Genomic DNA, 143,808 nt, shown 5'->3' on the forward strand with positions numbered 1-143,808 from the left:
CATATACATAAGTATATATATATATAAAATTATATATTCAAAATAAATACACATAATATTTATAAACCTAATACGTCGCAACATATGTAGATGCCAACTCAACAATACTATTTGAGCTCTTTGAGTATGATCATTCCTGTCGCTCTTCCCAGAAAACTCGCTTGGTAACAGTAGAGATTCAATCTACCATCTTCAAAACATGAAATGTAAGAAACCAAAATGTCCTGAGCCGGATCATTCAACATCACCATTGATGAAATAATTTAAGCTTCATCATCATCTGCATGGTTTTACTCACCTTAACTGCAAACCTGTATTGGGGATATGGTACTATGATGCATGACGATGATGACCTGATCTGCACCCAATTTCAGTGAGTGGCAGGGGAGAAGGGATTGCAGATAACTTTCTTACCGGTTTTTAAGACTTTAGTTTTCTGCTGAGATAATATTATTTTTATCCATAGAAATTATGGATCATTTGTAATAAGCCGCTAGGGTTACGGTTTTCTGCCTCCAAAATCTTTGAACTTTCCTTTATGTTAAAATGAGAGCACGTATAATTTGGTTTAAATTATAAGATTAGATTTAATTTAAATTGATAAATTTTAAAAAACAGTATTCAATTTACATTATAATTTAAACGAATATTATATATATATATATATATATATATATATATATATATCTCGTATGTTTATATTATATTATAAAAAATTATATTTTAAATAATTTTATTAAATAATATATATTTAGAAGTGAATGATTATGATAGGTTTAAAGTGTAATTTAAATCAAATCAAATCGTATTTTTTTAGTTTGGTTTGATTTTAAATATAAAATAATTTAGTTTAGTTTGAAAATTTTTAAAATTATTTATTTCAATTTATTTTAAAAAAATTTTCAATTTGTATCAAATCAGATATGCACATCCTTAGTTAAAATAACTCATTTAGAAAATATATAAAAACATAAATTTATACATAAATAATGATATATTATTATATGAGTAGGGGGGATAAGGGTATAATATCAATAGACCCCTAGACATCTACACAGTAAAATCTAATAAGACTCTCCCTTGAAAACAACCCTGGCAATGCATATGTATAATATCAATATGCCCCATGTGCTCACGTAAAATTCTTTTAAATCCCCACATGTTTAATCTAAAAAAATGGCCCTTGCTTTGCATATATAAAAATCTCGGTAAGGCTCCCCACATGTCATACAGACAAGTTTCAGTTACACATGTTTTAGAAATTTAATTCAAAATTAGAAAATCAAATTACCACTAACGTGAATTTTGAATGTAAACAAAAGTACTTGAATGTAATGAATAGTCTTTTTTGAATTTAAATTTTAACATTGTAATATAAGTGAGATATAATGAAAATAAAAATTTTAAAAGTTGAACTTAAAAATTAATAAAATAGATGAAACATTAAAAATTTTAAGAAAATAGTTTAGATTCAAATCTCTATCATGTTTATAAAATTTTGATTTATTTGATATAATAATTATAATTTTAATCATTATATCTCAAATTTATCTATCCAATCAATACGAACGAAATTTCCAATTATCAAAATAAAATTTTAAAAGTTGTTTTTTGTTTTATTGAAAACACTGTGTTTGATAAAAGGTTGGGGGCGAATCGGTTTTTTAATTTAAATTTAGGTTTCGGTAGATTCGCGTAACCCCTGAAATTATGACAAATTTCAAGTTCCCCCAAAGGATTCATTTTAATTAATTGCACTTAATTGGGAGAGGGGTGACGTGGGTAAAAAATTGGACACATACAGAAGAGGTAGCTGAACTGAACTGGAAGAAAAACAACGTTTGCGCGCACAGAGGATGTTTTGGTGAGTTGAACTCAAAAAGACAACCCTCAGATTTTGTTTCTTCTTTGTTGGTTCTGTGTGTTCCTGTAATAACTGATAAATAAATCCATTTAAATATATTAATATTAACAATAATGTTGAGTAATGGCTCTCGTATTTCACTTCATATGCGAGAGTCTAATTACCATCAAAATCTAGGGTTAGGGTTTTCTACTTCCAAAATCTTTCAACTTTCCTCTTTCATGATGAGGCCTCTTTCTGTCGCTGTTATTGGAGAAAATTATATTCAGAGATTGCAGCAGAGATTGGTTTTTTCTTCAAGCCTTCAAAGCAAATCCAGTGGCGAATTGCCTCTTCTATCCGGATGTTTCAGGTTCTTGTCTTTTCCATTTTTTCCATTATTCAATTTCTCCCTACTTAAAATTGACTGGAAAAATTAAATTTATTTAAACTATTTTGGGGTTTGTGTGTGAACCTTAAGCTTGGTGATTGAGAAGATATATAAAAACTGATAATAGCAAATTTGATATGTAAACCAAAAAATTAGCTTAACTAAACTATTTGCAGATGCTAAAGGTTCCATTTTAGTTATTTGTGCTATTGTTTGAATGTTATTGATTTTTCGAGAAAATGTATGGGAAAAATTATAACCGTTTAATGTTTAGGAAATTTTTTTAACTGGTTCATCACAAGATTTGGCATACATTTTACCCCAAACTTATACTCTTTTTGTTTCTTTAGATACGAGGATGAGTTCTTTTTCGGGTCATTGTATAATTTTTTCTGCTTAATAAAACAGTGCTTTAGGGATTAAAAAGAAAGACTTTGTTTTACCTCTATCTCGGATCTCTTAAGCTTTGTGTATGGGGTCTTTTGGTTGGAGCACATGGACTCTTGGATCGAATAATCATGTTCAAAAAGAAAACCTTATGGAGTGCTACAAAGGGCTATTTTGCAAATCACCAAGATTTCAATTGCATAGCTTTAATTCTTTTCAGTTTTGGTGGTGTAGATGAAATTACTGCATTGAGTCTTTATTTTGTTTGTGTTATCAACTGGTAAAAGAACTTGATTATTGGAAAGTTAACTTCTTTTTGTGCTTTTCAAACTCTCAGTGATTAAATTTTTCTGAAATTTAATAATCTTAAGATTTAGTCAGATATACCTTCAATTACATGTTATGTTGTTTTCATTATATTCATAGATGCTTTTGGTTGAGGAAACAAAAGCAAGATGTCTTGTGTAAGTGTGTTGTTAAAGCAGTTTTCTTGGGTGATTTGAGTAGTTTCTATCTCTGGTCATTCTTTGTACGTATATTGTATTGGCCTCTTTTCCTTCATTGGCTGATCCTAATTTGTGGAGTTCCGTTATAGTGTGTTCTTTCAACTAATACAATTATTAATAGTGTCTTATAACTGTTTCCTTTCAAAATGTTCTTTTCCTCATAAAATCACCTTAAAAAATTAAAGGAAGAAGACTAGATTAAGTTAATGAAAAATAAAATAAACACCAGTGTTATGTATGTTCAGGAAGTGAATCACTGCTAGTTCTTCATAGGTGTGTGTGTTGGAATGTTACTATGTCTTCTGTTTCTCTTATCTGTCAATATTTGTTTGTCTGATTACTTTTCTTTGCATAAAGCCAACAAGAAGATGAACGTGAGCCTCCTGTTGAAGGATTGTGCCCCTTGGCAGGTTTTCTTTTACTTATTTCTCCAGCTCTTTTCCCCTATATTTGTTACTTTATAACCAAATTTTTCGTTTTTTAATATTTATTTGAAATTTCACTTGTAAACATTTTTTTTTTTTTATTGTGAGTTTAACATTTGGCACACTTTTCTACCTTAATTTAGTGTGTATTTATATTTATTTAAAGGAGGATTTAAAAGCTTCTATTTTGTGAGGTCAAATATTAATCACAGTGTTTTGAGTTAGTGCATTACCTTCTTGGTTATATACAATGGATAAATTCTTGTGCATTTTGGGTTGCATAGAATTTCACTTAAGTGGTGATTTGACCCATAATTGTGAGGTGAAAACATGGTTTTTGATCTCTACTTATTCATCTTTTTGAAGATGTGGTGTAACTGAATTACAAAATTTTATATATCATGTTCTATAACTCTTAGCCTCCATATATTTCAAATTACATCTGTTTGTCACTAGAGGCTGCATTTCCAGTGTTGACATAAGTGATTTTGGTAAATGAGTATTATGTGCATTGGGCTTTAGTTTTTATTTTTATATGCATAAATGTAGAAGGTTTACTCAAGAGTTGGATAATGAATTGGTTGAGAGGTGTGTATGAGCTGTACAATTTCTTACATGATCTCATCCAATTTATTCATTAGATAAATTTAAGAAAATAATCAAGCTCTAGGATGCATGCAATTTATTTAGTTTTTGGTTTTCATTCTCTTTATTTGGGCTTCACTGCATTTAGCTTTTGCAATTTCTTGTTTCTTTTTTGTTGTCTATGATTGTATAGAAAAAACTGTTGCTCCTAGTGTGGTGCTAATTTTTATTTAAATTCAAGTCGCTATGCTAAGTTTGTCATTGGTTATGGTTGAGTCCTTGTCTTTCATACGTTTACAGTATAATTCTAGCTAGTCTTAGAATATTTTCTAATTCTATCTACAAAAACTTTTTTTTCCCTCCTTCAAAATATGAGATAGAATTTTTTTGTAATTATCTTTAGGAGGGATAGTAGCATTGGGAAAGTTTGATGCCCTTCATATCGGTCATCGAGAACTTGCAATTCAAGCATCAAAGGCTGGAGCTCCATATATGTTGTCATTTGTAGGGATGGCAGAAGTATTTGGTTGGGAGCCTAGGTATAAACACTTCTCTCATGCTGTCTCTTTTGCAATTTTTATCTTTTAAATTTGCTAAGTTATACATCTTTAGAACTTTTTATCTTGGTAGAGGGAAAACAGAGTTATATTTGGCCTAGCAGCTTTTTTGCAGCTTCTTTTGTAGCCATGTTTATGTTGCTGCAATTTTTGTCTCCTCTATATCAAACAAGACTGTGACAACTTGAGTCTGGGTGACCTAATTTGAAGCAGTCAATTTGGTTTGTTTTGGATCCAATGTTATAGTACTAGGTAAATTTTGGTTTCACTAGTTGAAGATGTTGTTATATATGGCTTTGATTTTAATTTTTGGGGCCCATTTTTACAATGTCAATGTAAGCAAACCTTGAAGTATTATACTATACTTTGGGCGCAGAGGAAGAAAACCCCAAAATTTGGGTGGAAGGTATCTAAATATAATTGATAGTAAAGCTTTGCTTATGGGCTGCTTATATAGTTGACCATATCCATATTCTGATGAGTTGGTAACTTTGTTACACTGCATTTATAGAGTTAGGTTGACTCACTAATACAATTCTGATGAGTTTGAAAGTTGTCTTGTCCTGACTTGTCTTGGTTTTGTTTTGTTTCACCATGCTTGCAATATCCTTTTCCACTTGGTGAACAAGCATTTTAATTCTGAATGGTGGATACTAATTGTTTTTGCCTTACATTTGATTAGTTCAATGCAGACAACTACATTATGTCAAACTATCATATATCATTGACATGGTACTCTCTATATATAGGACCCCCATAGTTGCCAAATGTGACCGGAAGCGGGTTCTCTCATCTTGGGCCCCATACTGTGGTGGTGTAGCTCCAGTAGAGTACCAGATAGAATTTTCAAATGTAAGACATCTCACTCCGCAACAGTTTGTTGAGAAGTTATCAAAGGATTTTGGAGTAAACGGAGTTGTGGCAGGTAAATTAATATCAATGTCAAAGCCTTTTTGATGTTGATGTAAAAATTTGTAGTGTGGAACAATGTACTAGATCATACCTAATAGAAGTTATAATTTGGTAACTGTTGCAGGGGAAAACTACCGGTTTGGATACAAAGCTGCAGGTGATGCTTCAGAATTGGTGAGACTTTGTGGGGAGTATGGCATGGATGCTTACATTATTAATTCTGTCATGGACAAGAATCAAGATTCCAGAGTTATAGACTCCAAGGATTTAAAAGAGAGAGGACAGGTTTCATCTACCCGTGTTCGCCACGCTCTAGCTATTGGTGACGTGAAATATGTGTCAGAGCTTCTTGGTCGTCGACATCGTGTTATATTGATGGTGAATGATTGGGAAGAGTTATTAACTAGTAACAGCAATAAACATAGGGTCTCAGTTCTGAAGTCTTGTTCATTAAATCTCCTGCCAAAGGAAGGGTTTTATGAAAACTGTATTCTTTTATATGGTGATCTGAACGCAGTAAGATGTAGAATATTCATTGACTCAACATATATCCATTTAGAAATGGATGAGGTAGGTCTTTCTGGTTTCGATAATTCTCAGGGCTTACAGTTGTTGGGTATTGAATTCGGTGAGTTTTAAAGTCAATTTTGTTTTATTTAAGCTCTGTTATTTTATATTTATACCATTAAATAGTTGATGGAAGGAAAGTTCCATCCAAGTTTCAAATCATAGGCGCTATATCTGCTGCATAAGTATACATGTGTTTTACATTGGAGATAAAAGTGAAATTTTGCTTAGTGATTTGTGGATTTTGTTCAGTTTGTAAGTACTGTTTAATGTAGGTAGTTAATGAGTTCAGATATTTTGAAAAATCTTTTGATGGGTTGATAATTTCTGTTATTTTGACTTTGTGTTCTGATATTAAGGTTGATAGAATTGCAGAGCAATAAGGGAAAAAACAATATTATGTGTATATATTTTTGATACACAGATAATGTATCATCATGTAATTGGGTTTTACTTTATTTTTAATTCAAAATCATCTAATCACATAATGATATGTCATCTGTGTATTCAAATTGTGTATAAAAGATGTGTACGCGTAATTTCATTGTTAAGAAATAGGAGCAAGTTAATGGATGAGTGAAGAAGTGGGTAGATATGAAGGGTGACAGGTGGTGAGTATGCTTCTGTATGGATATTGGTTTATTAACAAATTGGATTTGTCATCTTCCACTTTGAAGCATGTAGAAGAAGAGTTATAGCAATGGGTTCTGATGCAACTCCATTCAAGTAAGTTTATCTCTATCAGAATAAGGTTCTATTTTATCTCCTTATCATGTTTCAGTGTGCACAGTAGTGGATTATTACATTTTTAGGCCTTCTGGATAGCTGTCATTGCTTCATATTGAACCAAGTCCAACCTGCTTGCTTGTAAATCAAGGAATCCTGGATTTTGCTGTCATTTATTTTACATTAGAATCCCAAACTTTTTGGAAAGCAGGATTATTGAGTGGAAGGATTGAATGGCTTAAAATCAACAAGTAAAAATAAAAAAAAACAAATTAATAAAACTGGGAACAGCTGATGCCTTAGTCATGCCAAATTATCATTTTGCATTATTAGGTAATTATCTCCATCTTTTTAAAGCCATAGATATCTGCAGTATTGCAGAGAATCGCCAAGTAGGGATGATATCGGGATGGGCGGGGCCGAATGTTCTTCTCTCCCTTGTCATTTTCGTAAAGAAAATTAATCTTTATTTTGGGTCCATCTTCATCACGGACATAACAAGAATTCTCCTTCTCCTCTTTATCCCCTGTCCATAACTAAAAATGTTCTCTTCGTACTCATACTTGTGGATAAAAATTTGTTCTTTATACATTTTAAGTATAACATAAATATATTTAAAAAATAATTAAAATTAAAATTAATTTATTATTTTAAATATCATAAATAACATATAATAATCATTTTAATATATATAACAAAAATATAAATAATTTAAAATCATAAAAAATATAAATATTTTAAATAAATATATTAATATAAAAAAATAAAAACAAAGTAAGAACATATGTACCCTTGATTTTGACCCATCGTTGGTTGGGAGATATTTTTCGTTCTTTTTTTTTTTTCGTTTATATTGAGAAATTTCTTATTTATTAGAAACAGAGAAAATCAAGATTATATGTTCAGATTAAAATTGCCATTTCTATATGTGAAGAGAGAAAATTTGATTATTATTTATATGAAGTGAAACAGAAATAATAATAATAATAATAAAGTTCCCAAAAAAAGGGGAATGGAGAAACGTAAGCATACACGACAGACATGAATGTGTATTTTATGGGCAGCCTGAAGCATCTTCCTTCTCTCCTCATTTCACCCAAGCATTTTATTTTGTTTAATTTAATTTAATTTAATTTTCCACAGAATATTTCATGAATATTCACTTGGCAATATCTAGAACCAAGCACCAACCAACAAATTTTTAATGTTTTATATATTTTAAAATAGGAAAAGCAAATTATGTAACAATTTTCAAAATAACATAATAATATAGTTTACACATTTTTATTTAATTCAATAATTCCAACCAATTTGGAAGATAAATGGCCATCTTCATTATCACTAATTTTATGTGATTAAGATTTAATAAACTTATTTATTAAATATAAGATGCTTTTAATTTAACAGTATCATATAATATAATAAAAGGAATCCTAAATTGATTGTGAATTAGAATGAGAATCATACTAGTATTATATAAACACCGATTTTTCTAAGTGGCGTGAAATATAGGCTAATTTTGAGAGAGAGAGAACCAATGTTATATTCCCACCTAAGGTTTGTTGAATTATCAAATTGGTATATATTAAGTATCAAAAACCCAAACTCCTATTTATAGATTGTTAAAATTGGTAGAATCAATTGATTTGAAGTGTATAATTATCATTTACTATTTAATATTAAAAAAAATAACATTTTATCTTCTTTTCCTCCATAAACTTTAAAAATTAACAAAATTTCTCCAATCTTAAGTTTTGAAAACTTTACTTTTCTCTCTTGTTAGGTTAACTAAAAAATGCAACGCATTTTTCGACAACTAAATTACTCTGGCTGCCTTCTTCGAAACTTACAGTGGATGGCTCGATGCTCTCTTTCTTTGTCGAAGAGAGATTCATGAGAAGACGAATTTGACCAATTTGTCTTTTGTTACAGCTCACAAATTCGATGATTCATCCTTTGACGATCGAATCATGAGAGCTTAGATGAAGATAGACAAAGTTCCTTGGCTTTGGAGTCAATGAAGAGACACGATGGTGGCCATTGTCGAATCGAAGCATGGGTCAATGAAGTTTATGACCCATGCTTCGATTTGACAATTCTTCAACCATTGTTCTTTAGGAAGAGCACTAGGAGGGGGAGAGAACACTGAAAAAGAAGATGGCTAGGAAGCCAAAGTTGACAGTGACGGAGATGGTCGCTAGAGAAGGAAGAAAAAAAATAAACCTAGGGGGGAAAAGTGAAGTTTTTAAAACTTAAGATTGAAAAAAAATGTTAATTTTTAAAATTAAAAAAAAAAGATGAAATTTTATTTTTTTAATATTAAATATTAAATAACAATCACACCCTTCAAACTAATTGATTTTGTCAATTTTAACAGTTTACGGTGAGAGTTTGAATTTTTAATATTTAGTGATACCAATTCAAATTTTTAACAAACCTTGGGTGGAAATAAGTAATTGACCTATTATATATTTTGTATTTATCGGTAGAGCCTGCGCAATTTGCTTCCCCAACCCAACCCAACAAAAATAATTAAAAATTGTTTCTTTCTTTCTTTCTGTCCATTCTCCCATCAAAGAATACCAAGGATTCTCTTCATCCTTCGCAGGTGAGTTTTTTTTTTTGCCATTTTTATTTTGTTTATCTTCTCGTTTTTATCGCCCAGTCAATCTTCCTTTCAAAACTTCTTTGCATTATAAAAAAAATCCAAAACTTCCCCATTCAAATGCATTCAACGAAAAAATTCGTTTTTGTTCAACTCAATCTGGAGCTGAGCCTGAGTTGACTCGACAATACACTAGGGGTAGAATAGTTATTTCCTCTCTACCTCACCTCCACACACCTGCCATTTAATCGCTTCACGTTATGGACCATAAATTTTTCTTCCTAAAAATGGGCTCACCGTGTTTGTCACGTTTATTTCCCGTTCTCTCCTCGCTGTTACTGGAATCCTAATATATTTAACGAGGACTAAACAGTCTTTTCGTTCTTCCTTGCTTTCTTTTCCTCACCCCCAAATCGTCCGGCTTCTCCGTCACTGTGAATCAATCATTATCAAATCATTTTCCACGTGGCATCTTCTTATTTGCTACTCCTCCCAGCTTCTCTTACTTGTACCACGACGTGACGTTTATTTTATTTCAATATTTAGTGCTCGTTTTAATTGAGGGTGTTTTTGTTTTTTTTAATTTTTGTTTGGCAGCTGTTTGAATCCAAAAGAAGGTTCCTGGTCGGTGCGGCGTGCTAACTGTGAGAACCGGGCTGTCATCATTTTACACTTTGACAGTCCGGTTTTTTTGGACCAAATCCGCGTAAGTCTTCGATAATCTGCTTCAACAAACGAATATTCCACTTTTGAATCCTTTTCCTTGCGTCTTTTCCTCTATTTTATATGCACATTTCTGTTCAAAATACACAAAACTACCCAGAAGCGTGATTCTTCAATTTGTTTGTTGTTTTGTGCAGTGCAGATGGTTGAGTAGTTTATTAATTCTATTAGTATTATATGGGCATTGCTTAATTTTCTTATGAGTTAAGAGATTCAGTTTTGGAATTCCAATATGGGTTCCTTGTCTGGAATACTTCAACGACCTCTAATTGCAGCGGCTGCGGTTGGTGTTGCCTCCGTTTCCGCTGAAATTTCTGATAAATTCCAGTGCTTTAGATCATCAGGCACGTGTTCTTCCTCTGACCAAGTTGATCCTTCTGTTTTAGATTCAGCTTCGGCTTCATCATGGGTGTCACATATATCTGTTTCTAAGCTATCAAACTTAGCCTTTGTTACCAGGGTCCGAGTACCTGTACCTAACATTAGTTTCGGTGTTCTCGATCCGGGCCATAATAGTTCATTATCTTCTGCGGCTTTTTCTCCTGTTCTTGTTAATTTGTATCAGTCTGCCGAGTTGGCTAAAGCCTCAAAGCCAACTGCAGTTGCAAGTGCTGTTCCTAGCTTTTCTCCTGATGTATTATATAGATGGCATTTACCGGAACCTGATGCCATTGATGTTTCTGGTACAACCGAGTGTTCCACGGCGAAGTCTAGGACTGTAGTGGTTTTGCTGGGATGGTTGGGCGCAAAGCAAAAGCATCTTAAGAGATACGCTGAGTGGTATACTTCAAAGGGATATCATGTAATTACCTTTACTTTTCCAATGGCTGAGATTCTCAGTTACCAAGTTGGTGGAAAGGCTGAACAGAATATTGAATTACTTGTGGACCATTTGGCTGCTTGGTTGGAAGATGAAGGGAAAAATCTTGTTTTCCATACTTTTAGCAACACTGGATGGTTAACGTAAGCTCTTTCTCTTAATTACATCCAAGGGCTTAAAAATCTGTGCAAACACCACGTTTTTCTCTGTTTTTTTATGAACATGTAAAACTTTATGCTAAATCGGGTCTTTCTTTTTACAGATATGGAGCTATTCTTGAAAAGTTTCAGAAGCAGGATCCTTCTTTAATAGGAAGGATTAGAGGTTGCATTGTAGATTCTGCACCTGTTGCAGCTCCTGACCCTCAGGTAACCGATGCTTGCAATTGTGTTCCTCTTTTCATCTCTTGAAATTTTTGCCAATGCTTTTAATAAGAAATGAGAGTTGTGAGTTGTGACCCTCATTTTGCTACTCTGATAAGTAAAAGTACAATGAAATATGAATGCACTATAATTTTATGAAGATAATGCTAAAGGCCAATATGTTGATAGTGTTGGTTTTTTTGTGTTCCTATTGTTTGTTTCCTGTATTGCATTTGCTGTTGTGTATTGTCAATTGATCACCATTTGATTGATTCCTATCATTTTAAGTGGAGTTTTTTTTTGTCGTACCTGCAAATTGAAGATTGCTCATGGATGTAGAATCTTGACTCCTAACCAGCGAGTTGACTTTGTTGATCTTGTTAAAGCGCATCTCTTTGGGCATTGGTTAAAATTTCATGATCAATTATAATATGCTGGATGCCGATTTGCTTGGAATAGGGCGACTCTAGTGTGCCTCAACATTGTGTGTGGTCTCTACAGCACTCACCATTGTGTTCTTGCTTGAGTGATTGTGCTGCATTACAGTTCCTTTTTAGTGTATAGTTTTTGTTTCAGGTTTAACTTAAAAAGGTTGACTTGATATTATCATTTTAACTGTGAGTAGTTTTGTTGCTTTAATTGTTGAAATTTCTTTAGAATAACAAACTCATTTATCTCTGGCATAAGATTAAGTGTTCAACTAATATGCATTAGTTTTGTTTTGTGCTGACTCTCTTGCACAAGAAGATTGACTTTTATCATGCGTATTTCTGAGCTGCTTGTTAGATTTTGCTGCTTTGTAACATTGGAAAATGTTGTTTCTTCGCACAAAAAATGAATAAGTAGTCTATTGTTGGTTGATTGGCAAGTGCAATTTTTATTTTGGTTCTCTTCTTTGATTGTATTAAAATTTTATATTTCAGAATATGCCAGGATCTGGATATGTGGTGCCTTTTCATTTTTAGTGCTTTGGGTTTGATTTATTCAATATTTTACTTTTGGAATTTGTGCTTTGGTTGAGTATGCTGGACAATCTCTTCTTTTCATTTGTTTTAGGTATGGGCTTCAGGTTTCTCAGCAGCATTTCTTAAGAAGCACAGTGTTGCAACAAAAGGAGTTGTTAGCATGAATGAATCAAGTACAGATATGTTTGTTGGTAGAAAAGCTCTTGGAGAGCCCAAACCTGCAGTTACTGAAACAGCTTTGCTTTTAGTCCTGGAGAAGTTCTTTGAGGTGGTTTTGCATCTTCCTACAATTAACAGGTAATTTATCCCTTTCAAATAAAAGGAAGTTGAGCAGATTTAGTGAGACGGATTAATCATACTTCATGTCTTTCAGAATAGTCTCCCTCTATAATTTTTTAAGAACAAGTGAATTAAGTATGCTGTAATAGAGTTTTGCAGAAGGGGAGGCGACCAAAATTATTTTACTGGAGTTACTTTCATTTATACATCTTTGCTGTTCTTTTCCATTATAGAAACATCTTTCACTGTCTTTCATATTCTTTTTGGTGTTTTTCACCATCTCTGTCTATATATTTTCTTTATCCATATGTATTTATACTGACATAAATATCTGATTAAAATGTCACAGGAGGCTTTCTGATCTGCTAGGCTTATTGTCATCAGGGCAACCAAGCTGCCCGCAATTATATATTTATAGCTCGGCAGACAGAGTCATTCCTGCAGATTCTGTAGAGTCATTTATCGAAAAGCAGCGAAAGGCTGGGCATGAGGTTAGGGCTTGCAACTTTGTCTCCACACCTCATGTTGATCATTTTAGAAATGACCCAAAACTATATACTACACAGCTCAATCAGTTTTTGGAGGACTGTGTGGTTACTTGTTGCAAGCAGTCTTGAATAAAGCTGTGAATGCTCTGACACAGATCAATTCTTTTATCCCTTCGAAATTTTATACTTATACATGGTTATAGCAATTGATTCGTTGATTTTAGGTTATTCGGTCCAGCAAGAATAAAAAATGATGGCCATTAATTGTATTCTTTTTGTTAAAAAAGTTGTAAACATCAGTCAATACTGCTGTAATTTATTCTTCTTCAAAATTAATTTTTGAAAGGTGAAAGTCTTAAAACTATTTAATGATTTGTTGGCTGATGAGTTGGCATGTTGTATAAACGGCACAATGATGAAATGGAAATGCAGATTTCATGTTATTGGAAATTCTTGAATCCTCTTCTAAATTTTCTCTATATTTCTTCTTTCTCTTATTCTTCCTCAATCTATGTTGCTTTTTTGCTCTCTAAGGTTCCTCTTATATGAGTAGTCCACATCATTGGTTCCTCCCTTTCTCTGATAAAAATGAAAATGAAATCGACGAACCCAAGTCTCACCTCATTTACCTTGACTCAGACTCTAAAACATGATATTAACTGGGTCAAAAATCACCAGAAAATTGTCAACACGGGTGTGATGGTGATGAATTTAGTGAAGTGGCAAGAAGAAAATTACATGAGAAGAATATAGAATTGGGTGGAAATATAGAAGATTAAAAGAAGGATTATGAGGTGGGCTATTTGCCTCCATTTTTATTGGTATTTGGTGGTAATATAGAGGCCATTAATCACCGATGGAACCAACACGAACACAACAAAGATAATTTGAAGGGCATTTGTCGGTCATTGCATCCTGGTCTGGTTAGTTTTTTACATCAGAGTTGTTTAGAGCTAAGTTAAGGCTTACGCCTTTAGTCTTGTTTTTTCCTTGAAGATCCTTACTCTGCATCTTTTTTTGGACCAACTTTATTGATGAAAGGGTTAGTCGTTTTTTCGGGATTTTTTGGGTTGTAGTCCAGCCATAAAATGGCGTTTTGGTTGAGTCTAATTTGCTTTGTGTTTATATTTGTCAGAATAGCGAATTTTGAATCTTTGATGAATTGTGCTAAATACTTCGGAACCAGAACCGACCCTAGGTACTTAATCTGATTCTTAAATCTTATAAATCGGTTGGTTCCAATTTCCACTTTTATAGTGGAGTATCTAAATCCGCTCATCTCATCAAACTGCACCAAGTTGTCGCATCTCCCCTCCTGTTTTCCCTCTCTCTTTTTCTAGGCTGTGCAATGAGATGAAATTTAGCCACAAACAAGTAATGGCTACAAATAGAATTTGCAGGATCGCTACATATGTAGAAACTGCCAAAGCTATTATTAATTTTAGCCACTCGTTTATTTGAACTTTCGGCTTGAATACAAACAGAATCAATAGATAATTCCTTCTTGGATTTTGACCTCTTGGAGGCCTCTTTCATTCGTCAGTCAGAATACTGGAACATTCATTCTCGTCATATAATTGAATGGATGATTTATCACATGAATAACAAAAATTGAAACGAGGGAAAGATTTGTTGCATGACGCTTTTGACAGAAGCCACATCACAATCAGCAAAAGTTCCATTGTTTCCTGTAGTTCAAACATACAACCAAGTTTCAACCACAATATCATACGCACCAGCTCAACACATTAGCATTCTTTCTTCTTTGTTCTTTGAAGTTTGAGAAGAATAGAACATTCCATCTTGTTTGAAATGGTAAACATTTTTTAGTCAACGAAACTTGTGACAACAGAAAGCAAAAGATACTAAATTGTCTTGTATTCACATAATCATATGAAAATTAGTTAATACAGATCAACTGCACAATTACAACGATTTACAGGGTGTTTTATCCAGAGATCTCAATGGCCTTGACCTCGGGTGTCTTTGCCTCAACTTTAGGAACAGTTACGGTCACAACTCCATTCTCCATACAGGCCTTTATTTCATCCATCTTCACATTCTCCGGCAACTTAAACCCCTCGAGAACTTCCCACTGCTACGTTCCATACGATGCCATGTGTCGTTCTTTTCTTCCTTCTCTACATTCCTCTCTCCGCTGATCTGAAGCACTCTGTCATCTTCGATCTCCACCTTCACTTCTTCTTTCTTGAGTCCCGGAAGATCGGCCTTGAAAACGTGTGCCCCCGGGGTTTCCCTCCAGTCTATCTGGGTGTTGACAAAAGCAGATGAATCTTGAGGGAAACGAGTGGAGAGTGAGGAAAAATCCTTGAACGGATCCCAAATATGAAGAGAGAAAGGGTCGAAGATATTACTGTGCTGGTTTCTGAAGAAGCTTGGAATCAGCGACATATTATTTAAGAATTCGAGGGAATTGGACTGATTGCTGAGTTTGATGCTTTAACTTTGCAGAATTGTGCCTGATGGTCTAAAATAGGAGTGTGATTGGGGTTTTTATAAGAACGGAGAATTCTGGTACTTTTCGCGCGCAATCCCTTATTTGCAGCTGAAGCCTCTACGACTTTCTGGTAAATTGGCGAAGTTGTTAAGTTCTGAGCTTCTAGAAAGCTCTGGACTTTCTTCAGATAAGGGCTGTGGAATTAAGCTCATTAAGGCCCAAACCCCCAATAGGTAGAAGCTAATACTACTTTCGGTAGTGATTTTTGGTCTTTTATCTTTTTTTATTTACCTTTATTTTTTATTTTAATGAGTTTAACCCAACAAAATTATATACGGTAATACTATATATATTTAGTTTAGGTATTATTTTTATTTAATTTAAAATTATTTAATTATTGGATGATATATATCAAATATATACTTATTTATGTATTTAAAATCGTTATGTAAAATTTTATTATTGAGAAAATATAGATTTTAATTATATATCCCATTTTAATTTATATTTTCTTTTTATCTATTATTTTTTGCAAACTAGACCTTGTTCGGGTTCTATTCGACTTGAATTGCCTTTAATGCAAGTGTGGTGGATTTTCTAATTGTTTCGTCTTTTAAAAATGGAATGTTGTAATTTGTTCATTTCTATTAATTTCTCTTTGGCATCAAATAAGATTGTGTTCACGATTCATCCTAATTTCTTGGTTATTATGTTTTGCATAGTAGGTTATTTGCCTTAACAGTGTTCAATGATTGAGTTTTATGTCATTTAATAGTAAACGTTTTCGGAGGGAGCTGATTTAGAACTTCATCAACAAGAGGGCTTACATTTACCATTATTGAATACTTAAATCAAATTTGGTTAATCTACATTTTGAGTTTCTTAGGTGTTATCCTCTGTTGTTTCCATGATTAACAGTTTGCACACACGATAAGAAGCCAGGGTCCAGCTGTAGGAGTTTTTCTGATACCCACTGCAGATAATGTCTCCGTCTACCATGTGAAGGCATGTAAAGCATTCATCATATTCGACGCCACCTCAGGAATTCATCAGTTGAAGTGGTGAATCTTTTCTATTTTAAGCCTAATAGATTCTCTTCCAACTACCCACATCTTTTAGGGTAATATAACAGAATTGTGCCAGCACAAATAGCTGAAGAAATGAATGTTTAAGTATACATTGAGGTCAACCATTATCTTTGTCTGATATTAACCTCCGTCTGTCAATGGCAAGCAAAATACCAGTAATTGATATATAAAGAATTTACATTGACCCACAAATTGCGCCAGAAATTGGAGATGAGATCCATTAAATGGCATTGAGAGATACAGTAACAAAGCTTCTCCTTGATATAGACAATAATGATAAGGAGATTGATAAGCATTCTCACTATCAAAATTCTGTACAATATATATCTGCAATCAACTTTCTTGTTGACCTTATTAATTATGTCCGACGAAACATAGGGCACAAGATGTGCTAGCACTTGTTTTGAGCTTGAGAAATTGCCTGCTGGAGTTGGTTCAAAGCTTTCTGATAATTTAAGAAACCCATAAACCAGAAATCAAAATTATCCACTGTTACTATCTCTATATACTTCTGTGATGGCTTCTTCATGTTTTCACTTTGGTTGACTATGTTTATCTTATTTACTGGTATCACCACCTGCAAGTAATTGACAATTTCAAACTATATTAGGAACCAGTCTTGAAGAGAGACACATTTTTGTTAAATTAGATAGTTCAAGATTATATTTTGTTTAGTTACCTTGTAATAAACTCTAGCTTGTTCCCCATTTGGAGAAGAGAATTTAATTGATTTTTCGCTGCAGAAGGCAACCTTGTGAGTGGATATAAATAGGAGACCAGCTATAGGACCAGATGTTGTTGACAAATAACACTGGCAAGTCTTTAACAATTTTTCTCCTTCTCCAACACTAAATAGCTTCTTGAACTCCTTGCTCATTCCTCCTACTTGAAGAATTCTCGCTCCCAAGCTCAACTTTGCTTTCACAATTTCAGTTATCTTTGGTCCCAATCTCACTGCAACACCACAAAAATGTTCAGTTAAATTCCAAGGTCAACTTTATACATGATTCATAATCACAAACAAATTAAAAAATAAATGAAGAAATTATTAATTAATTACCATGCTCTCGAACTCCAAGGGCAAATTTGTTAGCCTTTTTCCCCAGCTTAACTATCCTTTTATTTGCAGAAGATGGAACAAGGTCTTGGCTTTCAGGTTCAGGTAATAATCTCCTTGGTAAGCTCATAAAAGGGCATGCTGTTGAGGCGATTGAAATTCCCATAACTTGTTCTGCCAAAGTTTTCTTCATATTTGATGAATATAAAGCTGAAGTAATAAGCTTTCAGGTGATTTGTGTCTCTGCAACAATTGTTGGAGATTGCAGAATGTTCTTTTTGGGTGTCTTTGAGAAGCTGCTGAATGTGCGGGTTGAAGAATCCTAGAGTTATGCTAATGTATTTAAAGGCATTATCGAGCCAACTTTTTTGTCCATGACTCATCTATGACTCATCAAACAAAAGTAAAAAGCATGCATATTGACTCCTTAAGATATCAATATATTTAAAGATTTATTGCTTTAAGAATGCATATTTTGAACCCACTAGTTCTTACTTTTCAAAAATTGTCCTAACACATGAATAATTACTACAAAGACAATGGTGGATAATACCCTTTATTTTTTAAATTATCCAATCTCACTAACAATACATGTATCATCACTACCAAGATATGGGTGGATAATCTGTTAAAAACCATAGATTCAATGGCATCACTTAAAAAAAAAAATTAAAATAGATAAAAAAAATTAATGTTTAGTATGGAGTAAGGTTATACATTCTTGTGGCATCATGTTTTGGTTAGACTCCTTTTGTATAGTCTAGCCTTGGTGGAAAGTCTGTGTTTCACTTTTCTTTGTAACCTAGTTTGTTTAGTTTTATTTCGACTTTCTTTTTTAACTCTTTCATAGTAAGAATTATGATAGGTCTTCAAAAGGAGATGTTATAGGTTTCTGTTTTATTTTCAAGTTTGTCCTATTTTTTTTGTTGTTTATTTAGTGAATAAGATGTGTTTAGGCTATTTCCAGATCCTCTCATTGGACACCCTTTTATCATTCTGTTAATATATATATTTATTTGCCCAAAAAAAAGGAAAACAAAACTTTATACATTTCTCAAAATCCATCCCATTTCAAGAGATTGATCTATGAGCAACTAAATTTCAAGGCAAGATTGGTTTAGGGTTTAGGAAAGTTCAAAAATTTCCTTATAGAGTAGGGAAAAAATCATCCTTGGTGCATAATAATTTTGTTGTTATGTTGTGGAGATGAAATGTTTATTAGGAGTTGGTAGGTGGCTTTTGCATCGTACAATCGCAACAGGCACCACGTAATCCCTCTTTCATCTATGGATTGTTGATGTGTGATTCAAACTTTTTGAGCTGGCAATCTAACTTTCTGATGCTAGATTTAATACCTTAAGAAAAATGGAAAAGAAAATTTGACGTCTGGATGCGTTGGATCGACCAATTAACGTGAACATACAAGATAATGGTACTTCACTTTCCACGTAGTAGTGATAGAAAATGTTATCTCTTAAAGAACACCCTACCATGACCAAAAGAAAAATCTATTTGGACTTAGTCTAAATTAAGCCAGTCAAGCCAAACGTCTTCTCTTCCTATCTTTTTCCAAATTACCAACTCAGCAACGAGTCATGCACAATGAAGCTTAATTTAAGAATATCAAATTGAAATATATTATAGAATACAAGGCCGGCTTTGACATTTTGGTGGCTGATGAGGCAAATAAAATTTAGTGCCACCTAATGCCCTACTACGTGCTCCTAACTCTTCCGAGACTACACAAATTTTAGAATAACTTTCGGTGTTCAACAAGTATTGGCTTATGTAGACAAAAGCAGTTGAGAAGATCCATTCCATTATCCATTATATATATATATATATAGTGATGGGAGTTGGCAAAGGAATTCTTCTCTTTTGGAACAAAAAACACAAAGAGATCAAGTCTCCCAAAGGAATGCAATACATGGGACAAATGGGATTGTGGAAATAACTCACATCAAAACTTTACGTTGTATTCGAATGAGTTTCGTCGCAAACTTGAAGTCGGGTATACTAAATTATATTTACTGTGATTTACAAAATTTGATTAGATATGTTTAATTGTTTCCAACAGGTAACAATGAATTAAATTTTTTTATTTGAATTATATATAAAAATTTAGTTATCATCTATGTGACAACAAGTTTATTATTTAAAATATAATAATAGGAGTATATTAAGACAACAATAATGATATATACAATAATCCTAAGCTACATATAATGAGAATTATTTGACTAAAAGTAGCTATATAATGACAAAACATAACAATATTTATGATATACTATCTATCATAACATAATAAAATTTATGACATATAAAAACTTTATCAAAACAACTTTAATAGGATGAACATATTAAGGCCAATGTAATTGTCATAATAAAATTATAGTGACTATTCCATTTATCACAAATTATTCTTAACTTAGACAATAAAAAATTAAATTCATGATAAATTTATAATAAAACTATATATATACAATTTTTTATACACAAATAGATATGTACATAAATGTATCATATTGTTGAATGATTTTAAATATATAATAAAATAATATTCAATTATATGATGACATATTTATGGTGTATCTATTTATGTATAAAAAAGTATATAAAAAACAATGCTCTAAATTTATTTGTCACAACATATTTTAAATATTGTGATAAACATATATGAAATGTAATAAACTTATAAGGACGAATTTCTCATGACAATGGTGGTGACAAAAATTGTGTCATCATTTACGTATAATGATGAAAATTGAACGTGGATAGCTAAATTGGGTGATTTACTCCATGAATATATTTACTTTTGGGAGATACAGATGCAATCTCGCTAATACATCTATGACCTTAATTTGCCTCTCATGCTTCTTGGTATACTTGGGACACTTGCCATATGAACCTAGCTAAAATAATACTAGTTAAGTAGTGCTATTTAAATGATGCAATATACTTGTTTGCAAGTTCAAGGTGCCATTTGAAATGGGATTGGCACCATAAGTCTGCATATGCTTGTTGCCATAACTATTACTTCAAGTTAAGTCTAGTTTAATTTGTTCTACATTTTTTAAGCACTTTCACTAGGCATATGATGGAGAATGGTTGTATATGTATGAAACATGTTAATTTTTTAACATAAATATAAATAGCTCTTTCATTTCCAATATATGTGAGTGTAATATCAAAATATGCATGCAGCCTCTTTTCTGCCGCAGCTTTTAAGTTTCTGCAGAGAAAGGTAGGATTCGTGCTTTTTAAGGTCTAGCTTGTTCTAGTGTTATTTCTCTCTTTCCAAGTTGAAAGTGTAGTCAGCATACACGATGGTTGAAGTGAAAGTTCATAATAACAATCAACAAAAAGTGTACATTAATCGTAACTGTATTAACTTTCCTCACTTAAAAAATTTACATATTCTGATGAAATTAAGTCAACTAATAGTTGATTTGTAAATCATCTACCACGCTATTGGAAATCGCCTGCTGAAGGGACTTGAAAGATTTCTCATAATTTAAGAAACCCATAAACCAGAAGTCAAAATGGTCCACAGTGCATATTTCCACGTACTTCTGCGATGGCTTCTTCATATTTGCACTTTGATTTACTCTCTTTATTTTCTCAAGTGGGATCAAAACCTGTACACAGGAATTGCAAAAACTTGTTAGAATGCAAGCAAGAAAGAAAGGGAAATAAAACTACAAAAATATTATATTAAAATGCATGAGATGTCAGACCAATTACCTTGTAATGAACTCTTACGATTTCTCCATTCTTAGAACGGAATTTCAGTGATCTCTCACTGCAAAACGCAACTTTGGTTGTGGAGATAAAGAGGAGGCCTGCTATCGGACCTGCTGTTGTTGACAAATAGCATTGAGAAGCCTTCAGTAATTTCTCTCCCTCACAAACATTAAACAGCTGATTGAATATCTTCTCCACTCCACCTACTTGTAGAATTTTTGCGCCCAAACTCAACTTTCCCTTCACAGTTTCAGTAATCTTTGGCGCCAGTCTCACTACAATTTCATTGCAATTAAATTGCATTTAGTTTTATGCATGACTCTGTCAAAATTTTCAATGAAAACTATCTGGTTAATGACCAATGATCGCTTACCATGTTCTCTGACTCCGTGTGCAAATTTACCAGCTTTCTTCCCCAGCTTATTCATTGTCTGAAGAACCGAATCTACTTTTCCTGCAATATAAAAACTATTCTGTTACTAAAACACCTTCATCGGGACTCCTAATATTCATAAATCCGTATATATACACATATTTCACAGAGAGACGAGACAGATATATACTTTGTTTATATGCTGGAGACCCGTTGGCCGAAGAATCATGAATACGATATCGGGGAGCTGATTCAGATAAGGATTTGATAGATGATGATGAGACAAAGTATGCAGCAGCAGTTGAGTTAACAGGAATCCCCATAACTCGTTTGTAAATTGGGCTTTTCATCGTCTCCAAATGAATTGCTAGATTTTACGTTCTTCTGTCTCTAACTTCTCTTAAATTTGTGTTATCTCGGCAATAAATAATGGTGGTGAAGTATTTATAGGGAATTGAATGTACGTTAAAGATGGCATGCGAATCTAGCTTTTGGTTGCATGAATCATTTTTGCTTCATGAATTAGAAGTAATAAAAGCAGATTCAAAGCAATGACTCTTAAAAGATTTGGACAGCAGAAAAGGTCTATTTGTGATTGCTTTTTAAGGAATTAGTGTCAAACTTAAATATTGCCAACTGACCGACCCTCTCTCTGAAAATCCTAAAATTCTACTAGTTTTACTAATCCTGTAAAAACATACCTTATTATTTATTAAAAATATACTTATATAAAAGATTAATTTATATAGTTAGTTTAGTTTTATTCTCATGTTCATAAATGCTCCCTCAAGAACTTGGAACGAATAAAATTAAAGTTCAAAGGATTAGATTGGGATGAATGTTGGTGAATTCCTGGAATTTCAAAAGAAAATGACAGAATTGAGAGTTCTATAATTAAAATTGGTGTAATTAACCATATAAAATTACATGGATTGTTCAAAGTTTGGTGGTTAGAAATTAGAGGGAAGTTTGTTGATTAGTAGGTAAACTTTAATTAATGCAATCCTTCAAGCAAAAAAGCTAAGCAACATGTATTGCATCCGTTTTCTTATACCAACTCTCCCATGATGGCTTGGCAATGAAGCTTTCCGATCTGGCATTTTAGCTTTGTGATGCAACTTCCTCTTTTTCATTCTTAGTTAAGAAAGAGAAAGAGAAAGTTGAAAAAGAAAGGGGATTTGAAGCACAAATGAGGCATACTTCTTTTTCATATACAGTTAATGATGTTGGAGACAGAGATATGTAAAGAATTTCCATTTTGAGAAAGAAAAAGGAAAAACAATCTTTGGCAAAAGAAAAGAGCAATGAAGTCTTAATTTGTTGATTGTTCAGTTAAAGACAAAAGGATCCTCGCAAGTCACAATTCATGAGATGAGACATGACCAAGCGATGATCATACGCATATAAGGATATACTGCTACATTTTTGGCCTTCTTTTCTCTTTCACTCTTCAACATTCTGAGGTGTAAGTGAATAGGCAGTAGGGGCTGTTGGTAAAGCAACCTTCTCACCATTAAAAAAATATTGGATATTGAAGCAACTTTCCACATATTGAAACGATATTGGGAAAAGTCTGAGGCCGGCTATTCCCGCTGTTATTTGCTAGTTACAAAATAAGGGTGACTTACACTTAAGTTTTGTGGGAGAGAGCCTTTGCCATATCATAGACACATCAGCCACATCAATCCCCCACATGTTTAAATGAAGCTGCCACAAAGATTTGATCGGCAAGAAAAATTGTTGCTCAGATTTGAGGAATGTCAACCCCGAAAGAGTGGAGAATATGAAACAAAGTTTCCAAGTTTTGTTCAGATCATTGAAGAAATTTACCGGCCCTAGGTTGCAGGTAAATTTTATTTTCAAACTCTATGTATGCATATGATAAATTTTATTTCAAAAATTATTTTAGAAACAATAAAAACTTAATAAATATATTAATATTCTATTAAAAATTTAAAAATAAAACTTGTTTAATAGTTTTGTAAAAGCGATCAGCATGTGGCCTAACCTAGGCCTCTCATTTTTGGCATGTCTCGCAAGAGTAAGATATGTAAAATTGCGGGCATTTTAGGAGCCTTAGGGCAAGGCCTGTAGACTAAACCAATACGACTTGTGGGTTGTCACAGGACTTAATATGTCAATAAATCGATTTGACCTATTAGACCCACTAATTAACAAGCTCAGACACAACTTAACTCTAATCATGGTAGGCTTAGACATAACCCATACAATGTCTATGTCAAACTATGCATAGAATGAGTGCAATCATTAATGGTAAAGTGACATTAATGGTATGAAATGATACATTTGTTTGGCTTGACTAATATAATCATGGTTAATTTTTGTTCTCTTTTTTCTTTTCCATGATTGAAAAAAAGAAAAAAAAAACCTTTATTGAAGAAGATAATCCAACTATTAACAATGAAATGATTTATTTGGATCAAAGTACATTACTTTAACAAGTTGGCTGATGTAACACATTTGTGTTGCAAATGCCTTTTTCTTTATATCTTATCTCTAAGAATGAAAAGAGGAAAAACCAGCTCAGAAAGTTTCATTGCCACACCATCATCTAGTTGGCAAGTAGCTTAATTACTTATTTACTTGTATAAATAGTATGAATTAAAGATTAAAATTAAAAAAAAAAAACAAGGTACTTGATATTTCCTGTCTGTGGGTGATCCGTATAGAAAAAATACACACACAATATTTTCTTCTTCATCTTTGTTTTTTCTTTTTGAGCAATATTTATTTAATCTGAAATAAATCAAATGGATTAAGTAAAACAAGATGAAAATTTTCAGATCTTCATTTTATTATTTGGTATATTCCACATCCTTTTTAAGATATTCCTTAGAGTGTGTATAATTCGATTTAAATTATAAAATCGAAATTAACTACTTAAAAGTTATAGTTTGCTCTGTAAAATGATTTGGTTTGATTTAAAATTTTTTCAAACCTTTTTTTTATTTAGATGATTTTCAAATCAAACTAAATTGTAAATCATATATTTTTTAAAATGCATATATATAGCTATATTAGACAAAAATTTTCAAAAAATAATTAGGTGTACAATTAGTTTTTTCCATATTTATTTTCTCATTTTCTTTACATATATATTGCATATATATTTCATATTTATTTTACATATTTGGATTATATTCTAGAAAATTACAATTTAATTAATTTATTAAATAATATATATTTAGAAATGAATGATTTTAATAAATTTAAGCTGTAATCAAACATTATTTTTCAGTTTAATTTGGTTTGATTTGAAAACTTTTCAAACTATTTTTTTAGTTTAATTTTAAAAAACTCTTAAACTGTACTAAACTATGTACACCCTTAGATATTTCACATAGTTTGAAAATGTTATGATAATATTGCTTTAAGTACCATACAAAATGTTTTCCTCTTTCTTCTTTTGTATTGATGATGAGCTGTTGACATTAATTTGATTAATTAAGCAAGAGTAGCCTTTTAATTTTATCATTCTAGAATCCAATTATCTTTTAATCTTTATAAAATTTCAAAAGAGAAGATTTCCTCTGTGATCTCAGTAATATCTCGACGCATGCACACTACTTTTCTGAAGACCTAAACTGTGTCATTGCTTTGCTTATGCCTTCAATAAAGATGAGTCATGCAATTGCAAAAAATCTAGATTCCCTTACTATGTTGAATATTCCCTTTAAATATCAATGGAATTGAAACCATTTACACTAAGCAGTTGCGCAGACTACACAAGGCAGTAGTTAATTATAAAGTGACAAGTTATGGGGATTATGGCAGTTAGCTCTATGCCAGACTTAGTTAAGACTTTCTCTATGAGATACTTACCTGAACCTACTGCACAATTCCATGGTCATGATCCTTCTGCAAAAGCTCCTCTGATGTATAAGCAAAGTAAGTTTTTCTTTCTCTATTCTCTGTGAAATGAGTGTATTGTGAGGGGTCTTCCTGAAGGTCTTTTAGTAACAAAATAATTTTTACATTGCAGGAAAAGTAGATTCAGTCATCAGAACAATTAACAAGCTATGGAAGAAAGCGGATAGTTTTGCACGCGGAGTTAGAGAACATGGTAACAATTATTTAACCAGATAGTTTTCACTGATTGTGAAGCTGGGTATCTAGGGTAGAAATGATTGCTTAATTAGTTTACTTTAAAGTCGTATGCAAAAACCTAATGCATTCTTGTTGCCGTGAAATTGTAGTGAGACTGGCGCCCAAGATTGCTGAAACTGTGAAGGGGAAGTTGAGTTTGGCTGCAAAAATTCTGCAAGTAGGCGGAATGGAGAAAATATTCAAGCAGCTGTTCAGTGTGAGAGAAGGAGAGAAACTGTTGAAGGCTTCTCAATGCTATTTGTCAACTACAGCAGGTCCAATAGCAGGCCTCCTCTTTATCTCCACAGACAAGGTTGCATTTCGCAGTGAGAGATCACTGAAATTCTATTCGAAGAACGGAGAAATTGTTAGAGTTCACTACAAGGTAATAAGTCACACATCAATTGCATTTTTGTTTACCTCTCTTTCTAGCATCATAATAAGTTTTGCAATTCCTGTGTACAGGTTTTGATCCCAACTGAGAAAATTAAGGGAGTAAACCAAAGTGTTAATATGAAGAAACCATCTCAGAAGTACATGGAAATTTGCACTGTAGACGATTTTGACTTCTGGTTCATGGGTTTCTTAAACTATGAGAAGGCTTTCAAATACGTTAAGCTGGCGATCTCCCAGAGCATAAATGATGTACTAAGGAAAGACCTTCTGCTATGAAAAACACCATTAATTAATCCTGTAGAGTATGTTATTATGTCAACCTCAAGTTTGTGGACAACTTCAGATTTTTCTAGATGAGCTAATTACGATAAACAATAATAAAAAACAATAAAGTAATGAAAGAGAACACAAGAATTTAAGTGGTTGAGCTAAAAATAATGTCAGCCTACATCCACCGTTGTTGATGAACTCCTACCGTAGGATAAAAATTACAAGCTTACAAGATAAGAATAAATCAACTAGCTACTTGCGCCATGACACTTAAGCCTAGCCTGTTACCGCAGAGATTGTCTCCCTACTTAGTCTTATTAAGGCTCCTAAGTTATTCATCTACTACTTACCACTTTGTCAGTCTCCATTATTGTTTCGTCACATAGCTTTATAACAAGCCCTTTATATAGTTGTAAAGACTTCTTAGCATCCTAAGAGGATTTAGGTAAATTTATTCTTTCCTACTAGAACACAACCTTTGACTATATAAATCCTGTAAGAACTATAACTCTCGTACATCTTATTTGGATTATGCATTCTTTCCGTTTGAACTAGTAGTTCCAACTTAGGATTCCAATCTTTGCTTAATGTTGATCCATATATACTTGGCGAATTCTCCACCTTAGAGCAAGCATAAGCAATTAATCATTCTTCGTATCTTAACTTCACCAACAAATTTCTAGTCGAGTGCACTGTGCTTTGATTATCAGGACTGATTGTGACCTGCTCTTGTCACTCTAAGCTCAACAGCCTAGCCTTCTAACCACAACTTCCTTGACAACATTGGTAACAATAACATATTCAAATTTAGTTGTTGATAAAGTAAACACATGTACCATGGCCTTTCAACTTATTGTACAAACAAATGAAGTAAACATAAAACTTGTCAACGACCTTTTGTCAAGATCTCTAACAAATTCAGAACTAATGTATCCCACAAGCTTCTCATCCTTGAATCCAACTTTATGATATGTTAGCCCATATGAGCTAGTCTCTCTACAATACTCAACACCCATTTAATAGATTGCTAATGTTCCTTTCCAGGGTTTGACATAAATCTACTGACCAAGCTCGTAGCATAAGCTAAATTCAGTCTTGTATATATCATTTAGTACATTAGGTTCCATACCGCGTTTGCATATGAAATCCTTACCATCGCAGCCTTTTGTTTAGTTGTCAAAGCTTACTGCTTTGATGAAAGCTTAAAATGTATTACTAAAGTGTTTGAACAATCTTAGTTTGAGTCATCTCATTCCTCTCTATAAATTTATTAGCGTAATTCTTTGTCTTTTTCTCAACTCCAAATTTTCTCGATTTCCATACCCAAAATCTTCTTCACAAATCCTGATTCCTTCATCTCAAATTCTAAGCTCAATTGTAGTTTCAATTTGTAAACCTCATTCAAGTTTGTGGATGCAATTAGCATGTCATCCACATCTAACAATAAGAAAATCTCGCACTGCTCAATTTGCCACTTGAAATAAACACAACTGTCGCTCTTCTTGAAACCATTATTTGTCAAAAGCTTATCAAACGGCAGGTACCATAACCTAGACGATTGCTTCAAGTCATATAATGAATTTCTTAGTAAGGATACCTCACCTTCCTTGCCTTTGACTGGGAAACTCTGAAGTTGGACCATGTAGATTGATACAGAATTGAAAATCTCTCTTGTGCTGTTGGAAAGTCGCCCTCTTAGGTTTTCTCTGCTTAAATTACTTCACAGCCATATATCCCAACTATTCTATTAAGTATTAAGTCACAAGAGACGATTAATAAAAAACTGACTATTGTATTAATCTTCTTTAATGATTACAAAAATAAAGTTCAGTGGCTCATTACAGTCTAAGCCATACATTAAACTGGAAATACAGTAAAACACTCTCAACTAGCATTGGAGAGTTGCTTCTCTCCCCTTTCTTACCAAGTTCCTAATTTTCTGCCCGAATGTCTTTTGCCTCTATATATATATGTATATATATATATTGCAAAGTGTTTATTCACTCTCAGCTTGCCACATTCCAGCTTGAATATCCTGGTGGTCCAGCCCTTTTCGCTGTTGAATATCTTCCTTTTGCTGTTCGGTTGTCTCATGGTCCTTTACTAAGAGCTTGCCATCTGTTATTTTCATCAAACTGCCACTTCTCCCCTTCCTCTGTTGCTTCTTCTTCATCCTAGGGAAAACATATACATGAGTTCTAACATAGATCTTCTTTTAAAGGAATCCATGCAAGAAAAATTGTTTTGACATCCATTTGTTCAAGCTTCATGTTATATTGAGCTTCCAAAGCTTAAAACATGTGTGTTTTACCATAAGATAATAGATTTAGTTTAAAGTTTATCCTTTTTTATGTAAAACGCTTTGCAATTAGTTTTCCTTGTAGCCTGCTTTCTCTACTCGACGTATACCTTCTTTCGACCAATTTTTTATTAGGTGGTTTGATAAGATCCTAGGTATTATTCTTCATCAATGAATCCATTTCATCTAACATCTTCAAAGCTTCCAGGTTAATCTTCATCTAACACTTGTACTGCGAACAGAGCGAAAAAAAAAAAAAAGTAGTTTTCCATATCTCTCAGGTGGTTTAAATTGCCTCAATGTTTTGTCCTTGGCTAGCTGGCACATACTCAGATCACCTTGCACATATCTGACTTGATCTCCTTCTACATCTTGGTCAACCGTGTCATAATCATCTACCTTTACTTGTTTTGTGGTTTCTTCAATGTCGAGCTTATCTAATTGCTTTGAATTTAAGGTTTGTTGTATACCTAAAAATTAACTTTATTTATAATCATCTTTCTCCACTTGTCTCAAAGATATCCATCCTTCATGTACATTTCAACCTCCCTAAAGGTGATATCATGACTCACAACACTTGGAAGAATTACCCTCAAGTAATTATAAGTTGGCAGCAAATTAACTTGATCACATCTCCTTTGGTGCTTTGAAGCTAATTACTACAAATGGACATTCAGCAGTATTTACAAATTATCCATAGAACTTCTTTGATAGATTAGCGCTCATCAATGAGCACCTTACCCTCTTGTGTAGAGTCCTATATATTTATGGAGCTAAGACATTCAATTAAGGGGTGCTAGTGATTGTTTTGCGCCTAACATTTCCTCATTCTCTACAAAAATTGTTGAATTTTTCATTGAGGTATTCCAATCCATTATTTGTCCTAAGGTTTTGATTTTCTCATCATCTTTCATTCTCAAAACATCAACAATGCTTCATCTATTAGGAAACTAAGCAAGCAATAAAGAGACTAGAAATCAAAATCATGCACACACAACAAAATATATTAGATGGTTTGACTAATAAATATTAACACTAAGTGTTTTTTTTTTTTTGGTTAACTTTAAAGTTAGAAGATACAAATAAATCTCTTATTAAACTTAGCATAAGTTATATCTTTTACAACATACGTCCATATTTTTCTTAAGAAATGACCAATGAAAATTATAAAGTACATACCTATAACTATGGTCATTAATGTACCTACAACTATGTCCTTAATGACATACATCCATAATGTTTGTATATTACAACAAATTTTATAAAATGTGACAATTTTTCTTCCCAATAAATGAATAATTCGTCTTAAAAAGTCAAACATGATGATATATCAAATCATTACAAACGAAGCATTATTAAAGGTAAAAAAAAAGAAATCATTTTTAATAATTAGTCATTATGATAAAATAATGTTTCGTTATAAAATCATACACATTTTAAAACAAAATTTTGATGAAATATTGATGGATGAAAAGTTATATTGATTGACGAAAGAATAAAAAATAAAACTATGTTTACAAATAAATCTAATTAAATAATCATTTTATACCCATAAATAATACATTTTATTTATGGGTATTTGTAGACATATCCAACCTGCTCATAAATAATGCATTTTATACAGGTATGGGTTTATCGAGTATGGATCCAAAAACCTAAACTTATACCCATAGATACTCGTAAGCAACCCACCGATTTATTAAAATGTAATTGTATAGCCTAAATTGTTAAGGTGCAGGAATAATGTTAAGAGTTGATTTTAATTAAAAAAAATATTTACAGTGTGTTTACCGGTTAATTAGTTCAGTTTTAGTCCTTAAATCTTAGTATGCCTGTCAAAACACAATTATGTCTGTTGAGAGAAAACTTAATTACCCAGAAAACAATCTTTTTTTGAATCATAATACCCAACAATTTTTAGAAAAATAATCAATCACCAGGGAAAAAAGAAATAAAACACTAGAGATAATAGAATATTCCTTTATAATAATATAAGAAATGAATTTTTCCTTGTTAATAATTAAGTAAATGTGGAAAAGAACATATTTTTTCACATGCAGTACCATAAAGTAGGGTTTCTTTTCTCCCTTTATTAAACATTAGGAAGAAATCTAAATTTAGACCCGGGGCTACTGTTTCGACCACCCGCGGCAACGAAAAGTTGCCGAGCAGCCACGATTATATTTGTTAGCTTCTTCATGGCTTCTGGATGGTTGATTATGGGGACATTCTGGTTCAAATCCAGTCTTGCAAGGATTGTTTGGAGTAGCTGCACCATCTACCAGCTTAACCGTTGCCATGCTCAAAATTAGTACTAAGCACAATATCAACACAGCCGACTTCCTGTCCAGGATTGCCATCCTTCACTTTTATTTTGCCTTGTTCTATCGACGTATAATTATTGTTTATATAGATTTTGAGTGTTAGCTTTAATTAGTCAGTTTTTTGAAATATTCTAACCTTCCAACAATTTACTTCTTTTGCCACTAATGTTCTATTGTCTAATCGTTCTGTTCCATTGCCAGTAAAGTTCCAACCTTTTTGTTATGATTTCATTCGCAGGTCTGTTTTATTAGTTGATTAAATTGATTTTTATTTCTGATAGGCCGGAGGACTATTTTTCACTCCAGTTTTAACTTGATCTCAAGAGTATATCTGCAGTAATTCAACAATCAAAACACTCACATATAAGGTAACTGATGTTAAAATTTTCAATTAGAGATAATAGTAAAATTGTCATTTTGTTACTAAACTCTAAAATTTTAAAAATTTATATTATTTCTCTTCTAAGTTTTAAAAACTAATACTTCAATTTATTCTCAAAATTTGAAAGGTTAACATTTCATCCTTAGAGTTTATTTCCTTTCTCCAACGACCATAATTCCAATAGATGGCCAACATTTTCCACTAATCTTTTAAATTCAGCCACAAATGATGACCACCCACCACTATGAAGGACGAAGAAACATCATCCTTCGTCATTTGGAAGCGTCGTCTTTCATCGCGTCTTCTTGATTTGAATGACGCTTTGTCATCCAGATTTAGACGATAATAGGTCATCTTCGTCAAAGAAAATCAATGATCAGATTCCCTAAGCCACAGAAGATGAAACCTACAAATGGAAGGAAAAGTGAATTTTTTAAAGTTTAATCATGAGAAAAAATTATTAGTTTTTTAAACTAAGGAGGGAAAATGATATAAATTTTTAAGGTTTAGTAAAAAATAATGATTTTACCCTTGCTTTTAACTGAAAATTTTAATAGCAATTAACTCATGGGCGAGTATTTTGATTTAAACTATCGCTGAGTATGATTTTGAAATTGGCTTATAACTTGAGTGCGAAATAGTCTTTTGGCCTTTCTATTATTATAATATTATCTATTGTCGAATCCAAATAAATAGACAATAAATTAATTTTTATTTTTAAGATCTTACCTTTGGGTACAAAAATATCGCGAAGTTTTGATATACTTCTTCAACTTTAACCATACAAATTCTAAAGTCAATACGGTGAGCTTTGAATTAGGACAACTAATAGACAATCATTCATCCTTATTCTTTCTATTAACATTGATTCATATCCCCATAATACTCAACATCATTAATGCGGAAAGGCGAAAACAAACTGAGTTCGAATATCTTTTGGATCAAATTTAGTTTGAATAAAGGTCCGTTGAAACCCTTTAGCAATCAATTTGGTTTTTAACTTCTACAAACTTCCATCAACTTTGAATCTTCTTTTAATCACTTATTTGTGATCCACCACATGCATATTGTCAGTCAAAGATACTAATGTGCACGTGTTATTCTTCAACAAAACATTATACTTTTCTGCCATAGTTTGAACCCATAAGCTTGGTGCACTCTAATACGATTTTAGAGTAGGAGTAATGGAAGAGCAGAAAAAAATTCTAGAGAAAGAGTTCAAACGTAAAGAATTGAGAGAGAAGAAAATGAATAGTATTTTATTCTCATTGATTTTGAATCGTTACATGTATTTTTTTAAGGGTTTTTGCATACCTAATTGCCAGGTCAACAACATTACAATTTACTAATCAGCCAATCTTTACAAAATTCAAATAAAAATATAAAATCAGCATAATCTCAAACAATAAAACTATATGTACTAATTTTGAATATGTAAATAGATACATACTTTATATATGTTATTATATAATTAAGTGATTTTGAATTAAAGATAAAATAACAACTAATCACATGATGACATATATAAGTGTGTATTTATTTGTATACTTAAAATATGTACGTATAGTATTGCTTAATATCAAACGCGTGATCCATTCTTCATATGACACCTTCGAACTACAATTGAAACGGTGTGTTTTTCTTGTCTCCTTAACTGTTATCTAACCACGTCGTCTCCTCACCTTAATTATCCAAATGTGTACCATGCAACCTCCTCCAAACTCCGTAAAATTGGCCAAATGACTATTTCCCACCTAAGGTTTGATGTTTTTTCAAGTTTTCACCATTTAACTATGGAAACACCAAACACCCACCCATGGGCGGTTAAATTTAACCAAACCTTAATGTCTGAAACTTTTATCTCTTTTTGCCCCCCTAAACTTTAAAAACTAAAATTTTTTCTCAGCCTAAGTTTTAAAAAATGGCAGTTTCACTCTAGGGTTTGGTTTTGAAATCTCCGGCTCCGTTGCCGATGGCGTCTCCCTCCCGAAGCATTCTCTCCTTCCGACGATCCCTTTCCTCCCATTTGGAGGTCCGATCGGCGTCGGAGATGCCTTGGGAGACGAAGAACTTCGTTGGGGCCGTCTTCCCAGACGAAGACAAATTGGGAAAACGGTCGTCTTCCCAGAGGTCTTCTTCTGAGAAGACGATCGTCTTCTCAAACGAAGACGACGGCTTCGTCTTCATCTGGGAAGATGAAGAACTTTGTCTTTCCCGACGAAGTTCTTCGTCTCCCAAGACGTCTTCGACGCCGATCGGATCTCCAAATGGGAGGAAAGAGATCGCCGAAAGGAGAGGATGGCTCAGGAGAGAGAGGTCGTCGGCAATGGAGCCGGAGATGTCACCGGAGATTTTAAAACCAAACCCTAGGGTGAAACTACCATTTTTTAAAACTTAGGCTAGGGGAAAATTTTAGTTTTCAAAGTTTAGGGGGGTAAAATAGATTATATTTTAGTTTATTTTTTAATATTATAGAGAAAATGAGGATTTTACCCTTCCACCGTTATTTTTAACTGACCATGGGTAGGTATTTGGTGTTTTCATAGTTAAAGGGTGGAAACTTGTCATTACAGCATACCTTAGGTGGGAAATAGTCGTTTGGCCCCGTAAAATTCTCCAAACATGAAGCACCCACATTCAAAACCACCGTTATCTCTAGCCTCGCCATTCCTGCAAGCTCCAATATCTCCCTTTCCCACTCCTTCCCATCCCCAAAATGAACATATCAACATTTCTATCCATTGCAATCACACATAAAGCTACCATAACCCTGTTATTCTAGTTGTCATACCTCTGGTTGTACTTTTCCCTACACTACCCGTAAACCCAACTAAAACTCCATTAAACCTCTTGTTTTTTAATAATCGGAGATTTGTTTGTATTTGTTGGATAGGTAAATTTTGATTATAGTAATCAGACTCATAACTACTATATTAGATAAGTTATATTTACCTCTTGTTCGTTGCACAAGAAGCCACATTTACCAATGTATCACAATGTTAACATCGCCAACCTTCAACTGGTGCAAAACCCTTGTCCCAACCCTTGCAAACACGGTTTCCAGAAACGCCAACACAGCCTTCACCACACAATCGGGGACAAATGAAGTCGTGAGCATCGAATTGTTGGCCTATGATGGCAAAAAACCGCTTGTTTGTGTTGGGTTGTAAGCCTCTGGTGTCCATGCAAATGATGCCTGGACGACCCCATCTGAGCAATTTGCCATTGATAATTCAGCTATCTCAGTGGCATTCCAAATTGGTGAATCTGGTGTATAAAGACGGGTATTTAAGGATGTCTGAATGAGATTATTAGTGGAAACGAAAGGTATTTTTTATAGTAAGAAAGCGAGTTGTTGAAGATGTTGAAATCCCAAGTTCAATGCTTAAAAAAAAAAAAAAAACAGTAACAGTAAAATGATCTCATTCTAGGCTCTGGACGTCATGGAAAATTTTACATAGCCTCGTTTCAATGGCATCCAAAGGAAGAATTACGAGAAAATGATGCCTGACAGCCCACCTATCATGCAAGGCAATTCAAAAACAGTAATGCAAATAGATTTATGACAGACAGGCTCTTTACAACTTCTGCCAAAAAAATATAACTAAACAGAACTAACTAGTACAACCAATAATTTTAAAGTTTCAAGAGAAAAAAAAAATACTACATCACTATTCCTATTAATAATGCACCCCCGTTTTTTATAGTTGCCTATACAGATTGCATGTATTTTCTCCCCCTATGGCTTATTGAAAATTTTAACAAATGACAGTTGAGCATCAGACACATTGTGCTTGCAAATAAGCAACCTTATTCAGGCTAATTTGGATGGAGAACCTTCTAACTAAACATTAGCACAAGCAAAGTAGTCTTCTCTTTTGTACATTTTACAGCTAATTCACATCACCTATGAGCAGATGTGTGCGGCATCGGGTATGGCATAGCACCAGCGTTCATTGGTGCACCAGGAACCACTGCTCCAGGTCCTGGAGCTCTACTGCGGTATGCCATGTGTGCTGGAGCAGGAAGATTCACTGGGGTGCCAACGGCTGAGACAAGGGGTCCTCCTATAGGCTGACCTATAGTAGGAGTAGCATACATGCCAACAGCTGGCGGCCCAGCTGGATGTTGGGGTTGCTGTTTAGCTGATTTGCCAGAAGAAGCCCCTGAAGCCAAACCATTGGTTTGACCTGTGATTGGTCCTTGGGCTGCTGTAATGTCTCCATTGCCAACGCTGGTGATATCATGAATGCTTGATCGCCTCCTATCTTTGTTCATCGAGTTCAATCGGATGAAGTATTTTTGTGCATGGCTTGCCACCTGTGTTGGTGTTCTTGTAACCACAAAGTTGCGAGATATACTGCGCCAGTCACCTTTACCGTATTTGTCCAAACCAAGAAGAAATAACCTGTTTGTTGAAGAATGCAGAATTAGAACTTACCAATGAACAAGAATAGCATACAGAACAAGATAAGGCTGAAGAATAGTTCAAGCTGCACCATGTTTACAACCCTATCCAGTAGCATGCAAACTCAATTCTTATTCAGCATTTACAGTCACTAATTGGATAGGCCATTCTAACAGCCTTTAATCATGGTTTTTATTCAGTTTTTCCTGAATCATAACAATGAAATCAAAAGTTCTTCACTATAGCTACCACTATCATTCTAAACAATTTTATGCAAACCACATTGTGAATTCAGATCATGAATATGAAAAATTAGATCAAACTCTCTCAGCAAATATTAACTTTTCACCCTTTCTACTGACTCCTATAGTTATTCATATTTTTTTCCCTGCATTTCTACATGATATTATCGCACCTTTGCATACAAGATTAATTCTGTTGTCAAACTACATGTGCAGTACTAGACAGGGTAAAATCCCTTAATATATTTAGAGTACAAATTTGCCACTGTATTCATCAATTTATAATCTAAAGTTTACCATGAATTTGCACTTATTCATTCCACAAGGCAACTGCTAAAGTAGTTGAATATAAGTATTTCATTGCTACCATACAAGCTTGGAGGCCTAACTGTATATAGGCTAAAATGTCCCAAGACCTTTTCTCTTCAAGCAATTTACTCTTTTTAAAAATGGAACTCAAAATCAGATTAATTAATCTGACTATGCAACCTAACTGAAAATTTTTATGCTAATTTTTTTATAAGAGAAAGTATAGGCAAATTATGAACACAATCTTTCTGGTAAAATTTACTCAACTGATGCAAAAGCTGTAATAGAGAAAAACGCATTTAGAACATACATAGGCTAACAGATTCTTCAAATCAAACATGAGTTGAACTGCTAAATGATAACTAGTGTTAGACATAAATAAATAACTGATTAATGACAAAGGAAAATTCAAACATGACTTGAACTGCTAAATGACAATTAGTGTTAAATATAAATAAATGACCAATTAATCAGGAGATAAGTACTCAAGTTCAAGATTCAAACCCCGAGGATACTACTAAAAGGATGAAACTTTCATTTCACCATCTTTGTAATATTTGTTGATGATATAACATAATATGTCCTCCAACAAGGGGAATTATATTAGAAAAAATACTCTTACAACTCAGAGGAATTAATGAATGGTGTAAAAGATACATGGCTATTAGCTTAAGTTTAGTTACTCAACATGGTATATATACATGAACCAAAAAGCTTGGCATTTAAGTCATCGCATTCAATTGATTCAGTTTATAACATAGATTATGTGGCTTTAATTATAACATTAAATATGTTTGCCCTTTGCTTACATGCATCTGTGTTTTGGTTCATTGGTTCAAATAATTACAATTAGCCTTTTGCAAACTAGATTAGCTAAAGCCTTCCAACAATGAATATTGATTCTACTCATGGGTTCCATCATCTAATCTAAGAAAATGAAGCAATGCCTCCTGCCCTGCCTCCCCTCCAAAGTAGATAAGTCTAAAATGCTGAGCTCAACTTGACTATCACGATAAGGAATCCTCATTTGGCACAATCAAGGTGCAACTTCCAATGCCTTTCACCATCTATTATTTGTTTTCATTGGCCTATCATACAAATGTATATTTATCTAGACAAGTTATCAAGAAGACCTGCCACTTCCAATCTGCGCATAACAGACATTAGCACATAGGGGAAGTATGATCATAGATCAAAAGCATAAATTACTTTAGCAAGTGCTACGATTGTAATGGTCTCTTATTCAACTAAGTAAACCTTTTTCCAAACACCTTATGCTAGGGCACCATCAAGGTAATTTTATGGATTTGATTTAGTGTCATACTTTCCTTACAAATCTGACTGATTTATAAATTCTCTCCAAATGAAGACTGCTTACAGCCAAGAATATGATCACCAATGAACATTAAGATTATTAAACTATGGCCAAAAGACTTATTCCCACCCTAGGTATGGTGAAATCACAAACCCCCATCCTCCAACTTTCAATAACTCAAACACCCACCCATAAAGATATTTCTATTAAAAATATAAGTTAGAGATAAAGCTATCATTTACTAAAAAAATTAAAATTTTGTCATATTTTCCTCCCCAAGTATAAAAAACTTACAATTTCCCCCAACCCAAAGTTTGAAAACTGCAAATAACCCCCTAGGGTTCCTCTTCTCTTCGGCGTCGATTAACTGTTTCCGATTGTCGGCCATCCGTCCTCCCAACTTATCTCTTCCTCTGGTCACTTTCCTTCTCTCTTCGACCATCTTCAGCCGAGACAAAGATGAACGGTCTTTGTCTCTCAAATGAAGATGACAAGTTTTCATCTGAGAGATGAAAACCGTTCGTCTTTGTCTCAACAGAAAATGGTTGAAGAGAGAAAAAGAGTAACTGAAGGGAGAGATAAGGCGGAAAGGAGGATGGCTGAAAGTGGAGACAACGAATTGGCGCTAGAGAGAAGAGGAACAAACCCTAGGAGGGTATTTATTAGTTTTCAAACTTTGAGTTGGGGGAAAATTGTAAGATTTTTAAACTTGAGGAGAAAAATATGATAAAACTTTAATTTTTTAAATTTCGTAATAAATGATGGTTTTACTTCTAATTTTAACTGAGATTTTTAACAGAAATTTGTTCATCAATAGATGTCTGAGTTTTTGAAAGTTAGAGAATGGAAGTTTGGAATTTCACTAAACCTTAGGTAGGAATAAGTCTTTTGGCCCTTAAACTATAGTGTAGGTATCATGGGCCCTAGAGTACTAAGCACTTAAGTAGCTTGTATCCTTGTTTAATGCAAATATATATTTTCCAATTAGATGTTGATGCTGACCTATCCTAGCTAATTTGTCACATCGCAATTAAAGGCTATTGTTCAGTGGCTTTCAAGAAGGTAAAACAGTGAGATAGTTCATGAGAAATATCATGCGAATACTTGGGTATTCAAACACAAGGCAGAAACAAAATTTGCCTATACAGCCACAAATGTCATAAAAGAGAGATAAGATATTGCCCAATTGCTCAAACGAAATTAGGAACAGCACCCGAGAAGAAAAATTAAAAAAAATTTAGCAGAAACCAACATGGTTCTCATAATAGAGGGAAAATGTGAAACTACTATAAAGGATGGTATCAAATCCTTTAGCGCAAAAGCATAAGCGCCATTAAAAATAATACCTAATCCATGTTATTCTTGAATTCCCATAACCATCCTTGAGCTCTATGATCCTTACCCATAAAGTGAAGTAACCATAAAAATTCAATCTTTGTGCTGCTACTGAAACAAATTGAATTATGTCACTCCAATGTTAATCATACTTAGAGGTATCCGTTAATCAATTTGTCCCACTCCACCCCAAAATTTAGAGATATCAAGTTCCCAATCTATTGTCAATACAAGCATTGCTACAACACAGTATTCACCCAAAAAAGCATAATATTTTTTTTTAGTTATTTATACTTCAGTACTCTCCAATTCTAATAAAAAAAATGTTTCACACCCAGTTCTTTAACTACAATAGTGAAAAGATAATCATAAGAAGAAAACTCTACAAAATTTGCAAATAAACATATCAGGAATGTGAATCCCCTAAATTGAACTAAAACCCACATCGGAGTTTATTAGCATGGTAACATCATTAACACCACTTAAAATTCAAGTTGATGCGTTCATCTTTTTAATCATTCTTTCTTTTTCTTCCTTTCTTCTTCCCCTCTTTTAGAAAAGAGACCTCAAGCAAAGCACATGTTACACGGACTTTCTAAGAAAAATAAGTAGCATCTCTCAATCTCAATATGCATTGCAAATGTAATTTTGATATTGAGGGAAATAAAAAGATAAAACAAAAATCTCTCACAAACAAATATTTCTTACTATAAAACAAATGTCTAAATAACATACTGTAAGACATAGGCAATTAGATTCCAGCAAAACGTGAAATAAAATTTCTCTTCCACATATTAATCATTGAGATTCCCATTTTAAAATATACTGATAAACTGTGCTTTCTTGATAACTAATTACTACAGAATATATAGCAGCAACCAAAAACATTAGGAAGCTATACAGAAAGTCAGAGCTTGCTACATCCTAACCAAAATAACCACCAGGGAAAAATATCTCGAGTAAATGGTAACTTCTCGAAATCAAGTCTATAGAAGCAAGGTAAGAATTTCACAGCAGTGTCAGGGTACAAGACTGCAGACAGTCAGATAAAAGTAAATCTCAATTGATACTAATATTTGCAGAAGTATGAAGATGCTAAACACAAAAGTAACCCCACAGAAATCAATCTCCGCCATAATAAGATATTTTGTATGTGCAATCCATGAATCGATGCAGAGAAACAAATAACAAATAATAAATAAAAATTTAAAATTAACCTGTGCTCATCCTCTGTCCAAGCAATCCCTTTACGGCGTTCCTGATCTGACCGTGAAGACTTACTTCCATGGTTGGACTCACTGTTATAATGCCCATAGTGGCCACCTTTCTTTCCAGTTCCTTCATCACCACCATGGCCTGTAGATCCATCAGAAGATGATTTATAGCTAGGCAGAGGAATACAACCTGATTCAATGCGGTTAACATCATCCACTAAAAGCTCATAGTGATGCTTAATCTCTTCCAGAGTTTTCCCAGGTATATCAGCTACAATTTTCTCCCATCGATCGGAAGCATCTTCAGGATAAGTTGCCAGAGCATTTTCAAATGCCTTATCCTGCTCTCTTGTCCATTCGGAGCTACTGCCCACTTCATCCACAGTCATCTAGCCTAGTTTGAACCTCCTACCCAGAACACAACCCACAAGAAAATAACAAAGAACAGCCACCAACCTTCTCTAAACTTTAGGCTAGTTTATAACCCATCTCAAAACATTAAATTCTGAATTGAAAAACAGATAAAAATTATTTCAGTAGCAGATATCACTACTACCTAGATTGATAGCTGACTTAAACTGTCAAATTTGGGGGTTTAGCAAGAAGTGTCAAGGTATAGAGCTAGCAAGAAGAGAGACAAAGAAACCCAAGAAAAGGCCAAGGAAGCTGAACCAGAGATCACCTCCAATAAAAATCAAAACACACCAGTAGAGTATGTGAAGAATTCAATGGTGATTTGCTCCACAATTCAAAATTGGACTCTTGTGACTTGCTGACCTATTGATGAATGAAAAGGCAACAAAGTTCAGTTAGACCATGAGAAATATCTGAAAGCCATAATATCGTAGATCCAGTAAATGGAAGTTTAAACAGTACAAAAATAAGGGTAACCGTGAATTCTACAGTATTGTAATTAAGGTTTGGATAGTGAAAGGTATGAAAGATACAAGGGAGAAACCAAACACAGAAGAAAAGCCTAGAAGTTTATAATGGACAGTATAGAGTATTCCAATTTTCATCTCCACCTCCAACAAAAATCCAGTTAACCAAAGGCTCTACTTGAAAAGAACAGTTTTAACAGTGTAGGCCCACAGAAATACAACCTATTATAAAACACTCACTGCTTTTAAAGCTCAAAATTTTACAGCACCGTCTGCAGGACCCCGCTTATTTGTTTTCTTCTGCCAATTTAACCAGACAGTAGAATCAACATTAATTGCGAATACACTTCTCAATCAATGATGCTAAAAGCCATATAAAATTCACACTTTCAATCTAAAAACTCATGAACTCAATAACAGAACTAATTTCATATCCTGAATTCCAAATCAAACAAAAATTTAAATCAAATATCAAAACCAATCCAAGAAAAAATGTGAATTGGAAAAAAAGTGAGAGGTTGTTAAAGAGCCAATATTATTGACATCACCAATTTCCAAAGAAAAGGAGAAGTGTTAATATCAAAAACCATGGATTCAAAACCAGCACTTGAAATTTTGGATTCAAACCATGTTTAGGAAACCACATTTCAAAAAGGTAAAAATCTTTTATTAGCCTAAAACAAACATAACAGTAAAACCCACTATTTAGTACCTGGATTTGAACCACGGATGGAATAGCTCTACTCTCCTGAAATTACTTTTTTTTTTTTTGGCCTTACTTTTCAAACCCTCAAATGGTTATTAAACAAACTGTACAAAATGCCTCGAAATGAAAGATTGCCACCAACTCAAAATACTAGCACTATCAAGATTTTGACACACAAACCAACACTTAGAAACTTCTCTTTCAAACAGGAATGCGAAAAACCAAACCTTAATGAGCAAAATCCAACTCTAATATCTCTCCCTTGCATCTCTGTAAATTTATAAACAGAAATATACAAAAATTAATACCAGTAAGAAATCTTCATCTTTAAAGTTTTACAGCAAGTTTACATATGTAAACAATACCCAAATGTTTAAAGAAAAACAAATAAATAAAAAGTGAAATTGGGCCTAAAATAAGAACAAATATTGGGAGTATCCAGAAACAAGATAAAACCAAGTAAAAAAAGAACAACCCTTGAAAGCAAGCAAATAATGGGTTGAACAGATAGCCTCCAGAAGTTAAAAATTTACAAGGGCAAACATTGAAATTATAGTTGATGTTGATGGGTTATGATGAAATATCACAAAGAGGTTCTGAAATGGGTCAATTGGTCCCATCTCCCAACCACTCCTTGCTACAAATAGAGACAGCTGGGATTGAAAGACGCTCGCTCACAAAGCCAACAACTTGCTCACTCATACACCGGAATCTGCAATACCCAATAAATATCTGACATAGAAAGCAACGTTTAGATAGAGAAATCAACTAAGAAAACAAATAAACCACCTTCTTTCGCATTTTCCAGAGAGAAGTAGAAACTAAAATTCGGTTTTCATCACTTTACTTTTTTTATTTATATCCAGAAGAACAAACAAACAAAAACTACATTAAATTAGTCAGTAGATGAGATAATCATGAACAGTGTCAGAGAATAAACTAGTAATGCCAAAATATTTAACAAATGACTTGCAAGAAAATTCACTTGCAACTTTACCTTTCTTTTTCTTTTTTTTTCCCCCCCTCTTAAAGAGAACCAAACAAGACAATGAACCAGAAGTTTCTATCTTTCTATCTTCTATGTAAAAGAAATTGAGTAGAAAAGAAATGTAATAAAGGTCAGAGCTTTTACTTCGTTTTGGGCATATTTTATGAACATCTCCTCTCCTTTGATGACGCTTGTTTTGGAACAAATCTTTGAATTATTATCAATTCACGTGTTCCTATCAGTAGCGTCAACTCAAACACCAATCATAATAATTTCTAATGCTCTAAATATCTTGTCTTAAAAAGATTATCAAATCAATACGTTATCCTAAACCCATATCTGAATCTCATGGAGAAGACAAGTATGCTCCAGAATCACTTGTTTTGTGATGTAAAAATGTGATATTTTCAAATGGACCTACGCGAATCCAATAGAGGATTATGATACAACTGTGTCAAATCTATATATTTTTGCAGTCGTTGACGTGTCCCGAAATTATAGGAAAAAAAGTCAGGTTATATATGCATATTATTATATAATTAAATATTATTTTATTTTTAATTTAAAATTATTTAATTATATAATATATTATTTATATATTTAATTTATTTATCCAATTAGTAAATATAATCCTATTTTATACTGAAAATTAAGTATGGATTTTTTTTTGGAATAAAAACGAAATACCATGGGCAATTTATCTGTTTTTTTAAGGTTGTGTTGTTATCGGTTAGACAGTAATCGAAAAATGTCTAGATTCATTGTGTTTATGGGTTATTAACTTGAGTGGAACCAATGATTGATGAACACGTAATCAAAAGGGTCAAGGTTGGTGAGTCAAAGGTGGGGGACATGGGTTCTGAGTTCTGACATTAATGGATAAGTTAAAGGGCCGACAATTATTTCCCATCCGAACTTCGTCGAAACAGATTTTCCAACAGGCCCATTTCCCCACTCTTTCCATAATTTTGATAGATAAGATTAACATGCACAAGGGTTATTGTTCATATAAACAATAATTAAAAACAATTTTTGAAATGGATAAGAAGGTGAAATGTTTACAGCGAGGAGACTAAAAACCTCTCATCTTCAATGGTTCTGTTAATGGGTTTTTTGACGGTGACTCTGCCTTTTTTTTTGGATCTAGACAACCTTTGTTTGTTGAGATCGATTAGAGAGTTTGTCTTTTTTAAGCGACTCTTTCCCACAATTATTACCACCAACTCGAGACAATCTTTGGTCAGATCCTATTGTGTCATTACTTACACGAGTATTCAACATTTATACTAGATCTCTATATCTATCATATTTTTGTTTCAATAAACATGATTAATATCTCTCAAGAGTGTTCAAATTATCTAAATATCAATATAAGTGTATAACATGATGTATATAATAATTCTAATAGTAAATGTTAATAAAAGTCAGATCATCTTATCTGTCGCTTTTTGTGTCTCATAACACAATCCCTAAGAGACGTAAATCATGTGATATAAAAAATTCTTTTGAATTCTTTCAATATGAATTTCTTCAGCATTTTGTTTATATACACATTTTTACTTGAATTTAGTAATTTATATAATCTATAAAAATATATCATATGAGGAGAATATAGAGTATTTTTTTAAGTCTTTTATGAAAAAATACTTGGATACTTAACGTTTTATATAAACTATAAATATGGTATTTTATTTCTCATAAATAATTGTATCTTAAATATACAACGTTAGAAATATTAGTGTGATTCTATTTAGTGTTGCCCACACATGATCTTATTCATTTTTAAAACCAAAAGTTTTTATGATTTTATTTAAATGAATATTTTAGCTTTTCGATTTTTGTTTGGGTTCGCATATGGAACTCATCAGCTAATAAACCCAACCAATTCATCTTCTAAGATTAAAAACTATTGGTTCTGATGTAATCACACCCATTAAAAAGTTTTAATCCATAAAAGAGATCCTTGGCCATATAGCAATGAACCTTAACACTAAACAACATTCATAAAACACAATTTACGGATTCTCCATTGTGCTCCTTATAAAAGTGCTTTACAAACTTAGTATAAGATTTGAGTAAAGATGTGAAAACAAGGCTAATACTCATGTTGTTCGTAATACATGAGTCTAAAGATTTATCATCTTGATCAACTTAATCATCTTAAGTATATTGGGTCAACTTTAGTTTATTTAGTTCTCCAAAACAAACCAAAGATTTATTTAATTTACCTTATTTAATGTTTTATACAAGCATGACCTCAAAAAATCTATATGTCTAACAATCATAAATTAAAAAGTATGTATATATATTATATCTATTTAAATTAGACTAATATTTTGTAACTTAGTTTTGCTAAAAAGATCGTTTTTAACTTTTTAACTTTGAAATATTTATTTACTAAAATGATCTATATGTTATTATATAATGAATGATTTTATATGAAAATAAAATAATATTCAATCGTATAATAATATAATAATTATATACTAAAAAATATGTATAGAAAATATTGCTCAAAAGAAATTGATGTTTAGACATCACATTCTGGGCGTAAAACCTCGCTTTTTTCTTACCCCATTTATTCCATTTTATATTTAATAATTGATTTTCAATAATATAAAAATTAATTCCAAATTTTTTTATATTTAATAATTGACTTTTTACAACTTAAATCTAATTGAAAATTTTTTAAAATTGTGCTTATTTTTCCACTTATTCTTTTCAAGAATCAAATTTCAAGCATTCCTTTTCCTTTAAAATTAGGATTCATCTTCCCAACCCATTACGAAGGCCCGTCCAATCTATCACCAAGTTAACATTCCTTTTCTCTGCTCACTTTACCTACCTTGCTTTAATCCCAAGTCTAATTTGTCAACTCAGTCTTTCTTCTTCAGATCTCTCACAAACACGTCGTCCAATCTATTTACCTTTCTTTCTTCTTTCTGTGAATCTTAATATGGGTAAATTTTCAGTAATCATTTACATAACTATAGCTCTGCTTCTTCTCTTATTTCTTTCGCAATCGCCCAAGCAGCCTCAGAACCACCGCCACCGAAGGCTGAGACTTCGATCTTCTTTCAAGTTCAACCCTACACGTCACGAGCCTGTCCCATTTGACCCACTTGTGGCCGACATTGAGCGGATTCGCGAGGACAGGCAGTGGGAGAAATTGTACATGGAGGACGCGCATCCCGAGCTTGTAAGCCATGAACACGAGCCTGCCCCGGGCCATGAGAGTCAGCCCGAGTGGGAAGATTTTATGAATGCAGAAGATTACTTGAACGATGAGGAGAAGTTCAATATTACCAATAGGTACAGTTTTTATACTGATACGATAGCATCTTAATTGTTTAGTTTGTTTGCATTGATTGGAAGAAAGAAACATTTGAAGTTGATGTTAGTTTGATGTGAGATTATTAATTTATATTTCTTTATAAAATCTTGAACGCTTTATACAAATTGATTGAATAGATGCTGTTTGTGATGAATAGGCTGGTGCTTTTGTTTCCAAAGATTGATGTGCAGCCACCTGATGGGTATATTAGCGAGAGTGAGTTGACTGACTGGAACATGCAGCAGGCTGAGAGGGATGTGATGCACAGGACTCAGAGAGAATTGGAGACTCATGATAAAAATCGGGATGGACTTGTGTCCTTTGCAGAGTATGAGCCTCCCAGTTGGGTTCGTAATGCAGGTAAATATTGTTGTATGGTGATGGTAGATGATTGTACGGTTGGTATAATTGAGTAGTTGAGCTAGTTAGTGAGACTAACATGTAAGAATGTGTTAGTGCATAACTTCATTCTACTATGCAACACTAAGGTCACAAAGTCACGTTATTCACTCAGTATGAGGAGAGTCAAGGGGAACATGATATAACTACGTAGAAGGACTACTGTTGACGGTTCTGAAAGTCCAAGTATGGAAAGTGCAAAAAGCCTATTTTGTTTTACCAGCCTTTGACATTGTAATTCTTGACCCAAATTTGGGAGCTTTGCCTCATCATAATCAATTGATTATGTCAAGTTTTGTTTTGAGTGTTGGATAAATCTGCTTATATTTACTTCTCAGCTGGCCTCACTAAGCCATTCCTTTTGCACAACTGATAGGCCTCTTAATATATCATTCAAAGTTCCTTTTTTTTTTTTTTTAAAGAATTTGGTGTTGTAATTAGTGACCCAAATTGAGAGCCTTGTTTTTGTTCAAGTGTTGCATACCATATGGTTATATTTAGTTCTCAGCTGGCCATACTAAGCCACTCCAACATATTGCGGCATCCAAATGGAACCACCATCTCTCAAGTTTGCTGTATATAATTCATATCTTGTGTTAATTCATTGGACCCTTGATCTTTTTTCATGTGAGTAAGCTTGGTTGCTAATTTTGTTGTTCTTATTTTAAATTTATCAGATAACAGTTCTTTTGGCTATGATATGGGTTGGTGGAAAGAGGATCATTTTAATGCAGCGGATGCTGATGGAGATGGTCTTTTGAATATAACTGAGTTTAATGAGTGAGCTTCTTCTTAATTGGCAAATCTAATTAGTGAAAGACAAGAATGTATTCCTTCCTGTTAGATTCATCTAATTGATCATGATTTTTTCTTGTGATTTATGGTTTTGTAGTTTTCTACACCCAGCTGATAGCAAAAATCCAAAGCTTATATTGTGGTTGTGCAAAGAAGAAGTAAGGTGACATATTGATGAGATTCCCTATACCCATGTTTATTTTTCCTGCCTTATGTGTGTTTATTTGGTTCTTTCTTTTTCTATTTATACTGCAATTTTAATTTCTGTCTTTTCTAATTTCTTTTCTGGTGTTGTAACTTAAAACAAGTTCCTATCATATTTTGTGTTTGACTTGTAGATAGTATAAAGCAAATTTTATATTGGAAGAGATCATGACACCGGCTTATAGAATTCACCAATTCAATTTTCTTTTTAGATCTACACTTCTGACTTATTTTCTGAACAACATTTGGAATGTGTTCTATTTCAATTTAATATCTTTGATAATTTATCAAAAAGCACCAGCAGGTAAAGTTGGTGGTTCCTATTTTAATTAGTGAACATATTGGGTTAGTTAATGAATAGTAAATTGTGGCGTTGCTAGAGTTAGTTGGAGCTCAAGCTTTTAGGATAATGGTATGTGTAGGCTTATGAAATAGAATCCTAATTCTAGTCAAATACAAAATAAACATTCTATGCAATTGCAAACAAAATTAATGGAATATTGTTTTAGAACCATTTTGATATTTAATTAATGGAATATTGTTTAGTGCTGTAATTTGTTAATATTTTTTTTATTTGAACAGGAGATTTATCTTGGCTCAGTTTTATCATGAGCCATGACTTACATTAATCTTGGTCCCATTTATCAGGCAATGTTTGCACACAAATCTCTCTCAGTGTGTAAATAATAGTTTTCAATATAGCCTTAATTAGTTTCTTAGGTATTTTTATAGTGTATTTTCTGCTTGTACATGCGTATATTCTAGTGCAAGTACAGTAAGTCAGAATCACTCCCTGCCAATTGATTTTGCACTTTTATTTTCTAGTTGCTATCTACATTAGTGCGTCTACCATATGTTCTCATTTCAAATTATGTTAACTCATATTGTGACAATCATTCTTGGCATTTGGCTCTTATTTAGGGAGAGAGATTCAGACAAAGATGGTAAAGTTAATTTTAAAGAATTTTTCCATGGGCTCTTTGACTTGGTAAGGAACTATGATGAAGAAGGTCATAATTCTTCTGATTCATTTGATGACTCAATGGATGCCCCAGCTAGACAGTTATTTTCTCAGCTTGACAAAGATGGTGATGGGTAATAATTAAAACTTATGATATGTTACTACTTCCTTCTTGATTGCAGAAGTTATCTTCTTGTATTGTCAAAATAACTTGAATCTCTGCTTTGCAGATTTTTGGCAGATGTAGAGCTAATTCCAATAATTGGAAAAATTCATCCATCAGAGCGATACTATGCAAAACAACAAGCAGATTACATCATATCTCAGGTGTTTATATCTGACTTTGTTGTGTCATCCTTCTTATTCTACTGAAATCACAATTTGGTTCATCAAAGCAGTGTTATTATTTTTCTCAATTATTCTGGATGTCAATGTATGAGATTATTCACTGATTCATATATTTGGACCCAAGTTCTTTTGCTGAAGTTTTCATTTTTTCCTCTGTTCTAAAAGCTCAATCTCCCTGAAAATTTATGACCTTAGTTGACTGGTCAATTAAGTCCCTTTGGATTGAGGCCTCAATGTGAAGTTGAATTTGGAAAAGTTAGCCTATGTTTGTAAGACAGAAATACGTGGTGCAGCTCAGGCTTAATTAGGAAGGCTTAGGTAGTAGATCACTTCTTTGCTGGCTTATTTAGGAAAGCTGTTTTATGCCATTCTTGCTACCACTTGGATCATTCAGTCTTATAAGAAACACAAGGAAGCATCTTTTATTAAATATACTTATTTTAATATTGGCATCTTTCATTTCTCCAGCTATATTGGTATTGGGTGGTAGATGCTCAAGGATTGTGTTGATATTCAACAATATAATGATTTATGATAGAATTTGAGGGATGCGGATATTCCATTAGAATTAATGCCTTTCTGTTGGTATCTATCCAATTTAGATCTTCCCAATCCATTTAGTGTTTTCTTCCTGTCTTTTAAAGTTCTATATCAGTAGGCAATGGTAATTCCATTCCTAATTTTTGTGACAATTGACTCAGTGGTTTTGTTGAATTTTTCCCATCCATATTGTCCTATCCAGAGCCTATCATGTCAGTAAATTGCTGATCTTGCAGAGCTTTCTATTTTTTGTGGGATTTTGTTGAGGCAGTATATGTAATTTGCCATGTATCTTATGGGGTTGGTTCAGGCATTTTGTGATCCTCTATGGCCTTCTATCCAATTTTTGATTTGGAAACTACCAATTATGCTTGGGAGTTTTGACCTAAGGAATTCATTGATGTCAAGATATATTACAGTAGAAAGTTTAGTTTGGACCTCTCTTGCTTTATGCAGGGTTTTTTATATGAGTAATGTTATATGTATATACTTTTGAGTATATAGATAATGTGTCTTTATGTAATTGAGTGTTACTTTATCATTAATTTAAAATCGTTCAATCACATGATGACACATTATCTGTGTATCCAATTGTGTACTCAAAGTGTATGCACATAGTTTTATTGTTTTTATATTGCTTTGAATTGTGTATACATTTACATTTTCTGTTATCTTTAGTTCCTCTTCTCTTGAAACCTTGGCTTCTTAAGGAGATTTTTTGTTGCAGAAGTATTGGACTACCACATTCTTTGTAGTAACTATGGACACTATGTTTGGGTTATTCAATGTCTTTTAAGCAATGCTGCATCTTGTGGATCAAATAGCCGTTTGTCACTGCATTACTGAAGTGTGATGATCTGTTGCATATATTATATATCACTAATGAAAGGGGAAGGATAGAACTCCATGCCCAGCAAAATACTAAAAAAATTGTCTATACTGCAAGTTGAAAATGTGACCTTCCCCACCTGTATTTATGGATGGACATGGAAAATTACTGCAAGACTTATACTCAAAACTAGATCTGCTATTTTGATTTAACAGTCAGTTCAGAAGATTGAGTATTAAACATTATGTAAATTTTATTGCAGGCAGACACTGATAAAGATGGTCGTCTAACCCTGATAGAGATGATTGAGAACCCCTACGTATTTTACAGTGCTATTTTCAGTGATGAGGAGGAAGACAATTTTGACTACCATGATGAGTTCCGTTAATTTCTGGCCAGGTAATACTAGCCATTCTATTTGTTTGGAATCTTTATTTCCTATTGTCTTCTTACTAAAAAATTGACTTCTTTTTCACCATAATTCACAGGTCACTATGAAAAAACGAATAGATTTCAAATTCTTTGTTCGTGAGAATGTACTACTTAATATAGAATTAAAATTATGGAAGTTTTTACAACCTTCATTGAGGATCATGCCCAGCAAAAGTGCCTTACTGGGTAAGTTCCTGTGCTTGTTCATCTAATTGTGTATATACAATATATGATCAGTCATTTAGGTATTTAACTTCTTTGATGCAGATTTTGGAGATATCGACTGCCTCCAAACCTTGGATGGGCGGTTGGAACATTAACTTACTGGGGAAGAATTTGTTGAAGATAATTATATACTTTTTCAGTTGGTTTTTTTTTTTTTTTCAATCAATTTTCAATTAGTTGATGTACATGTACCATAGAACATCACTGATCATCATTATTTGTTCACGGTTTCCACTTTAGGTTTGATTAAAATCTAGGGCTGCTGTTATTGGGATTTGTTATCTTATAATTAATGAAATATTTAACAAAAAAAATTCCATTAAAATTCGGGGCAACTGTTGGCCCTAATTCACATGTCCATGGCAATGGTCTTGGTAATTTCTGTATTTTCTTTGTTGATATTGCCGGAACAAATATAAATCTCATGTTAATTGTTCAATGCTTCTGTCTAAACAAAAGCATGATATATACAAAAATAACACAACCATGTACTAGCAAAAATAATTCACTCTGAATTACCGCAAGCATTAAAATTACATTCACTTTGGTTTTTTTTTGGGCCGGGGGGGGGGGGAGGGGGGTGCGCCGGTGGGGGGGGGTGGGGTGGGGGGTGTTGTTGGTAAATGAAGTATATATAAAAGATTAAAAAAAAAAAAAAAGAGAAAAGAAACCGACACCTCAAGTGACTCCAAGAAACAACTTATTGTCATCGTTACTCAAGTGGCAATGATAACAAAACTCTATACAAATAATTGACTAAAGGCCAAAAAAACAGAAGAAAACAAATCGTGTCATAGGACTTCTCCTGAGGTTACAATTGAGCCTATGTTACATTCACATTTGCTCATTGGCTGTTCATGTATCAGAAATACATTTTTATTTCCTAAGCATTCATCTACAACAAGGGACTTTGAAGCACATTGATGGCACCACATAACAGAGCTTATTTTGTCATGGCATAAGTACAGCGGTCTTCCTCATTCCTCTTTTATATATAGGGCATTTCATCACCACTACTCTAATTGCATCAACGATATAGTCTATTAAGCATCAATCCTGCCATAATGGGTAAGACTTTGTATAGTGATCAAAATTTGAGGTACCCATAAACTAATTTGCTTGAGTTCTGTCAAATATTGAATGGCCAATGCCAGAAAACCAGTAAAAGAACCATATATTTTTACACACAAAGCATTTCCATAAGATACAGGCAGTCATATTCACAACTTCCCGGTTCAATCTTTTGCCATGTGTTTTGCCACAATGAAATACCTCTCCAAAACGTAACCTAAATATCAACTATACAAGAAAGTCTCTTTTTTAAGAGAAATATATAAATTTATGTCACGTCAAATAATCCTTAAGAGAAAAAACTAAAGAGAATACAGTATAAAGGAATCAAAGTCTAAGGCAGGTACTAAATGCATGACAGCATTGGTATGTGCAGAAGAAGATATAAAGGATCACTCTCTCAACAATGTACAAATGAATAATACATGTTGATTTGGACATAAATTGATCTGTTTATGAAGTCCTTTCATGAAAGGAGAACTGCAAATGTTGATCAGTTTCTGGTGATACCATTGGCTACAGCTGAGGATTTCAATATACTTTCAATTCAAGGAATTTCCCTGAAAAAAATTACAAGTAGTAATCTCATAAATTTAAGTTTGTTTTCATTATCCTTGAATAAAGATTCAATCCAGGAGAATAACTTCAAATCGTTTGAAATGCAGGCAATTTTCATACCCAATCAATAAGATAGGAACATTCCCACTAGACTCTTTAAGGACATTTCAAAGAACAATATCAGACTCTAATAATTTATTTTCTTAATAACAATTTGATAATTTTTATCCATTTTCTTCACCTTTATGGACATCAATTTCATAAGCATTTCCATTATCAACAAAAATCTTGCATATGTACAGTAGATTAGAGTATAAGTAGCTGTTCTTGGACATTTAAGAATCCAGTCATCTTCATCCAGTGACCACACTTTATGTCAGTTGAACAAGGTTTCAATACCAGTTTTATAAAGAACATTTTTTGAACTAGCGGTATTTTGATAAACAATTCATGTGAGAAGAAATCAGCTGTGAAGAAAGAAAAATTTACTAATTACATTACACACATATATAAGAACTTACCATTTAGGTGTGTCCTTTTTTCCGGCGAGGGTCGTCGTCATCATCAGAATCTTTATAGTCATCATCAGAATCATCACAATCGGAATCCTTTTCATCGTCAGACGGAGGAGACGGATCGAGACGAGCCGCATCCTTAGCCCACCGAATCAATTTCTCAACCTCATCCTCTTCATCGTTATCATCGCCAAACGATATGTCAGGACCAACAGGGAGTCCATTAACTTTCTTATCATCGTTATTAGAGGAGGAGGAGGAGGCTTTAAGGGCGGCGAATCTCGAAGATAGATCATCTCCCAGAACATTCTTTAATTCGTCGTCAACGTTGACAGTAACATTATCAACACGGCGATTGGATTGTGAAGAGGCAGATGATTGAGGAAGGGAGGGTCGGGATTTGAGGGCTTGGAAGCGACGGTCGAGATCAGAGTCGAGGTAATTGGAAGATATATGGGCAATATGAGAATTAACAGAGAGTTTTAAGAGCACTTCATCTTGAGCAGATTGAAGAAGTTGTTCAACTTCATCATTCATCTTCCTCCTGCTCATTTTGTTTTCTTTCAACACACTGTACAACTACCCAATTCTAATAATATAGAGACTCAAAAAATCCATGACCCGCGGATACGGATATAAAACGGATACGAATCGATAAATACGGGTGTAGAACGGATACGGATCTAACCCGCTCATTTTACCACTTCTATCAGAGAGTGAATTTTGCAGGCAACTCTCTCTAGTCTACCCTCGAGTTTAACAATTAATTCTTCACCTCTTCGAATTAGGGACTGATTAATTCTAAACTTCCAGAATATTTACAAAGTCTCCTAAAGACTTAAAAATGAAAAACAAATTTCAATAATACTGTTTTATCCTTAAACTGTTGATTTTTTTTTTAGGGAAATTATAATAAATAAGTAAAAATAAAGGACGTTAAAAAAATTATCCAAAACTTTAAAGATTAAGCAAAAATGCACTTAATTTAAAAAATGACTAAACTACCCTTATATATAAACCCTATATTTCCCACAGATTTATTGTTTAAATTCAGAGAAAAATTTAGATCTCCTATAAGTGCAATGGGTTTTGATCTTTTCTGTCGACTTTTCATATTTTTTGACAACCAAAAATGACAAATAAGGATAATACATCATCTCACTTCTTGTTTGAATCAATTTATTATTAGGAGTATTGAGATTTGAGGAAGATTTTGAAGTTTGAATGTTAAAGGTTTCAATTTTGAACAATGCATAAAATGTTTTAATTCTTGATTGTTTTGCTTGAATTTCTTGAGGGGTTTTGTGTTATTGGATGTATAAATTTGATTTGTATTAAAATTAGACGCTGAAATGACGATTTTTTACCTAAAAATAGGTTAGATCTATCGGCACTATGGTAATCTCCCACAGGCACTCGTGGGGTGAGGGAAAAATTTAGCATTTTCAAAATTTTAGGAGGAGGGGAAACAAGGAGAGATCCACGGGGGTCCGTGGGAAATTTTACACTAAATCGTGAAATTGACTTTTTTTAAATTATAATGCTTGTAGGAGATAGACTTTGAATGTTATAACTTTTGATCCGGGAGAAGTTACAGAGCGTGTATTATATCAACGCGAAGCTCGTTTCAAGCTCTATAATGGCAACTGGCTTTGCCAGTTGTGCCCAATTTGAAGGCCCAAATAACTGTTTCAGTGTATATTATGCAATTTTTTTGTTTTACCAAATTTAGGATCTTTGGTTTTTATGATTTTGAACTTATTTGTGACCAAACTAGACTTTTTTTATATGTAATTTTCAAATTTGACATCTGTCTCTTTAGTTTTACGCTTTTCTAGACATGTTTTAGGATGTAATTACAAAATTTCAAATCGATTTTTCAGTTTTCTCGTTCTTAAACTATTTGAATATGTAATTTTTGAAATTCAGATATGTTTTTTCAGATTTTCAAGTAATTTTTTTATTATTGATATTCTAGGGTATTTCAATATATTTATTTATTCTTAACATATTATTTAAATCTTTTATATATTATGTAATATCAAAAATCACCCATATTTTTCTAACATTGCTTTAACTCCTAAATTATTATCAAATATCCAAATACCCCCTTTACATAACATACAAACTAAATTTAATAAATTAAATTAAATTTTGAATTAAGATTCATATAAATATTTTCTTTTACAAATTGATTTTTTTGACTCAAATTCAGAAATACGAACTTCTTACTTTCAAACAAACCCGTAGTAATTGATATTAAGTAAAAATGAGAATAAAAATAAATGCTTGAATGATTTATACAGAAGTGGTAAAAGCCAATTCGGATATTTTAAAAAAAAAAAATCTATAATATTTTTGCTTAAAAATAGGGAAAATGAGTATTTAATATAATTTCCCTTTTTTCAATGAATTTTATTTTAAATGAGAATATTATTGATACCTACTAAGGATAAAAGAGTATTTTAAAGCCAAACCTTGAACTATTTTAGTCGGCTATTGTTGTTACTAGTGAGATTTTAAGAAAAAAATATGTAAAGGGATTGGAAAATAAAGCAAAAGAATATACAGGCATAATATGCCACGAACAAGGCGATTGACGACGCATCTTATGGAAGAGAGCCTTCTCTCTCAATCCGAATCCATACATGCAGATAAAATAAAAAATCTCTACTCGCACTGATAAAAATTCTACACATCTGAAAGGATAACAAAATGATTTCAGGGAAAAAAGCAATAAATGAGGTAAACGAGGCTCTAAAACTGTTGCACCAGCTGACACTACCCCATTAAGGATTCGTAGCTCAAAAGACTGTAGAATGGATTTTATGATTTTCAAACACAAGGTTGAAGTTGAAGTTGAAGTTGAAGCAGAAGCACAACTCTGCTGAGTTGCTGGCAACAATGAGCTTATATAAATGAAAGTAATAATACATCACTCGGCTTTTCTGATTCTTCACCCTACTGTCAACCCAAATCCAAATTTGTAGTCTTTCTTCTTATGATCTATCTGCAAGAAATTAATCCCAAAAGAATGTTAAAACAATCATGAAAGCCACACAGCCCAAACAAGGAAAGAAAAGGTATTCATTCAAGACATAGAGCATTCCCAGGCTCAGCATGTTAATCCTCACCTCAGCAGAAAGAATAAAATTAAGGCCCATATTTAGTCGCTCCTCCAGATAAGCAGCAGTGCAGCCATTGGAATCAATCTTCCCTCGCAAACGACACTGAAACAACCACAAGCAAAATTTATACAGAGAAATCATGCTGTTGTTAATAATATGTTCATGGAAAGTATTCATGACCAAGAGTACAGAAATAGAGGTTGTGCTACTCATTCCAATTTTATTTCAATGTGCACCCACCCAAAAATAATACCATAAATAGGATAAATTATTAAATTACATTTTTTTTTTTTTTTGGCTTTTGAAAGCTTACAAATTGATACACCACAAGGTTGACTGAAGAAATGAAACTCTCAAAATCTTTTATAGGATAAAAAAATGCAGTATAAAAGTAGTCATAGTCCATTGCAATTTCAAGCTCAACAAACAAGTATGTCTGCTCACCAAACAAGGTAGGGTTATGCTTGAAACAAACAAGAGTAAGTTAGATATAATCCTGACTTTAAAAGAAAAAATTACCTTTGGCTATCTTGTACTAGTAATCAACTGTAAGTAATCCACTAATTCTTTTATAAATGGACTTGAGGTCCAAAGTTATCATACAGCACCCATAACAGAGGATAAGAAAATCATGTTCACCTCAACTAAAGATTTTTTAAGCAAGAAAAAACTGATCAATCATAGAGGTAAAAGGGATCTATATTTTGTATTATTTTCTTAAAAGTATGATTCATATTGAATGTATGCAAAAATAAATGTGATACAAACAAATGTACTTCTGCCAATATTCAGTTAAACATCATAACATGTACAAGCATACCTGTCTAAGGATGTAATCATAACCGACACTAGCAGTGACATCTTTTGACATGTAGTTGTACATGAAATCCGATGCTAGAGATACCTAAGAAGCAAAAAATAGTGTAAGCTTACAGTGAACAACAAATTGGCCTCCTTGAAAACACTAGGCCTTCATTACCTTCTCAGATAACTTCTGAACATAGCTCAGAGCAACCATTCCAGTGCTAGCAACTTGCCCAGTGGCAACCTGCAATCATAAGAGAAATATGACCTGGTCAAACACATGTGAAACACAAATAGTAAGTGTTGTGGATAAACTTACAGATTCAACCTCACAACTTAAGTAGTCTGGTTCAAATAAACCAATTCTTCTTAAAAAAAGGAAACAGAATAAATATACATATTCTAACAATCAAGCTACTAGAATCACAACACCTTTTGATCCGAAAAGAAAAATAAAGAAAAACAACAAAATCAAATCCTCACAACCACCTATTCCACCTACTATCTGCTATTGAACTAAAAGATATGAAATCAGTGAGAATAGGACTAATACGATTTGCAATTACCATCTTGTCGGTTTCATATCGGCCAGCATACCCAATACCCGACTTCCGATGTTGACCAGCCCAAAATACTTCACCCCCCAAAGACAATTGTGGTGTCACACTCTGCAGAATGTTGGAAGATACAGTTAAAGATTGAAAAAAAGGGTACATTCTTTGATTTGTACATGATTACACCCTCAGAAAATATATAAAGAAACACTAACAGCCAATATAAATACACAAAAAAAAAAAAAAAAAACACCCATATCAGACAAAAAACCTCAGAGACAGATACACTGATTATGAAGAAAAAGTGAAACAGAGCATACTAACAACAATCATAAATTCCTACACCAACAGAATTAGTGTAGCACTGTTTAATCAGAAAATGAAGTAAACAGCAACAGAACTAACTAGAAAAAAGAAAACAAAGAAAAATCCTGTCTAGTAAGCATAAATCTCCCTTTTTTCTAGCTTCTTAATCCCTCCTTGATGATATGTGGATGTCCAATGTTATTCAAATAAGATGGCTTGTTTCATATCACTGGGTAATACACATACAGAGGATATAGAATGCCATTTTTTCCCTTTTTTGACAAGAAACACATGATATAGATTTTTTTTTTTTTTTTTTGTTTTGAATTCTAGCAAGGGAAAAACAGATAAGTTGTTTAATGAACATGTACACAAGGGGGAACTTATTTCAGAGGGCATGTATAAAATGTAAGTCTTTTACCAAAGTTATTAATGCATTTTTGCATCTCCAGGCATAAAATCTTTCTATAGGTCATTTTCTCAATTTGAATAAGGAGAGTAAGGTATTCTCTTTTGCTAAAAAACAAATATTTTCTATAAAAAAAAGTATACAAGAGTGAACAAAAAATCATACAAAAGTACATGCTGTCACTAACTAGGGCTCGTAAAACAAAACAAAATGAATACACGTCTCCTGTTCCGAACTCTTCAGCACTAAAAATTCATAATCAAATTTACACAAAAACGAATGCATACATACAAGTGATTCAGAGTCAGTATTTAGAATATCTTGTTTTCTGTCCTATCAGAAATGCTGTATCCATCTTAACATATCAACACTATGCATACTATAGATCTAACAGTCATAGAGAAAAGTAAAAACTACACGAGATAACACAAACAGACTGCATCATTTTGTGGAGGACATCCCAATTTTGTCTTGCTAGGATAAAGAAAACATTATAGCTAAGTATAAATTTCAAAACAATTGCTAATGTAATAATCTGCCCTCTGAAAACAGAATAAAGCAATTGTAAATTAGGAGACTTTTCTACTTCATTCCTTTTATGAGGAAGAAAGGAAAGCCCATTTTTAAAGCTCTACATGATTTCCCCCCCAAAACAGTACAAGCCATATTTTTCATGTTCATGTTAGCACTATATATTGTTCTTCATACAAATTCTGTATTACACAATTTTGAGGTAGCAGTATTGCTTCGCTTTTTCAGACACATACCTGGATGTAACTGGCCCCAAGTAGGGCACCATTTCCAAACTGAAACTGGGTCCTGTAGTCAGTACCCTGTATGAAGAGAAAAAAGTCAAACCTAGGAACACTCAAAATTATCATAATTCAGAAAAAAAAAATACATAATAACTTTTCTTTAAAAAAATGTACACAGTTTTGTCAAAAATTGCACAAACATCCTAGCTAACAGGTCCCAACAAATCAGAAAATATTATGCCTGTAGAAGTAGTTGAAGCAAGTGCGAGATAATCTAAACAACAATATTTTGAAGAAGATAATGTTTCCTAATACAAGGAGGTTTTCAACATTAACTTAACACATAACTTACCAGTCAAAGAAAAATGACTCACCTGTCTGTGAAAAAAAATGATACTTAAAAAACATAGGAAACAAAACAGACATAGCCTCTATCTCGGGCATCATAATCTCACAAGTTAGATGGGAGAAAAAAACATAGCAAAATCCTCTCTAACTAGCTTTTTCTCCCTATTATAAACAAATTCAGACTTGCCAAGACATTCATATTGTAATAATCTCAATGCAAACAAAAGGAACATATTGTTTGGATACATCATAACTAGTCCGCAAAAAAAAAAAAAAAGATAATAGCACTCTTGCATGGGATTTTAATGATGATTTGAAGATATACAATTGTACACCCTCTTCTAACTTTCATAGATATACACAACCAAAACACCTCTAACCTAGAAGATGAGCAACCCCAAACCTACATATGAGTAAAGTCACAAAGATGCTCAATGCATTATATATATTTATCATAGATATGGTAAGCAACATTGCTACAAGCAATGGTGAGGTAAGAGTACTTCACCTTGTAATCAAAGTTGATCATGCCATGTGACATATGAGGCTCATTCGTAAGCTGGAAAGGAGCACCAAAAAAGTTACTGATTGAAGTGCAAAAAATAAGAAACATACTTTCTTTTAAACATGAAGAGTGGGACAAAATCAGAAGGAAAAAAGAAAGCATTAAAATTTACCTGAGCATTAGCCTTCAATGAAAGATTGTCAGTCAAATCACACTTCACTCTAGCACTTAGTCTACCATCCGTCAAAATCCTCCCAATAAGCATCAACTGTGGGAAAACATTAGTATCCTTACTATTATTTAATGAAATCTTGTGAAATCAAATAGTTTCCAGGACCTCTTAGTATTAAGAGGATTGATTCAAAGTAAACATTGTGGTGATTGCCTACCTTTGGGTCTATGTAGTTAGCACCAAACTCATAGTGAGCAGTTGGGACTTTAACTGCTTCAGCAGATTGAGAAGGAATTTCTATTGGTCCCATAAACACACTGATGTAAAGTGATAAGTTTAGTAAGTAAAACAACAACATAGAAAAAAGATCAGAAATTGAAACATACAATAATGATTAAGAAAGAATAATGAAGAAGGATAAGTCACCTATGACTTAGTGAGAACTTCTGATTTAGTCCCTTGGTAAAATCAAAGCGCAACCCTTCAAAAAGCTCTGGCTTCAAAGACACTGAAAATGATCTAGTTTTAATACTTGTACTAACTATAGTATGAACAAGCAGCATTCCAAATACTTGCTTTATTTCAAAGTTACGAAAAATGTTACTCTTAGTAGCAGATAGAGCAAAACCCTAATACGGGAAAACTTCAAAACACAAAGAGTTCTCCTTTTCTAAACTACACCTGAAGTTTGAACCAAAATATGAAGAAATAAAAAACATATAAACAAATCCATTTCGCAAAATAACGAAAGAACAAAACTTTCTTAATCCTTGAGCTCCCCAAACAACTATCATCAAAACTAAATAGCACGGAAGAGTTCAAACCCAGACCGAATCTTCCATATCATCAATAAGACAAGTAGAAAATTTTCAAAAAACCAAGCACATTTACAAATAAATAAAAATCCCAGATCACGAACAAACAAGGAAACAGTGTATAGATCACAAAGAGAATCAAACAAAAAAGAAAAGTAAAGCGAAAGAAAATACAAGCCATGCATTAGAGTAAAAAAGTTAAAAAGGCAAGGATTGTACTGACTTAAAGCTTCACGGTGGATTTCCTCGTAGGGAATCGGGCAAGGCAAGTTGAAGTAATCGATTTTTTCATCTTCTTTGGGCTTAGCCGTGGAAGGGTCAGTATTGATAGTTGTACCTGGAGGTACAAGCCCCGCCATTGGTGCTGCGCTGCAACTGCTGGTAGTCTGAAGAAAATGAGAAAAAGAGGGTTTGGGGCTTGGAGGCGTATTATGTGGGTTTTGGAGAGGGTTTTATGTGACCTTCCTTGTAGGAGCGTCACCACCACCCTGTTTTATCATTTATTTATTTATTTATTTTGTTTTTCATTTTAATATCCCAAATAATATATATTTATTCATAATACCAAGGTTAACAAACTGCTGAAAGATGAAATTAGTATTTATTTTAAAGTTTTTTTGTAATTATTGATGATTAAAGTAGACTTATAACAATATAAGGAAAAGTATAATACTATATGTATAATTTTTATGTATAACTTTATATATAATTTTATACACAAATAACGATGTATTATTATGTGATTTGATATTATATTATCATTAATTTTTAATTGTCTAATCACATAATAATATGTCGTTATTTACATATAAAACAGTTTTCAAAGAAAAAATGTCATATGTTACAAGTGTTGCATCGCTATTACCTTATTGCAAAAGTATCATATTATATAGTTTTAATAACTTGATATAAGTGATTTTGTTTTAATACAATAAAATTTACCAGATCTTTCAATTACCTTCTCAATAAAATTATATGTACTTATTTTTTATATATAAATATATATATATTTATATATAAAATCATATAATTATATGATTTTGAATTAAAAATAAAGTAATACTTAATCATATGACGATATATACAATTATGTACCTAAAATAAGTATAAATAGTATTACTCATAAATTAATATAAGGCCAAAAGACTTATTCCCAAACCGAGTTTTGCTGAAATGATAAAGTTTTATTTGTTAAGTTTAGAAAGCTCAACTATCAACTATTCTATTAAAATTTATTGTTATGATTAAAGGTAAAAATGTTATTTAGTTAAAAAATTAAAAAAACTAAAAATTATCATATTCTCCCCTCTTTAATATAAAAAAATTTAATAATTTTCTCTATCCAAAATTTAAAAAGTGATAATTTTCTTTTAAAGTTTTAAAACTATCATCGAAGATGACAAACTTTATTATCTTCGACTATTTTTATCTTTTTTTTTTTTCCAACCAAATTATTTCTGTCTTCAACAAAAATACGTAATGATGGAAGGAGAGGCACTAAAAGAGAGAGAAGTCAGCTAAAGACAACAATAGGCGTTGGAAGTGCTGATGATTTCAAAACCTTAGTTATTTGCAAATTAACGCATTTACGGATGAATCGAACTTTGCAGTCTTGAAAATCAACTCCACATCATTACAATTATGAACATTTGGTGGCAATTTAACTCATTCATGAATCAAACTTTGCATTGATGAAAATCAACTCCACATTATTACAATTATGAACATTTGTCTCCGAAGATAATGACTTCAAATAATAATTAATAATTCACATTTTGACTCCTAAATAAATATAAAATCAATTAATATTTGCTAGTGCCATAGCATGCATTTATTTGGAACCAGTCTCAAGAAACTATTTGCCACAAATTTATCACGAGCCAAAGAATTTATTTTCACCCAAAGTTTTTTTTATTTTTTTACTTTTTACCTATCAATTTTAAAAAATTCAAAACATTTATTAATATATTAATTTTTAATGTTACTAGTCAAAGTAAAATCATCACTCTAAAATTTTATTTTTGGGTTAACAATCACCCTTTTTAAATTTTAAAATTACATTTATACCCTAAAAATTCATGAATAATGGCCACTAGCAAGGAAAATCCTAGAGGGAGACTGCCAAGAGCTACTGTAATGGGAGGGATCTTGGAGTCAGCCATAGGAAACACCGTTGATCGGTCGGAGAAGTGACAGTTTTAGTGAAGAGAAGAAAATGTAGCAAACTATGAGGTTGCACGCAAGGGAGAGGCTAAAAACTTTGAAGAATGAGAAGTCGAAAACATGAACAAACAAAAGAGATGTGTTTGTCGGCGAGTGGAGCACTGAGGACATGCCGGAGCAGGAGAAAATCATGACGAAAACCAGAGAACAGAGATGCCCGATGAAGGAGAGTACAACGCCCGCAATTCGTTGGAGAGAGAACGGGGCTGACATCAGCTCAGTTTCGAACAGAGGAAGGGGCCTGAGACGAAGGAAGATGATCGTCGAATGGTGAACGACAAGCTGTAAAGTTGCACAAGTTGCGGGTGGTGGCTCTGAAAGGGAAAAATATGTAGGGGTGAGCTGTTATTTTTCAAGTGTAAAGAGAAGCCTTAAAACTAAGATAAGAAATAAGAATAATTTTTTTTTTAAATAAAATTTTAAAATAATAATTATATTTTTAATAATAATAAAAAAAAATATATATATATTTAAATTTTTTAAAATTAATAACTAAAAACTTGAGAGAAAAAAAGTATACTTTTTGTGGGAAAAAAAACTTTGGCCTTTATCACGAGATGATTACAAAATGCTGGAAAGCTTGCTGGTGTCACGCCTAAGGTTGCGACAACTTTCTTAAATGTAGGCGGTGCTCCACATTTCATGGTGTTTTGCCAACGTGCAAATTGGTTGTTGGCATTTGTGTTGTCGACAAATATACTGCCAACAAAAATCGGAGTTTTGGGTTTACAGGAAAGTCAAGAAATCCAATTTACGGTTTCAGAATAGTCAAGAGAAAGGGAAAATTACGCGAGGCTGCAAGGGTGAAGTACAATGCAATAGAGGTTGTTTTTTCAATGTATATACGACGTCATTTTTTTGAAAAAGACTAAATTCGTTTTGGATTCATTCTCCAGTCAAATTCTGATTTCTAACAATCCCATAATAATCGAAACAAAAACACCCACACAAGATAAACCAGGTACAAATAGGAATTGAAAATAAACGTTGAGTTCTCAACTGTTTCAGTTTTTCCTGAGATTTTTGCTCACCACTAAATATAAATAGAAATAGATTCGGCCTAAATTTGTTCGAGATTAAACTTATATTTTACTTAAATAATCTAAACTCAAATTAAAGTTCTAGCTTGATGATTAAGGAGCCATTGACTATTCTTTCTCTTCTTCACTTTCTTCTCCTTCAGTTATTCTTATTTTCCTTATATTTGTTATCTTTGTTGACTGTTCACAATTTGAGTTGACTAAACTCAAATTCAAGTTAAAATTGAGTTACTTCTTGTTTAAATTACGAATAGATTTAAATTGAATTAACATAGATTAAAAAGTCATCTTAACTTGATTCAAATTCAATTAAATACTTAAGTTAAGCTTAAGATTGGAGTATCAATTCGATTAGAAAACCAATTAAACTTAAGTTAGAAAAAATGTAACTCGATCTGACTCACAAACCCAATGAATTACTTGAATTGATTCAAATTTGACTTGCTACTTAATTTGAATTTTGTTTAATAATTGTTAAAACAAAACCATTTTAACTATATGTTATTTTGTCAATAAACTACGAATTCGAATTACAAATTCAACCCATAAACTTAAACCAAGTTTCAAACTTCAAATTTAGAGACCAAATTGAATTCAAACTATCTTTAATTTCAACTAAACAAACTCAAATTGAACTCAAACCACTCCATTTTTCATTTGAAGTAAGCTTGATATAAAAAGTGTTCAAGCTTGGGCCAGTTTGTACATAGACCAAACTCAAACTCAATTTAGTTTGAATACACACCTAACTGCAAGCAGGGAAAACAGAAACAAAGAATAATTATCATGTTTTGAAGATAAGTTTTAATCTTAATAATATGAGGCCGTGTTTCAAAAGAAACCTTGGAAAAATAAATTCGAAGAGTATCAAATTAAACTTTTTTCGCATCCCCTCGATATCCATACGTTAAAAATCTAGATGACTTTCATGAGAAAGTCTCAAAAAGATGCTTTGCTCATCACCTTTTAAACAAAAAATGCAAACTCATTTTGTTGGACCTCTATGGAGTACTATTAGGTCTCTCTCCCACCCCATAAACCAACCTTAAGGGTTGAAAATTTCTATTACACTAGTATCTATCCCCCAACAAGCAAAAAAGGGGCCAACGTAAACACCTAATGTTACAATCTACAAGCCCTGTAAATAAAAAATAAATTAAATCATGTCCATTGGTTGCACAGGAAAACATTTGATTTAAGCATATTACTCAGTAATCCTGTCAAATCTCATACTGCCTTCATCCAGAATTGCCATGTGCTTCCGCTTCTTGGACAGTTTCGTTGTATTCTGAAACCCATTTGCCTCATCAGTAAACTGAGCTGCCGTTCGAGCCCGTAATTCTTCTAAGCTCTCACCTTCTTTTGCCCTCTCTAGTACCTGAATTATAGCAACCTTTAACTGTTATCTGATCATGTGTGTCTATGTGAAAATACTCTTTGAAATTGGTAAATAACATACCAGATGCCGGCCATAAAGATGGGTGCTTGAAAGTGCTTGGAGTGCAGTTTGTGCCTCTTGCTTTGTAACAAACTCCACAAATCCAAAACCTCTATGATTTCCAAACTTCATTGGCAGTCTTACGCTCTTAATCTGCAAAACAAGAAAACCAGGAAGTAAATCAAAGAATGGCACATGCCATTCTAGTACATAGCTACCAACATTATTCATTTGAATTAATGCGCAAAAAACAATTCAACACCCAATAGATCCCAAGCAGAAGAAAGATGTTTATTGGGATTTGCATGTTCAATGACTCATGCAGGAAATTTCCAAATCACAAATGAAACTATATATTTGCTAAAATTCATTAGCAGAAGTTCTGGAAACACAATGGCAAACCTAATGAAATATGATGCAGGAAAACTTTGATAAAATAAAAGGAGATATGGCTTTACATTCGGATAAAAACTACTCAATTTTTCATTAGGAAAAAAAAAAAAGAAATGAAATGATAAAGTTCTAAGGTTTTCATAAAATGTTGAACAAATCTTTATCCTACTTAAGTACAAAAACAAAACTTATCTCAATTTGCTGTTTAAGCAGAGACTGCAAACCTTTTTAGAGTTTTCGTTAAAGAGATTTGACATTTTGATTCCAAAAGAGCTATTGCAGTTAAGAGTCTTAGTTACAATTCAATTACTATCACCCTGTATGCAACTGGTTAATCATATGGACAGACCGAATCATTTAAAACTTCTCATGATTGCATTTCTATCTTTAGGTGACAGCCTTCAATATATTTTTTGGCACAACATATATCAATTCCACACAACATGATTTTTGGTTTTTGCTAACTGGGCTGATCAGCCATATTATAGTTTGACACTGATTCATTGAAGCAGCAAATATTTACTACATGGACTTAGATTCTAGGGAACATTTATTTATTATGAGGACAAGTTTTAAAAAAATGCATCATCAGATTCATTACTTAATAATAAAACAATAACCTGGCCAAATGGGCTAAACAGCTGTCTCAGATCTTTCTCTGTTGCCTCAAAGGCAACATTTCTGACAAGTATTTTTGTAGAACTCCTATCCTTCTCTACTTTTTTCATCACTGGCTCATCCTTCTTGGCATGACAAAGTTGCAAGATAAGAGCATGCCCATCCAAAATTGTTCCCTAAAATGGAAAGAAAAACACAGAAGAGTTGCAATAACTTCTCAGATTTTCAATTGATACAAATCTAAATTTGCATTCTATAAACACCTGTAAGTCTCTGGAAATATTTGTTGCTGTCTCCATAGAATCAAACTCTATAAAACCAAAACCCATAGAAACATTCTTTCCATTTTTCACATGCTTCTTTACCTGCACATTGATAGAATAGAACCATAACATGAGTGAATAAAATAATCAAGAAAATTAGGGGTGATGTTCAAAGGACCCAGATAATTACCTTAACACTTAGAATTCTTCCCTCCTTCATGTGTTCATTAAAATGCTTTCTCAAATTTTCATCAGAAGTCTTAAAATTGAGATTCTTGACAAATAGAGATCGTGACTGAAACATTTAGAAAAAGGAGCTGATGAGAAGTCCAAATATATTAAAAGTTGAGACAACTAATAATAACTCAAATCAGCTATTGAGACAAAAGTATACTAATAATGAGAATTTAAAAATAACATCTCATATTGATATGATCATCATCATCCTAAAGAGTCAAATAGTAGTTAAAGTTCCATCAACTATATAACGAGAAAATTTTTGTAGATTCTCACTAAGCATATAGAGAAGTCTTACCACTAAAAAGTCAATATGCATGACACACTTGTGAATTTATAAAGGATAACTTATTAATCAACTTCAGAAGAATTGAACTGAAGGTTTATCTTGCACTGATAGAAAACTCGATCAATCCTTTAAAGTTTGTTAAATGAGGTGACAATAAGAATTTTAGGAAGAACATAAGGTGGAAGCCAAGGAAGATTCAATTCATGAACTTAGTGTCATTATCTCAAGCTCCAATAAAAATACACCTAAACTTCTTTCATCAAAATGTGGTCCTGCCACTCCATACCTAACTTTTATTTTAAAACACATTTACTCAAAATACATCATAAATTAATGCCAAATTACTTTTATTCTTGAATTTTTTAAAATAATTATTAAATGACAGACCTCAACTCTATCAGGATCAAGATCTGCATCTGACATCCCTTCTAGGTGTTGCTCTAGAATCACCCTCTTAGCATCATGTTCACCAACAGCTGAATTCTTCCCATTATTGCCAGAAGTGGAATTTTGAGAAAGAACATCACTAGGAGCCCACTCCAAATACAATGGAACACCCCTTCACAGCAATAAAAGAAATGTTGAATTTCCAGCAAATGTTCTTAAAGTAACTAACATAAACTTCTTCAACTTTATCACAAACTGTCAAATTAAAAATTGAATTTTAATGTGTCAAGTGGCATACCATACACCATTAGAAATAAAGCTTAACCTCCATATGATTTTTATCTATTTCACCTGTTAATCTTTCAAGTAACTAGCGAACATGAAATATTCTTTATGAAGAGTTTCTGACTAAAAGATGAAAGATGAAGAAACCAACTTTCCTAAGTCCCCATATAATTGGCTTAAAAAGTTTAAATTGGCAGCTTTAGGCATCTATCTACTGTTCAATACCAAAGCAAGGTCGTAGACAAACTATACATGTGCTACAAGACTTTGATCACATACAGAAGTCAGCAGAAGAGCTAGCCAGTGTTACCCAAATTTTACTTTCTCATTCGTTCTGATTAAAATTAATATTTTCTTCTCTGCTTGGATCTAACCTATACATAAACATGACTAGAATCAATAGTTCAAGAGGTCCAGTCTTTGCTCAATCTCATATACAAAATAGATAGTTCTGAAACTACAAAACATTTAACCATCTGACATATAAATGAACAAAGATAATCTTACTTGTAACGCTTGTATGCCAAACCTTTAAAAGCTGCAGTAGCTTCAGCTGGTTCAAGGAAAACAACCTAACATGCACATGAATGAAGAAAGGAGTAATTTATTCATTAAACACTTTATGTAGACAAACTTACCTACTTTCATCATTTCTTGCACTTACTAATAATGAGTGCATTATGATACAATTTTTTATATTAAAAAAAGAATAATATCCTTCAAACCAAGTGATTGTGAGGGAGGATGGGTGCTTCCAGATAATGATTACAATCAAAACTGAGAAAATCATTAGTGAATACCCTACATACAAAATATTATCTATGGTATTGATACACACTACCAACATGAAATATCAGTGTATCAAAATATAGAATAATTTCAAAAAAGTAAATGCATACCAACGCCAATGTTTTAGTTGGAGGAATAATAATCTTGTCCAAACTCCCAAACCTCCCAAACATCTTAGCTAGTTCACCTTCAGAAGAATCATAAGGCAAGTTCTTCACTATGAAAACATGGTTGCTCCTTTTCATGCCGTCAGATTTCCCAGCAGCAAATTCTTCCAGAGATGAAACATTTACCCCAGCATTTCTAAGAGCTTTTTTAGTCTCTGCAATAACTTGAGTTTCTCCCAAAGCAATACGTACAGCAAGATCATCAGCTTCTCGGTCAAGTAAGTCACTCTTACTTACACCGTATTTCCTAGCAATGTTTTCTACAACCTATCAAGTAAAGCATAGAAATTAGAGCAGAGTTCAAATAATTAGAATACAGACGCCCTTACATCAACCATACCCAGAGAAATTAGAAGTTATACATGATCTAGCAGAAACAGGACTATGCAAGGAGTTTTATCAAAGCCTAGGACTTGTGCCAAGGAATTTGAGTTTGCTACAATAACTTATTAAAAGGCAAAATAATTAATTATGTATGTTATGATTTCAAGTTAGCGTACTGTATCAGGGCGCATAAACAAACTATTCCATGCTTTTGTATTTCCACTAGCTTCAGATGCCTTCCTTTCTTCCTCCCTTCGTTGCTTCAAAGTTTTTGAACCATGATTGGTTGAATCACCAGACCTGCGAAAAAAATCAATGTCAAATTCATCATCATATTAGACAAGAAAAGACGTGAACCACAAGGCTTGGAAGGAAATGTTTGCAACTAACTCTTGCTTGTTTGATGAATTTTTGTTTCTTGCTGGCATTACATGCAATAATCTACCTTGGAAAATTGAATTATCTAATTCAACAATGGCCCTGCACAATCAACCAGAAATATTATCAAATGACTTACATAAAGAGGAGAAATACCCAAGTAAAGGGAAAAATCTAAAACAGATTCTGTGAGCATATGAATATTGAAAGCACCATGCCAATGGTCTATAAGAAATTACTGTCACCTTGGAAACATGCTGCCTAACACAAAATTTAACAATAAACAATCTGTAAACTGTAAAAGGTTGTGTGTTGCCCAACAACTAACAATTGTGCAAGGAAAATTTTTGAAGGCTATAGTTCAAGTGATGAGAAAATAACTTGTCAATACCAATGGTTCGATCCAAAGGAAATATTCAAGGACACCTTTACCCACCATAGGAGCATAACATACAAGAGAAATTATGAAAATATTGACCATTGTTTTCTACATTGCTATATTTCTTAGCAACTTCAGTTAAATCTTGTTGGCGCTTTCAAGCTTAGCAGGATGCTCCTTAATATCGCTGCCCAGTTTTTACTTTACTGAAAATGTGGGTGATGGCTAGTTTGGCACATGGAATGAGTAAAATAGAAGAATCTTTGAAGACCATCTATGGGAGGAGCTCACGTCCATGGGACAAAGTAATTGGGTTCCTTGAGGGTTTCAACAGCTACAAAGTTCAGAAATGTATATTTCTTCTCTGTTCCTTATGTCTGGGAAGCAGCAATTGCATTTTATTTTTCTTTTCTTTAAATAATTGAACTCTTTCTTGGGGCTGTTCTTTTGCATTGGAGTTGTTTTCTGGGGAATCTGTGTTTTGATGACTTTAAACTAGTTAACCTAAAACCAGCCAGTGGAGCGACATTAAAGCCTTTCGTAAAGTTGTAATAGTGGTCAACCTGAAGAAAGTGCACAGTGGGAGGCATCCACCTCTTGCAATCCTCATCAAGGAAGGTGTGATAATAAGGACTCTTGGGTGAAGTTTGCATATTAAGGCATACTTATAGGCCCCAACTAGGTGCAAATTTCAAACACCTTCAAATCATCCATTCATAGAATAAAACCAATCACATGCATACAAACACGTTCCAAGTAATAGAAAGGAGTCTAATTTTAGCTTTAATGCAAGCACAAGTACCTTGATGCAGATTCTGGAAGTGCAAAAAGAATGTAAGCTATCCCTTTTGATCGTTTTGTATCTTTATCCACAACAATATGAACCTCTGAAACATTGCCAAATTTGCCAAAGAGCTCCTTCAGCTCATCTTCACTGTACCACAAAGATTTATATTAAGAAAGAAAAATACATTTATTTTATGTAATATAACCAACCTGAAAAAAGAAACCAAGCGGGTTCTTACCTGGCCATATATGGTAGATTACGGACAAAGAGACGACCACTTTCCCAACTTTCTTCTTGCTCATCATTTAAACTTGATGATGGGTTCTCAAGGTCAACAGTTTCGCCATTGATATCTTCTTCTTCAACATCTAATTGGGCTGCACCCTTTGGAAGAGAATCATGCTCACCTTCGAGAGAATTATTGTCATTGTCATCGTCGTCATCATCATCTTTGTCATCAATATTGTCATCACTTTCAGAATCTGACCAATCTTTCTTCACTCTACTCTTAAAATAATCCATATCTGAAATGACTTCATCATGGGCAACATTTTGTAATTTCTCAATTGCCCGACTATCAGACATCACATTGTTTTTATTTGACTCATCATGTAATGCAACTGATTTCTCCTTGACTTCCTCGTTCACTAGAGATTTGTTCTTAGCAACTTCGGCATTAACATTGTGGCCAACAGTAGAAGCAATTAAGGTGTCATTTTCCCACATTTTTGACTTGACCCTTGGCTGCATGACCTGAAGAAATTCCTGAAATAGAGGGTCCTCATTCTCAGTGACCTGTTCAAGGCTCTTTTTGGCTCCTCCTTTAGCACCAACAACTCTCTCCCCATCGTCAACAACTTTCTTCCCATCTTCAGTTGCTTTCTCTTCTTTTTTTAGAGAATATCGACTCCATGGACGAGGAATATTGGGATCCCCAACTTTGTGAGCAATCTGGCAACAAGTTAAAGGGGTTTATGAACTTTTAAAATTCATGACAAATAAACTCTCTGGAATGTTTGCCTGTTCTTGATTTTCTGTGCAATTAGGCATATGTTTAATAAAAAGAAAGCATTGTAAGTAATTGATTTCCCTTGATTTTCAGTTATATGTAACTTATGTCAAAACATATCAATCAAGCCAACATATATAATTCAGGACAACTATAATCACTAAACATTGTACCCATAATATCACATAAAAAGAAATAAATCATTCAAATTTAAAAATTAGTTCTGGCAATACAACAGTAAAGACATCCCAAATATTTTGTTAACAAATTTTCTCACAGTAAATTTACAGTACTCAGTATGCAGGCAACAAGAAGTAAAAAATCATTAACCTTTAAACCATCAATTTCCAAAAAGATAGAGAAGAGAAATAGCAAGACAAACCTCACAAGTAATTCTACAAGTATCAAGGTAAGATTTGTTGAAGTACTTTATCGCTTCCTCTGCTTCTTGCTCTGTTCGAAAGCCAATAAAAGCAAACTGCCTACTCTTACCATCCCTAAAACAGATATAAAAAACAAAATTACAACAAAACACATAACCAAAATAAGTGAGTTAAAAATTAAAATAAAGACGATAAATATTACTTGGTGCGCATTAGCTTGGCATCAGTAATTTCTCCATTCCGAGAAAAAACTTCTCTGAGGCGGTCTTCCGCCACGTATTTTGGTAAATTCTTCACACATATTCTAGACCTATACATGCAGATACAATCACAAGTTAGTTGTAAATTTAGTAAGAAATTGCAGAAAAATAAGAGTAAATTGCCTGATTAAATAGATTAAAAAAAATTACTAACATTATTCTTCCGAGAAAATATGCAGAAATACAGACGAAAAGAAAGTGAGGGTTTATCAGCGCTTTATTTAGTTAACTGAAACTAATGAGGAGCAATCTGTCCAAGTTTGCTACTTATATATATATATGTATATGTGAGTTTCGATTTAAATAATTGATGGAAGGTATAAAAGATCTTAGACCAGAGTTTAGCATAGGGGAAGAGGAGCCAGAGAAAAATAGAAGGCGATGAGAAGCCGCTGGAGCCAAGCGGCTTGATCATATTTTATAAAGTAAGGGTATTTACGTCTCTTAAAGCAAGTTAGGTCAATTTGTATAAGAGAAAAACTATAACATGAATTTTAGTAAGAGTTGCATGCAGAATGCACCACTAAACCTAAACTCCACACTCCCATGACTCAACAAACCTTTGTCAATTAGTTGCAAATCCATTTTAATATCAATTATAAAATTAATTAATTTATTAACTAAGTCCATAAATAAAAATAATAATTACCCCCGCAAACCAAAAATTTTTGGTTAAAAGTTCCCTTACTTTTAAAAAACAATAAATAAATAAAATTACATTTTTCTTATTGAAGATACTGTAGATTACTGGAAAGCGGAGATGTTGCGTGAATGCCTGAATTTCAGGTCAGATGTGATGGTGCGTCTTCTGAGGGGCTGACGTGTGGCGGTGTACCAGAGGAAGAAGAAGCAGCAGTGCTACGATGAAGGAGAGGTCGGGTAGGTGGTTGTCTGCAGGTGGCGTTTTGCGCCGTGTCTGATAGTGTGATAGTGAGGGAGGCGGTGTTTGCGTTTTAGGTTGGAGTAATTACCCTTTGTAATTCAAGGGTTTTGTGTTTTGAGGCTATTTTTGTCAAAGCGTTAAAAGAGTGGTTAATTTAGTTTTGAAATTCTTTAAAACTCTTCTTCATCGTCTTCAGCGAGCGTCTCTTCTTAACCCTGTTCGACAAGCAGCAGCTGCAGTGATAAAAATTCAAAAATAAATTGCTGAAAGAGCAATGTACTCGATCACGGGATACAGTAACGGTTACCATAATCATCAGCAACCGCAGCAGCAACACGAGCAAGTGGGAGGAATCACAAGTCAAATGGGACGAGTCCGAATGGGAGGCCGCAGGTCACGTGACTCGCGTAGGGTTTCAGAGAATCAACAACAAAATGAGCGCAAGCCAGAGACGCCTTGTACAGACTTCGACGTTGCCTACTTCCACTCTTACGCTCATGTCGGTATCCATGAAGAAATGATCAAGGTCTTTGTTTTCTTCAAATTCTTGTGCTAGCTATGGTTTTTTCATTTCTTGTCGAAGAAATTATCGAGGTCTCTGCTTTCTCAAAATTCTTGTGTAAGCTAAGGATCTCTCATTTCTTGGAAAGAAAAGGTTATGGCTAATTTTGTAAAATTACGTTTGCTTTCACCAAAGACAAGGTTCTTTAATTTGAACTTGGTTAATCTTTAGTGAATCCTTTCTTTGAATGGTACAAGATCGTGTACGGACGGAAACTTACCGAGCTGCAATAATGCAGAATCAGAGTTATATTGAAGGCAAAGTAATATCATTGTTGCTGATATTTCTGTTTATACTTGTTTCTGAAAAAATTTTCCTCGTTAAAAAGCTTATATCAGACAATTTATTTTCCTCTTTATTCTTGTAAGCTCGATTGTGTTGGTTATTGCCACTGTACAGACTGTTTATGGCAAACTGGTTTACCTCCTTACTAATTGATGAGATCCTGTGTATAGGTTGTAGTAGATGTTGGGTGCGGAACAAGCATCCTTTCTATATTCTGTGCACAGGCTGGCGCGAAAAGGGTGAATATTTGTCCGAATTTTTTTCAAGAAATTTTGTTTTTAGTTTTATTTAACATATATTCAACATTTTCTGAACATTTTATGTATCATTAAAGTTCTGTATCTAGTAATTTCTGAAGCCAGTTAATACTGCAATTGGTGTTTATATCTATCGATAGTTGCATTCCAATGATGTGCATTATTTCATTGTTCATTCTGTTATAATACAAGTGGTCAAGAAATGTCCATGTCCACATATAATACAAGTTTATTGACTACAAAAGTTGTAGGATTTGACAGTAGTCCTTCATTTTAGACAGGATGCACATGTTGAGAGATTTTCTAAGCTGTAAATATCAACATGCACTGGGGTGTTGTATTCCATGTTACATGGTGGTGCTTAATTGACAATATCTTATATAAATATTGGTCAAATATCAAATGTTAGAATAGAAGCGATCAGATCATTCTCATAAAAAGTATAAATAACTTGTAGATTGCTCATACTTTCTGTTCAAAGCATCAATTTTTGGGGTGACCTTAAAAAAAAATATTTTGAGGTGAACAGTTTAGGTTTTCCTATGCAGAGTCTTTATTACTAGTCATTAAATTTATTCATTGATTTGGACATTGCATTTTACTGGTTATATCATTTACTTATTAATTTTGTTTCGCATTTCATCTTCAAGGTAAAATGTTAAGTTTTGCTATGTGTTAATGCGTACCTGCATCTTATATTGTAAATTTTAGTCATATCTCTCTAAATTGACTAATTTTAATAAATATTCATGTTATATTTGAAATGTTTTGTGTTACCAGGTGTATGCAGTGGATGCAAGTGATATTGCAGTGCAGGTGCTTTTTTAACTTTAAGTGCTTGTTCTTTTGGCCTACGCAAGCTGCATTTTTGTTTTAGCTGCAAGATCTATGAAATCTGTTTCTTAAATGTTCTCTTATATTGGAGAATTAATGGATGTTCTTTTGTTTTGGTAATGTGATTTTGCATCATTTTAACTTTTTACTTGATGAATTATCCAAGGATTAGAAAATAGTGAAAATCTATGTTGCTAAGTTGTTGTTAGATTAAAGATTGTACTTGGAGAAATGACTAGTCTGTCTTAGAATCAAACTGAATGAATTTCAAATTATTATCAAATGATTGGATGTTTAGTTAAAATTTTATTTGTTATTCTTATTTACAATTGGAATTGTGAAATACAACTTTAATTATCCCCTTTAAATGTTGCTTATATGTTAGAGTACTCCTCTAACAATTCAATTCACTCTATCAAACAGAAGAAATTGAACAAGAAAGTGGCTTTTTTATTTATACTCGAATCACTCAATACATCAACACTAATTTGTTAGAGAACTCCTCTAACATTTCAATTCACTCAATCAAACAAAAGAAATTGAACAAGAAACAAGCTGTTTTATTTATACTCAAATGTCTCAGTACATCAACTCTCTGATTTTGTTGTAGAAGAACTTGAATAGACACTAAGAAGAAAACTATATCCTGACAATAAAAGGTACCAGTCTTCCCCTTGCCCGAAGGCCCCTGGATAATTCCCTGAATATTTCCTTGTTTCTCACCTGCTGACTCTTGTCCTCCCCACTTCCTGTAGTCTTTTCTATGTTTCAGTTCCCATTTTCCCTCCATTATCCTTAATTCTTGCCAAGCGGTTTTGCCTTGATTCGAGCCTATTTGTTTTGCCTGGATTGATGCCTTTGTGTTGCTGTCATGTTTGAATTCTTCTTCAATTATTTTATTTGATATTATGGCAGCCAATTCATTGCCTGGATATCTGTCTTCTTTAATTCTCCTTTTGTAAACTTGCTTGATTGGTGGTCTAACAATATATTACCAAGCATACTTGTAAGTGCATGTGCTCTGTTTGATATTCAACTTGAATCAAAATTCTCTGCGGTGTAAGTGTTTTTCTTTCTTTCTATCTTAGAGAGAGAGAGAGAGAGAGAGAGAGAGAGAACTAAACTGGATGTTCCTTTTCATAGAAGAGTTCTTAAACAACACTTTTTTTCCCAAGTATTTTTCAGAATTTTGGATAACACTAACCTTTTACTAGGCAAGGTAGATGGCCCTATTGCTTTATGGTTCCGGTGGTAAAATTTCTGCTAAAAGTCTCATTGAGCTTATGTTTGATGTGACTTGATCTGAAGATATCCCATCCAATATACTTTGAGTTTATGCTTTATTTTACTTAACTCTTTTAGATTTTTTTTTTTTTTTTACTTGTATGTGGGTTTTCGTGGTTTATTAGCCACTATAGTCAAAGATTCTGGGCTTCAGTTCTCATTCTAGATCAGTGATTCTTGTAGGATTTCCTTCTCTTCCTAAGTGTATCATAGAGCAATGTTTCTGCTGATTTAAGTTAGGTCATACCACCTACCTTCTTTTATATTTTGGTTCTTTCACTTCCTCCGTACCTGTTCTTCTTATTGATCAATGGACATTTCTAGTAACGATTCCCTTGAATTTATGCATCATATTATAACCCTATTGTTCTGCAACTATATTGTTAGATAGGAACTGGAACCTATGATAGGAGTTTGAATGTAACTTTGTCTTGTTCTTGTACTTTGTTTTTTTAATTTGCAAACAGGCTAATGAAGTTGTAAAGGCAAATAATTTATCTGACAAGGTCATTGTATTGCATGGACGAGTTGAGGTAAGCTTCTTTTGGACTGGGTATTCTGCTGCCTATCCTTTTTGGGAAGGGTTGCCTGCAAGTATTTATCTTTATGATTGAATGATCATAATTAATTTGTAATTTTCCTTTTTGTTGATAAGAAACAAGAAAAACCTATTAATTCATGTGTTCATGTGCTAACTTTATTTATTTAGGATATAACCTTAGAAACTTGCCTATTTTCATCAGTTTGGTTTTCTCTAATATTTACAAATTGGAAAGTTAATTTCTACAGGATGTTGAAATAGATGAGGAGGTTGATGTTATTATCTCTGAGTGGATGGGATACATGCTTCTGTATGAGGTGATTATTAAAATGTTGCATGCATGATTGAGTTTATACTCAGGTGTTGTGTATGCTGAGAATTGCATCTGGAATATGTTAAGATTTGGGCCTTACATTATTGCTTTCTATTCTATGACAGTATATACTTTTTTTCTTTAATGCTGTAGAGCATGCTGGGAAGCGTCATCACTGCCAGAGATCGCTGGCTAAAACGTGGCGGTCTTATTCTTCCTTCAAATGCTACTGTATGTGTTGTTCTTACTTCTCATTGCTTTTAATCTCTACAACGTTGAGGATCATGCCATCATGTTTTTGTTTCCAATCAACTTCAAATTACCTTCCAAGTCAAATTTAGTTTATTCCTTCATAAACTTGTCATGATTTTTCTTTCCTCCTTTTTTCTTCAATTGTATAAAAGCCCTGAGTGCATGAAGTGCCATTTTTTTTTTGTTGTAGAGTAGCATTCAGTGGAAATAAATTTATTTTTGTATTACTGATTCTCATTATTTGCTGCCGGCAGTTGTACCTGGCACCGGTTACACACCCTGACAGATACAGTGAAAGCATTGACTTCTGGCGTAATGTTTATGGGATTGATAGTAAGTATTAAATTGAAATTCTCATACTGCATTTTCATATGTAGGAAGATGCAATCATGGAACCCTTATTAACTGGATTTTTCTTCTTCAATACTTAAGAGACTCAATTGTCACTAGTGTGGTTCATTCAAGGCATTTGATGACACTTATATTAATCTTTAGTTGACTGATGATGTCATCTGTTAATGTCTTCCCAAAATCTGTGGCCAGGTCTTCCTAGACCAGGAATAAGAAAGAAACAAAATTAATTTAGGAAACACATCTAGGTTTCTTGAAACCTAGATATGATTTTGGTGAACCACAAATACCTACCAAAGAAAGTAACACCGATATATGGGGTTTGATCTTTGATGAGATCTTTTCTCTAAGTACAGAAATTCATTGCATTACATTGAGTAATAGAGGGAAACAAAACATTAGGTATAGAACAAGGTTTCAATCTTAATTATGGAGAAGTGAAAAAAGATACACTGGGTTTCAGTGATTTCCGACATTCTTGAGGAGGATTTTGCAATGATTAAATATCAGTTCAGATCTATTCCATAGTTTGCAACTCCTATGCCTTTTGATTTGGTCTGTTTCAGATTCAGTTGTGTGAAGATTTGAATGTTGGTCCTGCCGGTTAATGCTGTTCGTATTTTTAAGTTTTCATTTAATGAAATGATTTTGGGATAAAGTTTAAAGTGGTGCTTTTCAAAGTTTCACCTTGGGCACACATAAATTATATATAAAAAAAGGGCCCTGCATCCCCCTTTTTGACCAGTGCTATCTCTCAGTTATGTCAATGAGCAATGTTACTTTATTTTTTCTTGGTTGCAGTGTCTGCTATGATGCCGTTAGCTAAACAGCGTGCATTTGAAGAGCCTAGCGTGAGACAATAACAGGTGAGAATGTTTTGACATGGCCACATGTGGTGAGTCTTCTCATTTAATTCGATACTAGTGACTTTTTATCTAGTTTACAAGGAATTTGTTAATATTTTGGGAGAAACAAGTTCACATTCTTTTAACTCTTTGCACAACTTAAAAACATTCACTTTCATTATGTATTTTGTTACACATGGCTATTTTTTAACTTATCGAATCTGTGCATGCCTACATCATCTAAGTGATGCAATGACAACCACAGCATTGGAAGAATTTTCTGAACCTAAAAGCTGGAATTATTAATTATTGGTTCAAAGTCAACTAACAAAGGAATAAGGCACCTTATCTACTGAGTGATAACTTTAAAACAGCATGTCCAATTCCTTGATTGAGATTTCAAAACTAACAACTTTTAGCTTATGTATTTGTTGAGAGTCTTTGACACAGAAACATATTGCATTGAGGTCATTTCAATCATAAACCTTAAATCGAAGTTTGTCTTTTTTGTATTTAATCATCTAGAGCAAAGGCTTGAATTCTATGCATGTCCACCATATGCACATATATTACCACATGCATTAGAAAGTTGTAAAAATTGATTACTGGTTACAGGTTAGGCATGTGGATTGTTATACCCTTCAAATTCATGAGCTAGAATCCATTGCAACAACATTCAAGTTCAAGTCAATGATGCGTGGTACTGTGTCTTGCTCTCTATATCCTTTTTATAGATATATCATGATATAGTAAAAGTTCACCATTGTTTTTTACATGATGTACAACACAATTTTATATCCCTTGGATCAAAACACTTTCGATAGTTGAGATTAAATGCAACTTGTATAACTAATATACCCTGGAAATAACACAACTTAGATGCAATTTCATCTGTTCAAATGCATTAATCTAAGGCTCTAAGATTGTGTCAAAACTTGTGCAAAACTTAGGACTTTCAAACAAAAGCCTTTATACGTATATCCGTAATGCATCTTGATGCATTATTTATATTATATTAATCGAACATTTATAGCTCGTTAATCATAAGCTTACATTTATATTGTTAAGAGCTTAAGTTATAAGTCTTTATGTTTCATACTTGTTCAATGTCTTCTTGGAAATATATTGCTTGAACACCTTGAAAATCTCAGTTGACCTTAACCTGCACCAAATAGCTACCAACTACACACACAATACTAACACAAATTGCAAATAAACCAGAAGAGGAACTAATAAAATACTCTTAAATTGTATTGACTTTCTTGAACTCCTTTATAATTTATCCAACAAATCTCCACTAGAACAAGCTAAGGAAAATAAATATAAACCTAGTTAACTTCCTTTTATATGGGGAGTTGGATACCTCCCCTTTCAGCCAACAACTGCCTAGTACCAAAAACAATATCCTCCACTTCCCTCATTTCCCATCATTATCTCATTTGCATAACTAAATCTTGTTCCTTCTTGAGCCATCTGTCCCTTCCCATGATTGAAGAATTTTCCAATTTCAGTTGTGGTCCCTTGGTATGTTGATCTTCTGCTCTTTCTGTCACACCATATATGGTAAACCTTCAAGGATGAGGTTGGTGTTCTAACATTACTCCCCCCTTGAAGTTTCACCTTGTCCTCAAGGTGAAAATTTGACAATTGTTCAACGGTTGAAAAATCTCCTCACCCGCTGGCTACCACAAACATACTTGACAGCAACACATGATTGGCCAAGTTTTTTGGATCAAGTTTCAATCAATTATCGACATCAATTTTTCCTAATTCTAGCTTCTTGTAAATCCTATAGGCATTTAAAAGGTGCCCTGAATGAAAATTGTTGGACATATTAGCATTTCCTTGATCAACTTATAAGCATGCTCTCCCATTTGAGCTCTCCCTAACAAGTCCACCATACAAGCATAATGTTCAACCCTTTTTTTCCTTGCACTTAGAAACAACGGAGACGCTTTCTCTTCCTCACCATTTTACACATCAACAACAACTATTGAACGCCAAGAAATATCATGTTTTTCATTAATCCTGTATAAAACTATTTCTGTAAAACCAACCACTTTACACTTGCCATAAAAATCAACAAGGCCATTACGCACTGACTCATTACCGTCAAATACCCATCTAACCACAAATCCAAGTAATTGCCTCCCTAAATCCAACAAAAAACTATTTGAGTAGGTGTTTAACAACTTACAAAACATAATTGAGTTCCACAAAACATGATTCCTCACTCGCATCTTACCTAACATCTTTAAATAATCATCAATCCATCATCTTTTTGTATTCCTTTCAATCAATTCATTCACAACATGAACAATATTTTGGAAGCCCATTTGCAAGACATGACTATGAATAGTCCCACTGACACCAAAGCAACTTGTTAACTTAGATACTCTTATATTGAGTAGAAAAGTAAACCCATTTCCCTAAAACACCCCAAATTGTTTAGTTGGTTGTACCTGCAAACCACATTCGTGAATCACCTTTATTGAAATGAAATTGTGGGTGGTCTCATTGTCAACCCTAACAATTACTTCCCTCACACCCATCTTTCCTTTTAATTTGAGTGTCTTGTATGATAAGAGTCCTATAATAGATTGTAAAAAGAGTACGACATGTTTACCTTCTAATGGTGTTAGTTTTGTACCTTTTGGATCGACAACCTCATTGTCATTTTCTTCTTCTTTTGGCAACCCAAAAGGACTCTCAGTTGGCGATTATTGCCACGGTGGCCTTGGTGAAATCTTTCGTTGCACCTAAAGTCGAGGTTTCATTCTAGTTTTGATCAATACTGCAATTGTCAAAATCCATTTCCCCCTCTTTGGATTGTACCATCATCACCTCACTTTCGAAGCTGTTGATGACGCTGATTTGGAGACTCGTTGAGGATTTTTTATTGAAATGGCTTAGAGTGTTGATAGAGAAATTTTTGCTTAGGGATTTGTTATAATGTCCCATGGGTGGAGACATTTTACTTAAATTTGGGGGACCCATTTTGGTAATTTGGTCTAGGTTTGGATAATTTTGCACTGACCTGTATTGTTGGGTTGCACTTTTGTTATAATGTTATTAACCCATTTTTCGGGCCTACTATTTATTTCACTTAGGCGTCCAATTTTTCCACTTGAGTATACTAGCTTGCTTCCACTTGTTTGGGCCCTCTAGTTAACAATTCCTCTCAAACTTCATTGGGCTCTTATCCGTTCCAAGCAAATGGTTTGGTCCCCAATTCTTTGGGCCAAAGTCATGGACAGAGCCAGGTTGTCCACCCCAAAAACTTGAATTTCAACCTGAATCTCTTCCTCTAGCCCATCTGTGAAAATCTCCTTCAACCATTCCTCTGTCACGTTGGTCAAAGGTGTAGTCACCATAATGAATTGTGATCTATAATCACCAACTAGTTTGTTCTGTTGAAATGCCATCGGTTGCTAATGGAGAGTGCTTTCTTGAGTCGATTCTAATCTTTGAGCTTCTTCATTGCTCTGATTCGGCTCTTTAGTCATTGCAAATGAATTGCTAGAGCTGTTATGTCAATCTCTAGCCTCTTTCCTCGACTTTAACTGGTCATGCAAGTTTTAACTTCTTCCATGAAGGATCACAATTCTTTGATCGAGTCTTTGCTTTCTTCCAAATCCTTCTCTACTTTGTGTATCCTTGATTCCATTCTTGTACTTTACATACCCCAGAATCATATGCTCTGATACCATTGTACGTACCTCTTCAATGACGTCTTGCGTATAGTGGTTACTTAATAATGTTTATTTATAACTTATCATTTTCGTACTTGGTTTCAGCTAGATAGTTCCAAACGCTTTTGCATAGTTTTTGATGGCCCTAATTTTTAGTCTTTCTGTCAACAACTGATCCACTTTATACATGTAGCACTTTCAAATTTTCGTATTAATATATAAACAGTTTCTTCTTCTTTGTGAATGAGATTAGTACTCCAATATCTCAACTTAATCCTTATATATGTTGGTATATGTATTATTTTTTGTAGTGTGTTTCTAAAATTCAGCTAATGTCCAGCTCCACTGCATGGGTTTGCATTCTGGTTTGATGTTGAATTCGGCTGTCTAGCACTATCTCCTGCCAATAACCACATACCATCTGTAGTTTCTCAAATTGATGGTTGCCAGAAGAAAAAACGTGCCAATCCAAATGAAGCACTTGTGCTGTCCACAGCACCTGAAGACCCTCCAACACATTGGCAACAGGTACTGTACATAGGCATTCAGCAAAAAAATTTGCTTCTGCTTTATTTGTCATAAAATTCATGTATTTTTAGCTTTGTGGTCATTGTTTGTACCACTTTCATTTCTACAAGAAGCAAATACTATGTTTTGTGGCAAATGTCTGTTGCACAATATAGACTGTCTAAGTGTTCAGTGACACCTAAAAAAAGAAAGGATTTACCATTTAAAACATGTCTTAATTCAACATAGTAACAGTAAGGTAGAAGTGAGCTGCCACTTTCAAAGTTGGAGCCATGGGCATTGTAATTAATATTGAGGAAACTCCCAGTATTCTCTAAGTATCTGTGTTTGTTTAAATATATAAGAAACATTTATACCTCTGTCAGGGCTGGAAATGGTATCATATGGTTGTAACTGCTGTTTTGGTAATTCAATGTGCATGATTTGGTGATATGAAGATGTTAAACATTTGGAGTACTTTGTGATGTGTCAACAGCATTAATTTGTCCTGCAAAAAGTTTGTTCAGTCTAAGCAGTTTGGAAGAGTTTTGCTTGTATCTAATTATTGTTTGCAATTTGAATGGTGGAACTGGCATTTTATTTGTCTAAAATTGTCAAACTTTGAAGTTCAAGCACTTATAAGGACCATTATTGCCAGGAGATTGGGGATATAGTATATATGATACTTAGAATTTGTGGGTAAATATATTTCGATATTAAGTTATTGCCAAGAAAAGATTTGTGATTTTTTTGTTGAGATTTTTTACTCCCAAGTAGATTCTTACTAAAAAGATTGTATTGTTTTGCATGAAGCGCATTTTATGATGGCTTTACTTTTTTGCAGACATTGATATACTTTTATGATCCTATAGAAGTGGAGCAAGATCAGCTAATTGAAGGCTCTCTAGTTCTTTCACAAAGCAAAGAAAATGCACGGTTCATGAATATTCACCTTGAATATGCGTAAGTTGCAGCACATAATGCTTAACCCTGATGTCTCAAGTTTGATGCTCATGGTAGATCCAGCTTTACATAGCTTCCTTTTACTGATCACTACCATGATCTTGGTTCATGCAGTTCAGGTGGTCGATCCTTTGTGAAAGAGTCAGTGATGCGGTGATCCTTTAAAAGAACATACTCCTTATTTTCTGTGTGTGCTTTTTACGTTGAAGGCTTACAAGTTGTTGCAAGTGTCAACATGGAAATTTCGTGCATTTAATTCTCAGCAGAAGTTTGCATTTTACATGGACTGCTTTAACTGACAGTGTGGAGGGGGTCATTCTCATTAACTTTTACCAAATTAAACCTCGAGAACAGAGATGCCATTCATTTCACTAATTATAAGTACTAATGTAGGTGAACCATTTTAGGGAATTTTCATGTTTCTCATATGAAGTGTTTGTTTGAATGCTGGATGAGTTGTAGATTTTTTTTTTTTATGTGATAGGTATTAGCTATAGGGCAAATGCATCGCTTGTTTGTGTGAGTTATAAGGTTCATATTTGTGATGAAGGCCATTAGTTCCAGATGTGTAGACACCTGAAAGGAACTTTTTGGGGTGTTCTAACAAATTTTTTATTCTTCACCATTTTAATCTATTTGCAAATATGCACTGAGTTTTTATAATATATGACCATTGCTTTTTATGCGCTTTTTCTTGTTTCTTTGCTTGTCATTACTCCTGTTTATGTTTTCACATATCTTTTGATGGGAAGGAAAAGAAACTACAGATGATGCAGGCAGAGCTTTGATTTTGACATCAGCCAGTAGGCCATCTGAAGGATTCAAAGGGCGCTTGTTTCTGGTGAGGTTATTGTTCTCTCTATTTTGGATAGAGCTTATATGAATTGGAAGAATAATATTATACTTTTTGATTGTCAGACTCAACATCCTTAGACTGGTCTATCTCTTAGGGCTAATGTTGTAAGCCTTGGAAGAAGTTTGAGTGCCATTGTTATAAGTGAGAACTGAGATTTGTTGTGTTTACGTCAGAAATCTGTGCATTATCATTTTTGTGTCGAGATCATTACTTTAGTTACCCTTTAGTTAAACTGAACACTCTTGCTACTAGTTTTACGTTTTGTTCTGTTTTTTTGTGAGTGCGTTGTTTGTTGAATGTAGCAAAAATTACTAGCAAGCAATGGGACTTTTAGTTGTATAAATGTTCCAACATGAATCAGGAATTATTTGAAATGGAAGGTATTGATGTCATGCGGTGGTTGGTTCATGATGTATATTTCTAAAATAAATAAATAAATTCTATCACATTATTCCTTTTTATAAATTAATTGTGTTAATGTGCCAAAGGGACGACTATTTTTTCATGCAATGTTGAATTTTGAATTATAGTATCATAGGGATAAGGCACACCATATTATGAGAGCCTTCTTTATGTTTCCCCTTTTTGTTTGCTTTTTACTTTGAACTTGAAAGAAAAAAGCACGCACACACCCTTTATAATTCGCAAAATATTTCAGTATTCACCATCTCTAAGGACACATCTCTTCAAGTAAATTAAAATTCAAAGTAGAAAATGGGTTATTTTTTTATGAGCAAGCTTTCACTTCCCTGCAATATTCTTCATCTTCATGTATCATTAGATTTCTTCCATCGGCACTGGTTCATGCAATATATTTAAAAAAAAAAAAACCCAGTATTCTTATTGGCATTGATAAATATACGTAATGCGATCAGGTCATCATCATCCATTACAACACAGCTTTCTTCAGTGATTGAACCACAAATTGCAAAATTGACTACTAGAAATACTTTAACCCTTGATCATCTTATAATTGAAACCTGTGGAAAGAAATAGTTGTGGGATCTTCCAATTAATTTAGTTCACACTGCTTCCCCATCCACTAATTAATTATACATTCTTTTCCTGACTATGGACATTGATTAGTGATTACCTAACTTTTGCCACTTACATACTTTTTTATTTTTTTAATTTAAATAAAGTAATCAGATCTATAATCATTGTATTAGGTATATCGAGATTTCTTAAGTACGGTAAAAATTGGTAAAAACTTAAACTCATATCTTCATTTTAAAAATTTTAATATTTTATTAATTTTACTAACTCTTAAAATCACTATTAAAGAACTTGATTTGCATTATTTACACACATATGTTATGCATGTTAAAACACATTAATCAATATATAATTGTTTTTTATAAGTAAATGATTGGGCATAATTAACTTCCATTAATCAAGGAAATTCTTCTTATATTTATTGATATATATATATCAGCTAGCTGACATCATGGACTTTATCATCAAACTCCTTCCACTCCATGTATTCAAGAAAATTAATAAAAAAGCCTAATGAATAAATTAATTAAAGTTAGAATCTTATGTCCCAGTTAAGATTTGGGATTCTTTGAAAAGGTGAGGGTAAAAGTAAAGAGTAAGTAATGGCCAGAGACAGAGACAGACGGAGACATCGGCTTAGTAGTGGTGGTGGGTCATAATATTAATATTAATATTAATTCATCTGATTTGACTTAAATTCTGTGAATCACGAGCATGTGTTTATTGGTCGGAAAATTTCCCAATTACCTCCTAATTTTTGCACCCAATCTAACCAAAATCTCGGAGCCCTGCTGGTGTAAATTAACAGTGTTCTCACCATTTCTGTAAGAGCTGCACCTCTCACTTCTCTCTCCAACAATTATTGAATTATACACCCATATTCTCTCTTTCTGTGTGTGTGTGTATATATATATATATATATATATATATATATATATTACGTGGGTTTTATGTTCAAATCATTAATAAAGCTACTGGCGAGGAGTTTTGATCAAAATATATATCAATCATTCAACCTCTTTCATATATAATAGAACAAAAAGTGACGACGTCTTTATCTTGTGCTTTTGGGATAGGATTTGAATTTCTCCACTAACAAAAACCTGTCTTCTTCTCCTTACCAATACACCATAAAATCACTATCTTTTTTCCAGAATGAAGCTCTCTAGATCACCCTAACTGCTCTATTTGAATTTATATCCAACTTTATTTTGTTTTCATTTTAAATTAATATAATAAGTGACATAAAAAATATTTTATAATAATTATATCTAAAAATATTTAATATCTTAATATTTTTTTCTACCTTCAACCAAACATATTAATTATTAATTTTTATTAAATATAATAATAATTTATATTTACTAATCTTTATAATAATTTTTTATTTTCGGTAATAAAAAATTACAAAAACCAAATACACCCTTAGTAAGACTATATACACTAAGTATTAAGTAACTCAAAATCTCTCATCACATGGTGAAATCATTATTAGTCTACTGTAGAAATGAATAATAACCCAACTCTCATATGAAATTATTTACATTACAACCATGGAACTGAAATCAGATGAAATATGTATGAACATGGCCATCCACTGTAATTTTTAGAAGTCTTTTCTTTTTCAAAGGAAACAAAAATACAGTTTATATTTGACACAAGCACATTGCAACAAGTCATTTCAATCCATGTAGAAAACAAAATACTTTCAATAAATTTCAACAGACGTATCCTTCAATATTTGGGTTCTTAATTTTACTATAGAGCTCATCGCTTTGGCCAACCGGGAATTTTCGAACTTCAGCTGAAGCCTGGAAATTCTCCAAACTCTCAAGTGCTAACAAAGAAATGAAGTACCCAACTTTTCTTCCCAAAAGTTATCTGCAGGGAGAGAAAGACGACCAAAAAATAATCAAATCGACACATCTTCCCTGTGTAAAACTTGTCAAATCTGAAAATGATGCTGCTTCTAATGTAAGATCCCACTCAACCACCGCACCTTCTTCATATTATTTTTATTCCATAGGCAGGAAAAAACGTGCATAATCACAAATGAAGAAGCAATCTATGAATGAGACATTTTCATTTTTTCATCACTCAAATCGGTATATTTAAGAATAAAAATTAGTTAATTATAGGTTTGATAAATGGGAAAAAAAGAAGGCTGGCTGCTACTTGGGTTTGCATGTTCTGCACGTCATGAAGATCAGACAGAATGAGAGCATTAAAAAATTTACTAGTGGAATAATTAAGTAATTAAAGAAATAAGGAAAACTTTTAGGTGTAATAATGGCTTAATTATTAAGAGGTGTGCGTATCTTCTGTATTCCCAACTCAATTTAAATAATATGTTTGTGTTTGTGACATTTCCACTAAGTTTCTTCAATTTATTTAAAAATCATATCATCTTTTAGGTTGGTCTTGTCGTATTTACCACCATTACCATTTGAACGTCCTTTTCTCATGCCCGCAGATCTCTCTTTCTCTCTTTATTCATGTGATTCAGCCATTTCTAATTTTCTGTGTAGAGATCGAAAGTGGAGACACTAAGTGTTATGTTATATCGTTTCTTTTTCTAAATTATTAGACCAATTTCAAAGTGACCCTAATTGTGGAACACGTTAAGAGATAAGACTAATTTTGAAATTAATTAATAGATAAATCACTACTACAAATTAAATTATGTAAGTTGATAAAATATTAGTGAAGTTGTAATTTGAGAGAATAGAGACATCGTTATAAAAATGAGAAAGTAGGACAAGATCTTCTCGAATAAAGTGTTTTTGAAATTAAATATGGGAAGAGTAAGTGATATGGATGAATATTATCTCTAGAATAATTTGAACGATAAATAATAGAAATTTTATATATGAAAAAATAAGTGTTCAAATTAGTTTCAATAATATTTTAAAACTAAACACTTGATTTTCATACAGTAATTATGATTGATTACTAGATTCAAAGTTTTATCTGTTTGGTTTAATCACTTTAAGATATCTCCGAAAATTTATATATATATATATAGTTGGAATGCAGATGAGGATTTGATTTGATAAAGCTTGTTAGCCCTAGGTTATATTTGATATATTAATGTTGTAGAAGTGTGCCAAAAGAACGAGGTCAGCCCCACATGAGATATTAGATTATAAGTAATATACAGTAATTAAAGGGACAAAAATGTTGCCTCTTAGTGTTTAATTTTATATTATTATTATGTACAGCTCTTGGTTTAATAACAAAAGAAACCTAAACTTTTTAGTGTCGATAATTAATATAACAATAAAATTATATGTATAATTTTTATATATAATTTTATATATAAATAATTATGTATTTTTATGTGATTAATTATTTTTTTATCTTTAAATTTTTATTATTAATATTATATTATTTGATTTGTAAATAATAAAAATTTTTGATAATTTTCTAAGACTAATGTGACAAGTAATAAAAAAATTTATTTAATTATCACCATTTGATATTAAAAAATTATCAAAGTAATATTAATTTTATTATAATTATATTTTTACTTATTAATTTTTTAAAACAAAAATATCTTTATTTTTAATTAAATAACAAATATATATAAAGAATATTTTAGAATAATTTAACACAAAGATATTTAAATAAAATAATATTTTAGTAATATTTCATTACATCCAACTAAATACAATAATCATTTAACCTATTTATTTTTATCAAATATAGTAATAATTTATATTCAATAATATTTTAGATAATCTATTTATGTAATATTTTTTTTATTTCAACAAATAATAACATGTCACTATGTGATTGAATGTTATTTTATTTTTAATTTTTAACTATTCGAACATATGATGATACATCGTTATATTTATATAAAGTTATCTATAAAAATTATACACATAATATTATTCGTATTGTAATAGTGGTGGATCCATATGGTAGCGAAATTAACTTGATGGTGTCTTGCAAAACTTTGATCGCATGCCCCATGTTCATCAGGCGTAACCATAAAAGGTCTAGACTCTCTGAAGGTCAGAGAGTGTAGACATTTTACACCATATAGTATAAGATAGCTACTGCACAAATTCATGTAATCATGTGTCACACAGCCCCAGTTCCCCACTCATCCAATTTCCAAGCTCGCCCGTAATTTAGCTCTTGTGCTTGAACCTTGAATCAAGTTTATTGCATCTACCTAGTTGAACTATTTTGTAGCATCGAAAAATTAAAATAATCAAAGAAACTAATTTTTGTATAGGTGGCAAATTTTACAGTCAAATTTTAGTGGAAGAAGACTATAGTTTTAGTCTTGTATATTGAAAAAAAAAAAAACTATATACTCACTTTGAATATAAAATAAATACATATTTAATAATTTTAAATTAAAATAAAATAACACTCAATTATATAATAATACACATAACTATCAATAAAATTATGTATATCTATTTTAAATATACAAATATATATACATTTATATATGTTATTATATGATTAAATCATTTTAAATTAATGATAAAATAACATCTAATCATATGATAAAACATATAAATATATATATATATTTATATACATAAAATAAATATATGTAATATTATTTTTTAAATATATATTTATTTATATATTTAAAATAAATACGTATAATATTATATATAAATATATATATATTACCCATTTCCGAAAAAAGAAAAAAAAGAGAAACTTTGAACATAAAATAAATTACCTTTCGGTGATTAGATTTAGATAGGATTTGTCCTTGCTTATTCAATTACGTCATATATGACCTAAACTATTTAAAATATATCATATAAGTATAATTACAGCATGATAATCAGGCTGTAATTAATATTAATGACATAATTAATCTTCAAGGATTTGGAATCAAAATGCAGTAGTAGGTTATCTTAATTAAAAGTCTTTAAAAATGAGTAAGCTTTTTGTGGAAAAGGCTATGAAAGGGTATTGAAATTCTCCTGTGAATATATATATATATCTAGAAAGTTGTTGGTATCTTTGGGGGTGTTTGTTTACATACAAATGTTTAAAAGTAAAGGAAAAGAAGAGATTACTTTATACCTAACATCTCAATCATCTCATCGGCTCATTAGATCCAATGAGATGTTGATACTTTGCTTTTCAAATGTTTCTATACAATTCAGTATTCTTCATTTTGTTTCTCCCACTTTTGAAGCTCCCTTGCTCCACTAAACACGAAGAACTAGATATTTACATGGAAAGCTTAAGAGAGTAAACTATCTTATATATTTTGATTTTGTGCACCATCACGATAAAAAAAAAAAAACTCTCTAATTCGATCTATTAATCAATTAAACAAAATAAAAGAATTTATTAAAAACTAATTTATTCTCGAATATGTGTAAAACTATATAAATTTAAATTATTTTATAAAATTATTATTAAATTAAAGATATTATTTATTAAATATGATTAGTTTTATCTTAAAAAACAAAAAAAAAAGGGACTTCAAGTTCTTTCTAAAAGAATAAAAAGAAAAAACGCAGTTGAATAGTCTTGATTGAGATCTCAAAATAAATCCTAAAGCAGAACTACAAAACCCGGAAAATAACCCATGGTTCAATTATTACAAATCCGACAGCTTTTTACCTCCGAAAACTCCATAAATCTCCCATCTCAGCCTCCACCCCTCTCTTTAACCTAAAACCCAACTGCTCCCGAAACCCATTGCCGCACCTCAAACACAACCATGTTTTTTTCGCTTTCACTTTTCAAACTACTACTCATCATTCTCCCACTTCTTTCTCTCATCGCCTCCTCCGCCTCCACCCCCACAGCCACCACTTCTTACCCGGACTTTCAATACTTGAAAGTCAATGAATCCATTGCCGCCACGAAAACTAAACCCGCAAAGCTTTCCCTTTCTCAGTTTCATGATGATGATGAAGTGCGGTTTGGAAAGCGTAATGATTCTTCAAGAAAATGGAAGCTTGAAGTTCTGCATAGAGATAAACTAATATCTGCTGCCACCATAAACTCACACCATCATCGTCAACGTTTTGATGCACGAATGCAAAGGGACATTAAAAGAGTGGCTTACCTTACACGGCGTCTCTCCGGCGGTAACACTAAGGCCGCCGTGAAATATGGCGTGGAAGATTTTGCTACTGACGTGGTGTCTGGCATGGATCAAGGCAGTGGAGAATATTTCGTTAGAATTGGCGTTGGTAGCCCACCAAGAAGTCAATTCATGGTGATTGACTCCGGCAGTGATATCGTTTGGGTTCAATGCCAACCTTGTAATCAATGTTACAAACAATCCGACCCGGTTTTTGACCCTGCTGATTCGGCATCTTTTACTGTCGTATCTTGTAGCTCCTCCGTCTGCGACCGTCTCGAGAACGCCGGTTGCCACGCGGGTCGTTGTCGTTACGAGGTGTCGTACGGTGATGGGTCCTACACTAAGGGTTTGCTAGCTCTTGAAACGCTCACCGTTGGTCAGACCACAATCCGAAACTTGGCAATTGGGTGCGGGCATAGAAACCAGGGCATGTTTGTTGGAGCTGCCGGATTGTTGGGCCTTGGAGGTGGATCTTTGTCGTTTGTGGGTCAATTGGGTGGCCAAACCGGAGGTGCATTTAGTTACTGTTTAGTGAGTCGCGGCACCGGTGCATCCGGGGCATTGGAATTCGGTCGTGCAGCATTACCCGTGGGTGCTGCATGGGTTACTTTGATCCGTAATCCACGGGCTACCAGTTTCTACTACGTTGGACTTTCGGGTCTTGGAGTTGGAGGTATGCAGGTACCCATATCCGAAGACATTTTCCGACTGAATCAATTAGGCAATGGTGGGGTGGTTATGGACACTGGAACCGCCGTGACCAGGCTGCCGACAGTGGCCTATGAGGCACTCCGTGATTCATTTATAGCACAAACCGGAAACCTACCTCGGGCATCCGGAGTTTCCATATTTGATACATGTTACGACCTATTTGGGTTTTTATCAGTTCGCGTACCAACCGTATCATTTTACTTCTCGGGTGGGCCAATCCTTACCCTTCCAGCAAACAACTTTCTTATTCCGGTGGACGATGCGGGAACATTTTGCTTTGCATTTGCTCCATCCGCTTCAGGACTTTCAATCATAGGGAACATCCAACAAGAGGGGATTCAGATTTCTTTTGATGAAGCAAATGGGTTCGTGGGATTTGGTCCCAACGTTTGTTAAGTAAATATAAAGTCTTTAGTAAATTTTGCTAGTATTTAAGTAAAAATATAGTTATATTTATGCTATAAATATCTATAATTTAGATGTCAAGTGGGCTGTCCTAGTTAATTAATGTATTAAAGTTGTGCTTTTTTTAACCTAATGAGAAGTTTGGGTGTAAAAATAGTAAATGTGATTTTCATTCTATAAAGGTTCATTTTATGGAAAGAGGGTTAAAAAAGTAAAGTGATTAAACAGAAGTAGGGTATGAAAGAATTCCAATATTCTCAAGGGAAAACCAACATTTTGTCAAAGAACAAGAGAAAAAGTTCCTTGCTTGGGTATTAGAGCAAGCTTTTAGGTAACATGGGATGGGACGATCCAAGAGGGTCCTTTTACTAGATAAACAATGAGGTTGGCTTTGACATTCAAACCAAACAATAAATAATTGAGTCCCCTATGGTGGGCTATAAATGAATTTCACTGCAACAACTTTAATTTTTTTGAAGGGGTTGAAATAGAGAGATTCTCTTATTATCTTTCTCTTTCTCACAAGAGAGTGTAAAATCATAAGGACAAAGGGAGGGGAGGGGAGCCACCACCATCACCAGGAGTTTTGGTCTGTCTTTGGTGTAGCCTAAGTTGGAGAGCATTCAATTGATGACTTTTGCAAAGGTATCTACTTTTTCATATTTTCAAAGATTTGAATTTGAGACATGATTATTTTTTCTCTTTATTAAAATTTTATAGATTAACCCAAACACAGAAACAAACTTATTAGCAATGCATTCACGTTTCCTTTTCTAACAAGAAAAAAGGTAAAAGAAAGGTTAATATAATTTAAATATTAAAAATTATAAAGATTAACAAAACTAGTAAAATATTAAAATTTTTAAAGAGAATATTTGGATTCAAATTTTTTTAAGTTTTTCTGATCAAAATTTACTTATCCAATCAATTCCGACGGTTTCCGCAAAAAAAAAAAAAATCAAATAGTAGCGCCCTACAAATGTAAAATTTGTAAAAGGAAGGGAATCAATAAAAGTAAAATATAAGCTTTGCTCGGTAAATGGTATAATTAGGATATACTTGCGTTTCCCTTTTCACACCCATTTCTTAAAACATCATTTTTTTGTCACCCCACTTTTTTCAGTACTTGTCTCAGCTAGATTTACCCTAAACCACCACTTTTTTAAATCCAAAAAGTTACTGGTAAATGTCAATAAGGGAAGCCTTCACTCAATAATTCCTTTTACTGTCATTTAAGGGTTATATAATAGATAATTTTAAATTAAAATAAAATAATATTTAATTATCTGATAATATATTTTATATATATTAAAAAATAAATACACTTAGTATTACTAATCTGATAATATCAATTTGAACACACTACTATGACAGAAGATTTTACAGCTTTAACAAGAATTCAGTGGGTAGATAGCTGTCCTTCCCTTCAAACGTTGGGCTTTTGAACTTGTAAGATAATTCCTACCATTCAACCAGATCCTATTGGACTTTATCTATTTGAATTTCATATTATGAATACCATTAATCACAAAAAATACAGAGTTTTTTTTTTTTTTTTACAATCTCCTCAATATATGGGTTGAGAAGTATCAGCTGATTTCCATCTCAATTTAAAGAGAAACTTAAAAGGTTGCGATGTGATTCCAAATTGGAATGAAACGCATTAAGAAAATTGTAATGTGTCTAAGAACAATCCAATTTCCGATCAAGTAAAAAAGGATAAAGGAAAAATGAAGTTTTCAAGGAAACATCACACATAATATCATTTATCAAGTCTCTTGAGTGTTACAATGAAAATTGAACCTCATTTGTAGACCTAACAAAACATTATAATAATACAATTTAAATTCAAAGTTGACATGACATAATCTTGATTTATGAGATTCTCTAAAGAGGTAAGGGACAAGAAGCTACCAAAGTTTGTAAACTTTGTCTTTGTCGATAATGGAATGACTTGTAACCTTTGTGTCTCTTCATAAATATTTGTATGTGCTTTGTTGACTTGATATTCAATCCTCAAAACTTATATAACACTTTAACACAAGACTCAAATTGCATCGAATATGAAAGTTAAACACAAACTTTTGAACCTTATTGTTAAATTTGAGGATATTCTGTCCAAATTGGTCAATTTTTTTGAACTTTATTTGCAAGTGAACTATCATTGAACCATGTGATTATGTTGCACCCTAAGGAGTGAATTGGGTTAGTGAATAAGGATTGGACCAAGTGAAAAGACTGAGGGAATGACTTGGGGCAATTGAATTATATTTAAATTAGAGATTGAATCATCGGCTTGGGTTGGTGAATCGATAATAAATTGTGAAACAGAATGTACCTTTGATGAGTATGCACTATGCATGCGTACTGCCCAACCATCTATAAACAGGTTGGAAAGCTGCCTTTCTCTTGTCGTCGGCTTCAAACTTCAGCCCTATGTTTATCAAATGGTATTATATCAATCATGGGCAGCTCTGAATTCCTTATTGCAGCGAGTCACAAAGGAGAGCCCTCTAAAATCGTCCAACAAAGGCCTACCCACATCGACATTACAGCTGTTGCTCCTTTTCTTGTATTATGTTTACCATGGATAATGAACAAGAAAGGCCAACTAATAACCTAATATTTTATACATACATACATACATACATACATACATACAGTTGCCATAATTGGCAATAGAATCAACAATGACGATGTTGCAATTCCAATCCAAATTTCAGTGTGATTTTAGTTTGATTTTAATTCGATTTCATATCTAAAATCCAAAAATTAGACACTATTAGTACAAAAGGGTACTTTAAGTACAGGAGATGGCTTCACTAGATAACAAAATCATGACATGCACAAGGAAAACAAATAATATTTGCTAGAAATTTGAGAGTTCATTTTTTAATCAACTTGCACGTGACCACACTAATCATGTAGAATTTAAATCTTAGAATAGGATCACCACCATTATAATATATATTTCCACAAAGACTAGCCAATGGCTGCACCGTTTTCTTTTCCATAGGGTACTGATATGGATTTGGTGTTTGCATAGAGGATGCAGTAAACCATAAGATGAAACCAGATAGAAGGTCAAGGAGAGAGTCTGATGTGGAAGCAATTAATGATGGCCAATGAACCACAATGGCAGACCATAATGTAAAGACAAAGAGGTCGCAGTGAACACAACCAGAGCTACACCCTTTATCTCATATTTTCCGGCGTCCCATTCTTACCGTAAATCAATGTTTCATCTGTGGATCGATGTAATTTTTGTGGTTAAACTACGTTCAATGTTTCATCACCACTTACAGGTTTTGGTCTGGCTGTTTTAACTGATCGATTTAATTTAGGTTTTATATAATTACACATTAACATAAAAACCTCGCAAGAAAAAACAGTGTAAATTTAATTAGACTAATCTAGTTAAACTGATTGGTTTGATTTGGGTTTAATATATAATCCGGGTCAGATGACAATAATATGATTATACATTGAATGTAATGACAAACGTTAAATTTATTAGAAATGTTAATTTAGAACCAGATTTAGGAATGGTAGCCTTTCTCAACATATTTCACAAATGGGATCTAATTATTACACTGAGGGGAGAGAGCGCTACCAAGAAAGACATGGATTTCTGAACTCAAGTAGATTTATTAAAGCCCATTGGGAGAATAAAACAAAGTGTAAGTTTAAAACATTGATGGCCATCTTGTTCAACAATATTTTAAGCCCACATACTTTAGGCTAGGTGTTTGAGTTGACCAAAAAATTATAGAAGGAGCTATCCTTATTTTTTAAACAATAAAATCACACATATTTATTTTAAATACATAAATAAATAAATATGTATTTTAATTATATAAAAATATATCTATTTTAAATAGATAAATAGGTATTTACTTCTAAAAAACAATCAATTATATAAAAATGAAAGAGTTTATGTTTTCTTTAGAATCATAAAAAATATTATTATTTTATTGTATTAAACAGTGAAAAGATGTTTCCATAACCCAAGAAGTCAACCAAACCAAACGTGAAAAGGAAAGGAAACACGAAGAAATGGTGTGGGAAAGCTTAAAAAAAGGTCAATTTCCATAACCCAAAGCGAAAGTGAAACATCAACAGGCCAGCTTATGCTTACCTTTAACCCCTAGCTCAGGTTAGTAGCCTCCCAAATTACTTTTACTGCTTTGTGAACTGTCAACGACTCTGCCAACACCAATGAAATCAAGCACAAAATTCATTTGGATTTACTAAAACAGTTTTTTCTGCAACCATGAGTGACAGAGTTTGATTTTTTTTTAATTTCTCTTCACCCCTAAAGCGACGGGTCCTCTTCATACCCATAAACAGCCTCAGCATGCTTTCTGGGTTACATTTCCCCTTTTCCACCCTTTCCACCCTTTGCCCCTTTGCATTAATTTCACTGAAAACTACTTGACCGTCCTTCTTGATTCTTGAAATCACATTCTGTCCAACACCCGCTTTCAAAATCCCATTTCACCCATCTCCTCATAACAAACCAATAGAAAAATTTAAAGCACTACAATCTATGTGTACCGAAAATTAAAGACACGTCAATTTCATGTTATAGATTTGTATCTTCTTCAATGGCGTAATTAATTTTGACAGAGGTAACAGATTTCTTTTTTTTTGTAGACGGTACTTCCAGTTTCACCTATTGTGAACTTTGATGAAGAAACAACAGCTTTGTTAAAAAGCATAACGGAAACGCCAAAATTGCTGCTGGAAACCTCAGCTCTGTTTTAACAGTATTAATTATATGCAGAAGAAGATGACAATTATGTCAGGCGCATTTAGTGCTGGATTGTTTTTGCTTCTTATAATTGCTAAATTATTAGCAACGCACATAATTTAATGCATTATAAGTTAATTAAATTGCTGAATTAGTAATTAATGTTTAATTAGCAAATGGAAAGTAACATATCCGTTGACGTCCAGGAGTCTAGATGTTTTGTTTGTATTTCTCAATAAAAAATAAGTTTTTTGACCTTTGTCCATAAAAAGGTGATGTCGTTTCATTTATAGAGACAAAGATTTATATATGGGTTTTTTATTTTATTTTCAAATAATTATCATCAACGAAGATGCTTGCAAATTTGATAATAAAATGGTTAATTTTTAAAATTTAAAAACTTTAGATAAAAAAAATTATGAGATTTTTAAATATAAAAAAAAATATAATAAAATTTTAACTTTTTAATTTTTTTTAGTAAATAATTTTAAGAAAAAAATTTAAAAAAAAAATTAAACCAGCACTGGATGTTTGAATTTTTGAAATGCATTTGCAGTAAAACTTGGGTGTGGTGTGGTATATTCCTTAGCCTAATGTTTAATTACCAAATGGAAAGTAACATGTCGAGGGGCTATACGAATTGCCGGTGGCAAATGGGCCAGAGGCCCAGCGGGCTCGTCGATCGAGCTCCAACAAATCTCTGTCTTCCTCAACGCTCTTGTCCTCCCCATTTTACAATTTTCTCTCTCTCTCTCTCTCTCTTCATTTAAAATCGGGGAATTTTAGGAAGCCTAGAGAGAAGCCTCTCAAATCCTCGGGAGACTGTTTAATTGTTGAATAAAAAAATGAGAGTTTGACAAAAATAGAGGGTTTGCGAGAACGTGCACAGAAGCAATAAAGTTAAAAGAAATAATTGGAAAATCTGAGAAAAGATGATAGAGTACAACAACCCAATCTAATCATCCGTCCATCAAAACTCAGAAAGAGAGCCCACCCGTCCAATCAATCACTGTATGGTTAGAAATGCAGAGATTTTTTCAGTAAATGCGCGAATAATACGCGTATATTATTAATATAGAAATAATAAAAATTATAAATGCTTTTTTATAAATTAAAAAAAAAATTTAGTCTTAATTTTTTTTAATACGATTTATTAATTAATATAGTGCAAAAAATATCAAATTATGGTCATTTTTTTATATAAAATTTATTTTATATTAATTAAAATTTAATTAAATTAATATTAAAATCACTTAAAAATAATTTAATATAATATGAATGGACTAAAATATTTAAAAAAATATTATTTTAATAATTTATTATAAATAAAATATAAAAATATTAAAATATAACATTAACAGTAATTAAAATTTTTATAAATTATATATAATTATATTTTTATATGATTATAATTATTTTTATATAAATATTTTATTTTATTATTAAGTGATAATAATTTGATTTAGTTAATTAGATAATGGATTTTTTTTTAATTTTTACTTATATCATAATTATATATTATATCTTTATAATAAAAATTTGAAATCTTTATCGATTATATATAATTATCTTTTTGTATAATTAGAATTATCCATATTATTTTTCAATGTTTCTTAAATATTTTATTTTATTATTAAATATTAAAAAAACTGATTTAGTTAGTATGTAAATTTTTAGATCATTTGCCGGTAAGAAAAAATGTTATATTATGTATTTTATTAATAATATATTATGGGAATTTAGTAAAGAAATTAAACAATAAAAATATTTTAGAGAGTAAAAACAACAAATACTTTCGGATAATTTGAGTTGAGTTGAATCAATTTGAATATTAAAAAGTTTGATCAAGATTAAAAGACTTCAACACGATTTTAATTTGGATCGAGTTAAAGTTGAAAATCTTTAATATAAAACTTAAAGTAATATAATACTAATACAATCTGATAATACGAATTATCATAGTTAAGAAAAACTACCGGTATAATTATTAGATAAATATCCCGAAAGTGAATATCAAATTATACAGTAAGATTATAAATATTTTATTAAACATTTAAGTTAAAGTTTAGAGATCATCATTATAATTTATTATTTATTAGTGATGTTATTTTGTTTGATTTATTAGATAATAAAATGTTTTGTTAATTTTTTATTAATAATAATAATATATTATTAATGATAATAAATGTAAAAAATAATTTTAATTTTGTTATAATTTTAATTTTAATTATTTATTTTTTAAAAATAAAAATATTATTATTTTTAATTAATATAATAAATAATTTAAAAAATATTTTAAAATAATTATAATGAAGAACATTAAACAAAAATACTCTTATATTACAAAAATTATAGCATTAAATAGTAACTGAAGATTATTTTTATTGTATACATATAAATCTCTATTTCCATAGCACTTATTATATATATATATACACACACACACATGGTTAAATTCGAATCAAATTTATTTGAGTTTGATTCAAATGAGTTTAAAATAAGTTAAGTTTAAATATACTTGAGTTTGAAAATTCAATATTTTTAAACTTGAGTTTTAGAGTGTTTATCTCGTTGAGCTCTCAAACTAAAAATTTTAATATAAAATAATGTCATTTTAATAATAAATTTATTAAAAATTCAAACTCAAATTAAATTCAAATCGAACTTAAGTTTAATTCTTTTGAAATAAATCGAATTTAAATTTAATTTCATACAAATAGCACGAATCTAACCCTTTATATATATATGTCCACACACACCTACCCATAGGCAATAAAATTAAAACATGTACGCGGTATGTATATTTTGAGAGAGAGAGAAATATAGACAAAGGCAGAGAGAGAGAGAGAAACCAGTTACCTTGGCCTCGCTTCCTGCCACGCTCAGTCCCATACTTAGCTTTGAGAGCTGCAACCAAAAATCACACTAGGCGCCCTTTTTATTCTTGTAGGCCAAGCTACAATACTCAAATTCCCCTTGTTTTACTCATTACACCCATTTGACCCTCACTTTGTTTTCTTCGTTTCCTTGCTGCATATCTTTTGATATTTTGGATTTGAAGAAAGAGAACGAAATGGGTGTTTTAGGGTTTTGCTTTGATCCTAATGCTGTGGTTCTGTGTGGGAAGAGGAAGTTGAGGAACTTGTTCTGGAGGGTTCGTGCTGGGATTAAGAGACAAATGAAGGGAAGACCGAAACAAAGGTTCAACTTTCACTATGATCCCCTCAGCTATGCTCTCAACTTCGATAATGGCAACTTTGGCTTCCTCTGCTGCTCATAACAACAACACGTAATCTCATAATGGTAGAAAGTTTCACTTTTTGTTTTGTCTTCCTTTTCCCTTTTCTCTTTGTGTGTAGTTCTTATGCAACTGCGACTGCCTCACCATCTTCAAAAGTAGCTAATTATATCAGAAACCCACTTTCTTTGTTCGTTTAAATTTTCTTATGCATCAAACAACTTAGTTACAGTCCTGAAATGGTGTTTCTGGGTTTACTTTAGAAATTCAACATCAATTTTCTACTTATTTTTCCTGGCTTTGGCTGCTTAATCACATACTGATCTTAATTCCTGGATATGCATGATGAGAGTAATGGATGAAATCTCATTCGATCTGGCGCTTTCATTTTGATCAGTAATAATGTGACGGTGTCTTTAATTTGTAAGTAGCTGCGGTCCAACCCACAGAGGGAGTAAGTAATTGATGGGGTACCCTTTCTTGAAGAATGGCCCGAAAACTCTTATTTCTGTTGAGTGTTCTATTTTCCATTTCTCTTACACTTGCATCCAAAAGAGCGAAACATGGGATCATCCATTAATTTCTCAACATCTTTCTTCTCTCACTCACGTGAAAATCTTGTAAAGAGACAAAATTTGCGTCTCCTTTGAGTCATAGCAATCGGATATCAATGTTACAAGTTACAAAGTAATTAGGATTTCTTAGAGAAAAGAGTTGATGAATAAATTTTTGGGTTTAAAAATGGTTTTTTTTAATAAAAATATTTGTGTTATGGTTTGCATCAACTCGTGTACTTGAGCCATAAATTCTTATGTACTGAGGTCTCATAACTATTCATCATTGAGTAGCTAAGTTGCACTTCTGGGTGGTTGTTTGTCTTACACACTTGATGGGATAGTTTGAATTTGCTATGATGAATCTTCCCAGAATTATACCCTACGTAACGTATTTAAAGCCATATGATCACTCTCTGACTCACAACACAATTTCTTTTTTATTTTTTTAAAAAAATCTGAAGAGGAATTCTTGTAGGGTTCCTCCTCAAATCATTTCATATGGATATATCACTAAAATATGTACGTTCGGGAGTAAATTTTGTGGGGATCCAGAAACTATATGAAAAGCCAATGAATCTTGGATTTGAGCGATTTGAACAATCTGAGCTGGGTTAAATCAGGGTTTTACATACATTACAGAAATTTAAACTAAAATTTTCTCTCTGAAAACTTTAGTATTTTATTAGCCTTATTGTGTAATATATGTAATGGTATCTCGACCTTCTAAAATTAATCAAAATATATCAAACGTCTTTATGATAACTTAATTAATAACCGAGGTTAAAAACTTTGGATCTTCAAGTTCATATACTTCACTTTCAAAGAAAGTTAATTTCTACTTATATAGGGAAACTCTTGGCCAAAAATCACAATTGCAAAAACGTTTCATACTATAATTTTGTATAATTGTTAAGGTAAGATACACCATAAATTGAGATGACTTAAATAAATCTTTGGCATGTGTGGATTAATGAGCATGCAATATGGTTGAAATTTATTTCATATAGCAATCAATGACAACATTAACTTACTTGATATAGTAATTATGAGTCTGATCGTTATATTCTAGGTTTATCTGTCTAACAAATAAAGATGAGGTTTCTAGTTACCAAAAAAAGAAATTATAATGTTGTATAGTTGATACTCAGGTTAAGCTTATATAAGGGCATCTTATGAAACATTTACATCAACCAACATATTCATAGTTAAATTTGTTTTTTTATACATTTATATTTTGAGTGATGTTATATGTATACATTTTTTGTATACAATTTAGATATATAAATAATATATGATCATGTGATTAGATATTACTTTATTTTTAATTCAAAATTATTCAATCATATAATTATATATCATTTATATATCTAAATTATATAATAAAAATGTATAGGTATAATTTTATTACGATATTTTTATTAATTCTTGTTTTTGATATGGTGAACACTTTTTGATAGTGGGAACCCATTTCTAAATACATGGGCCAGCCCAAGCCCATGATTAAAGGATATATAGTACTAGCAGAAAACATGCAAATTCGTTAACATAGAGAAAAGATAATCAGCCAGTACGATGTTGGTTTGAGCTTTGCTCAGTTCCTCGGTCGATGATCGGAGGCTCTTGTTGACGTTGAACCTTCTTCTTTGTAAGTTATTATTAATGCAATTTCTACTGCTGTGGAATAGCAAGGCGTGCGACTTCACTCTATTTTTTTAATCAGAATTTCTGTTTTTTTTTTTTTATATCAATAATTGTAGAGATTCTTTAGGACAGTTTCACACGATTAATTTCAGTTTGTATACTTCTTGTTTGGAGGTTCTCTCTTTTGTGCACTTTTTTTAAAGTTTCGTTTAGTTTCTATTATTTTTGAAGTTGGTGCTGAAAGAATTTCAGAAACGGGAGAGCTGTGAGAATAGAGACAGGTGTATAGGTTTATGTATTTAATTTTTCTGTCTAGAGAGATAGAAATACATACTTGCAATTCTTTTTAGATGATCTGATATTGTTGAGACAAGAACGCTTGTTAGATTTAACCTCAAAGTTATTCGAGATATTTAGTCTGTGGTTTCTTCTTAAAAGGTCTAATTCTCTATATCTTTGTATTACTTACCTAGGCAAACCCGAGTGTTCTCCTTTTGGAAGAATGCGGACTTCATTGGGTCCTCCAGTTTGAGACTCAAACTCACTGGGTGGGTTCTCGGATTTGAAAATAAAAAGAAAGAAGAGAAAATATGTTGGACTAACATGGAGAGCAAGAGTATTTCAGTAGTTGTGTAGTAAGTGTTAGATTCTTTGTATAAAAGAACAATTTAGAACACTTCAGGATCTTTAAGGTAGGCTTGAGTAACAGTGCTGGGGATTGAAAGGTATTCTTATCTCTGGAGGTATTGACTGGAGAACCATTGTTATCTTATTGATGCATCAATACATTTCAGACCATGTCACAAATTGATGCTTTGGGTGACTTGTGAATAGATTGTTTATTCACAACTAACGTGATAAAAAATCTAAGTCACACAAAGTTTAGTGTTATTATGTATAGGATAAATCACAACTATGATATCGATATGATCTCTATTAATAGGTGATATGGGGTTATTTCTTTACAGATGAATTCAGAATGCATTGTTAAACCCGAATGTAAGAAATTATAATTTAGGGGTTAAAAGTCATATCTAAAAGTTGAGGGGTTGGAACATAATTTGATCAACCATAAGCTGATTTCTTCGTATAAATTTAGACTTTTTTGCCAGTCTACCCAACCCTATGGCTCTGAGAGTGTGAGAGAGATTAGATTCCATTAAAAAACTCTCCTCATTGGCCATCTTTTAGCTCTACGATCCCGGGCCTCGCAGCCATTGATAAACAACCCTTGAGAAAATAAAATGCAGTTCAAACAACTAGAATGACAGATTTGACATAACCCATTACAAAATGAAATAAAAATAATTATTGTTGTTCTAATTAAAAAATGTTAAAAATATTTTGGACATGGGCAAATATTAATTATAAATATTTTAATAATTCAATAATGATTTATAGATGTCACAACAATTATATGTACAAATTATAGATATAAATTTATTCACAAATAATTATTATATAATTGGTTAACGTTTTATTTTTAATTTAAAATCATCTAATAATATATAATTATTTATATATAAATTTATATTTATTTTTTATCCACATAATTTTGGTGTAACTAGTAATAACTACTTTGATTCATTAGACTATCTCATTTCTATTTAACAAATGACTACTTTGTGTTCCTCCTTCTAGTTTATCTGTATCCTGTATCATCATGCATGCGAAGAATTCATGGAGGGTAGTGTTAAAATGTGAATATCAATACCACTGCCTCAACTCCTACTTTCTGGTTTTACAAGAGAAATTAATTAGTGGAGTCATTTAATTTATCTCTTTTTTTTCCTTATTAAAATGATCAAATTTTTTTTATTCTTTTATTTAAAAAATCAAACTTATATTCTACGTAACAAAATCTATACCATTAAAAAATAATGATATAATTTTTTTTAATTTAGAAATGTTGATCGGGATCATTCTTAGCTAATACGGTCAATTTAAGTTAGGGGTGATGTGCACAATTTTAAGACTAATGTGATCCATTGCAACACAAAAAAATTTCAAATTAATCCATTTTCCCAAATTTATTTCCTCAAAAACCATATAACCCTTTCAAATTTTATCCCTTTGTTTATTCAAGTGTGTTTTATTCATTTAAATTCTTTTAATCAAAGTGATATTTTGTTCATTTAAAACCAGTCACATCACTTATTTTAGTATTGTTGTAAATCAAATGATAGTTCCATACATTCAATAAAATATAATAAAAATTTGATTTGTTTAATAAAATAAAAGTGGTAGATTTAATCATTCAAGTGTTGTTATCTCATTTGTATAACATGTAAAAATTCCTCTAATTACAAATATTTTACTTTGTTTTGGCTAAATCAAATTTTCCACTTGAACTTCAATAAAATGATAATACTTTACCCTTTAAATTTGAAAAGTTCACTTTCACCCATTTGTATATTTCAGATTTTAGTTTTAATAGTTAAAGAATATTTTTTTCATTTTGTACAATATCTAAAATAGTTAATATCACTTATATTCTGAATAATAAAATATTTTACATTTTTACCCTAACTAATTTATATTTTTTTTCCACTCATCTTCTTTTTTCTTTAAATCATTGTTTCCACTTGTTTTTCCCCTAAATCTCACTGTCACTAACCAGAGCTCACCCTTCTCCACTTAATCTTGCTACCATCCTTATGTCACAACCTAGATTTGCTCCTTCCCCACCATATTCTTTATCCCCGAGCATTGTTTGGGTTGCTAGCAACCAATTTTGTGACTACTCAAACTTGCGTTAGTCACAACCCTACCAATGTCAAGCCAACATCTGCCAGCCCACCCTCAAGAACACATGCTGAGTGGTCCAAGCTGAGTTGTGTCTCCCATATGCGACATGCATGCACTTGCCTAAGTGAGATCTGGCATATGCTAATCAAGTTGGATGTGTGAAAGGGGACAACACTGGAAAATTCTGTATAGGTTTGACAAAAAGTTATCAATTTTCTGTGGGGCAAACTATTATTTGGCTCCAATACAGATATGAAATTTTTGTGTTTTCACCAAATTTCTAAGAAATTGCCAAATTTTGTTAATAAATTTAACGGGTGAATACAAAAAATTAAAATTTTTAAATTTAAAAGATACAAATTAAAATACTGTTCCATTAAAGTTTAGGTGGAAAATAGTCATTCAACCTTTTGTTTTAGTAGTTAATGGAAAATATGAGTCACATCAAACCTATGTTAATACAAGAATGATATATAAAATATGCTTTTTAAGTGAGATTCAAAGACTCAAAATTGGAGATAATTCCAATAAATTAAAATTGATTATATATGTAAAAAATACAAGTAGAGTTGACAATTCTTGTTATTGGGTCAATTTGTGTCATATTGGTTCAGATTTTGAATTAGAGATCTTCAATTCTAACTTGATCTAGATTAGAATTATGTTAAAATCTCTCAATCATAATCTGATTTAAATTATGTTTGAATTGATTTGATACAATCTAAATTAACCTAAAATCATCAACTCTTTTTTTGAGTGTTTTTAGCATTTCAATTTTTTCCCAAATTATCCTCATATTTTAGTAACAACATAACACTTTGACTTCTTTACAAATGACCAAAAAAAATTATATAACAAGACCTTTTAAATCAATAATCTTAGTAATCAAATATCGTTCTTACTACCCAAAAATAAAATAAAATTTGTAAATAAAAATCTAGAGTAACTAAATTAAACTTAATTACATAAAGATATAACTATATGCAATATGTAAGGATTTCAACTATTATCAATACTTTTCTTTTAAGATTTCAACAATCCACCTAGAGCTGGATTCGAGCCGAATTGAGCTCGGTTCGGTTCATATATGGGCGGCTCGAGCTCGGCTAAGGCCGGCTCGTTTCGGCCTCGAGTTTGGCTCGGCTCGGTTTGACTCGTTTTTCGTTATCAAAACGACATCGTTTTTAATATATATTGGTCAAAACGACATCGTTTTGTATAAAAAATTTTAAAAAAAATCTACCGAACCAGTTCGAGCTCGGTCAAGCCTAGCTTGTTTTAGGCTCGATCGAGCCGAGCTTGAGCTCGAGTTGGCTCGGCTCGAGTCCAACCCTAAATCCACCCTTAACAAATTTTACTACAATAATATATTTCTAAATATTCAAGCCAATTTGGGTTGGTTATGTGTCAACCCAAATATGATATGATTTAGTTTTAAGTTGTATTAAATTAATCTAAACTAAATTTTATGTCAAAAAACTCAACTCTAATCTAATTTTTTTCGTATAGTGTTGTGTTATGTTATGTCAAATTAATAGGTCATGTTAAAAATTGTCCGACTTAAATATTATCTTGTCACAAAATTTGTATAATTAATATGTATATATAACATTATTCTTAGTATAATTGTTTTCTTATTATGTAACAAAAGACAACCACCTTTCATCAACATTTTTTGTATTGTTTATAGAGTCATTAATCAAAATAAGAAAATTTTAAGGAGTTTATAATAAATTAACTAAACTTTAGCCTTTTATGCCCATGTAACCATCAATCTCAATTTTGATGAAAATAACTCTAATAAAAACTTAATTTCCCCTCATATCCGCAATCTTAGTTTATAAATCTCCACCTCTTCCATTTGCAATCTGACCAAAATCAGACTATCTCCAATTTCTAACTTTTGGGTTTTGAAAATTTGAAATGTAAGTTTTTCTACGCTATTTGGTGTCCAATTAACGTGTTTAAAGTGTTTTTGAGTACACAAAAGGGGAAAGAAAGATGTTACTATATCATGCTACCTTATATAATTTGTTTAGAGTTTTAGGTTTATTCGGTGCTTTTGATAAAATTTATTGGTGTTTTGGTAATTGGTGTTGTCAATGTTGATGGAAATTGACAAAATATTAGTGTTTCTGGTTGTGAATATTGGCGGAATTTTTCTTTTTTATGCAAAATAGACTTAATTTTTTTGCTATTAGTGCCTTTTTTGACTAAGATTCCCAGTTGGCTTATCTTTTTTTTTAAGAAAAATGTTACGTACACTTATAATAAATACAAATTTAGGTATTAATGATAATGTGTCTTCATGTAATTGAATTTAACTTTATTTTTAATTTAAAATCACTTAATAACATAATAACATATTATTTTTAATATCTAAATTAATATTTACTGTAAATATATAAAGTTTTATTATTTTTTAATTCCAAATAAATCATGCAAATAGCTCAAATTATAATGCCAAGTGCGAAAATTACGCCAGCCCTTTGTTTGCATTTTTTTACCAACCTTACTGTAGTAATAAATAAGATGTTGATGTTTCAGATTGCCAATTTATTGTTTCAAAAATAACCTCGTCTCTTGCATATTGTCTTACCCAAAACTTGTTGATTGCCCTATCTTTTTACAGTCATTGACCGGCATTTATGGCTAGTGAGCATTCAAACCAATACCTTGCCCTTAGCAGTCAAACCAATACCTTGAAAAAAAAAATAGTTCATGCAAGTTGTTTAACGCTCCATGAATTATGGGACAGACATGTTCTATCTCATTGAACTGGATCCCACCAAATTGTTTCGATGATTGATTGCTAATCAGTAGGTGGAGTGACTCTGTGTTCTTGAATTTCGGTTTATATTTATAGGTCCTACGTTTTACTAGAGACTGGTTCACATGGTTGAATTTCACTCATGCCATGTGAAAAATACGTGAATAAGGGGTTCATTTAAATATGAATACATGCTCAAGCCCTTAATATAACTTCTCTTATGGCTTTCTTAGGCTTTCAGCCTCGTAAATCTTACTCATGTCTCATGCCTTTACTTCATGTATGAACTTTGGCATGGTTCATAATTCTAAATATTCATAATTTTCCTTATAAATTTATGGAACAAATTGTGGAACAAGTATTCATGAACTTGGAAACATTGTTCATCTATTTGGATATGAAATAGGCATCGCTACTAGGAATGATGTGTTCTCTCCCTTCTATTGAATAGGATTATGACTCTTGACTGATCATTCTTATATCCTAAATCCTTTTTTTAGTAATTTATTAATATTGAATAATTGTTTTTCTTTTTAAAATGAACGTTTTATTGTAACTTAATCTATATGTTTGAAACAATTGTTGTTGCTCTTAGAATAGGCATATTGTCACAATTTCTATTATCCTATTTTCATATGGAATGATTGTTCTTGTGTTTAGAACCATCATTCCATTAAGTTTGTATCAACGAAATTACATTTTTCATCAACATTTCCTTGCACTGAATAATCAACTACAACTTCTTTACGGCCTAAAGGTGCAATAACATGCATCCAATACAGCACATGTAACACCCATTTAGCCTAAGTCAATCTCAATCCCCTATCAAGCTAAATCTGACAATCATGATTCTCCAACCACAACATTCTCAATCTGAAAAATATGACATCATAATACACACATATAAATGATAAGATCTATATCTTAAACAAGAAATTTGTAAGATCAATTCATATGGTTTAGACTTGAATTCAAAAATCTAATCAACATACATCAATCCATGCATAAATATTTAAATCACAACACACTAAATCTCCTACTTACTTAGATTCCGCCAATAAACACTTGCTTGATCTTGAATCTCCCCTCTTGATCAACCTTTAAAGGTTGTCGATAAATTTGGATAGTGATCAAGGATTATATTAATCAGAGTGAATTGAAAATTATCATATCGTATGAATATTATACTCCTTTTGTAGAATTTTAACCAAACAAGTATTAGGATGAATGTTCTCTTATTAGAACAGTCATTTTTCTCTTAAATTATTAATTGACATGTCGTCATCTAAATCATTTATTTGTCCAATGTTGAATGAACATTCTAACCTCTATAATGATCATTCAACATTTCTTTTCTTTTATAACTTAAAAATAACTTTACATACATGCCACACTCAATGAAATCAATATTATGAATTTACAAGAGTAACATGAAAATACACTTGTTGGTATCACAACTGTTGTAAACCATCACCATTTATTACATTATTATACAGTTGTTGAAATATCAATTTACCCCTCACATTATAAGATACCATTTCAACCCTTACACATGTAAATTATTAATAAACCCTCTTATATCCAAAATATTGTGTAACCCTCGCATGTGTAAAATATTAGCTAACCCCGAACATTTTTCTATTAGAAAAATATTATTTCAATCATATCTATCATTCATGATTTCAACAAACTATAAAACAATACACGATAATCAAATAAACAATTTTTTTCATAATATTTGTATAAATATCTAAATGTAACAAACCTTTTGTCTTAAATTTGAAATCAATATGTTGGAATTAAGTGAGAGTGTGAAATGAGAAACTTTAAACTTTGTAGAGTTTAATTGTGATGTTGGTTTGTTTAAAATATTAGGGTTTATAAGAAACAGAGGTGAGAGGAATTCGGTACTTAAATTTAGATTTTGGTTATGTTCGTATTGTCAATTTCATATAAATCCTTTAATTGGGTTATCATTTTAATTAGTAGGTCTTTATTTTATTTTTGAGAATGTGAATATCTTACAAAATTCTACCAGACTTAAAGGATTGATAATTAAAAAGCAAAAGTTTAATTATTGTTGTTATAATAACCTAACCTAGAACAGTTTTAAAAACAGAATTTCTATATATAATTATTTTAAAATACACTATTTTTAACAAGTTTTTATATTGGAAGTTTGGAACCTTATTTCAATAAAACCAATAAAAATCATCTTATTTTTAAGCCATAGTATCAATATGAATAATAAGTTTTTATGTTGGAATTTTGGAACTTTATTTTAACAAATTATTTAAATTTCTTTTTCTTATTTACAGTACCTATATATATATATATTACTAAAAAAATATACAATAATTTAAATCTTTTAGAGGCTAACATGGAAATCAATGCATTCTATAGTGATTTTTTTTTTAAATTAAAATCCCATTAAATTAGTTCAAGACACATGACTCAAAATGGAATGACTCGATATCAATTAGACCTTTATCTTCAAACTTAAATAATTTTCATTTTCACACCCTATTAATTAATGCCGCTAGCTGGAACCTGAAGGTTCTTCTATACTCTTAATTAGTAAAACACATGACATGCATTTAGGTGTAGCCCCGTATATTAGATGCTTAAATCTAATTAATTTTTCGCCGACTATAATAAATACATAATACCCTGTTAAATAATCAGTGCATGTTTTACCATAGAGAATAATATTATGTATTTAATTTTTATGTATAAATAATAATATATTATTATATTATTAAATAATTAAAAATTAAAAATAAATTTATATTTAATCACCTAATAATATATTATTATTTATATATAAAATTATATAATAATTTTACTGTAACGTGAAAAATGAAAACTGCTTACGATATGTCAACGTCGAAGTCTACGATCATATAACCAAAAATTAATTACGCCTGCCAAAAATCAACCGTACACCAATAAATTGTGCTAGATTTTAATGATCAATATTGAAAGCTACAAGAGACAATAAAAGAAAGTTCATTACTCCACCGGAGTATTAATTAAACCTAGCCCTACCGTTACGTACACGGGTAATTGAGTTCTAAATTTTAACTTTTCAACCAAAATTTTCATGTACATATACACAACCCGAATAACAAATTAAGTCAACTTTATCACTAATGAAATATGTTGTTGCGGGAATTTTCTCTAACTTATCCAAAGATAGTGCATAAGAGGTGTTATTAAAGTTCTACTTAGAGTGTTCGCATAAATAACAAAATAATAACATAGTGGCAAAGGACATAGAGAGACTTTTTATGTGGTTTGGTTTCCTAATAAAAAATTAGTACATTATTGCATTCTTTATTCTGTGTTTATAATGTGTTCATAGAGAATTATTACAAAGAGTAAATTAAGAGTCTTTTGGAAAGAATTTGAGAAGTGTACTCTGCTTGAGCTGAAGAAGATGCTATTGAGATAATAAAAAAAATTTGATAAAAGCTTAATAGTATCGAAGGGTTAAAAATATGTTTCAAAATATCATTCATTTTTTCTGCTTTGTTATTTGATTTATATACTTAGAATAAAGTATGTTGTTTCCTAAGGGTATGAGGTGTCTGGAAATGTTATTAGATTTGTATGTCTATTCAATTAATGGTATGTGTACCATTAAGATTAGTACTTCTCTTTTCATTTAATATGACACAAATACCTTGGTTAACTAGGTGATGATTATAATAAGTTGCCCACTCCGGTGATTTAAATATTTTGCTTATGGGTGAACACGTAGTCATACTTGATAAGTCCAAGCATCTTCTTACTCGAAGAGTTTGTATCTACGTTAAACGGATATATTTATCTAGACAACGTGAGGTATCTACATACTTCTTAGCGTAAGTTATTTATACCTTTATTGTTGAAGCATAAAGTTGTTAATTCATTAAGGATTTGCCACTTGGCCATTGATGTTATTTGAGGTACAATTATTAAAAGGGTGAATTTCTACCTACATATAACAATCATTTCCCATTTTTTGGAATAGGACTAAGATTTAAAAAAATCTTTATCTTCATTCTACCTTCTAATTTCTCTAGAAGACTTTCACTAGGGGAATTTCTTGTTCCAAAGCACGTTGACTTTTCTATTTAAAATCTGAGTTGGTTTCTCCTCATACACAAGACTCTTAGATAACTCGATCTCATCAATCCTCAGAACGTGAGTAAGATTTTACACATACTTGCAAAGCAACAAACATGAAATAGGTTATGAATGTGATCCATACTTGTTGGCAATGTGAGTCTATACACCACCTTATCGATCCCCTCCAATAGATTGATAAATCTAGAATCGACCTTGTCTTTTCTCCTGAGTCTCATCACTTGCTTATACAGTGTTAGTTTGATAGAATCTTGTCACCCATCTTAAACTCTAGATCTTTTCTTTTGTTGTCTGTACAACTTTCCTGACAATTTTAGGCCAACTTCATTCTCCACTTGATCAATCTGATATTCTCGATCAGTTTTTCAACCATTTCTTACCTAAGTGACTACTATAAGGAAACTCTTTCACCCAAGTCATCCGAATAAAAAGGAGACGACACTTCCTATCATAAAGTGTTTTATAGAAAGCTATCTTGATCATCATTTGATAACTGTTGTTATAGGTGAACTCCATAAAAGGTTTTATGTATGCTCAACTCACTCTATGATTTATACAACAAACCTGAAACATGTCCTTATTGATAGGATTGGTTCTCTCAATTTGTCCATTTGTCTGAAGATGATAAATAGTACTAAATGAAATATCGGTAACCAATAATATCTACAAATGGTCTTTGGTAAGCTTTTATCAAAATCTTTTGTCTCATATTCGTATCATATAGAGTATAAACTCGATATATGATATCAAAATATCATCAACCAACTAAAAATCTATCTCGCAGCCATCTACTAGTCTTTGTCTCAATGGCCTACACCATTCATCACTCAACTAGAGAGTCCTAATCACATTAAGCAGAGTCAATCTAATCTCAAGTCTAGCTAGTCACTAGTCATAATTTTAATCTACTCGCTAATAAGATTTTGATGTAACTTTCTCTATACAAAAATCTGAGCTAGGGAGACTTTTCTACTCAGTGTATTTGTTACAACATTAGCTTTCCTAGGGGAGTATTTTATCTCACAGTTATAATCTTTTATCAATTCCAACCATTTTCTTTATCTCATGTCCAACTCTCTTTGCATAAAGAAATATTTGAGACTTTTATGATCCATGTAGACATTAAACTTAATCTCATAAAAATAATACCTCTAAATCTTTAAGGTGAACACAACCATTGTTAACTCAAGGTCATGTGTAGGGTATTCATTGTCATAGTCTTTTGAATATCTCAAGACATATGTAATCACCTTACCTTGCTGTATCAAGGTTATTCTAATACCATTAGGTGAAACTTCAACATAAAAATTGTACTTAACACCATCCTTTGGTAATAAATACTAACATAAAGTGGAAAACAATCTTTTCTTTAATTCTGAGAAGCTCTCTTCACAAGCTTTCGTCTATCTAAATTGTCTCTCCTTTTTAGTGAGAGTTGTGAGTAGTCTCGCTAATCTGGCAAACTCCTCAACAAAACTTCTATAGCATCCAATGAACCCTAGGAAGTTTCTCACATTTTTTACAATCTTTGGCCTTTGCCAATCTAATACCACCTCATCTTTGCTCAAATCGACCAATATACCCTTTATAGTCACCAACTAGAATCACATTTGTTGTACTTAATTAGCACACGACTACCTCATTTCTCAATCTCTGTAGGATTATTCTCAAATGTTTCTCATGCTCCTCCTAACTCATGGAAACCATAAGGATGTGTTATCGATGGTACCATGATGAATTTATCCATAATGAATAGTATTAATTAGCACATATCACTGATTATAGAAGTGCTACAAACAATGTTCATGTAAATAGTATAAATAATAAAGCAACATAGGCAAAAGACACATAGAGAGAGTTCTTTAAGTGATTCAATTGCCTTAGCAAAACATGCATTAAATGTATGTTATTTACTCTTTTTTATAATATGTTCATAAAGAACAAATACGAAGAGTAAATTTAGAGTATTTTGGAGAGAACACGAGGAGTGTACTTTGTGTGAGCTGAAGAAGATGCTATTGAGTTAGAACAAAATCTATTAGCAAAAGCTTAAAAGTATCGAAATTAGAGGTTAAAAATGATCCTAAATATTTATCTTTTTTCTTGCTTTGTTCTTTGATGTATATGTTTGGAACAGAAGGATGTTGTCGTCACCAAGGTACATGGTGCTTACACATGTCATTAGGCTTGCATGCATGTTTGATTGAGAGAATATATATACTGCCATTTGTAGTTAGTGTATCATCGGAAAAATACTTGTCTTTTACATTAAATGTGACACACCTGGCTTGGTCGGCAAGATAATGATTGTACTCAATTGTCTACTCCGATAACTGAATATCTTGCTTGTGGGGGGACATGCTGTGATACTACTTGACTAGCCTGAGTAACTAGTTGCATCTCTGTTAAGCGAATACACTCATTTGGACAACCTGAGCCATCTATAAATTCTTGATGTGAATTGTCTCCATGTCTATTATTAAAACATTAAGTCATTGATCTACTGGGCACGCATTAAGAATTTGCCAACTGGCTACCGGTGCTATCTGAGATACAATTATTAATGGGTAAATTCTACCCGCATAACAAAATACAACACTTTCCTGTATCTTTCCAGGTTTATTCAAAGGCTTCTTGTTTTTACTGAAATATCAGTAGTTTCAATGTGTATTTTCTTGCATTGTTTGAGACATTTATTACAAGAAGGGGCGTTGGGGTTTCGATACACATAGATACATAATAGTTGTTGAGAAAGAAATTTGAAAGAGAAAAGAGAGAGATTGTGGACGTTAGAAGACAAATAAGAAGAGCCCGATGAATTAATACATGCAAGAAGCAAATGCAAATCCCAGCAGATAAATTTTATCACTTTTAGTAACTTAAACAAAAAAGCAAACCCTTGAACAAGCGTAGTGATAGTAATTTTTCTCTTATTTTTTTTAAACTTTTTAATGGCCTTAGAGCTTGACAATTTCAGGAATATGTACCGGGTATCGATCAATGCAATCCGCCCAAGGCCCGTCAACTGGTGTCTTGACGGTTTTGTTACACTTCCAAACCGCACTATTGCACTTAAACCCACTACCAAAACCAATCTGCCAAATTCTATCTCCCTTCTTCATCCTCCCCTTTGATTCAATATAGCTCATTTCATACCAGAGACACGAAGATGATGTGTTTCCGAATCGATGTAGTGTCATCCTGGAGGCCTCCACGTGCTCAGCCGATAGCTGCAAATTCTTTTGCAATTCGTCTATGACTGCTCTTCCACCTGCATGGATACAGAAATGTTCAAAAGCCTGCTTGAAATCAGGAATATAAGGTTTCCACTTGGGGTTGAAAATTTTTCGGCCGATGAGAGTTGAAAGAAACAGGAGTTGCTCGGATGCGGGAAGGACAAGAGGTCCAATAGTTGTGATGTTGGACTTTAAAGCTTCTCCAGCTATTGCCATGAGATCTTTGGACAATGAAATCCCTACTTTGCCCTCTTTGTCTTCTTCCTCAAACACACACCGATAAGCCTTGTCATCTGCGCCTTTGTGGGTGCGAACAACATGAACCAGGCGGTACTTGGCTCGCCGACTCTCCGACCTTCGGTTGGATAACAAGATTGCGGCTCCACCCATACGGAAGAGACAATTTGGAAGAAGCATGGCTCTTTCATTTCCTTGGTAGTAGTTTGGTGTTATGATCTCTGTGCTCACTATCACTGCGTTAGAATTTGGATGTACTTGTAGAAGATCACGAGCTAAGTCGATTGAAATAACCCCTGCACTGCATCCCATCCCAGAAAGATTGAAGCTTTTGATGTTACTTCTGAGCTTGTATTTGTTAATAACCATAGCTGATAAAGATGGTGTTGGAGAGAACAGACTGCAATTCACTATAAGAATGTCGATGTCTTTAGGCTTAAGGCCAGTTTTCTCGAACAATGAATCCATGGCGGAGAAGATAACAAGCTCAGCCTCTCCTCTTGCAGCCTCCATAGTTGTAGTTGGAGGAATGCAGTGAATAGCCGGAGGTAAGCAAGTCTCTTCACCAAGACCGGACCTTTCTAGAATTCTCATCTGGAACTCGACGCTCTCAGGGTTGTCCTTCAAGATCAGCCTGGAGTGCTCCATGAAAGTGGCAAAGGGGGCACGGTAGATCACCGGAGGTTTGAAACAAGCGTAGTCCACTAAATAGATGGTTCTCGGCTTGGACATGAAATAAACAGTGGCAACAAAGATGATGAAGAAAGAAGAACAAAGAATCTGGACCATATCAAAATGAAGCAAGTGCCATAGATTAACAATTTCCTCAGGACCTAAACGAAGAACTTCGAGGAGAACAGCTACCATGACAGGCACAAGCAAGAGGTAAAGAATGTGATTGACAAGGTACTGGTAACCAAGTTTAACATACTTGAGTTTAACAGAACTGGAGATGTCAGGCAGGATTTGAGGCATTGTTGTTGTTGTAGTAGTAGTTGGGATGAAAAAGAGAAGAGAAAAATGTTGGTGATGAAAGAAAGATGAGAAAGGATTGAGGGTGATAGGAGATGTGAGGGTGGTGGGAATTTAAAGGCAACGGGGCCGGGAGCAATGAAGGAGGCAGATGGGAGGATTAAATGAAGGACTTCACGTTCACTCAACGCTCACTTAACTTGCTATTAATTTTTCGTAACTCCTTTTTAACCAACCCGGTTAGGATTTTTTGGTATATCCGTCCCTGAGAATTTCTCCTTAATTCAAATACTTCTTCTTTAATCAATTGACATGACGCCATTAATGTTTCTATATTACAAACTATCATAAATTTTTTATATATAAAAGTTCATTAATTAAAATAACTATTTTTTAATAGTTTAATAAAATATAATTTTGCCCTTCTCCCAAACCTTTTACCAAAGCTCTTTCAAATAAAACCTTAACCCACTCGATTAAACTCAAACTCATACTTGTATTTTTTTAAAATTCAAAAATCAAGTAGAAAATATCATAACATCCAAATATGAAAATCAATTTTAACTTTGGATTGTTAAATTCAAAGATGAACACAATGTTGAAGGTTTTTGAATGGTTAATGGTATGATTTTATACACATATGATCATGATTTATACCAAGTTTGTATTATGTGTTAAGATTTCATCCATGCAATATATATTATACGAAGTTTGTAAAAGGTTCTTGGGATTTAAGAATACATAACATTGGATTTAAACATTGTGAAAATAGAAAAGAAATATGTAGCTCATGTAAAAAATTTCCCCAAGTCATGTTCTTCTTCCTCCATAGGGTAATTTTATATATATATATATATATATATATATTATAGAGTTAGAGTAAATGTAATTTTATATATACAATATAAAGGGGTAAATGTAATTTTACATAAGTGGGGAATAAATTCATTTGTCGAGCTAGTGGAGAGTGGGGTTATGTAACTAATTTATTTAAGAAAATTTTTTCATATTTTAGAATTTAAAATTTAAGGAAAATAACACATGGTATTGTCATGATTAGTTATGGAGGAATATGTTTATTAATAGAAAGAAAATAAAATGTGAGTGGTAGGGGAGAGATCACGGGGTCATATTACCAACAATATGGGTATGACAATAACATTATTAAGACAAATAAGTTTGATCTACATTTTTTTTCATAAAAATTTTCTTAATTACACTATCATCTCTTGGTGTTGATGAGACTAATAGTGCTAATTTTGGTGGTAATAGTATTTTAAGTTTGAGAAGAACTACTACCACCAATATATACACTTTCAAGTCTTTTATCAAGATGAAGATGATAGTGTAACTCAAAAAAACTCTTATGAAAAGAAAAAAAACACAACCCATCCTTGATTGTACGTCTGCCTAACCTTTCTTTCCCACACATGCATAGAATGGACATAATGTTGTTTCTATGTGACCCTTTATTTATGATGTTTTTGTATTAACATATATTGTCAATATTTAAAATTTGCCACTTTGTTATTACACCTTTAAATTTGCCACTAACTTTTTCAAATGATCAAATAAAAGTACATAATCAATATATTTCCAACGAACCAATATATGATGATTACATAGAATGTTTAGACCCATTATACAACACCAAAACTATAGTTGGTCGTGAAATGATTTGGTAGCCAACATCCCCAAGAACATGACCCACTAACCATTGAAACCTTGAAACTCAATATTCAAACCCGAAAAACCATAACTTTTTAAAAATCTTTAAAACCTCAATTTCTACTTCAAAATTTATAAAATGTAGCATCATAACTGTAAATGCTAATCTTTCTATAAACTAGTTTTTTTTTGCTAATTTAGAAAACCTTTATAGTAAAGGTCAATGGCCCGCAACTGTCTATACCCGTAACTACAGATCTGACAAATTAGAAAGTAAATTTTATTATGATAGATATACGAATCAGAGTAAACTTTATTGTGATATATCACGTTAGGGTCACTCAAACATTGACACTTGTAAATGACTTTTGACCTTTTACCACTTAGGGTAACCCTTAGAGTCTATATAAACCAATTTTCATATAATTTATTAATTAATGTATTATATCTTCACCTTTTATTCAATTAATCTTTGTTCAGAAAGTGCAAGAACCTTCTTTTATAAGTGACAACTGCCAGGCATGGAGGAAGCTAAAAATTTCAGTATGAAAATTAAGGAGAACTAAATCGTATTTGACTTCTATATCGGCAACTTGTCAAAGTAAGGGATTCAATTAATGATCCAAAATAGAAAAGAAAAGTCAAAGTTTGTAATGGCTTCAGTTTTTTTTTTTAACTTTTTTTTTGAGACGCCGGCTATTAATTTTCCGACCATGACATGCATAATGTATTTTGTCATTAAACGAACAACGCTAGCGTGTATAATGTAAGCAATTCTATTCATTTTGGCACCTTTCATTCCATGAAACCCACCATCCAAATTTTTTTAGTTTGTGTAAATATTAGTTGTGCATTTTTTTTTTAAAATAATATCGGGGTTAAAGCCCAAGAAACCAATAAAGAAACAAACTCATAAACTTGATTTTAAAACTTTAATGCTTTCTATCAAAATGATCTCTTGCAATCGGTTAATAGATTATAATAAAACATCAACTCATTAAAAAAATTTAAAGTAAATTTAGATATCTAATTATCAATTTTATTTATTTTTCAAAATATATGCACAAACCTCACTTATCAGTTCTCATGACACATATTATTGATATCATTTGAGTGACCATACACTTATTGTAATATTAAGATTACAACTTAATGTTTGGTTCCCTAGTTATTGATTTGCTAATTTCTTGAAAAAGTTTGTAAATATAGAAATTACACGTCATTATCGTTTATGTAGAGTACTTTATATATTTATCTAATATTATTATATATACAAAAAAAATTATATAAATATAGTTATACAAATTGAGGTGATAATATCTAATTGAATGAATTTAAAATAAGAAAAAAAATCATATTACCCAATTATAAATTGTCACATCAGTTTATACAGATATATTTATATAATTTGTTTGTATACATAATTTTATTCATATTTATCACACTCTTTTGTGACTTATCAATTACATTTAAAAACACAAATCAAAAGATAGAGTTAAGTTGAAGCTTAACCGGAGGGGAGGGTAGCTTGTAGTTTACATATGTTTGATGATTATATTATAACAACTGTGTTAAGGTAAATGGATATCATGAATTAATGGGATTATGAAGTTCATTAAGTTGTTGATCACCAAACTAAACAACTCTCATACAAGAATTCAAGATTGTAGGTTCATTTCCTTTTCAAAGTTCCGAAATACCAAAGGCATCTAACCGCTAGGTACATAGAGAAATAAGTGTTCTACTATAAATAGCCTAAAAGAAATTGATTTCTTATCCACCAACTGACTTCAATGCTATGTTTGTTAGAAAAAGAAGAAAAAAAAAAGATAATAGTCTAAACTTGCTATTTATTTTATACTTAAAAACATTAAAAAAATATATAGTTATAGGACATCTTCCAGCCCACAAAATTTTATTCGAGACCTACGTGAGTCTAAGTCATCAAGACCAGTAAACAATTGCTAATTAGTTATCAAACAATATGGTTATTTGATATTCAATAGCGAAAACAGGAAACTTCTCAATTTGAGACAACCGGCTAACATCTACCAAGTGAGAAATATGTCCAGATTCTTTTGTAATTATTCTTATATTCCGTAGCCATAACAACAATAAAGAGCTATTTGCACCTTCCTAGCAGGATATTTCCGATCTTGTTATTATTGGAAACTTATTAAGAATACTAAGTTATTCTAATTTGAATATAATTTTTCTTTAATAGTCTTTTAAATATAAAAGATTATCTTAGAGAAAAAACATGGTCAAACAGAAAAAAAAAATTATCTACATTATGGATGTAGGTATTCCAATCATTAAACCGAATTATGTTGAAAACCATAGTATTTTTCTTTTTTTTTAGATTCATTTGTTTTATCTTATACAGTAGTAGATATATCAAAATCCCTTTAGATTTTAATGAATTCTATCTTAATTTATTTTGTTCAAAGTTTTAAATTATGTACGTGAGTTAATAACGAGAAAGTGCATCAACAAGAACAATACTCATGTTGGGTTTTGCGTCTCAAATCATGTGTTAGCATTTAGTTGTGCTAGAATGCGTATGAATCGGATCATTGTATGGCTAATGGTTTAGGCTTTTAAATTATAGATATAAGATAGTATTGGTGTTGAGATGTGTACCAACTAAATACATTGAATAGTTGTGAAATTCATTACAAGAATATGAGGAGACATAAAAGAGAAATAGACAATTCATTTTTAAAGTGGTTCAATTGGAAATACCAAGACCCTGTATCCACATATTGATATTATTTTAATAATGTAAATAAGAAGTTGCATTACAAAATTGTAATGCTAATTGGGTGTATGAAATGTCCTTCTCTTAATGTTTCCATTATCAAAATTTATACTAGTTGGGAGATTAGGGATATATGTATAATTGTTTAATGAAATACAAATTTGTAGCTTGATAGACATCGTTATGATCTCGATCTAGTAAGAGAATATTGAATCCTAATTATAATTCTCAAAATTCCCAAAATTGAGAGAAGTAATTTTAAGATAATAAAAAACAATTATTAAATACTAGGCAAATTATAAGAGTCAATAACGGATATAAATCTTTGTTTTTTTTTTTTTTTTGGCTTTTAGAAAAGAATGTGTCTTATCTAATAGCTCTTTTTTAGTTGCGAGCTAGTGTAATGCGTGTTCACTGGTTACTAATCAGCTTTTGAATGTCATATATGTGTATTTGATAATGAAAAGTTTTGATTGTAAAATAGAAAGTAATCCCTAAACTAATTATATTATTCTAAATGAAGAAATATATACAAATTTAGAAAATGTAATATTATTTTTATTAAAAAAATATATGTTTTCAATTTCAAGAAAAAAAAAAGTCAAAGGTGGCCTAAAAATATAAGTGTGATGTGGATTTAAGTGTGATTAAATGAAGGACTCTAAATACGTCACTATTAAAGATAGATTTTATTTAAATTTATTTAAGTTTGAATTCGTACTAGAATCAAAATATTCAAATTTGAGTTGAAGATCAAACTCACTTCTATAGAATAAATAGAGTTCAAATCAATTCAAATATTAAAGTTTGAGTTAATTTAGATTAAGTTTAAAATAAAATTATTTTTTAACTAAATTTTAATTTATTAATTTTAAATTAACTTTATTATATTTGAATTGATTTTAAATTAACTTTATTAAACTTTCGCAATCAAATCCAACCTTCAGCGCTAACCCAACACAAATAAATTGGTGTCGGGCTAAACACGTAACTCAACTGTGGCTTACCAAAAGTTAAAACAGTTATGCCATACCTCCCCATAAAATAACACGCGCCCTCATCAGTAAATGAATTGTAGCCACATTTTCAACTTATTTTTCTCACATTCAATAATTCAACCAATCTAAATGTCAAGTATAGCGTTAGACGTTATGAATAACAAAGTGACAATAAAGAGTCCGGTCTGTCCATGGAAATTAGGAATTCTTATATTATAATCACACACACCGAGATATATATATATATATATATATATATATATATATATATATATATATATATATATATATATATATGATGTAATTAATTCAGAAAGCAAAGAAAAACTTGACTTTGCCTTAGAATTTATGGGCCTCATAATCCCATCGCAGCCAGAAGACCTAGTGACTCTAAAGTTGAATGAAAATTTTCTAAAATCATTTATGTAACTTATATAATAGATTCCTGTTTGAGAAACTTTTAAGTTAAATTTATTGTAGGAGAAAACAGGATATACAAAGCCCTACGGAGAGAATCTCCTACAGCAGCACAAACCCTGGGTTAGGAACAAACCTACAAAGAGACCAACAAACAACTAACAAGCCTTCCAAAAATACAACTAGACAAGAAGCCAAACGCACTAGAACAAGCTACTCAAAAGAAGTAGCACCATTCTTGGAACCAACCAAAACCTCACAACAAGCCTCCCTAGCCTAAAACCCACCCAGCTGAGGAATCACCAGGGCCTCCAAAACATAACAAGGAAACAACATAAGGGATCAAAGGAAGCAAGCAAACCAGGGACCTCCACAACCACCAACCGTGAGCTTATCAACACCTTGAAAAAACTTCCTCAATAATAGACTCAGGAGAAAAGAAAACCACTAGAATTATCAGAAAATACAGCACCCTATGAGTTCTAATATAGTGTTTTATAACCTTGCGCTTGAGAATATTGGAATTGATTAGAGATTTGCAGTTTAGAAAATTGCTTTAGGCAATTTATTTTGTTTACAAAAACAACTCTTCTTGATTCCTCAAGAAAGCCTCTCGGGTACCACATTCTGAACAGGACGGAGTGGTTTCATATCTAGCCTACTAATTCAGGCCACTCCAAAAATCCTCCACCTGCAAGAAAGCACCCAGTTAGCCAGTAATTAAAATCCCACCTGGCTTCCGACTCTCCTTAACCACCTCATCTTGGCTTTGAAGATGCAATTTGTTATGCTCCAAAGTGAAGCAATGTGTAAGTTTTCATAAGAATTCTTCACATTAGTGAGCTCCATGGTCCTATCTCTAACATGTCCTTTAATTAACATAATCAACCTCTTCTAGTTATTCATACCTTTAGAAAACACTATTATTTATTTCTCTCCAAAGTCAATACATTGTAGATCCCAAACTCATTTTCTCTAATATAATTTTCAACTTGTTACCTTTCCAATTCTTTGATATACGTTCAATATATTCCTTCCATGGTTGATCCCTATAGTTTATAGACATAACACCAAGGATATTCCTGCAAATTTCCTTACTAAAATCACAATTAAAAAATATGTGGTCAAGGGATTCCAGTTTCAACACCACCATTACAAAGACAGCAAGTATCATGAGCAACTACACTATACCTTAAAAGTTGTTCCTAGTGGCAGGTTTACCTTTGATGGCCACCTAAGTTATCAACGAATGCCTAGGGATCTGCTTTTTGAACCACACCAGCCCACTCCAACTACCTTTCTCCTTCCTAGTTCTCAAATCTTGCCATGCCAAGTGCACACTAAATTTTCCGGATGGAGTAGAGGTCCATATAATTTTGTCATCTCCTAAATTCGGTTTCCCCCCTCCAAACCTCTTAACTCACTAAGGTCCCTAGAATTAGTCGTCGGCCACCTCCAATCATCCCCATTCACAATCTCGCTTTCACATATTTATTAAGTCCCGATTCATAAATTACCCTTCGGCCATATTTCTCAATAATCGGATCTTTGTTTTGTCAATCATTAAACAAAAGGCTAATTCAATTATCGAGTGTGTTCAATTTCTATGTAGTGGTGTTATGCTAAGTGTAAAGGAGAAATATGGCTATTTTAATGATTCAGTGTGTTCAATTTGGATGTTTTCCTTATTTATTTTACTACCCTTGAAAGTACTACAATTAATTATGTAGTCAAAAAGAAAGCAAACACAAGCAAGGTTCAAAATTCCATTACAGAAAAAAAAAACTATTCATTTACGTTTACAAATAAAGGGGAAGGAGAAGTGATAGGGTCAATCTTGAGTGAGCGGCAATCGCCTCGCAAGGGAAGAAGACTCGTAGGCTACTCCTACACCTTTTAGGAAGCAATTTCCTTGGAAATTCTACCCTCAAACTCAATCTAGTTGATTTAAATCCAACTCCTCCTACTTTTCGCTCATTGAAAACAACTAATCTCTTGAGTGTCCCAAACTTGCTACATCTTCATTGCTTGCTCTACATAACTTCTAATAAGGAAGGCAAGTCATAGATAGAGTAGCGAAGCTAGATAGCATAAAAGGCATAATTGATAAGATGTCTAGTTCTGTCAACAACTTCAATCGTAGGTTTTTTTACTATCAGATTAAATCATGTTAAAAATTACATATCTTCTTATTTTCTTTATATTTTATTCATTTTAAATTGTAATAGATATTAAGATTCATTATCAGATCTTCAATACCGTTACTGTAACCAAATTTACATAAAACGTTAAATTGCTTACATTAGTTAATGATGAAAAGTCTCATCTTCAGATGCAAGCTTATTAGATAATTCTTGAAGTGAGAATTTTGAAATATATTTTTATGGTATGTAACATTATTAAATGAAATAATGGAGTACTTTTAGTTGCGACTAACATATGTTCTTGTAAAGCAATCTGGAAGTGCTATTGGAAAATGATAATTATATAGTCAATCCACATTTGCTAAATTTTTCAGAATAAAAAAAAAAAAAGGCTCTCATGATCAGAAGGGTGGAAACTAGTTTGATCAACTAGATCTGTTGTAAGAAAATTAAATATTATAATTAAATTTTATTCATATCTAGTTTGCATTTGAAGTGAAAAATATATGGAGAAATGTTTTAATCTAGTATAACTTTGATACTGCAAAACATAAATGTTTTCATTAATTTCCAATGAAGGCTGGATGCCAATAAATGATGATACTTGTCTTCTCGTGATGTGGGTGTTTTTAGTTCCTCGACCAGAAAAAATAAAAAATCTTTATTAAAAAAATCTCAAATTTGGATTTCAAAGGAGTCAGTAAAGATTTGAAAAAAACCCCTATGGCGCATTCACTTTTATATCAATGTGCCTGAGTAAAAATAGTAATACCATGAATATTTATAATAAATATTTATTTAAATAATAATAATGATATATTATTATATAATTAAATATTATTTTATTTTTAATTTAAAATCAGTTAACTATATAATTATATATTATTTTATTTTAATATATGAATTAAACGTACAAGGTTCACGAACCTCAAATAATTTGCAAAACAATTTCCATAAAAAATTAATAACTCACAAATACTAAATTAAGTTATTGGTGAATTTAAAACTATAACATTTAGAGACGTTATTGTAAAAGAATACTAATAGAGGCATAGAGCAATATTTGTAGCAACTCATTATAGGAAGGCCGGAGAACTTATTCCCACCCAAGGTCCACTTATTACCCAAACTCTCATATATCTATTTTCAAAAACTCAAATACCTATTATCGGCTATTAAAATTAACTAAATTTATTAGTTCTCTCATTTTTCTCTTTTAATTTAAAAAACTAGTAATTTTTTTCTCACTCAAAATATTAAAAACTTACCATTTGGCCCCTAGGGTTTCATCTTTACTTATCTTGCTCTAGTCGACAGTTGACCTTTTTCCTCTATCGTAGACAACCACCAATGTCAATTGCAATAAATGGCCCAAAGATGGCATTTCCCTTTGTGACGAAGACACCTGAAACACTGATCTTTAGCATCCTTCATTTTCGAGAAACACCGATCTTCAGGCGTCCTTCACTTTCAAAAACATTGCTCTTCTGATGTCTTTCATTTTTGATATCTCACCTTGTCGTTTTGTCTTTGTCGCTCATTTGCCCTTTGTCTTTGACTTTCATCATTCGTGATAGAGGAAGAAGGCCAACTATCAGTCGGAGAAGGATAAGTAAAAATAAAATCGTATTGGGAGGGGGGGGGGGGGGGGGGAAGATAAGTTTTTAAAACTTTGCGAAACAAAAAATTGTTAGTTTATTAAACTAAAAGAGAAAAATGAGATAAATTTTTATTTTTTAAAATATTACTAGTAAAATGATAAATATGCACTTAAAACTACTAAATTTTGTTAATTTTAATATATGACAGATAAATATTTGGGTTTTTGAAAATTAGCATATGAGAGTTCCGAAAAAGAGTAAACCTTAGGCGGTGGGAACAAGTTCTTTGGCCTAAAAGAAAATGTGGCAAATCGCTTTAAGAGCATATCAACCATATATTATTCATATTTCTTCCAAGACTCAAGATTCCAATAAAGATAGATTTGAACATTTTGCTAGTTCTTGGGACGCGTCACCAGCCTTATATTAAAATTTGATTTTAATTTGAGGGATGGACCGACTATCCTCCAACTACCATTGTTGAGATACACAAAGACAGTCCTCACCATCAACATCATCCCGTTAAATCTTCAACTTTCAATCTTTAATAACATTTTTTAGGTCCTAATCAATTCGATATTGTTTTTCTTAAATTTTGACTCTAGATATTCAACTAGAAAAGAAAGAAAACTATGCTTCTTCTGCTCTTTTTAAGTGCATTTATTAATATTTCACAAATTAAGAGTAGATTGTTAGATGTCTATATCCATCATTCATCATTCATTATAAACATTAATATAAAAAATTACAGAAATAAGTTTTAATAAAGAAACGTAACTCCACTTGCCGTAGTTATTTTCCAAATAATATAACTAATATATCTCTATAGGTAGAAAGAAATAGAAAGAAATATGCATGTTTATATATTTAGATTGTACAGCACTAGTTGTGTAGCCTTTGCAAAACCAAATTGCCATGAGCAATGAAAATTACAGGCATAGAATTGCAAGACTAGAGACCCAAATGTGCTCAAAGAGTGTCTATCAAAATCCTCAGATTTTTCTCCATTAAAAAAAAAAATATATATATATATATATATATATATATATTTGTATATGTAGGGAGATAAATCCGATTTTGAATTTTCAGTCAACTTGAATGTTGTGAATAATTAAAAATGTGCATGGGTAGTTTTTGATAGGTAATGGAAAACGATAGATATTCAACAACTTATCACTTTTTCTTTTATTGAAATTGTTTTTCGCTTGTATTTTCGGTTTAAAAAATAGATTAGATAGACATTTGTTAACATTCTCCCAATTGATCCATTAGTTACTATTTTCATATGAAGGCTTGATCATGTAATCACATTTGTTCCCTTTTCAACCTTCAATTCTTAAACAAGGGGTTCAACAGCATGAATCATGGCAGTAGTTACTCCTAAATGAGTATTACTTTTCATAGGGCTGGATTCGAGCCGAGCCGAGCTCGGCTCGGTTTATTTATGGGCGGCTCGAGCTCGGCTCAGCTCGAGTTTGGCTCGTTTTTTGTTCGGCTCGGCTCAGCTCGGTTTGGCTCGTTTTTCATTATCAAAACGACATCGTTTTTAATATATATGAATTAAAACGATGTCGTTTTGTATAAAAAATTTTAAAAAAAATCTACTGAACCAATCCGAGTTAGGCTCGATCGAGCCGAGTAGAGCCCGGCTCATTTTGGGCTCGAACCGAGCCGAGCCGAGCTCGAGCTCGAGCTGGCTCGGCTCGAGTCCAACCCTAAGTCTTTTCATGTATTATAATGTGTCTTGCCTTCTTAAGTAAGACTCGTACACTTTGTGAATAAGCTCTTGAATGTCAACTCTTGGTCATCAAATAATTTCAAATAATCTTGTTTAGCTTACCCATAAACATGTTGGGAAGAAAGCAATCAAACTAACAAGATCAAAAATCAAAATTTTCCCTTCTTGATTGAACTATATGACAACAAACAATCAACCAAAATATAATTTTATCATACTAAACAATTAAAAACAAATATAGTAAAAAAGAATATCACAATTTAATATGAAAACTTTTTCGATGTGAAGAATAAAATCACAACGCATCGACCAAATAAACCAATCTATTATATCAAAAATAATGGTAATTAGTTTTTAGCCTACGAATGAGTACACAACTCTTCAAAGCAATAAAACAAAGTAATAACGCAACTGTAGAAAAAATAGATAATATCATAGTAAACTCGTAAGTTATAGGCACCAAAAACAAATCTCCACGGTTTAAAATATAGCACCAAATGTGACTAAAATAATATTAAAATTTGAAAGTAATCCAACAGTAGAAGAAAGAGAAAATGATTTTCTTTAAAAGTCATTTGAACAAAACTACACTAGACAACCAATCACCTTTAAACACCAAAACACGATCTCTACAGTTTAGTGATGAGTCTTCTATCAACAATGTAAAAAGTAGAGGTATCCAACCATAAACTTGAGAGAAAATAAAAATCTTCATTATTTAATATTAACTTTTCTATCAACAATACAAAAATCAGAGCAATCTAATAGTAAACTTAAGAGAAAACAAAAATCTCCCACGAACGGGTACTAAAAACCAATAGTGCATTTTTCTCTTCTTCTCTTTTTTTTTTTTTTACTTTTGTGCGTTATTTATATAAATATGTTAAACCTTATTTTATCCTAATTTATTAATATAGTCGGTTGAACTTTTTCCATTAAAATAAATTTGAGTTTATTCATATACAAAATGACCCAAAAGCCCAACAAAACCTGATGTACATACAAAACCAAAATGAGAAAACAAAATTTTGAAATACATCTTGAAGTTTCATCTCATAAACTGCTATAATACTTACGGTGAGTCTTTCCTATATATTTTGCAAATTAGAACTGAAACCCATTCGATCAACATGTTCATTATATAAGGTCGCCATTAAGGACTGGTTGGCACTCTTCCAAGTAAAGTCTCTTCCTGCCAATAAGAAAATGTGTAGCTCATAAAATCTTAACTTGAAGTAATTCAGACTTTCTTAATTTCAACATGCAGTCTTTTGTTCTATTTGGAGGAATTGTATGATCTTCTTTTTCACTCTCCAATGTTCCATGTTGGGATTGTCTTGATACCGATCTAGCATCCCAACTGCATAGGCTATGTCAAGTGGTGCAAACATATGTATACATCAAGCTCCCATGTTGGGATTTCTGCCTCTTTGAGCAGGAACAAACTTGCTGTTTTTTAAACTCGACCCGGGGATCGAAGCTGAGTAATTACTGATCTCTTCGATTCACTTCTTCTCATGAGCCTGAGATAGGGAGTGGTTTATCTTTTGTTGAAGCCCACTCTATAGCCCATTCTATCATTGGGTCTTGGTCCAAAACTATTGGGTGATTCTCAATAGAATCAAAACAGTACTATCTATACGATTCAAGCATAATTTTAGTTGAGTTTCTTATGAAGTGCAAGTGTTTAACATTCTTGCCATAAATATATGGCTATCTTAGAAATCGTCAGTTTTGATTTTCAAAGGCTGAAAACCTTCAAAACTTGACAAATACAACTTTACCCACAATGAATTTTGATCATTCTAAGAGACTAACAGTAAACTAGAAACCTCATGTTTTTATTTGTAGATTTGTGTTGTGAATTCGAATTTGATACCTTTCTTACACAGAAAAAATCTTAATATATATATTATGTATCACACAAGCACAACTTACCTTGGTGTCAAAAGATTGAACTGCTGGAGTAGAAGGATAACTTTGATTGAAGCTCTCTCTACCACTCTAATACCCCCCATGACATTGCAACTAATAATAAAAAAGAAGCCCAAACATTTTTTTTTTTTTTTTGAATAATCGGTGCCGTGGCTATACAAGTATCCAGAACCGAAAAGCAAGATTTAAAAATAAGAACAATTCCTCGTTAGTTGCCAAGTTAGGAGTTGAATTCATTTGGATTAGAAATTGTGTCAGATGTTGAATTGGAATCTTAATAAAGCAAGCACAATTTTGTATGTCATTGGATAGTATTATATGATAGATGTTGAAATGAGAAGATATGGGGAAGATACGGTTCGATTGAAATGTTAAGTTGAAGAAGTGAGAAGAAACTGGTGAGTAAAATATGACCAAGATAGGGTTTCAATATCAACTGAAATGCAAAGTTGAAGAAGTGAGAACTGATCAGACCTTGAAGAAGATTAAATGAAAGCTATGAAAGTCGTTTTTCTTGTATAATGAAGTGAAACCACGTCTTTCTCTTACGATGAAACGATATTGTTTTTACTCAATTAGTTGACAATATTTTCGGGTCTTATCGGGTTCAAATTTGAATAACTTTTATTTAAGATTCAATTCAATAATTTAATAGAAAAAAATTTATATAAACCCACCCGAGATTTGCTTTTTTTTTTTTTTTAACTATAAAACATCGTTTAAGCTGGAGTGTTTTTTTAAAACTGAATTAATCACATTAAACATGCAAACCCTAGATACAATAGTCGATTATATAATCACTATATCAAATAAATCAATAATTTAATTTTAAAATACTATTAAAAAATGTTTAAATTTATATTCTCTTATCTATAGAATCTTCATTATTGTAGTTTAAGCAACTCCTTCTCCTTGGAGACATCTGAGATTTGAATTTTGTTCTGTCCGAAACTAAAGTTTGTGGGTCAAATAATAGCCATCAAATACGTCAATTGGCCAGGCCAGCTCCGACTCGATTTATTGGGTTCATAGGCTAGGTCGAGCCCTACGCATGCACAATAACAAGCCTTCCGAGCGAGCTGACCTATGAATTTTTGAAAGCCCAAGGGCCAGCCCTATATATATAGGGTTCAATCGTAAATGGTCGACCCACTTAAACAATTTTTAAAAAATTTTAATTAAAGCTTTCAAACACAAATTATTTTTCAATTATTAAAACTGATGATAGTATTTCAGATATTTTATTTATAACCTCTTACTTATGATAGAGGAATATCATTATTACATGATCAAATATATTATACGTTATAACATTATACAAATAAATTAATTTACCTATTGTATAATTACTAACATAAATAAAATATATATATACTAGATCATTTATTTACTCGCCCTCAACATTCAAATTTCTAAATTTATTTAATATTGAATCTATTTATAATATTTTGTAATGATAAGACTGAAATAAAAATAAAATTATAAATACAAAGAATTATTATTTATAAATTTAGACAGTTTTTGAAAGAGAACTGATAAAAGCAAATGAGAGTAAAAATATAATAAAAGAATTGAGATTGAAAAATTTGTAAATAAAATTGAAAATAAAAAATTTAGATTAGTTTATATTGAAAAAATTAAAAAAATTATTGTCATCTCCTACTTGTGACAAAAGCAATGAAGCAAAAGCAAGGCTTGTGCGTAGAACTCTTTATTTCTGTAAACAGTATCAAATCAAATCAGATTGACTTATAGCCCTAATATTAAAACTCACGATCTGATTCAAAAAGTCTATTGGCCAGGTTTGATATACTACAATGCCGAACTAGGCTTCAAATTCGTGTCCTGGCCGGGCCATGACATGTCTAATAGCCATAGAGCTTCTCCTCCTCAATTGACAGCTGTACCTAAAAATGGAGGGGACTTTGAAGAAATTGGTTTTTATTATGCATGGTGGATTTTTCCACCCTATATTTTTGACTTTAGCCAATAGAGATGGGAAGGCATTAAATGCCTTAAAATCTTAGCGTGGAAGAAAGCCATTTTATTGGTTGAAGGGGCGGCAAATTTCCTGTAAATCCCCCCCCCCCCCCCCCCCCCCCCCAATTAAATATATTCACTTCTTCTTTGCTTTCTTCTTGTTTCTGTCTTCCCTTTGCCGTGGGTCTGGTGTAATAAATCATAATTCTCACCTTTGCAATTCAATCACTTTGTCATTTATTCTATTATTTTATAATACGTTATCAGTATGATCAACTCAGATATATTATATCTTTATATTATATCATTATACTATTTAAATATTATAAATATAGATATCTCAATTGTGATGTCCCAGTTGACTTTTAATTTCTGTTATATTTCTGCTTAATTTTTCTTTATAATTATATAATTTTGCAACCCAAAGTTTACAAAATTGTAAATCTGGACCTGAAGTTCTGAAACTCTTGAATCTATACCTGAAGTCTAGAATATCATAAATCTGGATCCGAAGTCCTAAGTATTATTTGTAACCTGAAGTTTACAATATTATGAATCTAGACCTGAAGTCTGGACTATTATAAATCTGGATCTAAAGTTCTGAATCCTATTTGTAACTTGAAGTTTACAAAATTATAAATCTGGACCTGCAGTTCTGAATCTCATGAATCTGGATCTGAAATCCTGAATATCATTCGTAACTCGAAGTTTACGAAATTATAAATATGTGACCTGAAACCATAAATATTATTTGTAACCTGAAGCTTACAAAACCAAGAATCTGGACCAGAAATCCTGATATTATTTAAATATTTATTTTTATTGTATTTCATTTATTTGAATATTTATTTATTCGCATATTTATTTATTTGAATATTTATTTTTATTTATATCCGATTTACAACCTGAAGTTTGTAAAATCGTGAGAAAATCATATGTATAGGCCTGAAGTCCCGAATTTTATAATTTATAACTTGACGTTTGTAAAATCAAAAGAATACATATATATGGGTCAGAAGTCCCAAGTTTCATCAAAGTCTTTATTTTATAATAATAATATCACCTTTGCAACCTGAAGTTTGCATAAAGTGTGAAAAATATGGAATTGAAATCCAAAACATAATTAGAATACGTATTATAATATTCTGAAAACTAATTACAAAACCAGAAGTTTTGTATATATGGGATAATATATGGACCTGAAGCTTCCAAAATTAATCTCAATTTTTCTCCTACAAAATCAACTGTTTTGTAAATATGAAATAATATTTGAACCTGAAGTTTCAAAGATTAACTCATATATATTGTTTACAAACCCAGAAATTTTGTAAATATGACAATAATTGAACCTGAAGTTCCTAAAATTGGATGGATAATATTAAATGAGTTTTTTACATGAGTCTCCACCTAGAATTTATGAGTCTGGAAAACTAACTAAATAAAAGTCCCAAAAGGACAAATACAAGGCTATTATTTTTCGGCATCATATCCCTGAAGGATTGTCAGCCGAAATATGGATATAATGATAAATCCATTAAATATGTGGAGAAATTTGAAAGATAGATTTGAACATCAAATTTAATAATACTTTCAATGACTCTATATTTAGTATAACTCTGTAATATTCAGAATCTTTTCTTGAATGTGGAAGATAAAATATTTCTCACATTTTATTTTATACTCATGTAATAGTAATATCGGAAAAGAAAATTTCTGAAGTGAACGTAACTACCAAAAGTTGTTATTATGAGTATGAAATGCCCAAAATTTTTATAATTAAATCGATCATATATATTTATTTTGGAGTCATGCATATTATTTTGTATTTTATTATCATGTTCTCTTCCTTTCAATATTTTGTGTATGTTATAACTAACGTAATTTTTAAATGAAAAGAAATGGATTCCAAAATTGAAACGTTGACTTCAAAAGTTGATGTCGGAGACATATGTTTGATGGATAGTGCAACAACGCACACAATTCTTAAGGAAAAGAAATTTTTCTTATCTTTAGCATTAATTGAAGCTAAAGTAACTACCATATCAGAATCAATTGATCTGATAGAAGGCTCCGAAAGAGCCACAATTATGTTAAACAATGGGACCAAATTAAGCATCAATGATGCATTATATTCAAGTAGATCCAGAAGAAATCTACTGAGTTTTAAAGATATAAGAAAAAATAGTTATCATATTAAAACCATAGGTGAAAATGGTGCAGAATTCATCTGTATAACTAGTAATGCCTCCGGAAGAACGCTTATATTAGAAAAATTGTCTACTTTATCATCTGGATTGTATTATACAATCATAAAGGCAATTGAAACCTATGCAGTATCGAACCAGAAGTTCGTTGATCCAAAAGCATTTATGCTTTGACATGATCGTTTAGGCTATCCAGGATCTACAATGATACGTAGGATTATTGAAAATTCACATAGACATACATTACATAATCATAAAATTTTATTGTCCAGTGAATAATTCTGCATCACTTGTTCTCAAGGCAAATTAGTAATAAGATCATCCCCCTCCAAAATTAGAGGTGAATCCCCATCGTTCTTACAAAGAATTCAAGGGGATATATGTGGACCCATTCACCCACTAAGTGGGTCATTTCGTTATTTTATGGTCGTAATTGATGCATCTGTACGATGGTCTCATGTTTGTTTATTACCTATTCGAAATGTTGCATTTGCTAAACTGTTAGCACAAATTATCAAATTAAAGGCACATTTCGCAGATTATTCGATCAAGTCAATACGGCTAGATAATGCTAGTGAATTTACATCCAAAATATTTGATGATTATTACATGTCTATGGGGATTGAGGTTGAACATCCAGTCCTGCATGTCCACACACAGAATAGATTAGCTGAGTCTCTTATCAAACGACTCCAGGTAATTGCACGTACTTTATTATTAAAAAGTCAATTACCTACTTCTATGTGAGGACATGTTATATTGCATACTGCAGCGTTAATTTGCTTGCGACCTTCTTCTTATCATCAATATTCTCCCCTACAATTGGTTTTTGGTTACCAACCTAATGTATCTCATTTGAAAATATTTGGTTGTGTTGTATATGTCCCTATTGCGTCCCCTCAACGCATAAAAATGGGACCCCAATGTCATTTGAAAATATATATTGGATATAATTCACCATCTATTATCAGGTACCTGAAATCATTAACAGGTGATCTTTTTACTGCACGATTTACAGATTGTCACTTTGATGAGACAATTTTTTCATCTTTAGGGGAAAAGAAAATGTCTCCTAAAGTTAGACATGAACTTACTTGGTATGTACCTACCATGTCTCATTTAGATCCTCGTACATTCCAAAGTGAAACTGAAGTACAGAAGATAGTGTATTTACAAATTATTACCAACCAAATGCCTGATGCATTTGTAGATACGATAAAAGTGACAAGATCACATGTTCCAGCTGCTAATGCACCAGCAAGAACAATATGACTACTGAACAGTCTATTCGTACCATGAGTGATCAATCTACCTCACGCCAGAAGCGTGGTAGACCTATTGGATCGAAAGACACTGTTCCTCGAAAAAGAAAGGTAAATAATCAAACAAATATCAATCATAATATTCCTCCAGAAGAGGTTACAGTCCCTAAAGAGACTCAAGCCCCTGAAGTGGCACAAGTCCCTGAAGTGGTACAAAATCTTGAAGAACAAGAAAATGAGAATATTGAAATATCTTTAAATTATGTTCATACACAAGAAGTCTGGAATCGTGAAACATTTATAATTGATGGCATATTCTCATTTGTAGTAGCTACTGAAATTCTGAATGATGATGATTTTAAACCACGTACTGTGGTTGAATGCAAACAAAGACATGATTGGCCTAAATGGGGAGAAGCAATTCAAGCAGAATTAGCTTCTCTAGCAAAACGTCAAGTGTTTGGGCCTATAGTTCCAACACCTCAAGATGTACAACCCGTTGGATATAAATGAGTATTTGTGAGAAAAAAAAATGAGAAAAATGAAATTGCTAGATATAAATCAGGCTTGTAGCCCAAGGCTTTTCCCAAAGGCCTGGTATAGACTTTAATGAAACATATACACATGTAATAGATATAATCACATTCACATATTTAATCAGTTTAACAGTCTCTGAAAGACTGGATATGCGTCTAATGGACGTAGTTACTATTTATTTGTATGAAAATTTAGATACTGAAATTTATATGAAACTCCCTGAAGGATACAAATTGCCTGAAGCAAAAAGCGTCAATTCAAGAGGCTTGTACTCAATTAAATTACAACGATCATTGTACGGATTAAAACAATCTGGACGTATGTGGTACAATCGCCTCAGTGAATATTTGAAAAAAGAGGGTTATGTGAATGACCTTATATGCCCATGTGTCTTTATCAAAATGTTAGAATCGGGATTTGTTATTGTAGTAGTTTATGTTGATGACATGAATTTAATTGGGACTCCTGAAGAGCTTTAAAAAACTGTTAAATATCTGGAAAAAAAATTTGAAATGTAGGATTTGGGAAAAACAAAATATTATCTCGGCTTGCAGATCGAGCACAATTCAAATGGAATACTTATCCATCAATCAACGTATATTGAAAAATTATTAAAACGCTTTAATATGGATAAGACTTATCCTTTGAACACCTCATCCTTTGAACACCTCAATGGTTGTTCGGTCTCTTGATCCAAAAAAAACTCATTTCGTCCTAAAGAAGAAGATGAAAAGATACTTTCCTGAAGTACCATATCTTAATGTCATTTGAGCCTTATTATATTTGACTCAATGCACGAGACCGGATATATCTTTTGCAATTAATTTATTGGCCTGATTTAGCTCTGCACCAACCCGTTGTCACTGGAATGGAATCAAACATATACTCCGTTACCTATGTGGAACTAAAGATTTAGGATTATTTTATTCTATCAAATCCCCTAAAAATCCTAATTTGGTTGGATATGCAGATGTTAGTTATCTTTCTGACCACCATAAAGCCCATTCACAAACGGGATATGTTTTCACTTATAATAACATAGTTATATCATGGCGTTCCACCAAGCAGACCTTGGTTGCAACTTCTTCAAATCATTCAGAAATTTTAGCTCTCTATGAAGCCAACCGAGAATGTATATGGTTACAGTCTGTCATCCATCATATCCGAAATGCATGTAGTCTTCCTTCTGCAATAGACATTTCTACCATATTGTATGAAGACAATGCAGTATGTATAGCCCAAATTAGAGGTGGGTACATCAAAGGAGACAGAACCAAACATATCTCACCCAAATTCTTTTACACTCATGAGCTCCAGCAGAGCAACAAGATTGATGTCAAGTAACTTAGATCCAGTGAGAATCTTGCAGATTTGTTCACTAAGACACTATCGACATCAACATTTGAGAAGTTAATGTATAGCATCGGTATGCGGCGATTCAACAAGCAGCGAAGTTAATCCTACTACAAAGAGAGGGAGCGTTCATCAGGGAGAGCATTCATCAGGTAAAATTTTGAAGTATTGGACAAAAGGTGCACTGTACTCTTTTTCCCTTCATTAGGTTTTATCCCACTGGGTTTTCCTAGTAAGGTTTTTAATGAGGCAATTTAAGCACGTCCAATGCCAACTTACAGGACATTTAATAATTATGTTTTTTTTACTTTAGTTTTTATCCCATTGGATTTTTCTTTAGCAAGATTAATATAATTATCTGTAAGTGGTGAAAATTCAAGGGAGAGTATTATGCAAGGTGGATTTTTCTACCCTATATTTTTGACTTTAGCCAAAAGAGATGGGAAGGCACTAAATGCCTTAGAATCTTAGCGTGGAAGAAAGCCATTTTATTGGTTGAAGGGGTGGCAAATTTCCTATAAATCCCCCCTCCTCTCCTCATAAAATATATTCACTTCTTCTTTGCTTTCTTCTTGCTTCTTCTTGTTTCTTTCTTCCTTTTGCCATGGGTCTGGTTTAGTAACTCATAATTCTCACATTTGTAATTCAATCACTTTGTCATTTATTCTATTATTTTATAACAGTTTTAAAATATTAAATTATTGGAATTCCAAGTAAATAAGTTATTACTAGATTGCGAGTAGCTGAAAACACACGCATCGAATGACACATCTGCCCCTTAAAAAACAAAAAATGTAAAACGTGCATATCGCGGTACTAGTTTATTTAAGTGCACAGAGAAAGAGGGGAAATCTGAGTAGAGCGATGCCTGAATACTGTGTAACTGGAGGAACTGGCTTCATAGCCGCCTACTTGGTCAAGACCTTACTTGAGCAAGGTCATTCTGTGAGAACTACTGTTCGAGATCCAGGTGCGTCTTTTTTCATTTTTTGTGCTTAATCATGATCTTTCAACTCCTCTTATCTGGCAACTCAATGCCTCTTTGTTTCATTAATTTTGAACAGAGAATTTGGACAAGGTTGGCTACCTCTGGGAGTTTAATGGAGCCAAGGAGAGACTCAAGATTGTGAAAGCTGATTTGTTGGATGAAGGAAGCTTTGATGATGCAATTCAAGGAGTAGATGGAGTTTTCCACACCGCTTCACCTGTACTCGTTCCACACGATCACAACATTCAGGCAAGTTCCCTATCAGTAATTCTGTGTGATTGTGGATATTATTTATTTGACCACTGCTATGAGCTTACTCAATTGGATATAGGAAAATAACGAGTCATTATTTGATCTGTGTTATTTCATTCTTATTTCAAAATTAATTAAGTCACGATATAATATATCATCTGTGTAATTAATTGGTACTTAAAAACATACAGTGTTAAATTAGTGATGGATCAGGATATTAGAGAAGTTTAACACTTTCTCACAGTTATTTTTTTCATTGCTTGGCTCAATCTGATTCATTCATGTAAAATCAATGAATTCACATTACAGAAATTGTATCTTAATTTTCTTTTGATTTAATATTTCTGCACATTTTTAAATGACATGGTAGTATCATTACAAAATCCATATGTGAAACATTTGCAGGCGACATTGATTGATCCATGTATAAAGGGAACCATGAATGTACTGAGCTCCTGCAAGAAATCCCAAAGTGTCAAAAGAGTGGTTCTCACCTCTTCATGCTCTTCAATAAGATACCGCTATGATGTTCAACAAGTTTCCCATCTTAATGAGTCACATTGGAGTGATCCTGAATATTGCAAACGCTACAATGTAACTTCTATTAATTACACTACATAATCTATTCTTGATTGTAGAAGTATAATCTCTTTCTAAATATTAATCAGTCGTTTGCTTGATGCAGCTCTGGTACGCTTATGCAAAGACTATAGGTGAGAAAGAAGCATGGAGAATAGCAGAGGATTCTGGGATTGATTTGGTGGTGGTTAACCCTTCTTTAGTGGTTGGTCCATTGCTGGCACCTCAACCAACCAGCACCTTGCGAGTGACATTGGGCATAGTTAAAGGTTAGATTTCCATTGTTTGTACGTAATGTCATTTCAACAACATACACTAGGTAAATGTTGTTAAAATTTCATTTGCATAAGGGAAAATGATAAATAAAATTTTTGAGACTGAGTTGCCATATTCCATGACTTCTTTACAAGGTTTGCTAGGTGAATACCCAAACACAACAGTGGGATTTGTCCACATAGACGATGTAATTGCTGCTCATATTTTGGCTATGGAGGAAAGCAAAGCATCAGGGAGGCTTATCTGCTCAAGCTCAGTAGCTCATTGGTCCCAAATCATTGAAATGCTCAGAGCCAAATATCCAAATTACCCATATGAAAGCAAGTAAGCTAAACAATTCATGCCATTGACAATAGTTACCATACAAGATATCTAATGCAATCACAATTTTCTTCAAACGTAAATTTAACCAATAATGGTATTGCTTGGCCTAATATGATTTTACTATGGCATCGCAGATGCAGCATCCAAGAAGGTGACAGTAATCCACATAGCATGGACACCAGCAAGATAATTGGGTTGGGTTTTCCTGGTTTCAAGTCAGTCCCTGAAATGTTTGACGACTGCATTATGAGTTTCCAGAAGAAGGGACTCCTGTGAAGTCATTCACAAACCCTTCTGAAAACTTTTTATTCAATATTACCTTGAGATGATGATTAGAAATAATAATGTACTTTGTTTTGCTATGTGCAATAAATTATCCATCCAAAATATTCAATAACTGCCTTTATGTAGGTTTCATGGTTGAATGTTGCTTCATTCACGGGAATGAACACAATTATTAGTAATTTTGGTATGGAAATAAAACTTATAAAAAGGGGAAAAAAGACTTCTAACCCAACTAAACCCAATTCTAAACTACCAGTCAAAACTTTTAAACATATTTGGACCACCAGTCGTCCCAGCTTTAAACGTGGTTGATAAGACATTTAGGCACATAAACAAGTTGTGCCCAAAATTATGGCTGTTGATATTGGGTTTCATTTATAATAAATATAAAGCAAAAATGCTGGGAGAAAGAAGAAATTAAAAAGTAATATAGAATGTGAAAGCCATGATAGTTTTAATTAATTAATCAAACCATTATATGGTAAGTAGGCACAGAGAGAGGAAATCAGAGAAAAGATGCCTGAAAACTTTGTAACTAGGGGAACAAGCTTCATAGCAGTCCCACATGGTAAGCTCCATTGATTGTAGGTGGAAGGAAACTTTGGTTTCTACTCTTAACTAGACACATTGGAATGATCCTGAATATTGCAAAATCCACACGGTAGCATCTCGTACACTCCATGTTGTAATCAAAAAGATATATCACATGCAAAATTATAACGAACTGTTGGGTTAATGCAGCTCTTGTTTGCATACGCAGAGGCTATTCAAGAGAAAAAGGCATAAAGAATGGTCCAGGATTCTGGGACTGATTTGATAGTGGTGACTTTTCTGATCTGTCCATTTATTCCCATAAAATTATATACATTTAAGTATACAAATGAATACATATTTACTATAATTTAATATATATCTATTTATTTACTTAAAATAAATATGTATAATATTATTCAAATATTAAAATACAGTATTAATATTGCTTTATAAAGCTTTGAATAGAAAATTGTTGTTTCACACACATAACAATTAACGAAAGAAGATGTTTGGTAATTAAAATTTGTTAAGTTAATTAACAGTTAAAGTTTAGTTTTTAATTTCTGGTACTATCACTATTGATGAAGAGTCCTTGAAACATCACCATCATTTATCAATCTCTTTTTTTTCTCTAAAACTCTTGATAACAAAGATCCCATTTGACAAAAACGAAAAATTTGATCGAGACTCGTTTAGTTATTATAGATTAGACAGAGAAATACTGTTGCTTCATGAGGTGGCAATCTCAGGGCTTACATCACCGCCTCAACACAGAGTAATTAACAGCTAGGTTTTCTATTTTAATATTCATCTTAAACGTTTCCAGAGTGTTAAAATTTTATGAAGACGTTTGGTATTTGCCATTTAAAATTCATCCCGAACCCAATGGGCAAATGTGTAAGAATAAGGAAAAATTAATTAAAATAAGTAAAATTATAAGCGTTTATACGTTTTTAGGCCAATCGTAGTACTTTATACTTTTATAAGCAAATCAATATTTTTATTACAATAATACCCTCTTCTCATTTCATATAACTAATCTACTTACATAGTTTTCATCTTATTTCACCATCATCTCTTCTCTCAACGCTCTTCTTCTATTAACACTCCAACGACAACACATTTTATTAGTGTTCTCTCTGTCATTCATCATCATCATATATCAAATAAGTTTCTTTTGTGTTTCCTTTATATAAAAAGTTAAAAACTGTAATCAGCACCTCTTACGTGGTTTTCTTTTGCTTGAATCTTTTTATAAATATTTACATTTATGCATTCAATAGTTTTGTTACCCAAATCTAAATAAAATCGAAAATCGCAGTACATTTCTGGTAAATTGCGTGGTTTGCGTTTTGCGTATTTGCATTTTGCGTTTGCGTTTTGCGTTTTTGCGTTTGCATTTTGCGTTTTGCGTATTTGCGTTTTGCATATTTGCATGGTTTGCGTATTTACGTGTTTGCGTTTTGCGTGGTTACTTATCTCTGTTATATCTTTTTTGTGCAGAAAATATGGGTAAGCTATTATATTTGTTTGGATATGGTGGACATTGGATTAACAGAGGTGATAATATGAAATACGTTAGTGGAGCTCAAACATTTGTATCAGTTAGTAAAAAAATAAATTTTGATGGATTTGTAGAAGCAGTGTGTTCTCGTTTGGGCATTAATCAAAGTTATAATATTGTAAAAATTTACATGCAAAATCCGACCACCTATAGTGATTTACCATATTTGTTGAAGAATGATTTTGATATACGAATTATGATGAGGTTATCAAAGACGTTTGTCTAAATAATATTTTCTGCTCTGAACTTAACTTTGCTCTAATATGTTTCACCGTATCCTTATGACTACGAATATTAATGGTAACTCTAAAATCATACGCATCATGAAATCGCCTCTCTCCCACTTGATTATTAATTGGAAATTTCTAAGAAAACAAGTTTAAAATAAAATGTTTTTAGTTTCATTCAATAAAGCTTAAATTTAAACAGTTATAAAGCAGATTTCACATTCTGTAATTAGCATTTTGCGCGACTTTGCATGGTATGCGCGATGTTTGCGCGGTGTATGCGTGTGGATAATCGGTTTGCGTAGTGTATGTGTGTATTAGCGCGGTTCGCGCAGTGCATGCGCGGTGTATGAGGTTTGTGCAATGTATGCGTGCATTGCGCGGTGTTTGCGCACTTTGCGCGGATTTGCGTAGTGGCGTGATTGCGCCATGTTTGCGTGGATCTGTAAATTTGCATGGGTTTCGTCTTTTGACGACTATACTTTCAGGCATCCATTAACATTAAAACTACATCATTGTATATCATTCGAAATATTCAAAAACATACATATACATAAACCGACAGATTTAGGGTTTCACTGTA

The 143,808-nt window shown here is 32.3% G+C and overlaps 13 protein-coding genes and 2 pseudogenes across 21 annotated transcripts; 7 read left to right on the plus strand and 8 right to left on the minus strand.

Annotated features, from left to right (window-relative positions):
• The first annotated feature begins 1,778 nt into the window (after nucleotides 1-1,778).
• On the plus strand, nucleotides 1,779-6,335 carry LOC123217675 (FAD synthetase 2, chloroplastic). 2 transcript variants are annotated; one of them, XM_044638771.1, is made up of 5 exons: nucleotides 1,780-2,216; nucleotides 3,485-3,537; nucleotides 4,541-4,676; nucleotides 5,444-5,619; nucleotides 5,731-6,335. In XM_044638771.1, the coding sequence occupies exons 1-5, from the start codon at nucleotides 1,978-1,980 to the stop codon at nucleotides 6,243-6,245; spliced, it is 1,119 nt and encodes a 372-aa protein (XP_044494706.1). In that variant the 5' UTR covers nucleotides 1,780-1,977; the 3' UTR covers nucleotides 6,246-6,335. The 2 variants fall into 2 exon arrangements, with proteins under 2 accessions (XP_044494707.1, XP_044494706.1); XM_044638772.1 differs by lacking the exons at nucleotides 3,485-3,537; nucleotides 4,541-4,676 and having other exon boundaries at nucleotides 1,779-2,216.
• Nucleotides 6,336-9,414: 3,079 nt separating this feature from the next.
• On the plus strand, nucleotides 9,415-13,591 carry LOC123217708 (transmembrane protein 53). Of its 3 annotated transcripts, none has more exons than XM_044638813.1 (6): nucleotides 9,415-9,507; nucleotides 10,102-10,210; nucleotides 10,365-11,190; nucleotides 11,310-11,415; nucleotides 12,466-12,671; nucleotides 13,003-13,591. In XM_044638813.1, the coding sequence occupies exons 3-6, from the start codon at nucleotides 10,460-10,462 to the stop codon at nucleotides 13,268-13,270; spliced, it is 1,311 nt and encodes a 436-aa protein (XP_044494748.1). In that variant the 5' UTR covers nucleotides 9,415-9,507; nucleotides 10,102-10,210; nucleotides 10,365-10,459; the 3' UTR covers nucleotides 13,271-13,591. The 3 variants fall into 3 exon arrangements, with proteins under 3 accessions (XP_044494748.1, XP_044494749.1, XP_044494747.1); XM_044638814.1 differs by having other exon boundaries at nucleotides 10,370-11,190; XM_044638812.1 differs by lacking the exons at nucleotides 9,415-9,507; nucleotides 10,102-10,210 and having other exon boundaries at nucleotides 10,222-11,190.
• A 1,413-nt stretch (nucleotides 13,592-15,004) lies between these two features.
• Nucleotides 15,005-15,728, minus strand: LOC123216067 (annotated as a pseudogene).
• Nucleotides 15,729-16,879: 1,151 nt separating this feature from the next.
• Nucleotides 16,880-18,072, minus strand: LOC123215998 (GEM-like protein 4). Its single transcript, XM_044636335.1, has 3 exons — nucleotides 17,748-18,072; nucleotides 17,367-17,641; nucleotides 16,880-17,264 (listed from the first exon to the last, which is right to left on the minus strand). The coding sequence occupies exons 1-3, from the start codon at nucleotides 17,935-17,937 to the stop codon at nucleotides 17,079-17,081; spliced, it is 651 nt and encodes a 216-aa protein (XP_044492270.1). The 5' UTR covers nucleotides 17,938-18,072; the 3' UTR covers nucleotides 16,880-17,078.
• A 2,999-nt stretch (nucleotides 18,073-21,071) lies between these two features.
• Nucleotides 21,072-22,354, minus strand: LOC123217403 (GEM-like protein 4). Its single transcript, XM_044638426.1, has 4 exons — nucleotides 22,052-22,354; nucleotides 21,862-21,942; nucleotides 21,489-21,763; nucleotides 21,072-21,382 (listed from the first exon to the last, which is right to left on the minus strand). Exons 1-4 carry the CDS (start codon nucleotides 22,209-22,211, stop codon nucleotides 21,182-21,184), a joined length of 717 nt encoding a protein of 238 aa, XP_044494361.1. The 5' UTR covers nucleotides 22,212-22,354; the 3' UTR covers nucleotides 21,072-21,181.
• A 3,106-nt stretch (nucleotides 22,355-25,460) lies between these two features.
• LOC123216590 (GEM-like protein 6) lies at nucleotides 25,461-26,664 on the plus strand. Its single transcript, XM_044637052.1, has 4 exons — nucleotides 25,461-25,770; nucleotides 25,865-25,945; nucleotides 26,079-26,353; nucleotides 26,434-26,664. Exons 1-4 carry the CDS (start codon nucleotides 25,641-25,643, stop codon nucleotides 26,638-26,640), a joined length of 693 nt encoding a protein of 230 aa, XP_044492987.1. The 5' UTR covers nucleotides 25,461-25,640; the 3' UTR covers nucleotides 26,641-26,664.
• Nucleotides 26,665-35,174: 8,510 nt separating this feature from the next.
• Nucleotides 35,175-41,601, minus strand: LOC123216589 (transcription factor SRM1-like). 2 transcript variants are annotated; one of them, XM_044637051.1, is made up of 3 exons: nucleotides 41,584-41,601; nucleotides 40,466-41,239; nucleotides 35,175-36,047 (listed from the first exon to the last, which is right to left on the minus strand). In XM_044637051.1, the coding sequence occupies exons 2-3, from the start codon at nucleotides 40,849-40,851 to the stop codon at nucleotides 35,543-35,545; spliced, it is 891 nt and encodes a 296-aa protein (XP_044492986.1). In that variant the 5' UTR covers nucleotides 40,852-41,239; nucleotides 41,584-41,601; the 3' UTR covers nucleotides 35,175-35,542. The 2 variants fall into 2 exon arrangements, with proteins under 2 accessions (XP_044492986.1, XP_044492985.1); XM_044637050.1 differs by lacking the exon at nucleotides 41,584-41,601 and having other exon boundaries at nucleotides 40,466-41,421.
• A 4,203-nt stretch (nucleotides 41,602-45,804) lies between these two features.
• LOC123215518 (calumenin-B-like) lies at nucleotides 45,805-51,378 on the plus strand. Its single transcript, XM_044635647.1, has 9 exons — nucleotides 45,805-46,349; nucleotides 46,529-46,731; nucleotides 47,448-47,550; nucleotides 47,663-47,728; nucleotides 48,691-48,864; nucleotides 48,961-49,057; nucleotides 50,710-50,846; nucleotides 50,936-51,065; nucleotides 51,147-51,378. The coding sequence occupies exons 1-7, from the start codon at nucleotides 45,994-45,996 to the stop codon at nucleotides 50,833-50,835; spliced, it is 1,125 nt and encodes a 374-aa protein (XP_044491582.1). The 5' UTR covers nucleotides 45,805-45,993; the 3' UTR covers nucleotides 50,836-50,846; nucleotides 50,936-51,065; nucleotides 51,147-51,378.
• Nucleotides 51,379-51,787: 409 nt separating this feature from the next.
• Nucleotides 51,788-53,924, minus strand: LOC123215506 (46 kDa FK506-binding nuclear protein). 3 transcript variants are annotated; one of them, XM_044635628.1, is made up of 2 exons: nucleotides 53,255-53,919; nucleotides 51,788-52,160 (listed from the first exon to the last, which is right to left on the minus strand). In XM_044635628.1, exon 1 carries the CDS (start codon nucleotides 53,798-53,800, stop codon nucleotides 53,258-53,260), a length of 543 nt encoding a protein of 180 aa, XP_044491563.1. In that variant the 5' UTR covers nucleotides 53,801-53,919; the 3' UTR covers nucleotides 51,788-52,160; nucleotides 53,255-53,257. The 3 variants fall into 3 exon arrangements, with proteins under 3 accessions (XP_044491563.1, XP_044491564.1, XP_044491562.1); XM_044635629.1 differs by lacking the exon at nucleotides 51,788-52,160 and adding an exon at nucleotides 52,239-52,403 and having other exon boundaries at nucleotides 53,255-53,924; XM_044635627.1 differs by lacking the exon at nucleotides 51,788-52,160 and adding an exon at nucleotides 52,407-52,735 and having other exon boundaries at nucleotides 53,255-53,882.
• A 1,890-nt stretch (nucleotides 53,925-55,814) lies between these two features.
• On the minus strand, nucleotides 55,815-61,505 carry LOC123215381 (mitochondrial import receptor subunit TOM40-1-like). Its single transcript, XM_044635443.1, has 11 exons — nucleotides 61,268-61,505; nucleotides 60,656-60,737; nucleotides 60,447-60,546; nucleotides 60,230-60,325; nucleotides 60,061-60,111; nucleotides 59,217-59,282; nucleotides 57,747-57,848; nucleotides 57,356-57,424; nucleotides 57,197-57,280; nucleotides 56,383-56,478; nucleotides 55,815-56,258 (listed from the first exon to the last, which is right to left on the minus strand). The coding sequence occupies exons 1-11, from the start codon at nucleotides 61,401-61,403 to the stop codon at nucleotides 56,205-56,207; spliced, it is 936 nt and encodes a 311-aa protein (XP_044491378.1). The 5' UTR covers nucleotides 61,404-61,505; the 3' UTR covers nucleotides 55,815-56,204.
• A 3,645-nt stretch (nucleotides 61,506-65,150) lies between these two features.
• Nucleotides 65,151-73,548, minus strand: LOC123215697 (multiple RNA-binding domain-containing protein 1). Of its 3 annotated transcripts, none has more exons than XM_044635902.1 (15): nucleotides 73,412-73,548; nucleotides 72,636-72,743; nucleotides 72,433-72,547; nucleotides 71,280-71,992; nucleotides 71,057-71,188; nucleotides 69,888-69,977; nucleotides 69,674-69,797; nucleotides 69,117-69,440; nucleotides 68,725-68,789; nucleotides 67,933-68,104; nucleotides 67,210-67,314; nucleotides 67,020-67,121; nucleotides 66,759-66,932; nucleotides 65,767-65,898; nucleotides 65,151-65,685 (listed from the first exon to the last, which is right to left on the minus strand). In XM_044635902.1, coding segments are annotated over exons 1-15 (2,532 nt in total). In that variant the 5' UTR covers nucleotides 73,414-73,548; the 3' UTR covers nucleotides 65,151-65,511. The 3 variants fall into 3 exon arrangements, with proteins under 3 accessions (XP_044491837.1, XP_044491836.1, XP_044491835.1); XM_044635901.1 differs by lacking the exon at nucleotides 73,412-73,548 and adding an exon at nucleotides 72,848-73,120; XM_044635900.1 differs by lacking the exon at nucleotides 73,412-73,548 and having other exon boundaries at nucleotides 72,636-72,751.
• Nucleotides 73,549-73,850: 302 nt separating this feature from the next.
• Nucleotides 73,851-85,510, plus strand: LOC123215698 (annotated as a pseudogene).
• A 6,149-nt stretch (nucleotides 85,511-91,659) lies between these two features.
• Nucleotides 91,660-93,476, plus strand: LOC123215974 (protein ASPARTIC PROTEASE IN GUARD CELL 2-like). Its single transcript, XM_044636301.1, has one exon. The coding sequence runs from the start codon at nucleotides 91,828-91,830 to the stop codon at nucleotides 93,304-93,306; it is 1,479 nt and encodes a 492-aa protein (XP_044492236.1). The 5' UTR covers nucleotides 91,660-91,827; the 3' UTR covers nucleotides 93,307-93,476.
• Nucleotides 93,477-115,942: 22,466 nt separating this feature from the next.
• LOC123215621 (3-ketoacyl-CoA synthase 6-like) lies at nucleotides 115,943-117,695 on the minus strand. The gene has a single exon (XM_044635800.1). The coding sequence runs from the start codon at nucleotides 117,599-117,601 to the stop codon at nucleotides 116,111-116,113; it is 1,491 nt and encodes a 496-aa protein (XP_044491735.1). The 5' UTR covers nucleotides 117,602-117,695; the 3' UTR covers nucleotides 115,943-116,110.
• Nucleotides 117,696-138,789: 21,094 nt separating this feature from the next.
• Nucleotides 138,790-141,012, plus strand: LOC123215975 (tetraketide alpha-pyrone reductase 2-like). The gene is made up of 6 exons (XM_044636304.1): nucleotides 138,790-139,166; nucleotides 139,261-139,433; nucleotides 139,842-140,030; nucleotides 140,122-140,284; nucleotides 140,426-140,615; nucleotides 140,750-141,012. The coding sequence occupies exons 1-6, from the start codon at nucleotides 139,061-139,063 to the stop codon at nucleotides 140,889-140,891; spliced, it is 963 nt and encodes a 320-aa protein (XP_044492239.1). The 5' UTR covers nucleotides 138,790-139,060; the 3' UTR covers nucleotides 140,892-141,012.
• Nucleotides 141,013-143,808: the final 2,796 nt, after the last annotated feature.

The sequence above is a fragment of the Mangifera indica genome, chromosome 5 (assembly GCF_011075055.1).
Source record: "Mangifera indica cultivar Alphonso chromosome 5, CATAS_Mindica_2.1, whole genome shotgun sequence".
Lineage (NCBI taxonomy): Eukaryota > Viridiplantae > Streptophyta > Magnoliopsida > Sapindales > Anacardiaceae > Mangifera > Mangifera indica.

Bases quoted from the DNA above. Each gene is read 5' to 3' on its own strand.
- LOC123217675 (XM_044638771.1), top strand. From the start codon at position 1,978: ATGTTGAGTAATGGCTCTCGTATTTCACTTCATATGCGAGAGTCTAAT. The intron at 3,538-4,540 runs GTTTTCTTTTAC...AATTATCTTTAG, and splicing joins AGGATTGTGCCCCTTGGCAG to GAGGGATAGTAGCATTGGGA. The intron at 5,620-5,730 runs GTAAATTAATAT...TAACTGTTGCAG, and splicing joins AGTAAACGGAGTTGTGGCAG to GGGAAAACTACCGGTTTGGA.
- LOC123215974 (XM_044636301.1), top strand. From the start codon at position 91,828: ATGTTTTTTTCGCTTTCACTTTTCAAACTACTACTCATCATTCTCCCA.
- LOC123215975 (XM_044636304.1), top strand. From the start codon at position 139,061: ATGCCTGAATACTGTGTAACTGGAGGAACTGGCTTCATAGCCGCCTAC. The intron at 139,434-139,841 runs GCAAGTTCCCTA...AAACATTTGCAG, and splicing joins CACACGATCACAACATTCAG to GCGACATTGATTGATCCATG. The intron at 140,616-140,749 runs GTAAGCTAAACA...ATGGCATCGCAG, and splicing joins AATTACCCATATGAAAGCAA to ATGCAGCATCCAAGAAGGTG.
- LOC123215621 (XM_044635800.1), bottom strand. From the start codon at position 117,601: ATGCCTCAAATCCTGCCTGACATCTCCAGTTCTGTTAAACTCAAGTAT.
- LOC123215518 (XM_044635647.1), top strand. From the start codon at position 45,994: ATGGGTAAATTTTCAGTAATCATTTACATAACTATAGCTCTGCTTCTT. The intron at 47,551-47,662 runs GTGAGCTTCTTC...ATGGTTTTGTAG, and splicing joins AATATAACTGAGTTTAATGA to TTTTCTACACCCAGCTGATA. The intron at 48,865-48,960 runs GTAATAATTAAA...TCTGCTTTGCAG, and splicing joins CTTGACAAAGATGGTGATGG to ATTTTTGGCAGATGTAGAGC.
- LOC123215381 (XM_044635443.1), bottom strand. From the start codon at position 61,403: ATGGCGGGGCTTGTACCTCCAGGTACAACTATCAATACTGACCCTTCC. The intron at 59,283-60,060 runs GTGAAGTACTCT...CTCTTCATACAG, and splicing joins TGATCAACTTTGATTACAAG to GGTACTGACTACAGGACCCA. The intron at 57,281-57,355 runs GTAATGAAGGCC...TTTGCTTCTTAG, and splicing joins TTCAGAAGTTATCTGAGAAG to GTATCTCTAGCATCGGATTT.
- LOC123215506 (XM_044635628.1), bottom strand. From the start codon at position 53,800: ATGAGCAGGAGGAAGATGAATGATGAAGTTGAACAACTTCTTCAATCT.
- LOC123216589 (XM_044637051.1), bottom strand. From the start codon at position 40,851: ATGACTGTGGATGAAGTGGGCAGTAGCTCCGAATGGACAAGAGAGCAG. The intron at 36,048-40,465 runs GTTAATTTTAAA...TTCAACAAACAG, and splicing joins TGGACAGAGGATGAGCACAG to GTTATTTCTTCTTGGTTTGG.
- LOC123217708 (XM_044638813.1), top strand. From the start codon at position 10,460: ATGGGTTCCTTGTCTGGAATACTTCAACGACCTCTAATTGCAGCGGCT. The intron at 11,191-11,309 runs GTAAGCTCTTTC...TTCTTTTTACAG, and splicing joins AGCAACACTGGATGGTTAAC to ATATGGAGCTATTCTTGAAA. The intron at 11,416-12,465 runs GTAACCGATGCT...CATTTGTTTTAG, and splicing joins TTGCAGCTCCTGACCCTCAG to GTATGGGCTTCAGGTTTCTC.
- LOC123217403 (XM_044638426.1), bottom strand. From the start codon at position 22,211: ATGAAAAGCCCAATTTACAAACGAGTTATGGGGATTCCTGTTAACTCA. The intron at 21,943-22,051 runs GTATATATCTGT...TTTATATTGCAG, and splicing joins GTCTCCAGCATATAAACAAA to GAAAAGTAGATTCGGTTCTT. The intron at 21,764-21,861 runs GTAAGCGATCAT...ATGAAATTGTAG, and splicing joins ACACGGAGTCAGAGAACATG to TGAGACTGGCGCCAAAGATT.
- LOC123216590 (XM_044637052.1), top strand. From the start codon at position 25,641: ATGGGGATTATGGCAGTTAGCTCTATGCCAGACTTAGTTAAGACTTTC. The intron at 25,946-26,078 runs GTAACAATTATT...GTGAAATTGTAG, and splicing joins ACGCGGAGTTAGAGAACATG to TGAGACTGGCGCCCAAGATT. The intron at 26,354-26,433 runs GTAATAAGTCAC...TCCTGTGTACAG, and splicing joins TTGTTAGAGTTCACTACAAG to GTTTTGATCCCAACTGAGAA.
- LOC123215697 (XM_044635900.1), bottom strand. From the start codon at position 72,751: ATGTATAGGTCTAGAATATGTGTGAAGAATTTACCAAAATACGTGGCG. The intron at 72,548-72,635 runs GTAATATTTATC...TATCTGTTTTAG, and splicing joins GCCAAGCTAATGCGCACCAA to GGATGGTAAGAGTAGGCAGT. The intron at 68,105-68,724 runs GTAAGATTATCT...ATTGCTGTGAAG, and splicing joins TTGGCATACAAGCGTTACAA to GGGTGTTCCATTGTATTTGG.
- LOC123215998 (XM_044636335.1), bottom strand. From the start codon at position 17,937: ATGAAGAAAACTTTGGCAGAACAAGTTATGGGAATTTCAATCGCCTCA. The intron at 17,642-17,747 runs GTAATTAATTAA...GTGGTGTTGCAG, and splicing joins CCTTGGAGTTCGAGAGCATG to TGAGATTGGGACCAAAGATA. The intron at 17,265-17,366 runs GTAACTAAACAA...AATTACTTGCAG, and splicing joins AAGCTAGAGTTTATTACAAG to GTGGTGATACCAGTAAATAA.